This window comes from Salvelinus sp. IW2-2015, linkage group LG20 (genome assembly GCF_002910315.2).
Source record: "Salvelinus sp. IW2-2015 linkage group LG20, ASM291031v2, whole genome shotgun sequence".
In the NCBI taxonomy this organism is placed as follows: domain Eukaryota; kingdom Metazoa; phylum Chordata; class Actinopteri; order Salmoniformes; family Salmonidae; genus Salvelinus; species Salvelinus sp. IW2-2015.
Window position 1 is genome coordinate 14,469,866 of NC_036860.1, and position 135,874 is coordinate 14,605,739.

Consider the following 135,874-nt stretch of genomic DNA (forward strand, 5'->3'; position numbering starts at 1 on the left):
TAAATGCCTGCTCTTCGCAGATTACTTGTGCTTGCTGTCACCCACAGCACATGGCCTCTAGCAGAGCCTGGACCTGCTAGAGCAGATTTTCCAGAGAATATCCAGATCTCAGGGAATTAGACCAAAGTTTATAGAGTATTGCACACACTACAATTACTCAGGCTTAAAAATAAGCTCAATTGGACACCTAAATGAGGCGGAGAATGAACTGAGAGAGAAAGCACGCAGGGCATTCTACACCATAAAAAACTCATTCAAATTGAAATATCTAAAAAAAAATAGGCTAAAACTAATTGAATGTGGTATTGAATTATTATTTTTTAATTATAGTGGTCTGGAAATATTCCAAGATCGTGTTGTGGGTTGTCTATAATCATTCATAATTCCCTTCATGTTTTTCAAATATCTGGTGGGAAAAACCCCAGAATGCATTAAATCAAACACCGCAGTATGGAAGGGAACATCTTGTGACAAAGAATAATACTGTTTGACGTCTTTAAATTATAATCAAAGTTCAAATTAATATTAGAAATATGTCTTTTTTTGCATTAATAGGTGGCATATCCTTTTGATAAAAGATTTGTCAAATGAATGATACTTTCATGTTTCATGTCTCAGTTGAATTGGTTTGAATGAAATTCTTCTTCCTTCAATTCAAATTTAATTCAAATCCTGCTTCCTGTAGGTGTGATCAATTCAAATTGAGTTCAAATTCATTGTTTGAATTGAATAAAATTCTGAATTGGCCCCAACCCTGCTGTTTACACAGCAGGAATATGGTGCGGTTAAGACAAAAGTTGGATTCAGACGTTTATTTGATAGCAAGGGACACATTTCACTTTACGTCTGGTAAGTATAGTTCCTAGAGATTATACATATGCCTTTGATGATGGGGAAACGTGATTTTTTTGGTGAAGCCGGCTATACCGGAATAAGTTTATTTTAATTCGTAAATTTGTTAATTCCATTAAAAAAATATTCATCAAACACCTCTTTTTCAGGGGCAGTTGACGAGACTATAACTGACTAAATAGACCCAGAAAAAACTATAACTAAACAAAAATGATTTTTTTTCATTTCAGTTGACTAAAACGAGACGAATTTACTGTATCTCTGTGACTAAAATCTGACTACTAGGTGGACTGGACAAGAGTTTCTGGAGAGATTGAGAGCTTTATAGTGAAAAGCACAATTAATATTAGCAGCACAGATGTGCACTGCAGTTCTGTTCAGCAGTGGGAAGGACCCGGCACACACAGCCTACATCAGCTGGTGAGCTGCGGAGGAGCAAGCAATGAGTGTGACAGGCAGACGGGCTCCGCTCCGCRTCCAATTATACACATTTTGCAGGTGACTCTCTTGCTTCCCCAGAGCTAACCAGTCACCACCAGCCTTCTAGTTAGCTCCCCTTTGCCTGGTTAAGAAACACAAGCTGCTTTACGAAATCAAAAACAATAGCAGCATTGAGGTTAATAGTAAAACATCAGTCTACCTATGTTTTTCTCTCCCTTGAGTATAGAAAAAAGAAAAGTAGTAGCTGTCTTCGAATTTGTAGTCTTGCTCAACCCTTCCACTTTCACCACTGCACTTCATAGCCAGGCTCTGTAGCCAAGTCTTCCTCTTTTCTGCAGAGAAAACGTCTTGATTCTAGCCCTTGCTGTTGAAAAGATAGGACCCATAATACTACCGCTATGTTTTTTGTCTTTCTATCGCGCGTTGGCGGGCTGCATTTTACAATCATAAAGCATATTGCAGGCTGTTCTAAAACTAGGCTACTTGCGGACCAGACCGTTACCATTTGTTTAGGCTACACCTTGTTCAGTCATGTTATCTCATTAGCTACTGTAGCTATATCTAACAACCTGGGGTGTGTTGAGCAGGATGCAATGTTTTGGAACGTTCAGATAGAAATATGCTATTTAGAACAAACATGCATCTGACATGTTCAGTGGCGATTTTAGCATGTTAATCTTGGTGGGGCAACAAACAAACAAAAATATGTGGGATGCATGCCAGCAAAGTCACTACACTACACAACACAACACTAAACAGTACATTCATTGCAGTACAACGGTGACAAACGGTGCCCACAAACTGTTAGAGCCTACATAAAGCTGTCCCAACAGCAGAGTCCCAACAGCCGTTCCAACACTTTACCACTGCTACACCTGGCTATCAGCGGAACCTTGTCTGGCAGTGAAACAGTTCATTCAGCCTCATTTACTGACTTAAAAAAAAACATAGCTGATATGGCTGACTTGCTTAAACAAATGTGGTTTCTACTGACAGTTGAGATATACAAACTATGGCATAAAGGGATGACGGGCGGATAAGAGGCCATCCGTACTTTCGATTAAGACATTAATGAGCGAGCTAGAACGAACGTAGTCAATATAACTATTTGTTCAGCACTTTTGAAATGTACAGCGACAGAATTCAGAACATGGGCCGTTCTTACGGTGTTCTCCCTGTACACCAAGTCAAAACCGTAGGATAAATAAAGGAGGCATATAAGCAGACAATGAAAGCTCTTACAATATTCGATGATTACATTTTTCAAAAACAGGCTATAGGCTACATGTGCACCACCAAGTTAGAACAGTAGGCGAAATTAAGAGGTGAAAATAGACCAAATTATTAGGGTGAGGCACATGGGCTACTAACAGCTTACTACACAACATACACTTAGTATTACTTTCTTAGCTACAGCATACCTCCCTGGCTTATTACATCATTTATGCAGCAGCATACAATACATTTTTGGACTCACCTTGTTTTGTCATCAAACTTCGTCATCAAAGTCTGMCATTCTCTGGATGTATGGTGCTTTCAAGACAACTGGGAACAACAACAAAAAAGGTTGAATCATGATGACGTCAGTGATCTTCAGGTCATAGCTCTAGAAAGAGGCCCGAGTTCCCGATTCACAATTCCGAGTTGGATGAAAGTTCAAAACGTATTTTCCCAGTCGTAGTTCGTTTTTCCTGAGTTCCCAGTTGTCTTGAACTCACAGTTCGTCACTGATTCCTTCCAAACCACTCATTGTTGAATTTGCGATTTCCAACTTGTTGTGTAATGTTTATGTCCAATGGCCGATGAGCATCGATACGTTTTATCTATAATTTCTCTTCATTATTTCGCTTCATATGACAAGGATTAAAAAGGATTTGCCAGCACCCAAGGGGCTAGAATTTTCGAGCTCTACCCTTAGACTTGGCGGTGATGTAGTGTCCCCATGAGTGACAGAACACTGAGCCAATCACGGCGCAATGCTCCATATTTTCTGCTGGCTTGCCCCACCACCACAGAAAGCACTGAGCTAGGCTGAAACACCTGCATTTTGGAGCTGCCTTTCTCAAGAAAACAGAACATGTTTGTATGCGGCTTTATTAACTAAATTCTATATATTTTTTACATTGTTTGCCAACTGATATGTGACAACCTGATAAATTATTTGTTGCTAAAAATGTGGGGTTCAAAACAGGTGGGGCTATGCCCTGAATGATGGGTCGCCACAGGACATGTTGAATAAGGAATAACATTGACTCTATTCATGGAATTTCTATCTGCAACGTTCCGGAACGATTTGCAACTGAACTTAGCCCTGGGACTTGGACTAAAACTCGAGCACAGGGGACTTGGGACTCGATTCGGACTCAAGGTTTAGTGACTCGACTACATCATTGGGCGAAACAGTCATTAGCTCCCTTCAAAGTCATTAGCCACTGTTCTTCTTTTGGACATCAATGTGGCTGCGGCGTCTGTGGACATTGATAACAATGGCAATGATGTGACCGAGTGACGGAGGTGAAACCCATATTACTTTGCCAATTCTTTGTGGCACCATCTGGGGATTGTGCTATTATAATTTGTTTTTCTCTCTCTCTACATCTCTCTACATCTACATCTCTCTCTCTCCCCATCTCTCTCTCTACCTCTCTCTACATCTCTCTCTCTCTACATCTCTCTCTACATCTACACATCTCTCTCTCTACATCTCTCTCTATCTACATCTCTCTCTACATCTCTGCTTACATCTACATCCTCTCTCCACATCTCTCTCTCTCCTACATCTCATCTGCTCTCTCTCTCATCTTCTCTCTCTCTCTCTCTATATATATATATATCTCTACATCTCTCTCTCACTCTACATCTCTCCTCCTCTACATCTCTCTCTCTACATCTCTTTGTCTCTACATCACTCTCTCTCTACATCTCTTTCTCTACATCTTCTTCTCCTCTACATCTCTCTCGCTCTACATTTCTCTGTCTCTAACATATCTCTCTCTCTCTCTACATCTACCATCTCTCTCTCTCTATATATATATTATATCTCTACATCTCTCTCTCTCTACATCTCTCTCTCTACATTCTTTGTCTCTACATCACGTCTCTCTACATCTCTCTCTCGCTCTAAGCATCTCTAATTCTTTCCTCTACATCTCTGCCTCTACATCTCTCTCGCTCTAATCATTTCTCTCTGTCTCTTACATATCTCTCTCTCTCTCTACATCTACATCTCTCTCTCTCTCTACATATACATCTCTCTCTCTCTACATCTACATCCCCCTCTCTCTCTCAATGTAGGCTGAATAAGGAATTAGGCTGAATTACATGGCCAGATAATTCTTATACTGTAGGTTAATGAGGCAATACAAACATGATGTGATTAAAATGTGACTAAAATGAAAGGTAATTTAGTTGACTAAAATTGCCAACTGTTTTCATCATTTTGACAACAACTAGACTAAATCATTATTCAAATGACAAATATACAACTTAATGATATTTTTGTCAAAATGACTGACTGAATGAAATCTAAATAAGAGTGCCAAAATTATCACTGCTTGACAGTCAAACACAACAACAAAATATTAGAAAATAAAATACATTGAAAACAAGAATTTAAATAAGAGATAGAAATAAATAATGACAAGGAATATGATGAGCATGTATTAGCAATTAATATATGAATGTGGCTATTCACTTCAGATCTCCTTATTGTTTGGATGCTCCATCTATTTGGACTTGAGTGTCTGCTGAATCAATCTTTAGTTCATAGTTATTGCAATGTAGTGGTTCTCAGACCAAATTAAAAAGAAAGTCYCACACTATTTGACCAATGTTGAAACAGCCTTCATCCTCAGGGTGAATCACTTCATCAGTGGCTTTCTCAGAACCATATATCTACTGAGCAGCTGTGAAACGCTAGAGGGCTATGGCTATGGGAATTGATAAAATGTGCAGGATGTAGGGGCAGTACTTTGAGGAATGACAATGAGCGAGGCTAGTAGTTGTTATAGAAGAAGTACCATATGTGTGACCTGGGTTCAAATACCATTTGAAATAAATTCACATACTTTATCTGGGCTTGATTGAGCTTGCCTGACCCAATGCAATGAAATCAATAGAACAGGGTTCCCCAACTGGAGGTCCGCAGGCCAAATTTGGCCAGCAGGTGGTTTTATTTGCCCCCCCCCCCCCAAGTTTTCTGAGCAATTTTTTGTATTATTATTTTTTGTTTTTACTTATTGTTGGACATAACAGTCTGTAAAAACACCAGGAAATCAGCTCCAAGTGATTATCCTATGCATAATAGACACGTGATTGTTTACAAATGTAAGCAACGTTTGAAATTATTATTATATCTGTTTGGGCGTCTTGCGGTCAATTTGTAGTCTACAAATTATTATGTTCCGACACCTCGACCATCCGCTTAAGAAAYAATTGTCCCGTGGCTGAATCTAGTTGATGATCCCTGCAATAGAAAGTCACAAAACTGCAAACCCCACCCATCTGGCACTCCAGGCAGGCTAAAGCAAATACTTCAAGTATTTGAAAACATTAAAATAGTGTGTTGTATTATTAGGAGAGTGCAACGTTTGAGGTAACCGTAGCTACAGTAGCAGTTGTGCTGCCTCAGTATAAATAACCCTTCGGTGATGCAGTCAGACAGCGGTACGGCGCGATTCACAAATTTCTGTGTTATTTCGGTGTGGTGGGGGAATGTGTTAACCCGTTAACGCAACATGTGCAGGGGTTGAGCGTTGAAGGTTAGGTTAAGGTTGTTCTTGTTTGTAGTTGTGGTGGGAGGAAGGGGTAGAGTGAAGTGAACAGACAGTTCCTTTAAGCAGGCTGACCTGACATCTTGTCATTTTGACAGACTTACATGCTACATGCTTATATGCTCTGTGGCTCACACTATTCTAATGTATATCCTCCTCTCTTAGCCTACCTCATTCCCAACCTCCTCTCATTGTGATATCATGTTTGTTACAGTTTTATCCAGACAGGGTTGTAAGGGTTGGAACTCCGCTTAAAACGGACTAGTTTGATATTATTTCTAAAAAAGAACAATGGAATTTTCACATAATCTTCTGCTCCGTGTTACGGTTGTGGGACTTGCCCTACAAGTCGTTCCATGTCATTTCAGCAAGCCATGACACCCACCATCTCAGATTGTTCTGAAATTGTTAATGTAGTTAGAAACAGGTAGAAACACCCCAACAACCAGTATACAGTATCAGTTCTCTATGTTTGACAGGTATTGTGAAGCTTCATACTATGTCATGTATTCCATGTGAATATGGTGATGCTCCCCCTCTCCTGTTCAGAGAAATTAGTAATTTAAGCCACTTGCATTATTTACCATAAAGTTGTGTGAAAGTACCAGGTTTTGACCACTAGATGCCACTGTTCCTGCTATACTGCCACACTCTTTTATCAGTTTTCCTGGTCTCGTGTTTATTAAATAGCTCACAACATCTTCTTTGCAACTTTGGGTAGAAAACCAATAGATTTGGCTCATGATGAAAATGAATCATCCGCAATTCAAGTGGCCCCTTTGTGTGTGGTTTATTCCCTTCAAAAAAGGTCTGGATTAGTTACTGTTAGATCATTCCTGGTGAACAAGCAAACCATGAGGCTACAGCAGTTTTAATGGTTTCAATGTTATTGTCTCTGATAGTATTCAATGGTAAAAGTCCCAAAAACACACTGTATAGCGTTTCACAATTGTAATGTTATAGGGTTGTGTTGGGTTTAATGGTACATATCACAATACATATAGACCCGTTTCCTGATCATTCTATTGAAAAACATGTCTACCATGCAATTCGTTATTGTATTAGGGCTGTCACAACATTTTAGTCCCTAGCCCATTTCTCCATCAAAGTTTTGGGCTTGTAGAAAAAGTCTTCATATGAGAATTTCATAGGGATAGCCCTCTCAGAGCAGCCACCTGTTGGTCTAATCAAGCAGAGTTGGGTTGAAGCATTAGGTTGCTATTAGGAAAAACTGAATTGCTTTCATGGAGGACTGGCTTGAATTGTGAGGATGACCACAAAATTAATTTTCATAATGAGACAAATCTATCTACTTTCACACTACTTTTTTATGGTAAATAATGCAAGCAATTTAAATGACAAAACTTTCTGAACAGGAGAACAAAAAAACATCACCAGATTCACATGACATAGTATGSAGAAGCAATACTCCAAGCCACAGCTTCATACTTATTGCCAAAAATAGAGATCTGATACTGTATACTGGCCATTGGGGTGGGATTGGCATGGGGTGTGGGGGGTCTGTGTGTGGCTTTTGAAAAAAATTGATTCCTCATGTCTTACTCATTGGTAGGAAAAAGTTTGGTTCAATCGGATGTCGGGTACTATATTTATGGAATATTATCTGAATCCTATGAATTAAAATGTCCAATTTGGGTGAAATCAATTAGCTTAATTCCACAAAGATCAAATTATATTTAAACAAAATAATGTTTCAGGAATGCTAATTGTATCTGTTAGTAACTATAGAAACTATTTCAGAACAATCTGAGATGGTGGGTGTCAATCCTCTTTCGACCCCCTACTCAACCCCTGCTCATCACCGCCTGCATCCACCACCCTCATCAGGACCCCCTTGTCATTCCTCTTAATTTTACCAGCAATGACTTTTGACTCTTGACCTGGTACTCTATAACCGCCTCAGTCCTCGACACCCTTAACACTGCCTTGTCACTCCCTTTACAGCCCTTACCCTTACCCTTAGCTGGCCCCTACAGACTCATTGTGACTGTGCAAATGACCTACGCATAGTATAGCCGTAACAGAACCACGTCTCAATTTCTCCGTGGAGGAGTCAGTACCTATGGTAGCACCTTCAGTCTGCATATCTACTCTCATTGCTGTGTGTGACATGCGTATAAATCAGGAGGACTCGTTGGCCATTGAGGGTTTCAGGTTTACTCTCATATCCAGAGAGTGACAGTTTTTCTTGGAGACAGACGACCCGTCTCATCTTGCAAGACTGTTTACTTAGAGAAGCAATTGGAGCCACCCTTCAACACCTCCTAACCCCCATTACCAACCATCTCATCTTCACCTCAGTCTAAAGTCTACATCCAAAGTACACCTCCAAGAGACTGTAAACAAGCGATCACTCACTTATAAACAACCATTACGTCTATGTCTAAGATACATTGAGATAAGATACATACATAGGCCCTATTGACCAGCAGCTCTATATCTCACATTAGCTGGTACATAACCAGCAATCTAAATGACAACCAAATGTAATTCAAAAGCTATTTAGCTAGTAATGATCCATGCTAACTGGCTTTGCATTAGCAACATGTTATGCTAGCTGGCTAGCTCTTAAACCAAGGTTACAGTAACATGATATATTATGTCATGCTAACTAACTAGACCTYACATGCTATGCTAACTAGCTAGACTTGTCATGATATACTATGCAAACTAGCTAAACCTAACATGCTACCATAAATAGCTAGACTTCACATGCTATGCTATGCTAACTATCTGGTACTAACACTGAATGCTGTAGCAGGAAGAAAGGTTTCTCCGCATGTGACAGCTAGCATGGGGTGCCACTCACTGTTGACCCAGGGTGCATCTCTCATTGACAGGTTAGCGCTGAAAGATTTAAGAAAATTACATTTGTGCCTTTTAACCCCCTGTCTCTCTCTCCGACTGCCTCTGCCATATAAGGCTGGTGCAAGCTGGGTCGCACACCATGTTGATGACAGAATGACAGATGAATGAAAAAACAGATGGAGGGAGTGGGACACCAATACGGGGGGAGAGAGAGAGAGAGAGAGGAGAGAGAGAGAGAGAGAAAGGAGGGAAGAGAGAGAGAGAGAGAGAGAGAGAGAGAGAGAGAGAGAGAGAGAGAGAGAGAGAGAGAGAGAGAGAGAGAGAGAGAGAGAGAGAGAGAGAGAGAGAGAGAGAGAGAGAGAGAGAGAGAGAGAGAGAGAGAGAGAGAGAGAGAGAGAGAGAGAGAGAGAGAGAGAGAGAGAGAGAGAGAGAGAGAGAGAGAGAGAGAGCGAGAGAGAGAGAGAGAGAGAGAGAGAGAGAAGAGAGAGAGAGAGAGGTTACATTTAGAGAGGAGGGAGCAAAGAGAGAAAGAGTGCTTTAGGAATAACTTGAATTGAGTCTGCTGGTAACAAAATAGTCAATGGTACATTGGATATAAGGCCATTGTGTTATGCGAAGGAAACTTGAAGCCTCCATAAAAAAAAAACATAAATACACAAAACATGGAAACACACAGACAATTGCAGATAGGAAGACAGTGATACTCTCACTGAGACATGGGGATGCAGAGATATGCCAACGCATGAACAGACCTACCCACAAGTAGAGAACAACATGGAAACTGTAGAAACATAGGTGTGTGTGTGAAAAGTGACTGAACATATATATGATGGCCTTGCAGACATAAGTATCAACATGTCTGGCTATTCCGGGGTAAGTTAATATGTCTCGTTGTGTACAGTATGTGCTAGTTAGGTGTGTGTGTGTGACAGGTGTTGGGGTGGAATGGTGCTAAGCTCCAAACGCTGTTCCTATCCTTATTCCTGGGGCTTTGAGCTGGTGGTCCCACAACTCAGACAACTGATCTACTCTTAAAGAGCCAAGACACACTCTGTGCCTTACACACACACTGCTTCACTGCACACACACACACACACACACACATACACTGCATCCATACACACACCACATGACAGAATACCCCCCTTGAAACAAATTCACACCCACCCTGTATTAACACAAGCACGGATCATTTTACACTCTGCACACGCATATGATCACACACCTAACTCTTTGCACACACAGACGTACAATCACAATCTCTCTCTCACACACACACACCCACATACATCTCTTTTAAACCAAAGCAGTGGTATTAGTGCGTGTGGAGTGATACTACAGGCTGTGTGTATGCAGATGAGTAATGAAATGGTGTTGTCATAGGAGGTGATGGAGAGGAGAGGACTGCCTTATCGTGCCCCCAGGCCTATAAATCACCTTTAGCTCTGTGACTAAAGCCAAAATAAGCAGCCACTGAAACAGGACACCAGTGAATGATAACATACCGTGCCTTCAGAAAGTATACATACCCCTTGACCTAGTCCACATTTTGTTGTGTTACAGCCTGAATTTTCTCACCCATCTCTACACAATACCCCATAATGACAAAGTGAAAACATGTTTTTCGAAATGTTTGTAAATCTATTGAAAATGAAATACAGAAACATCTCATTTACATAAGTATTCACACCCCTGAGTCAATACATGTTAGAATCACCTTTGGCAGAGATTACAGCTGTGAGTCTTTATGTATTTAAAAAAAAATTCAAGCTCTGTCAAGTTGGTGGTTGATCATTGCTAGACAGACATTTTTAAGTCTTGCCATAGTTTCAAGCCAATTTAAGTCAAAAAACTGTAACTAGGCCACTCAGGTAAGCAGCTCCAGTGTAGATTTGGCCTTGTGTTTTAGGTTATTGTCCTGCTGAAAGGTGAATTTGTCTCCCAGTGTCTGGTGGAAAGCAGACTAAAGCAGGTTTTACTCTAGGATTTTGCCTGTGCTTAGCTCTATTCCGTTTCTTTTTATCCTAAAAAACGTCCTAGTCCTTGCCAATGACATGCATACCCATAACATGATGCAGCCACCACCATGCTTGAAAATATGAAGAGTGGTACTCAGTGGTGTGTTGTGTTGGACTTGCCCAAAACATAACGCTTTGTATTCAGGATATCAAGTTCATTTGTTAGACYTCCCTCTGCTCTCCCTTCCTCCGTTGAGAAATGAGGACACAGTCTTCCAGTTGATTGCGAAACTCAAGTCGCACCCCATTATTTCTGCCTCYTGCACCAATTCATGTTGTTACTCCTATGACCAGAGAAAGTGAAATATTCCTCAATATTAAAAAAGGCACAAGCCGCTAATAATAACAACGCAAGCTTATCGGAACACTTTGCTATAGTCATTCATTGTGTCTGCAGTACTGGTTGTAACGTGAGTGGAAGTAGGGAGAACACACATTTTATGGCTTATAAAAGTGTTCGAACAAAGTGTTGACAGTGCTGAATAACAACTTAAACATCAACTTTTGAAATCTTTTAAAATCTCACAGTATCACCTTTGCTGTGCGTTCGAGGCGTCCTTTTACAGTCTATAGCTCGAGGAAACTGTGCAGACAGTGAGCTATCTGATTGGCCTGCGGTAGGCCCGTAGSTGAACTTGATTTGCTCTCTAGGCCTGCCGGGTAGGCAGAGTTCTACCTTCAGACACATGAAATGGTTCAAAATGGGAACACTTTGCCTTCCCTGTGTTAGGGCTGCTGAATCAATTGCACCTACTGCCAACAGTGCCTTTGTGCCAACAGTGCTGTTGTGGTCGTCTGCAAACTTAATGATGGTGTTGGAGTTGTGCACGGCCACACAGTTGTGGGTGAACAGGGAGGACATGAGTGGACTAAGCATGCATCCCTGAGGGGCCCCCGTGTTGAGGTTCAACATAGCCAATGTGTTGTTGCCTACCCTCACCACCTGGGGGCGGCCCGTCAGAAAGTCCAAGATCCAGCTGCAGAGGGAGGAGTTCAGTCCCAGGGTCTTTAGCTTAGTAATGAGCTTTCTCACATAGGTGTTCATTTTGTCCAGGTGGGAAAAGGCAATGTGAAGTGCAATAGAGATTGCGTCGTCTGTGGATCTGTTGGAGCGGTTTGCGAGTTGGAGTGGGTCCTGGGTGTCTGGGATGATGGTGTTGATGTGAGACATGATCAGCCTTTCAAAGCATTTCATGGCTACTGGGATAAACATGTAGGTTTGCTTGAAACATGTAGGTATTACAGACTAGGCCAGGGTCCTGGTAATCAGTCTGGTCCCGCGGCTTTGTGAATGTTAACCTGTTTAAAGGTCTTACTCACATCGGCTARGGAAAACGTGATCACACAGTTGTCCGGAACTGCCGGTGCTCACATACATGGCTCAGTGTTGCTTGCCTTGAAACAAGCATAGAGTGCATTTGGCTCATCTGTTAGGCTCGCGTCACTGGGCAACTCGTTGCTAGGTTTCCCTTTGTAATCTGTGAGAGTTTATAAGCCCTGCCACATCCGACGAGCGTCAGAGCCGGTGTAGTAGGATTTGATCTTAGTCCTGTATTGATGCTTTGCCTGTTTGATGGTTCGTAGGAGGGCATAGCGGGATTTATTATAAGTGTACAGATGTGTCCCGCTCCTTGAAAGAGGCAGCTCTAGCCTTTAGCTCAATGCGGATGTTGCCCGTAATCCATCGCTTCTGATTTTGATACGTAAGGTCACTGTGGGGATGATGACGTTGTCGATGCACTTATTAATGAAGCCGGTGACCGATGTTATAAACTCCTCAATGCCATCGGATAAATTCTGGTACATATTCCAGTCTGTGCTCGCAAAAAAAGTCCTGTATTTTAGCATCCGCTTCATCGAACCACTTTTGTATTGGATATGTCACTGGTACTTCCTGTTTGAGTTTTTACTTGTAAGCAGGAATCACGACTATAGAGTTATGGTCAGATTGGCCAAATGGAGGTTTGTAATTACAGGGCTCATCCGCAAAAGAGACCTTGGTCTCAGCACGACTCCCTGTCAAAGTAAAGGTTAAATAAATAACACAAACAATGCAAGAGGGCAAATAGCTACGCGAAATGGCGATGATTTGATAGATGTTTGCCTCGATGGAATAGTGAGGCGACCCCATGAATAAATACAAATGCATCTTGAGGATTCGGTTCAAACTAAATACTGCAAAAAAACACATAAATAAATTCTGTTTCAGAACATCCCCAGGTGTCCCTGGCTAAAAGTGATAGAGAAGAACATGCTGGGTGGAGAGTGAGTGACTAGTGACAGACGTTAGAAAATGGGAATGTTTTGGCTATGAATGGATTGATAACAATTGGGAATATCTGATGTTGACTGGGGATAATTCACGATGGGAGAGGTCGCTTGGCTACAAAGAGGACAGAGGGGAAAATAGTTAACTGTACAGAAGGTCCCATTTCTCCGGTGACAGTTGACTACACTTGCTATTAATAGGTAGGGTTATCCTTGTGTATTTTAGGTGAAAGGAGACAGGTGGGGGTTGCAGTTGAGGATTTCCCAGAGAAGACAGAGAGGATAAGCAAGTGTTACTGTACCCTTCCGCCCCCTTTAACACTGCATTTATTCTCCCTATCTCTCTCTCTCCTATTTCTCTCTTCTTTCTTCTTTACTTTTTCTCTCACTTGCTTTCTCAACTGTCACTCCTCAATACTGTCTTCCCCTATTACTCACTTATTTTCTCTGTCCTTTGGCTTTCTCTCAATCTCAATCTTCCCCTCTCTTTTCCCCTCTCTCCTCTGAGTTATATTTAGCTGCAGGGGGTTCGGTGGTAGAGCCGTCAACCCCTCAGCCTCACTGCCACTCCGAGCCTTACAAGGCCTAGGCAGGGACACGGTTGCCTGGTAACCGCCCGTGTTTTCACCTAAGCTGTGAAGGTCCAGCGCTCGACCCCCACCTAGCCTTCGCCGCACTAATTATCACCATCACTACCACCACCATCATCCTCATCCTACTCGTCATCCTTCACGGTGTTAATACGGCCGCTTGATAAACAGATGTCCAGTGGAACGACGGTCTGTCCGCTCGCTCCTCTACGGGGCTTCATTGAGTTTTAGAGAGGAGAATGGTATGTGCTCAAACAATTGGGGAAAAGGTGCTTGAAGACTGTCGTCTGAAAGTATGGTGGCCTGGGGTGGACTAACCTAGCAGTTACTGAAGCCGCCGCTGCCTACAGATTACTGGAATGCCGATGTTGGCATGGATTAGAACACACTTCTCCTTACTTATTATCTCTTTCTAATAATCTTGCAAAACCTTTTTTAAAAGGTGAAAGTATGAGTTTATTTATTATACTCACTGTTGATTTCTCCTCCTTCACCTTCATCATCGCCACCGGCAGCATTACCTTTATACTCCACCTCCTCCTCTTCCTTCACCTCCTTTTTTAAATATACATTGTAGACAGTGAAACAACAGAAGAGAGGAAAATATTCTGCTTCTCTTGGAGGACAATAGAAGTAGATTTCAAACGTGCTTCTTTATTAATAAAACCAACGTGCTTCAGTGTTGCCTGAAACAGCCGCGCACAAGAAGTCTCCTTCAAAACATTTGAACTGTTTTGCAGTGCAACACGTGTCACCATCACACACCTCCATTACAAAGACATAAGGAGTGAGAGGAGAGAAAAGGAGTCACAGAGAGAAGAGGAAGAAAGAGAGAGAATGAGAGTGAGAGGCGTGCCAGAGCAAAAAGGAGGGAATGACAGAGGCCACAAGGATAAGGAAGGACAGAGGCATTATCGGCAGCTGCTGGAGAGACTGAGGTCATAGGAGGAGAAAGCAAGGCAGGGGAAGAGATTACAACATACCGGTCTCCTACTATATGGCCTGAGTCCCAAATGGCACCTTATTCCCCATAGGACTCTTGCCAAAAGTAATGCACTATATAGGGAATAACCTCTCCCTGAACGTCAGCAAAACAAAGGAGCTGATCGTGGACTACAGGAAATGGAGGGCCGAGCACGGTTCTAGACCATTTCAACTGGGGGGGCCAAGCTGGGGCCAGTTGTACTGTTAGAGGGGCCAGTTACATTAGACGTTATTGTTGTCATATCGTTTTCTTCACCGCATTGCAGGCATTAGCAGGCAAAAAACCATGTTCATAATCATCATCGTTGCCAATGTCTAATAAAAAAAGAACGATAGCAAAAATTAGTTATGTAAAAAATGATTTCATACTCCACATTTAGGGGGGCCACAAGGGGGTCCAAAATTGTTGTCACAGGGGCACTGGCCCCCCCTGCCCCCTCCCCAGAACCGCTAGTGCGCCCCCCCCCAGCACCCCCCCCATTCACATCCACAGGGCTGTAATGAAGTTCCTCAGTGTCCACATCACTAAGGATCTATCATGGTCCAAACACAACAACACAATCGTGAAGAGGGCACGACAACACCTTCACCTCCGTGAAGAGGGCACGCCCCTCAGGAGACTGAAAAGATTTGGCATGGAGCCTCAGTTCCTCAAAAAGTACGACAGCTGCACCAATAAGAGCATCTTGACTGGCTACATCACCGCTTGGTATGGCAACTGCTTGGCATCCGACTGCAAGGCGCTACAGAGGGTAGTACGTACGGCCTACTATGTCACTGGGGCCAAGCTCCCTGCCATCCAGGACCTCTATACCAGGCGTGTCAGAGGAAAGCCCTAAAAACTGTCAAGACTCCAGCCACATCATAGTCTATTCTCTCTGTTACCACACGGCAAGCGGTACCGAGTCTGGAACCAACAGGACCCTAAACAGCTTCTACCCGCAAGCCACAAGGCCGCTAAATAGTTAGTTAAATAGTTCATCAAATAGCTACCTGGACTACTGTTTACTATCTGTCACTTTTATTCCTAGTTATATGCACATATGCACATATCTACCTCAATTACCTCGTACCCCTGCACATCGACTCGGTACTGGTACCCTTGTATATAGTCAAGCTATCATCGCTCATTGTGTATCTATTATTGCTTTATAATGACCTATTTTACTTTTCTATTATTTCTCTATTTTCTTTCTCTCTGCATTACTGGGAAGGGCCCGCTAGTAAGCATTTCACTGTTAGTCCACACCTGTTGTTTACAAAGCATGTGACGAATACATTTTTTAAATTTGAATTAGGTGCCATTTGGGACACAGCCTGTATGATTTCATCAGAAGTAAATTGGATGAGGAGTTTCTTCAACGGAGTACAATCCAACTCCCGGGCAGACTGACATTTTTATGGAATTGACCCCAATCATGATTTATGTACAAAAAGTGCAAAGCCAGATTGTTGTTGTGGCAGGCCGGTTCAGATGACATAACTAGAGAAAATAGGGAGAGAGAGAGAGAGTGACAGAAAAGCCAGAGAGAGAGAGAGAAAGAAAGGAAGAGGGGACGGGGAGAGAGGAGAAGAAAGACATAGTGTTCTATTACATTTATAACAGGAACACAAGCTGAGGGTGTTGTAACAGGTGTCTGTGAGAGAGAAAGGGAGTGAGACAGAGAGAGAGAGAGAGATAGTTGGGGCAGTCAGTCCAAGGCATAGACAGAGGACACAGATAAAGGCAGATTGTTGTCGACTGACAAGGAGAAAGCAAGACTGATGGCCAATGACAGTCCACTCCTTATAAGTGCACTTCGGATATGTGCAGACTCTGTTTAGGTGCACTACAGTTTGCCAGTCCCAATTCAATTACTGTACACTATTCCTAATTGCTCCTGATAACTATAAACTCTGATGTATGTATGCTGGGCTGTACCCAAATGGCACCCTATTCCCTATTTAACTTTTGACAGGGCCATACGGCTCTGGTTAAACCAGGCATGCGCATGCCCTTACACAACCTCTCTAGCAGACTGCCCTCTGCAGGCCGTAGACTGAAGGGGAATGAAATATATTCATTGTCTAAGTCTAAGCTAACCTGTCTGTGTGAGCGATTTGTTAGCGTCCATTTTGAAACCTGAGGCCGGGTGGATCTTATTTTATTGTGTTTCCATCCCTGAGGTTACATTTACATTGCACGCACATGCCTGGTTTAATGTCTCTGGAACCGACACGCACCTCTCCCCACCACACCACCCTAGTCAGAGATGTAAGGAGAGGGAGGGGGGTAGAGCGAGAGAGAGGGCGGGAGGGATAGAGACAGAGAGGTACAATGGCCTAGAGTAAATGAGAGAGAGAGAAACAAAGAGAGATGTGTAAAGAAGATGGCTAGAAAGAAATAAAGAATGATAGAGAGAGAACGAGGGAGTAGTGGTGCTGAAACACCTGAAACAGACTGACAGAGGAGGAGGAAGATGGGGAAGATTACAATAATCTCRTTACCTTACACTGCATGTACAAAAGTATGTGGACACCAATTTAAATTAGTGGATTTGGCTATTTCAGCCACACCCATTGCTGAAAGGTGTATCAAATCAAGCACACCGCCATGCAATCTCCATAGACAAACATTGGCAGTAGAATGTCCTAACTGAAGAGCTCAGTGACTTTCAACGAAACCCTGTCATAGGAGGACACCTTTCCAACAAGTTAGTTCGTAAAATTTCTGCCCTACTGGAGCTATCCCGGTAAGTGCTATTATTGTGAAGTTGAAACGTCTAGGAGCAACAACGGCTCAGCCGCGAAGTGGTAGGCCACACAAGCTCACAGAACAAGACTGCTGAATGCTGAAGCGCATAGCATATAAAAATCATCTGTCCTCAGTTGCAACACTCACTACTGAGTTCCAAACTGCCTGTGGAAGCAACGTCAGCACAAMAACTGTTTGTCGGGAGCTTCGTAAAATGGGTTTCCATGGCCGAGCAGCCGCACACAAGCKGAAGATCCCCATGCACAATGCCAAGCGTCGGCTGGAATGGTGTAAAGCTCGCCGCCATTGGACTCTGGAGCAGTGGAAACTCGTTCTCTGAAATGATGAATCACACTTCACCATCTGGCAGTCCAACGGAKGAATCTGGGTTTGGCGGATGCCAGGAGAACGCTACCTACCCCAATGCATAGTTCCAACTGTAAAGTTTGCTAAATGAGGAATAATGGTCTGAGACTATTTTTCATGGTTCGGGCTAGGCCCCTTAATTCTAGTGAAGGGAAATCTTACCGCTACAGCATACAATGACCTTCTAGACGATTCTGTGATTCCAACCTTGTAACAACAGTTTGTGGAAAGCCCTTTCCTGTTTCAGCATGATAATGCCCCCGTGCACAAAGCGAGGTCCATAAAGAAATGGTCTTTCGAGATCAGTGTGGAAGAACTTGACGGGCCTGCACAGAGCCCTGACCTCAACCCCATCAAACACCTTTGGGATGAATTGGAAAACTGATTTCGAGCCAGGTCTAATTGCCCACCATCAGTGCCCGACCTCACGAATGCTCTTGTGGCTGAATGGAAGCAAGTCCCTGCAGCACTGTTCACATTAGTGGAAATCCTTCCCAGAAGAGCGGGTGTCCACATACCTTTGGTCATGTAGTGTACTATAATAAAAACATCTAGAAATACAAACACACCACACACAAAAGGAAAATCACAACCCTAAATGTTAACACAATGCCTCACAGCAAAGCACACAGAAAGAGGTCTTCTAAGCACTCCAAATGTAGCCTACATATTGGCGTAATACTGTATATATCTTCAACGGTCAGTCAAAGTCAAAACAAATCTGCTGCTCAAAGAGGCTCTGATAGGTGTTTTTCTCAAAGTCAAACAAACGAACCAAGTGATAATGCCATATAATGACTTCCCCTCTCGTTATAATCTGACATTGGATGCTCGGCTGGTGATACCCCTGCTTCAGCCGCTCTTTTAACACTCCCTATTAAGAGACCGATTTAGGTTAACAAACAATTTGATTTGTGATACCCGACACAGCCTTGGAACAATCTCTCGTTGGGGGTATATAAAGAGATTTGTTTCCAACACTTTGCATAAGGGACTATTTATAATCGTGCCACGTGTTTTTATATGTTTGAAGTGTGGCCTGTCGTTTAATTGCTGTGAAGGGAGGGAGGTGCGGGGGGGGGNGGGGGGGGGGGGGGGGGGGTGAGAGAGAGAGAAGAGAGAGAGATAGGTACGCACCTGTCCTGGGGCAAAACTGAGCCCTGTGCAGAATATGGAAATTCATATTTGTTTTTATCCCAAATCAACTAATTCCAAATTGAACCAACACTAGCAGGAGATCTAATAGGATTGAGTAGGTATAAACAATAGAGTTTGGCCACCCCCTTGTGGCTAAATGTTTGTTTTGGTAAACTTTGAAAAGTTACTATGCCTACACACCAACATAATTGTATGCTTGGGCATGGAATTTTAAGCAATGCATGTTTCTTCACAGAGAATCGAGAATATAACTGCCACAATTCACTGCAGTGCAGAATTAGTCGACATTGGGTCAAAAAAGCTTCCATCATCTTTCAAACAGCCCAGGTAGCATGCAGCAAATTGAGTGGACAATTTTAGATGACAGTCCAATTACCTTGTTTTAGTGTGGAAATATATATATATTTTTGTTTGACATTGAATGAAAAGTCCTGTGGATATCGATATGTTCTTCAGCACCACGTCCTTGTTTAAGCACATGTAACCGACATAGTCCAGTGGATAAGAACCAAATATACCCAAGATCGTTTCACTTTATGATATAAAGGAACATTTTAAAGATTGGAGGTAAACTGGTAAGTACCCTACATTACCAAAAGTATGTGGACATCTGCTCGTCGAACATTTCATTCCAAAGTCATGGGCATTAGGCTTGCCACTAGATCTTGGAACATTGCTTGCTTCCATTCAGCCACAAGAGCATTAGTGAGGTCGGGCACTGATGTTGGGCGATTAGGCCTGGCTCGCAGTCGGCATTCCAATTCATTCCAAATGTGTTCGTTGGGGTTGAGGTCAGGGCTCTATGCAGGCCTGTCAAGTTCATCCACACCGATCTCGCTTTGTGACGGGGTCATTGTCATGCTGAAACAGGATGGGGCCATATGATTCACATGGCCATTTCTCCCTAAATAATTGGTACATACAGCTCAATGATGGCTTACAATGTTTGAAGGGGTCTGGAAAACACAATAAAATTGTATTTTTTTTTTTACATATACGTATCTTTTAAGCCTTTAGTAGAAAAGTGGTGAAAACGCATATCAAATTAGTTTTTTGGTAAATGTTTTCATGGCTAGTTCCAATAATTTACATGTGAACACTATAAAAAATGTCAGATGGAACAGAGTAAATAGGCATTTTAATATCATAGATTTAGCCGGTGGTAACTTGTGGAATAGGCACCGGCTGGAATGAGTTTTTAACCAATCAACATTCAGGATTTGACCCAGTGTCACGCCCTGACCGTAGAGATCTTTTTATTCTCTATATTTGGTTGGTCAGGGTGTGACTCGGGTGGGAAACTCTATGTTCTTTATTTCTATGTTTTGGCAGAGTATGGTTCTCAATCAGGGACAGCTGTCTATCGTTGTCTCTGATTGGGAATCATACTTAGGCAGCCTGTTTTGTGAGATGGTGTTTTTTGTTAGGTCTGTGAAGCCTGCAGAACGTGACGTTCGTTATTCCTTTTGTTTGGTGTTCTGAGTATTAAAGATCATGAACACTTACCATGCTGCACCTTGGTCCGATCATTTCAATGAGCGTTACAGAACATCCCACCACAAAAGGACCAAGCAGCGTTTTCTGGAGGAATGGATATGGGAGGAGATACTGGAAGGCAAGGGACGCTGGGCACAGGCTGGTGAATATCGCCGTCCTAAGAAGGAGCTAGAAGCAGCAAAGGCAGAACGGCGAAGGTACGAGGAGTTGGCACGGCGAAGATACGAGAAGTTGGCACGACGAAGTATGCACGATAGGCAGCCCCCCAATTTTTTGGGGGGGGAGGCACACGGGGAGATTGGCGGAGTCAGGTTATAGACTTGAGCCAACTCCTCGTGCTTACCGCGGGGAGCGAGTGACCGGGCAGGCACCGTGTTGTGCGGTAAAGCGCACGGTGTCTCCAGTGCGTGGGCACAGCCCGGTGCACTCGGAGCCAGCTCTCCGCAAGTGCCACGCTAGAGTGGGCATCCAGCCAGGGCAGATTGTACCAGCTCAGCGCTCTTGGTCTCCGGTGCGCCGTTTCGGCCCAGGGTATCCTGCGCCGGCTCTGCGCACTGTGTCTCCGGTGCGCTGTGACAGTCCAGTGTGTCCTGTGCCTGCGCTCTGCACGTGCCGGGCTAAAGTGGGCATTCAGCCACGAGGAGCGGTGCAAGTTCTAAGCACCAGATCTCCAGTGCTCCCCCACAGCCCGCTTCGACCTGTGCCTGCGCTCTGGAGGTGCCGTGCTAAAGTGGGCATTCAACCTGCTCCACGGTTCAGTCCGGAGCCTGCAGCGGCGGTCCCCAGTCCGGAGCCTCCAGCGACGGTCCCCAGTCCGGAGCCTTCAGCGACGGTCCACAGTCCGGAGCATCCAGCGACGGTCCCCAGTGCGGAGCCTCCAGCGACGGTCCCCAGTCCGGAGCCTCCAGCGACGGTCCCCAGTCCGGAGCCCCCAGCGACGGTCTCAAGTCCGGAGCCTCCAGCGAGGGTCCCCAGTCTGGTGCCCGCAGCGATTGTCTCCAGTCCGGAGCCTCCAGCGAGGGTCCCCAGTCCGGTGCCCGCAGCGATTGTCCCCAGTCCGGGGCCCGCAGCGACGGTCCCCAGTCCGGGGCCAGCAGCGAGGGGCCCCAGTCCGGGGTCTGCAGCGGGGGCCCCAGTCCGGGGACTGCAGCGAGGGGCCCCAGTCCGGGGCCTGCAGAGAGGGTCCCCAGTCCGGGGTCGGCAACGAGGGTCCCCGCACCAGAGGCGCCACCAAAGTGGGGGGAGCCATAGGTGGAGCGGAGTCTGCGTCCCGCACCGGAGCCGCCACCAGGATAAATGCCCACCCGGACCCTCCCCTATAGTGTCAGGTTTGCGGCCAGAGTCCGCACCTTTGGGGGGGGGGGTACTGTCATCTTTTTATTCTCTATGTTTGGTTGGTCAGGGTGTGACTCGGGTGGGAAACTCTATGTTCTTTATTTCTATGTTTTGGCCGGGTATGGTTCTCAATCAGGGACAGCTGTCTATCGTTGTCTCTGATTGGGAATCATTCTTAGGCAGCCTGTTTTGCTACCTTAGTTTTGTGGGATGTTGTTTTTGTTAGCTCTGTGAAGCCTGCAGAACGTGACGTTCGTTATTCCTTTTGTTGTTTTTGTTTGGTGTTCTGAGTATTAAAGATCATGAACACTTACCACGCTGCACCTTGGTCCGATCATTTCGACGAGTGTTACCCCCAGCCATTGTGTAATTCTCATTATAAACTGGGTGGTTCGAGCCCTGAATGCTGATTGGCTGACAGCCGTGGTATATCAGACCATATACCACGGGTATGTCAAAAACATTTGTTTTACTGCTCTAATTATGTTGGTAACCAGTTTATAATAGCAATAAGGCACCTCTGGGGTTTGTGGTACAGTATATGCCAGTATACCACAGCTAAGGGCTGTATGCAGGCACTCTGTGTTGCCTCGTGCAATAAGGACAGCCCTTAGCTGTGGTGTAATGGCCATATACCACACCCCCTCGGGCCTTATTGCTTAATTGCCAGGCAAAATCGCACCTCATTAGCTCATTGTTATGGATGCATCCAAATAAATATCACTAGAAAACAGCATAAACAAATGAAAATGCAGTACTGTTTGACGTGACTGTAAGTTAGCCGTAGTTGGCTAGCTAGCTAGCAAGGGATAAGAACGTTGCCAGAGAGTATGGCAATGGAACATTTCGAACGAACGACCAGCTGGATTGGGTAGCAACCCTAGATTTCTGTCGGGACTATATTATGTGGAAGGATGAAATAGTATGAATACATTCATCAAAATAACATTTTATATGAAAATATGCCAATCATTGTTTGAATATGTTGGTAACCCGTTCTTTAAAAGTGATAATGCCCTCGAAGCCGGTGTTTGGAGCATATATTGGCACAGTTAACAACACCCGTGCAAATATATCCTCCAAACACCTACTTCTCGGGCATTATCACTTAAATCAACCATAGCATCAGAATTTCAACGTGTACCTATYCCTACACGCATGGATTTGAATAAATGTTTGTATTTTTAATATCCTCAAACACAAATTAGGCCTACCTAATTTCAAAATAGGCCATCATCACTGTCAATCGTGAATAATAATTATTCTCGTTTTACAGGTGAAACGTCCCACGCTGCATCTGAATGCCAACCATAAATAACCGGGCACGGCTCGACAAAGGGGCTAAAGGGAGATTAGCCCCCTCAGTTCAAACCCTCAGTTTTAGTTTTATGTCCCTATATAAATAAAAATGATTGAATAACAGGTTGGCGCAAAAAAGATCTGTGTCGTGTCAGCACAATGCACAGGGTGCGCTGCGGTGTGTGTAGGGTGGCAATGGAAAGCCACTGGGCGGTTAGGTTTGACTCCTTTGGGATTCCATAAAATGTAATAACGTGATATGCCCCCGACTGTAATATTTGATTTWGATTTTTAGGGTCAAGTATACTGTTGAAGCTGCTTCACTCTTAGCTAGTGTTAGTGTTATTAGCCTTAGCCTATTTAGCTAGCTCGAACCAGCTAATCTGTCACGATGGATATCAGAAGTTGGCTTCGCCAAAGTATCCAAACAAAGGAGAAGGAGAGCGATGAGCAGCAGCATCAAACCACCGCCAATCAAAACAGCGATGATGCTGCCGAGCTCCAGCTAGCTCCGTGTATAGAGGCTATCCACCCTTCCACAAGCACCTCCACCTCTGACTGTTCCAGATTATCTTGGAACAGAGGAGCCAGCCCAAGTTAGCCTAGAATCCTACCCTAGCTGCAGGTTTTAGGTCTAAAAACGTTCATTTAATAGCAACTGGTTCATAGAAAAAGAGTGGCTGGAATACTCGGTTACTGCAGATGCTGCATTTTGTTTCCTATAATCGAAAGTTCTGTGTTGGGTCCAATGCTAACGCAGACAAGGCCTTCACCCAAGCTGGGTATTCTAGCTCGAGGAATGCTATTGAGTCGTGATGGGTCCATTTGCTGTCATCTAGTGGACATTTTGCTCAATTGCCCTCTAGCTATGTTTGGACTGTTGTTCATGTTTTGCTGTGGTCTGGAGTACTGTGGAATATATTGCTTTCTTGTTCTGGACACTTCTCCCAGTCATGGTTAGGGTTGGAACTGCCTCTCTGGGTGTTCTGATGCTTCTAGCTTGGAGTTGTATGCTCATGATAACATAGCTACAGTATTTCACCTTTTCATGTGTATATTATTGCTTACTAGGTGTGTCCAATTTGGTAACCACTCCCTCTTCTAATTAGGGCTAATTGGAAAAGCCTTTCAAAAGAGGACATTGTATTCTCTTTTTTCTGTACTCCCRGACGAAGGCCATGCAGCCGAAACGCGTCGGTTTTTAAACAACTTTGTTTCTATTGAACATGCCATACTAATAAAGGCATTTTAATTAATTATATGAAGAGTGCCTTGGTCCTCCTTTCTTTTTGATGACCAATTTACACCTTTTACCAAAGAGCACCTTCTATCTACCAAAATATACTATAGTGTACCTTAGTAGCGCTTCCCTTCCTCCTCTTTCTACTGAATGCTATTGAGTGTTGTTGTGGAATCTTCTAATCAAGTGAGAGAGACTTTGTCATTTCTTCAAACAATCATCTTTATTCAATATCGATTAATTATTGCAATAATGAAGCTGGTCAAACCAACACCCTTGAGTGTTGTGCCGAGAGTCTAACCTTTACCGAAATGCAGAGTTCTTTATAAAGCTGACAGTAGCAATGCTTAGTCATGGCTGTTCCAGCCCTCCCATGCAGACCAAGGGGCATCATAATGCACTCTGGGTTCATCCGGTCGTTATCTGCACGGGGTTGTTGTCTTAACCCCACCCTAGCTTAGTTTCCTAGATGCCAGGATGATTTAGAGACAATGAGGGATTGTTCTACTCCTAAGCTATCTCTAGTAAAACACATTCTTGTCTATGTAATGCAGTCTTTAACTCATTTGTCAGCTCAAGCCATCTCTAGTGACCATATGCCCAGATTAGCTGCATGGAACGAGAGTGGAGACCATAAAAACACAGCATTAGCAGGACAGAAATGTCTTACTATTAGTTAAATATGAATTGTTAACCATGAATATTAAAAAATCAGGTAATACGTAATAATTCTCTCAACAGTGTAAAAGACTGTTCTTCAGCACATTGGATGCAGTCATGAAATGTCCAAAAGATTCAGTGACCGCAACAGCCAATTGGTGGAGGCCCTGTGTGCCCTTGACCCAGGGAGCCATGACTTTCTAGATGTGAAAAATGTAAACCACTGTAGGAGCTAAAAGAAACAGATTTGGTCGAAGCTGAGCTTAGTGTTGTTCGCCAGTTTTTGCAGACTGAAATCGCCCGCTCTGGCTCCAATGAGGACAAATGGACCCCACTTGATATCCTGCAACGATTCTCTGGGCCTCTCTCCGCTATGCCGATCACGCTTACCGCATTGAAACATGGATTGACTTTTGGGTGTCCACAGCTACATGCAAAAACTCATTTTCCACTTTGACAAACGCGTTCAGTCAGCACAGAAGAAGCATGCTACTGAGGAAAGCTAAACTAATTCAAATGGCATTTGAGGGGGATCTTACAAGAAGATTTAGCGGAGAATGGAATGATCGATTACTCAGGAAGTTCCACAGAGCATCAAAGAAGCTGCAACTCTTTTGAAAAGGTAAGATTGAAACAATATTTTAGTTAACCTATTGTGTGGCGTGTAGTGTCCCCAAATACACGCCACACAATAGGTTAACAAATGTGACATCAATTTTCTCACTGCCCACATGGAATTAGAGGTTTGCATGGCTGATGCCACACATGGGGTCGATATTCAAAAAATTCATGACACCTGCTGAACTGAAAACATTGTACAAACAAACTGTGCGTTTTAATTATATAATTTTGAATGAAACAGTAACAATTTTGGAAAAGAAAGAAAAAAAAAGAAAGGCTCTCGGTGTCACATCATGGTTGTTAACTGCTTGGTCACACACATCAGTACAAAGCAGCCGTTGTGCTTATTCATGAGTCTCCCATTACATAGTCTTACAGTTAGTAACAATTGACATAATCAAGGTCAGAAAATGTGTGGAAGTGCACAATTTCAGCTTTGAACAGTTGCATGTGAACAAAAGGAACAGCAAGTAAACAGTACTGCAAAAGTCATTTGATGCCGATTTGCTTACAGAGACATTGATTGCTGAGTTCACCTTGTACAAAACTACAAGTCCCATGTAATGTTATTGGTTTATATTGCATCATAGGTGTTTGTCTGAGCAAACAGGCACAGCTGTGGCTACCAAAAACACTGAAACAAATATATATAAATGCTTTGTTCAATTCATAATGTAGTTAGTGCACAGAATTCTCTCATACAAAAATACAGGTCCCATGATGCCAGTTTGCATGAGGATTGGAAAAACAACAATCAGGTAACATGGCAGTGAAACACCGGTAAATTAATGAGTACCAGAGTTTGGAGTTGGTTTCTAAGAGCTTACTGTATCAGACATTAAAGGTAATCTATGGTTTACAATAACATGAATGAACAGACAACACTTGGACAAGGATACATTTCCCATGTCACCCTGCGTGCGCCCGAGTGACACGTAAATGGTGCGTTCAAGACAACTCGGAAACTCCAACATTTTCGACTTGGAAATTCGTCGTAGAAAGAGGAGGCCCAAGTTCTCGACCTGGTAGTTAATTTCACTCACCTGATGTCCCAGGTCTGAATCAGTCCCTGATTAGAAGGACAGGATTAACACCAGAAGTGTTTTGGCCTTCGATGGCCAACATTGAACAGCCCTGCTCTACGCAAATAATGTATGTTCATTTTAAAATCGGAGTTTCCGACTTGTCATAAGTGCACCATAAAGGCATGGCCAGGAAGGTAAAGCATGAACAGTTTAAACACTACATTACATTTGGTCCTCTACAGTGGGGATGTTAAGTGGTACTTCAGTGGTTTCCTCCATTCTTTCCTTCCATCGATCCATCCCTTGCTTTTTCTATCAGTCCATATCTTGATCACCCACGCTCTGGCGAAGGTATTCCTCATAGAGCTTCTTCTACAGGAAGGGAGAGATACGCTGTTAGTGGACAAGCGCACACACACACCACTGCACACACACACACACACACACACACTACCTTCTTGGTCTTCACCACCTCCTGCACATAATCCAGCTTTTCCTGTAGCTGCCTCTTCTGTCGGCCAGAGAGAGTGGGCCGAGTTCTGCAGAAAGAGAGATGCTTTAGGCATAATTCATTGATAACTGGTGGCACTTGAAGTTGAACAAGATCCCGCAGAGAGTGTGAGCGAGAGAGTGAGTGTGCTCAGCTCTTACCTGAAGGAGAAGCGAGCAAGAATGAGGAGTATGAAGGCGAGGAAGATGAGTCCGCCACAACTGTACAGCTGGTACTCCACAGACATGGAGTCAAACGCTCTCACTACAGGAGCCTGTTGGACAAAGGGCAAAGAGTCACACAAACACTTCCCCAACTCCGTCTCACACACACAACCATGGTCAGATTAACATCCACCCCTTCACTCTCTCTCTCTTACAAATACACTAACCAGGTATAGAGAGAGGGCCTCGATGCCGRCATGCCCCAGGGACATCTCTAGCAGCTCTCTGGAGAGGCTGCCCAGCACCAGGGCTGCCATCAGCATGAAGGGCACACTGAAGCCCAGAAGAGCCAACACACAGCCCTTACAGCGCGCCCGCCGGTTATCTACACTGGTCTGCCTGAGGGACAGAGAGAGAGGAGGTTATTGTTGTGTTGGAAAGGAGAGAAGATCAGTGATGTGTGCTCGTGTCATCTACAATATCCTCAGTCAAACTGTTTTTTCGGCAAGTTGAGAATGAGTGTAGAACACACAAAGTATGCAGGCGTGTGCTACCTGTCGTGGCTGAGTGTATCTGCAATGGCCTTAGTGATGAGCTCACAGTCCTTCTCTAGTGAGTTGAGTGTGTTCTGGACCGTCTGGTTAATGGTCTTCTCGATGGTGCGACATGCTTCCTCAATCTGGTTCACACAGCGACTGGGCTGGGGTGGGGACAAGCAGGTGGAAGTGAAATTCAAAACATAKGTACATAGTATACATACATTTGATTTATTTAGCTAGGATAGTCCAAGATTGCCCAGGTTGGCACATCCAGTGACTTTCAGGTGCAGTGTACAAAAAGGTGGGTGCAGTAGCTACCTTGTTGGGGTTGGGGACATAGATGGTAGGCATGTCAAAGCCACACTTGTTGAGTCCCGGCCGCTTGCACAGCTCCTGGACTATCTGCATCATCACCCTCTGAAACAGCCATTCACATGACAGGGAGATTAGTTGATGCCATAAACTAATCAGAAAATTCAAGCAGCGAAATGTTCTACTTTTAAACTCGTACAAAACAGAGATGCTTGTTCTAGGTCCCAAGAAACATAGAGATCTTCTGTTGAATCTGACAATTAATCTTGATGGTTGTACAGTCGTCTCAAATAAAACTGAAGGACCTCGGTGTTACTCTGGACCCTATCTATCTTTTGACGAACATATCAAGACTGTTTCACCCTCGACAACCACTGTGATTATTATTATTTGACCATACTGGTCATCTATGAACATCTTGGCCATGTTCTGTTATAATCTCCACCCGGCACAGCCAGAAGAGGATTGGCCACCCCTCATAGCCTTGTTCCTCTCTAGGTTTCTTCCTAGGTTCTGGCCTTTCTAGGGAGTTTTTCCTAGCAACCGTGCTTCTACACTATTGCTTGCTGTTTGGGGTTTTAGGCTGGGTTTCTGTACAGCACTTTGAGATATCAGCTGATGTAAGAAGGGCTATATAAATGAATTTGATTTGATTCGTTTCAAGGACAGCTTTTTTCCAACTACGTGACATTGCAAAAATCAGAAACTTTGTCCAAAAATGACGCAGAAAAATGTATCCATGCTTTTGTCACGTCTACTGCAATGCTCTACTTTCCGGCTACTCGGATAAAGCACTAAATACACTTCAGTTGGTGCTAAACACGGCTGCTAGAGTTTTGACTAGAACCCCAAAATTTGATCATATTACTCCAGTGCTAGTCTCTCTACAGTGGCTTCCTGTTAAGGCAAGGGCTGATTTCAAGGTTTTACTGCTAACCTACAAAGCATTACATGGGCTTGCTCCTACCTACCTTTCCGATTTGGTCCTGCCGTACATACCTACACGTACGCTACGGTCACAAGACGCAGGCCTCCTTACTGTCCCTAGAATTTCTAAGCAAACAGCTGGAGGCAGGGCTTTCTCCTATAAAGCTCKATTTTTATGGAATGGTCTGCCTATCCATGTGAGAGACGCAGACTCTGTCTCAACCTTTAAGTCTTTATTGAAGACTCATCTCTTCAGTAGGTCCTATGATTGAGTGTAGTCTCTGCTTGCCGTCTCTGCTTGGCCAGTTCCCCTCTCTCCATTGGGATTCTCTGCCTCTAACCCTATTACAGGCGTTGAGTCACTGGCTTACTGGTGCTCTTCCATGCCGTCCCTAGGAGGGGTGCGGCACTTGAGTGGGTTGAGTCACTGACGTGATCTTCCTGTCCCGGTTGGCGCCCCCCCTTGGGTTGTGCTGTGGCGGAGATCTTTGTGGGCTATACTCGGCCTTGTCTCAGGATGGTAAGTTGGTGGTTGAAGATATCCGTCTGGTGGTGTGGGGGCTGTGCTTTGGCAAAGTGGGTGGGGTTATATCCTGCCTGTTTGGCCCTGTCCGGGGGTATTGTCGGACGGGACCACAGTGTCTCCTGACCCCTCCTGTCTCAGCCTCCAGTATTTATGCTGCAGTAGTTTGTGTGTCGGGGGGCTAGGGTCAGTCTGTTATATCTGGAGTACTTCCCCTGTCTTATCCGGTGTCCTGTGTGAATTTAAGTATGCGCTCTCTAATTCTCTCTCTCTCGGAGGACCTGAGCCCTAGGACCATGCCTCAGGACTACCTGGCCTGATGACTCCTTACTGTCCCCAGTCCACCTGGCCGTGCTGCTGCTCCAGTTTCAACTGTTCTGCCTGCGACTATGGAACCCTGACCTGCTCACCGGACGGGCTACCCGTCCCAGACCTGCTGTTTTCAACTCTCTAGAGACAGCAYGAGCGGTAGAGATACTCTGAATGATCGGCTATGAAAAGCCAACTGACATTTACTTGATTGATTTGATTATAAAACTAAAACTGGCTAACTTCGTCCCAGCCAACTGTCAACCTTGTTCATATTGTAGATATGTATAAAGTGTGTGTAATAGGGAATTTCCAGGTGTAATAGACACAAAAGCGGTTGTTGATAAAGTTTTAAAAAAATCTCTGGTTTAGTACAATTTGCAAGAGGGAGAAACCTCCAGCACAGAAGCAGAGAAAACCAGTGTGTCCTTTGAACTGGCACCATTAGACTGGCGCCAATACTATCAGCAGATAGGTTATGGACAGTTATCCTTCACGTCTGGCCTCCAAGTCTAGTGACCAAAAAACCTTGCACGAACAGAATCATGTGCATTACAGAAAAGGAAAAGCACAATGCATTGCATTAAGCACTAAACTGAACATGAATTTTATTAATCTTAAAATTTCCCACTAGAGTGTGTGTGTGTGTGTACCTGTCTGTCCGACTCTCCCCCGGCCTCGTCCGCCTTGCTGAGGTAGAAGCGCAGACGGTCACCGTGCTTCTCGTTGAGCTTCTCCACGATGTTGAGGGTGCGTTTGCACAGCGCCTGGCCCATGGGGTCAAAGAACACCAGGATGAGGTCACACAGCTCGCCTGGGAGGGGACAGAGACGAGCCTGTTATGTTCTGTTCAATTAGCCAGATAAATAAACAAATGCAGAAACATGAAATACTGTAGCCGTCTTTACACGCAGATGGTGTGTGTGTGTGTCATGATGAAACACCGAGATGAATAAGAAAACAGTACATTTACAGAATCACACACCCTACACCACACACACAGCGCCATATTGTGGTGACCTACCCAGCCACATGATGGCCTGGTCCACATCGAAGGGGTACTTCATGTCCCCGTCCACCAGGCCAGGAGAGTCCACAAACGTCACCAGGCTGAAACGCTTTTGCCGCGACGTGCAGATCTCAGTACCCAGGTACTCAGACACACCTACAGGCAGAGAGAGAGAAAGAAAAATTCGAAAGTGAGACCTTTACTTGAATGGTATTTTCAAACATTTCACTCAGTGCTGACTAATGTTTAGAATGGGTTGTCAGTCATGCCGTCATCCCCATTGCATTTCTATCACATCATATACAGTGGCAAGAAAAAGTATATGAACACCATGGAATTACCTGGACTAAATTTGTCATAAAATTTGATCTGATCTTCATCTAAGTCACAACAATAGACAAAGACAGTCTGCTTAAACTAATAACACGTTTTCATGTCTTTATTGAACACACCGTGTAAACATTCACAGTGCAGGGTGGGGAAAGTATGTGAACCTTTGGATTTAATAACTGGTTGACCCTCCTTTGGCAGCAATAACCTCAACCAAACATTTTCTGTAGTTGCGGATCAGACCTGCACAACGGTCAAAAGGAATTTCGGACCATTCCGCTTTACAAAACTGTTTCAGTTCAGCAATTTTCTTGGGATGTCTGGTGTGAACCGCTCTCTTGAGGTCATGCCACAGCATCTCAAATCGGGTTGAGGTCAGGACTGACTTGGCCACTCCAGAAGGCGTATTTTCTTCAGTTGAAGCCATTCTGTTGTTGATTTACTTCTGTGTTTTGGGTCGTTGTCCTGTTGCATCACCCAACTTCTGTTGAGCTTCAATTGGCGGACAGATAGCCTTACATTCTCCTATAAAATGTCTTGATAAACTTGGGAATTAATTTCTCTGTCGATGATAGCAAGCCGTCCAGGCCCTGAGGCAGCAAAGCAGCTCCAAACCATGATGCTACCTCCACKATACTTTACAGTTAGGATGAGGTTTTGATGTTGGTGTGCTGTGCCTTTTTTCTCCACACATAGTGTTGTGTGTTCCTTCCAAACAACTCAACTGTAGTTTCATCTGTCCATAGAATGTTTTGCCAGGAGCGCTGTGGAACATCCAGATGCTCTTTTGCGAATTTCAGACGTGCAGCAATGTGTGTTTTGGACAGCAGTGGCTTCTTCCGTGGTGTCCTCCCATGAACACCATTCTTGTTTTACGTTTTGTAGACTCGTCAACAGAGATGTTAGCATCTTCCAGAGATCTGTAAGTCTTTAGCTGACACTCTACGATTCTTCTTCTTAACCTTATTGAGCATTCTGCGCTGTGCTCTTGGAGTCTTCTTTGCAGGATGGCCACTCCTTGGGAGAGTAGCAACAGTGCTGAACTTTCTCCATTTATAGACTATTAGTCTTACTGTGGACTGATGAACATCAAGGCTTTTAGATATACTTTTGTAACCCTTTCCAGCTTTATGCAAGTCAACAATTCTTAATCTTGGGTCTTCTGAGATCCCTTTTGTTCGAGGCATGGTTCACATCAGGCAATGCTTCTTGTGAATAGCAAACAAAAATTTGTGTTTTTTTATAGAACAAGGCAGCTCTAACCAACATCTCCAATCTCGTCTCAATGATTGTACTCCAGGTTAACTGACTCCAATTAGCTTTTGGAGAAGTCATTAGCCTAGGGGTTCACATACTTTTTCCAAAGTACACTGTGAATGTTTAAATGATGTATTCAATATAGACAAGAAAAATACAATAATTTGTGTTATTAGTTTAAGCAGACTGTTTGTCTGTTGTTGTGACTTAGATGAAGATCAGATCAAATTGTATTACCAATTAATGCAGAAATCCAGATAATTCCAAAGGGTTCACATACTTTTTCTTGCCACTGTATTACAGGGGAGGGAGGCGTTTCCTGAGTCCTACTTTGACGCTGACGAATGAGATTGAATCAACTCTGAAATCTCACCTTTGAGCTCGTGTAGAGGTTTGAAGTGTGGGTAAAGGTGCAGCGTGGCATTTCCCTAAAATACACCAAGAAACCAAACAAAGTTGCACATTCTGCGAGAAAAACACATCCACCATACACTGTGTGAACACTTACTCAGTAAAAAAGGTAAAAGCCCTCAAAGTACCTCAACGAAAGTGCATGAATTGAGGAGCAAACTGAAGTTGAAGAGGAAATTCACTCAGAACTGTACCAGCTGTACTCACTGTGAGAGACTCTCTCTTGCGCCCACTTGTGACAAAGCTGAAGCCTTGCGTCTCAATGGCCACTCCTGTACGCTGGATGTGTTCCTCCACATACCTGAAACAGAAAGTTACAGCAGACATCATTTTAACAAGCACTCTCTCTGGTATTCACGTTATACTAGGTGTATGTCCACACACACATTAACAAATGGACCACGGGACATAATTACAATGACTTTGAAGCAAAAGGAAGCATAGGGGACAGTAGCATCAGTGTAGGGAAAAGTCCCAGTCTCTGATGGAATACTTTTCAAAGTGCATCCTTCTCTCCACTCTTTCTGTGGTTGTCAATGGTAACCTTGATCTGATTGAACATTACCAGTTGATGAAGGAGCTCTTGCCGGCAGAGTGGTTGCCCATCAACATGACCGTGATCTTTTTCCTGGGTGCCAGCAGAGTCACGCCAACGGACTGGGCCACTGCTACCAGCCCTAGAATGGAGACATGGAAGGATGTGATCAGGGTCGTATAATGCCGATTGATCAACTGTTAGTTTACTAGTATTAGCCACTAAGCTATAGCTAGCTAACTAATCTAGCTACCACTAACTATTGCTAATAACTCCTACTGGTAGTTACGTTAAAGCCTTAACTGAAATATTAACAGTGTCCTCCCCGCCACAGTTTCAGTAAAATACAACCACTTCAAATCCATAGACTACGCTATGGATGCAAGGGTTCTGGTGGGGTTCGACTGTTGAACTAAGCTCAGGCATTTATACGTTATATTCTTCATGAATCAATGGGTAGCTACATACCATTCATTTATAAGCAAGGTGTGTCCCCCCCCCCAAAAAATGACCAATGACCAATGGGTAAAATAATTTGTTAATTCTGTAGATAATCCTCTAAGATCAATGATCCAAACCTAATTTCTCTATCATAATCCGTTCAAAAGTGTAGGGCAGCCCCCAAAGTGACTCTTATCAACTGTGCACAAGAATTTCCTCTGTGTTGTCTTAGGAACTCAGTATTGTCTGTGTTGGTCTTGCCAACCCCCATTCTCATACCTCTGAGAAGCAAATGTAACACCATCTAGCTCTGATATAGATATATATATATATATATATATATATACACACAAAAGTATGTGGACACCTCTTGGCAGTAGAATGACCTTACTGAAGAGCTCAGTGACTTTCAACATGGCATCCTATCCAACAAGTCAGTTCATTAAATTTCTGCCCTGCTAGAACTGCCTCGGTCAACTGTAAGTGACGTTATTGTGYAGTGGAAACATCTAGGAGCAACAACGGCTCAGCCGCAAAGTGGTAGGCCACACAAGCTCACAGAACGGGCCGCAGAGTGCTGAAGTGCGTAGCGAGTAAAAAGTGTCTGTCCTCGGTTGCAACACTCACTACAGAGATCTAAACTGCCTCTGGAAGCAAAGTCAGCACAATAACTGTTCGTCGGGAGCTTCATGAAATGGGTTTCCGTGGCCGAGCAGCCGTACGTACACAAGTCTAAGATCACCATACGCAATGCCAAGAGACAGCTGGAGTGGTGTAAAGCTCACCGTCATCGGAGCAGTGGAAAAGCGTTCTCTGGAGTGATGAATAACGGTTCACCATCTGGCAGTCCGAAGGACAAATCTGGGTTTGGCGGATGCCAGGATAATGCTACCTGCCTGAATGCATAGTACCAACTGTAAAGTTTGGTGGAGGAATGGTTTGGGGCTGATTTTCATGGTTCAGGCTAGGCCCCTTAGTTCCAGTGAAGGGAAATATTAATCTTGAATAGGAAGGTCGACCGCAAGCCAGGCCTAATCGCCCAACATCACTAATGCTCGTGGCTGAATGGAAGCAAGCCCCCGCAAAACATTGTTCAATCATCTAGTGGAAAGCCCTCCCAGAAGAGTGTAGGCTGTTATAGCGACAAAAGGTGGGGACAAAACTCCATATTAATGATTCAAATAATGCCTTGTAATTCTTGTTAATGCCTTGTAACTTAAGCTTTATGCCTTGTATGTGAATCCATTAATTTTACAAAGTAATTAAATACACTTGTATTTAGAATTCTATTCTTCATTGCCCATTACTGTTACTCAAGTCTCCATGCATATTCCTATTTATACTATGGAGCCAGATAAAGATAATTAATTTAATGGGATAATTGCTTAGTCTTATTACTTGTCGCATGTGAGGTATATAAACTCAGCAAAAAAGAAACGTCCTCTCACTGTCAACTGCGTTAATTTAAAGAAAACTTAACATGTGTAAATATTTGTATGAACATAACAAGATTAAACAACAGACATAAACTGAACAAGTTCCACAGACATGTGACTAACAGAAATGGAATAATGTGTCCCTGATTAAAGGGGGAGGGGGTGGCAAAATAAAAAGTAACAGTCAGTATCTGGTCTGGCCACCAGCTGCATTAAGTACTGCAGTGCGTCTCCTCCTCACGGACTGCACCAGATTTGCCAGTTCTTGCTGTGAGCTGTTACTCCACTCTTCCACCAAGGCAACTGCAAGTTCCCGGACATTTCTGGGGGGAATGGCCCTAGCCCTCACATCTAACAGGTCCCAGACGTGCTCAATGGGATTGAGATCCGGGCTCTTCACTGGCCATGGCAGAACACTGACATTCCTGTCTTGCAGGAAATCAGCCATACTGCTCATTCTGTGCATGGTGACATTGTCATGCTGGAGGGTCATATCAGGATGAGCCTGCAAGAAGGGTACCACATGAGGGAGGAGGATGTCTACCCTGTAATGCACAGCGTTGAGATTGCGTGCAATGACAACAAGCTCAGTCCAATGATGCTGTGACACACCGCTCCAGACCATGAAGGACCCTCCACCTCCAAATCGATCCCGCTCCAGAGTACAGACGATAAACGCAAATCCGACCATCACCCCTGGTGAGACAAAACTGCGACTCGTCAGTGAAGAGCACTTTTTGCCAGTCCTGTCTGGTCCAGCGACGGTATGTTTGTGCCCATAGGCGACATTGTTTCCAGTGATGTCTGGTGAGGACCTGCCTTACAACAGGCCTACAAGCCCTCAGTCCAGCCTCTCTCAGCCTATTGCGGACAGACTGAGCACCGATGGAGGAATTGTGGGTTTCTGGTTTAACTCGGGCAGTTGTTGTTGCCATCCTGTACCTGTCCCGCAGGTGTGATGTTCGGATGTACCGATTCTGTGCAGGTGTTGTTACACGTGGTCTGCCACTGTGAGGACGTCTAGCTGTCCATCCTGTCTCCCTGTAGCGCTGCCTTATGCGTCTCACAGTACAGAGATGGCAATTTATTGCCCTGGCCACATCTGCTGTCCTCATGCCTCCTTGCAGCATGCCTAAGGCACATTCACACAGATGAGCAGGGACCCTGGGCATATTTCTTTTGGTGTTTTTCAGTAGTCAGTAGAAAGGCCTCTTTAGTGTCCTAAGTTTTCATAACTGTGACCTTAATTGCCTACCGTCTGTAAGCTGTTAGTGTCTTAACGACCGTTCCACAGGTGCATGTTCCTTAATTGTTTATGGTTCATTGAACAAGCATGGGAAACAGTGTTTAAACCCTTTACAATAAAAATCTGTGAAGCTATTTTTACAAATTATCTTTGAAAGACAGGGTCCTGAAAAAGGGACGTTTCTTTTTTTGCTGAGTTTATAATATACTGCATATTCACATATTAAATATTACTGCCCACTACAAAAGTTACTGGAGTTTTTATCTCTGTAGGATGGCCAGAATTAGGGTGACTAAAACAATGGAGATCAGAGGGGGGAAAAAGCGGCAAAACATTTTTTTCGGGAAAATTGCATCATGTCAGCTATTCTGTGCCAGAATTAAGGCTGCTGACTACACTCACTTCTGTTATCATGAAGTGCTTTGAGAGACTAGTCAAGGATCATCTCTATATCATCTCTACCTTACCAGTCACCCTAGACCCACTCCAATTTGCTTACTGCCCCAATAGCTCCACAGACGATGCAATCGCCATCACACTGCTCTTTCCCACCTGGACAAGAGGAATACCTATGTAAGAATGCTGTTCATTGACTACAGCTCAGCATTCAACACCATAGTACCCTCCAAGCTCATCATTAAGATTGAAGCCCTGGGTCTGAACCTCCCCTGTGCAACTGGGTCCTGGACACAGGGGCCGCCCTCAGGTGGTGAAGGTAGGAAACACCTCCACTTCGCTGATACTCAACACTGGGGCCCCACCATGTTGCGTGCTCAGCCCCCTCTTGTACTCCCTGTTCACCCATGACTGCGTGGCCAATCACGCCTCCAACTCAAATCATCAAGTTTGCAGACGACACAACAGTAGTAGGTTTGATTACCAACAATGATGAGACGGCCTACAGGGAGGAGATGAGGGCTCTGGGAGTGTTGTGCCAGGAAAATAACCTCTCACTCAACGTCAACAAAACAAAGGAGATGATCGTGGACTTCAGGAAACAGCAGAGGGAGCACCCCCTATCCACATCGACGGGACDGCAGTGGAGAAGGTGGAAAGCTTTAAGTTCCTTGGCATGCACATCACTGACAAACTAAAATGGTCCACCCACACAAACAGTGTGGTGAAGGCGCAACAGTGCCTCTTCAACCTCTGGAGGCTGAAGAAATTTGGCTTGGCACCTAAAACGTTCACAATCTTTTACAGATGCACAATTGAGAGCATCCTGTCAGACTGTATCATCGCCTGGTACGGCAACTGCACCGCCCGCAAACGCAGAGCTCTCCAGAGGGTGGACGCATGACCGGGGGCAAACTACCTGCCCTCCAATACACCTACAGCACCCGATGTCACAGGAAGGCCAAAAAGATCATCAAGGACAACCACCTGAGCCACTGCCTGTTCTCCCCACTATCATCCAGAAGGCGAGGTCAGTACCGGTGCATCAAAGCTGGGATATATATATATATACACACACACACACACACACACAGAGACTTGAAATCACTGGCCACTTTAATAAATGGAACACTAGTCACTTCAATAATGTTTACATATCTTGCATTACTCATCTCATATGTATATACTGTATCTTAGTCTATGCCGCTCTGACATTGCTCGTCCATATATTTATATATCCTTAATTCCATTCCTTTACTTAGATTTGTGTGTATTAGGTATATGTTGTGAAATTGTTACATATATTGCTTGTTAGATACTACTGTACAGTCGGAGCTAGAAACACAAGCATTTTGCTACACCCGCAATAACATCTGTTAAACACGTGTATGTGACCAATAAAATGTGATTCATACAGGGGGTACCGGTATAGAGTCAATGTGCAGGGGCAACGGTTAGTCGAGGTAATATGTACATGTAGGTCGAGGTAAAGTGACTATGCATTAGGGATGCAACGGTACAGTGGGCCCACGGTTCGGTATGTATGAGGGTTTGTGGGCCACGGTACGGTTTCGGTATCTTTATATTTAAGAAAAGTGCGCTTGTATGACTCTCATACAGGGGACYAGTTTGCAAAACGTAGCTCTTCATCTCCCAATCCAGTACATAGTGAACCTTCACAGTACATAGTGAACCTTCACAGTGAGGTAGCTTAGAGTTACTCTGAAGGTCCAACTATCAGTGGAGAGCGCTAGATAGGGTGTCTGGTGTCAATTCATTTTCAATTTATCTCTGTGATGTTTCGTAGAGTTTGGGAATTACTTTGCTGCTGAAATGTGTGCGGGAGGGGACATTGTAACGCGGTTCAACTTTTTTCATCAAGTGACAAAACAAGTGGACTCTCCTTGCTCCAGCTCCACCTGCAAGAGATACGGCCGGGTGATGGCCACGTAAATGACACGTTAAAAGGGTTTCCACTCGAGTAGCCGACAGTGTCAAAGCAATGCTTGCAGACTGTATTTTGCTTGTTTACGGTCTTCTTACCCTCGTCATCGTATTGAACGCTGAATACAAAATGTTCCCACACAAAGGATTTGAAAGACGGCAGTGCTTCTTCAAATTTGCTTCTCTCTGTCTCGCTAGATCTCAACATTGTCACGTTGTAGCTGAGATAATATTTGTTTTTAGTTTCCCCATCTCTTCATGGGGCCCATTTAYGGAGGTTTCCTACCGAGAAGTCATTGCAAATCGTCCATTGGTTGTTTAAGGGGGAGGGGGTTGCGGTCACTGCGGGTGCCACATTGAGACATTGCTGTGGAGTAAAGTTTTTCAGCCCTCAGGAGACCCCTAACGGCCTGGTGCCCCAAGCAGTTGCCTGCCAAGCCTGTTCACAAGCTGCACGCCTGGTTCTGTGGATCTGAATGTACAACGTGCGTGTAGTCTGCAGCACAATAAGCATGTTTTGGAAATTATAGGAAAAAGACAGGCATATCGTAATTCCACGGTTCACGTGCGTATAGAACCGTAGGGGGCGTACCGGACGTTTCGACAACATACTGTGTACCGTTGCATCCCTACTATGCATGGATAATAAACAGAGTAGCAGCAGAGTAAAAATGTAGGTGGGACAATGCAAATAGTCCTGGTAGCCATTTGATTAGCTGTTCAGGAATCTGAGGACCCATGCCAATAGGCGTTGTCGTGCCATCTTCACAACCGTCTTGGTGTGTTTGGACCATGATAGTTTGTTGGTGATGTGGACACCAAGGAACTTGAAGCTCTCAACCTGCTCCACTACAGACCCGTCGATGAGAATGGGGGCGTGCTCGGTCCTCCTTTTCCTGTAGTCCACAATCATCTCCTTTGTCTTGATCAAGTTGAAGGAGAGGTTATTATCCTGGCACCACACCGCCAGGTCTCTGACCTCCTTCCTATAGGCTGTCTCATCGTTGTCGGTGATCAGGCCTACCACTGTTGTGTCGTTGGCAAACTTAATGATTGTGTTGGAGTCGTGCTTGGCAATGCAGTCATGGGTGAACAGGGAGTACAGGAGGGGGGCCGGTATAGTACGATTCAATCTTAGTCCTGTATTGATGCTTTGCTTGTTTGATGGTTCGACGGAGGGCAAGCGTGATTTCTTACAAACTTCCGGGTTAGAGTCCCGCTCCTTGAAAGCAGCAGCTCTACCCTTTAYCTCAATGCGGATGTTGCCTGTAATCCATGGCTTCTGGTTGGGGTATGTACGTACGGTCACTGTGGGGACGACGTCGTTGATGCACTTATTGATGAAGCCAGTGACTGATGTGGTGTACTCCTCAATGCCATCTGAAGAATCCCAGATTCTTCCTCTCTGCGCTAGCAATGCATTCCTGTAGCTAAGCATCTGCATCATCTGACCACTTCCTTATTGAGAGAGTCACTGTTACTTCCTGTTTTTGTTTGTAAGCAGGAGGATGGAGTTATGGTCAGATTTGCCAAATGGAGGGAGAACTTTGTACGCGTCTCTGTGTGTGGAGTAAAGGTGGTCTAGAGTTTTTTTCCCCCTCTGGTTGCACATAACACGCTGGTAGAAATTAGGTAAAACAGATAAGTTTCCCTGCATTAAAGTCCCCGGCCACTAGGAGCGCACGTTTTGGTTCATGTCAATGCAGAGCTATACAGAGCCCTCCACATTGTAAAACAATTTGAGAGGTGCACAGCGATGTGGTACGGAGCTCAATTTGACCTCTGCGTGCCTCTGGAGGCTATGCAATTACATCACACCATGCCTCCGACCACACTTTCTTATCAAGCATAAATTGTCTCTTATCCATAGGATATAGTGTATTTGCCATTTTAGGGAACTATCGCTTTAACAAAATGTGTGATGAACATGAATTAATATATTTGATGTGATTTAATTAATCAATTAAACGCATGTACTTTTAACATTCTGTGCCAGATAAAGTTCTATGGCTGAACCCAGATTGAAAAACAATGAATACAATAACATATTTGGGGGCCAGGGCTAAGCCAGGGTTTCCCAAACTCAGTCCTGGGATGACCACTAGTACTTCACAACTGATTCAAAAAAAATCTAGGCTTGATGAGGAGTTGGTTATTTGAATCAGCTGTGTAGTTCTAGGGCAAGAGCCTAAACGTGCACCCAAGCCCCAAGGGCCGAGTTTGGGGAAACCCTGTCTTAAGCCACCGCTTATGTTGCTTATGCCAGGAGCCAGCCCTGCTCAGAACTATGCTTTGTGAAGATAGACCCTTATAGTCCCAACGTCTGATTTGTCTTCGTAAAATGCATTTTATAACAAACATTTCAACACTATAAAACTGACAAGGTACAAATCTGTCCTTCTGCCCCTGAGCAAGGCAGTTAACCCACTGTTCCCCGGGCGCCGAAGACGTGGGTATCGATTAAGGCAGCCCCCCACACCTTTCTGATTCAGATGGGTTGGGTTAAATGGGTTACACATTTCAGTTGAAGGCATTCAGTTGTACAACTAACTAGGAATCCCCCTTTCCCTTTTAACGTAATGCTAGCTAGCTACTAGCTAACGCGTTAGTCAGAATCAATGAGTCATACCAAATATAGCTAGCTAAACATACAGGCTGAATGACATTCAGCAAATGTCTGCTGAAATTGGTTGATATCTTCATTAAATCTTCATTTGATGAGACATTAGCTAACTCACCACTGTCGGCATCGATGTACAATTGATGACAGTCTCGTAAAATGCGCTCATCGCAAGACACACTTCCAGACAACGAGTCGGCATTTGCCGCGACTCGGCTCTTGATTTTCCCAGACATTGCAAAACGTTAATCTAAACGTATCGATGAAAATAACAAACGTTGCTTCAAACTATAAAAGTATTAACTAGCTACTCATGAAATTTCAGATTGATCTAAAATGCCCCTCTTCTTACTCATTCTAAGTTTAAATCACCCCGGTCGGTTGAAAAGGAACGTCAGCGCCACGTAGTCAACTAGAATACGCAAAGCCTTTCGGGTAGTGTAGTTCCTGGTTCTCCCTTTTCTTTGGTATCATGTCATGTTACATTTCGTAATACAAAAGAAAAGGAAAAATTGCACCACCAACTAACCCTACACACATATACCAAAGTATAATAATTGATATGTCTTTACATAACACTTGGCTTCATCACAAACAAAATAGACTGATATTGTTTAAAATGCCTTTATTTTTGATTATGGCATTTTTAATTGAAGCAAAAGCTAAACTCAGACGCGTTTCGGCATCATGGCCTTGGTCAAGGAGTAACAAAGAAACAATGAGAGCATGTCTTCTTTTGAGCAAACCAGGTTCCCATCAGCCCTGATTACAGTGGGAGTGGTTACAGATTAGTCATTGGTGGACACCACATAGGAAACAGCAATAGGTAATATACATTCTAAATAGATATATCAAAACGCATATTAAGGTTAGAAGCATTAGAGGTCTAAGTGGTTCTTGCCTTGAATATGGAAGGACACAAATTTATTTCTCACCATTTCTGTAGGGTCTATAGTTTGCTATAACTACTTTGTGGTGTGTTTTTTGCCCTATTACCCTTTTCTATGTTTTATCTTTTGTGGTCCATATTTGCTGCCATCTAGTGAGCTTTGTAGTATGGCTCTTCTCACTCTATATTTTTTTGTCCTTCCATATTCAATTGTTAATCTTTTGTTGTTGTTGCTCTTTTGCACCCCAGTATCTCTACTTGCACATCATCATCTGCACATCTATCGCTCCAGTGTTAATGCTAAATTGTAATTATTTCGCCTTTATGGCCTATTTATTGCCTTACCTCCCTAATCTTACTACATTTGCACACACCGTACATAGACTTTTCTATTGTGTTATTGACTTTGTTTATCCCATGTGTAACTCTGTTGTTGTTTTTGTCGCACTGCTTTGCTTTATCTTGGCCAGGTCACAGTTGTAAATGAGAATTTGTTCTCAACTGGCCTACCTGGTTAAATAATGGTGAAATAAAAATAAAAAGGCCATAACTACTTAGACCTTTCTACTGCTTCTAACCTTAATATGCATTTTGATAGGGTATATATATTTAGAATGTATATTACCTATTGCTTTTCACTGTTTACTATGTGGTATGTGGTTACTCTGTAACCACTCCCTCTTTAATCAGTGCTGATGGGAACATGATTTGTTCAAAAGAAGACATGCTCTCATTGTTTCGTTACTCCCTGACCAAGGCCATGATGCCAAAACAGTGATAATGCTGCAGGGCCTTGCTCCGGCCAACCCTCTTGAACGTGAMGACAGTTTCCTTGGTTACCAGTGAGCATGCCTCTCCTTGGCGACCACCTCCAAGAACTGGGAGTGGCTTGCATAGAGGGATAGGACGGAGTCAAGGTCGATCCAGTGGACTTGCCCGGCATCATCGCCCGCTTGCAATGGYAGCTCGCTCACACTGTTACCTAGGTAACCAGAGCAAAAATCTACATTTCAGAGAACTGCAATGTGTGTACAAATAAAGAGCAGAATGGGGAAAAATGTAAAGGATAAGGAAACATGTTGCATGCTATCCTGCTGTGAGAATAGCCAAATCCTTATTGTTTTCATTGAATTTTGTCAACATTTTTCCTGCATAGATAAGACTGCCTTAACTTGTTGTTTATCAGTGTCTATAATATCATAAGAGTAATCATTGATTTACCTGTATCATCATGGAAGTTGACAGCAACCGTTTCCATCCAAGAGTTGTCATTATTTCTTGGGTCATCTACATAGCCCTTATAAACCTGAGAAGTAGATGAGGGACAGAGAGAGAGAAAGAAAACAAGTGTTTTATGTCAACTACACAAACAAATACAAAATGAAAATAAATATATGATGATAAATTCTTTCTAGCTTGCTGACCTCCAGACCCGGCGAGTTGAACAGCTGAGTGATGCGCTCGTGGATCCGCTCTCTGTCCTGGGGGGAAGCTGCCAGGGAATTCAGAGCCTCCTCAGAGAACTCACGCTGCAGGGTGAGGGACACCAGCTCCCCCGGGTCTACCATACCCTACACACTCAAACACACATCATCGTCCATAAGAATACAGTGAGGTGGCCAAGATGATACAGATGTTCAGAGCAGGTGAGCAAGAGGAGGGAATAGCAGGTGAGAGGAGGAAAGAGCTTTTTTTTGTATTATTATGAATAATTATTTGTTACCTTTATTTAACTAGGCAAGTCGGTTAAGAACAAATTCTTATTTACAATGACGGCCTACCAAAAGGCCTCCTGCGGGGACGGGCTGGGAMTTTTTTTAAATTAAAAAAATACTACAGGACAAAACACACATCAGGACAAGAGAGACACCACAACATAAAGATAGACCTAAGACAACAACATAGCATGGCAGCAAACATGACAACACATCATGGTAGCAACACAACATGACAACATGGTAGCAACACAACATGGCAGCAGCACAAAACATAGTACAAACATTATGGCACAGACAACAGCACAAAAGGCAAGAAGGTGGAGACAACAATACATCACGCGAAGCAGCCACAGCAGTCAGTAAGAGTGTCCATGATTGAGTCTTTGAATGAAGAGATGGAGATAAAACTGTCKAGTTTCAGTGTTTGTTGCAGCTCGTTCCAGTCGCTAGCTGCAGTGAACTGAAAAGACGAGTGACCCAGGGATGTGTGTGCTTTGGGGACCTATAACAGAATGTGACTGGCAGAACGGGTGTTGTATGTGGAGGATGAGGGTTAGACKGAGGAGGGAGGAAGGAAGGAGTTTAAAGAATCCCACTGACCCCTGGGATGGCCCATTCCCCACAGTCTCTCCTCTTGATGGACACAAACTGCAAAACTGGCAGTTTGGACACTGGGTGCGACACTTGCTGTCCAGCTGAGTCTCTCTTCCACCTGTAGGGCGGTGACACATCCAGTAGCGACAGGTTAAACCACGGAAACTACAGTACGCAAATCTACCCCTAACTCCATAGGCCAGGGGTATTCAACTCTTACCCTACGAGGTCCGGAGTCTTCTGTTTTTTTGTTCTACCTGATAATTAATTACACACCCGGTGTCCCTGGTCTAAATCATTAATTGCACACACCTGATTAGAGGGGAACAATGAAAAAATGCAGTGGCACTGGCTTCGAGGTCCAGAGCTGAGTATGAGGGTCATAGGCACTTCTGAGAGAGATGTACAGTTGAAGTCGGAAGTTTACATACACTTAGGTTGGAGTCATTAAAACAAATTTTTCAACCACTCCACAAATTTCTTGTTAACAAACTATAGTTTTGGCAAGTCGGTTAGGACATCTACTTTGTGCATGACACAAGTAATTTTTCCAACGATTGTTTACAGACAGATTATTTCACTTATAATTCACTGTATCACAATTCAAGTGGGTCAGAAGTTTACATACACTAAGTTGACTATGCCTTTAAACAACTTGGAAAATTCCAGAAGATGATGTCATGGCTTTAGAAGCTTCTGATAAGCTAATTGACATCATTTGAGTCAATTGGAGGTGTACCTGTGGATGAATTTCAAGGCCTACCTTCAAACCCAGTGCCCCTTTGCTTGACATAATGGGAAAATAAAAATAAATCAGCCAAGACCTCAGAAAAAAAATTGTAGACCTCGACAAGTCTGGTTCATCCTTGGGATGAACCAAACGCCTGAAGGTACCACGTTCATCTGTACAAACAATAGTACGCAAGTATAAACACCATGGGACCACGCAGCCGTCATACCGCTCAGGAAGGAGACGCGTTCTGTCTCCTAGAGATGAACGTACTTTGGGGCAAAAAGTGCAAATCAATCCCAGAACAACAGCAAAGGACCTTCTGAAGATGCTGGAGGAAACAGGTACAAAAGTATCTATATCCACAGTAAAACGAGTCCTATATCGACATAACCTGAAAGGCCGCTCAGCAAGGAAGAAGCCACTGTTCCAAAACCGCCATAAAAAAAAGGCAGACTACATTTTGCAACTGCACATGGGGACAAAGGTTGTACACTTTGGATAAATGTCCTCTGGTCTGATGTAACAAAAAAAGAATTGTTTGGCCATAATGACCATTGTTATGTTTGGAGGAAAAAGGGGGAGGCTTGCAAGCCAAAGAACACCATCCCAACTGTGAAGCACGGGGGTGGCAGCATCATGTTGTGGGGGTGCTTTGATGCAGGAGAACTGGTGCACTTCACAAAATAGATGGCATCATGAGGTAGGAAAATTATGTGGATATATTGAAGCAACATCTCAAGACATCAGTCAGGAAGTTAAAGCTTGGTCGCAAATGAGTCTTCCAAATGGACAATGAAGCCAAGCATACTTCCAAAGTTGTGGCAAAAAGACTTAAGGACCACAAAGTCAAGGTATTGGAGTGGCCATCACAAAGCCCTGACATAAATCCTATAGAAAATTTGTGGGAAGAACTGAAAAAGCGTGTGTGAGCAAGGAGGCCTACAAACCTGACTCAGTTACACCAGCTCTGTCAGGAGGAATGGGCCAAAATTCACCCAACTTATTGTGGGAAGCTTGTGGAAGGCTACCCAAAACGTTTGACCCAAGGTAAACAATTTAAAGGCAATGCTACCAAATATGGAAATGGAAATGTGATAAAATAAATAAAAGCTGAAATAAATCATTATCTCTACTATTATTCTGACATTTCACATTCTTAAAATAAAGTGGTGATCCTAACTGACCTAAGACAGTGAATTTTTACTAGGGTTAAATGTCAGGAATTGTGAAAAACTGAGTTTAAATCTATTTGGCTAAGGTGTATGTAAACTTCCGACTTCAACTGTATCTCTTGCCAAGGGGGTAGGGGTGACCAACATTGGGCACAGGAGTTGGTTTGACTTTAAAGAAAGTTTGTGGGAAGGTTAGGGTTAAGTTATCTGAAGAGTAAATGCATAGTTTAAGAGATGATGGAATAAAGTGGGAAAGTTACCTGGTAACAATGGGATCTGCTGCGTGATTGGGTCCCCACCGTCCCAGCAAACCTCTCCCAGTCAATCCAGTGCGACCGCGAGGATTTCTACAGGAGGACAAGAGTTAGTTTACGTATGATGAATTGCTACACATTCAATTATTTAAAATTGATATGAGGTCATATACATGTAGAACTCTGTAGCAAAACCCTACTTAGTAACATGCTGCAGAATGCTAGCTTATCATTGGCTAGTCAATGCTTGAACAGGGTCACACATTTGCCAACAGTTTCTTCTGACAGCTCATGCCAAGTAGGCATTTTGTTAGAGATTTTAAACATACACTCAGCAAGATGACATCAGCTTCAACAGTTTGAGACAACAAATGGCATGCTTGGCATATTTGAATGCAGTTGATGTTGTCTGTAAGTAGGTAGTTGTGTATTATGATGTCATCTTGCTGAGGGTCACCATTGTAGAACTGTGTTGGATGAAGGCTCACAGTGGCATGCCTTGCTCCACTCTGTAGTCTCCCTCGTGACTCCGCCTGTCCACATTGCCATCCAGAGCGTTAAACCGCGGGGAGAAAGACCTGTGAAATAATAKAACATTGTAAAAATACTTAATAATCATCAATAATGAACTAATCAGTTATAATCACATGTCAGTAAAACAGATGACAAAATGAATTTGAAACCCTCTCTCTCTCTCTCACACTCACCTGATGTCCTGATCGGCCCATACAGGCTTGATGAGTACAGATGGGGCAGTGTAGCTCACTGGTCTGTACTGGGGCCAATCAGTATTCCAGTCAACTTTGTCATCAGGCACTGGGAACCGCTGTGTCTCTGAGCTGGGGTACTTTTGGCATCTGGCCTTGTTGTGAGGGGCCGAGCAGGGCATAGTGAAGACACTGGGCGGTAGCACACACAGACTACAGCCACTGGTACTGAAGCTTTTACTAACTCTGGCAGAAAACTGGTAAGAAGAGAATGAGGTGAGAGGCCTGGGAAGAGAGAGAGAGATTTAATATCTAAAAGTAACATTTTAAGTAATCTTAGCAATCTATGACAATAGTAACATAAAACAGGGAGTAGCTACAATGCAGAGAAAAAGGCAGAAGGTGAAAAGAACAGATAACTACGCAATGATACGAATAGAATGATCATAGGTCTCCAAAATTACTTCAGAATGATTCCATACCTGATTCCCGAGGTGCAGAGGCAAAATGGAAATCCTAAAAGGGTAAGTGCTATTCGAATCGGCCCAACCCAGTTTCGTCCCACTCGTATCATAACCAGTTAGTCAACACAGTACAGGCCTGTATACACACTGATAATGCTGCAGTAACCAGGAAATACAGAAATCCCGCTGCTATGCTTTTTAAATAATTACTGAATTGTATAGGAATATTTCAGTGTTGTTGCGGACGGCGCAATCATAAATTATTTTGAAGCTGCCTTTGCTCATATGATTCGATGTTTAATTCAGTTTCAACACACTGTACCACAGATACAACACAGCCTGTCGTATCCAACGTGACAAATTAGTCACAGTGGGCAGAACAAGCAAGGAGGGGGGCAGAGCCAAGCACGAGCTAGCGAGTTCCCATTGTCGCGTTCTAGCATATTTCTGTTTAGGGAACTCCTACTCTGTGACGTGCGCGTGTTCAAAAACTCAAATCGCCCAGCACTCCTTCCAAACAACGCAATTTAAAAAAAATCTGTGGCAAAGGGTAAAATCTACAGAACTTAGTCCACTCTGTTCGTAGCAGATTGTAGTTTTGGGAACAGAAAACTGTATTGAAATCAAATGTTTTATCGATGAGAAAATTAGCACAACGTCTGCCAAAATCCATCTCGTTCCATCTTCTTCCACTGCCGGCCACTTGGCTTCCTATCATCACCATATGTGGTAGTGACTGGATACCCGGATGCTTCACACCTAAAGGTCTGGTGAAATATCTGGCTCATTGTTCTATATGTGACTGTACTGTCTTTAGTTTCAACCTGTGTTTCTGCTTCCGCATGTCGTCGTAACGTCATCGGCCAGTCTGCACTTTGATCACAAATAAAACAATGAGCCAGATGTTTCACCGGATGTATGAATCTGAAGCATCCGGTTAGCATTTCCACTTGGTGGCGTAGACATGAGAGGGATCAGAGAGGAAGAGAGACCCAACTCGGCGGAAAATCTGTCTCCCTCCAGCAGGTGGCGTTTTTTCATTGTTTCGCACACCAAGCAAAGAGGTTTAGTATGGAGGTCAATGAGTCGAATTTGGTCCCCAAATAGTGTCTTATTTGCTACATGAGGTTTATCTGATCAAATAGAAGTTTCGTAATGCTTAAGTTGTTACAAGTGTACTAATATAAGTAGGACATGTGACATCCCGACAAATTTGAGGAAAAAACACTTTATATTAGAGTTGTCTCAAGATGGCTATGCATATTCATGGCATGGGGCTAGTAGCATAGCATCTCCCTCCATTGAATACAGGCGGTTCACGTCAACAACCCTCATCAAATATTTAAAAAAGGATTGCAATAATGAGACGTATCCACCAATCCAATGAAAGGATAGCTAGACAGCCCACCGCTTTGTGGACAACGACTCTTGTTGTTAGGGCGGAGAGACATGTATCTTGTCAGTTTATCCATAATCTTTGGTGGGATACAGATTTGAGGAAAGAGAAGGAACACGAGACAGACAAAGGAGGTTCGATGACGTGAAAGCGTAAGAATGGCGCTGTTAAGATCAGAGATTCGTCTCCTGAGTTTACAACTTCGTTCAAGGTGTACATACCTACATCTCCTGATTTCAAACCAAGTAATACTACTTATAGTGTTTGTGACGCTCGCCGTTTGGTGAGACGTAGATCCGGTGGAAATGGCAAGACTGAGAATACCCTGTTTGTCTTGTTGAGCTTTGATACAGAGTTTCTTCCTGATAAGGTCAGGTAAGGTTATATTTGCTATTCTGTGAGGGCCTTTGTTTCGAACCCGCTTCGGTGCTTTAGGTGCTAAGGATTCGGACATGTTGCAGCAGTGTGTAGAAGGGAGATCCCACAATGTGAGAAATGTCCAGGAGGGCACAGTCAGAGGGAGTGTACAGTTGGGATAGAGAAAGCACTGTGTGTCACCTGTGGGGGTGCCCATGCAGCTGGGGATCTGAAGTGCCCTGTGAGAGAGACAGGTGGAGATTGCCAGAGTGTGATTGGGGAAGAACGTTTCCTATGCTGAGGAAGTGAAGAGAGTAGAGGATAGCCCAAGGGTGAGTGAGTCGACTGGGAGGCCCACAGTGAGTAGGCCTGAAGAGAGAGAGCCAGAGAGGATGAATTAGAGTAAAGTTGGATTTCTTGCTTTTATAGCCATTGTGATCCACTGCACGGCACTGATGGAGCGGAAATCACAGAAGTTAGATGTGGTAGTTGCAGAGGTAGAGAAATATTATGGTGTGAGAGATTTTAGTGCAGAAGATCTACAGGAGGTTTTGAGAAAAGGGGTTGTTGTAGGATCGTTTAGGGCCAAAGTAGTGGAATGGGGTGGTGGGTTTTTGGGGAAAGCGTATAGGTACAGGGTAAGATGGTGTGGCAATTAAGTTTTTCCCATTCCCCTTTGCCCTGTATTAATTTATTTATTTTTGTCACAATGTAGAATGCACATTCCGAACTGTAAAAGGCGGCAATATGCCAAAAGCATCTAGTCTTTCCCGGAAATTCACAAGAAGAAGAAGGCATTTCCACTCACCACCGAATATGGTGATGAGAGGATGCCCAGTGGCCGGCAGTGGGAGAAGATAGAGCGAGATGGATTTTGGCCGACATTCTGCTAATTTTCTCATCAATAAAACATTTGATCTCAATACAGTTTTTTGTTCCCAAAATTATAATCTGTTATGAACAGAGTGGACTACGTTTTGTAGATTTTACCCTTTGCGAAAGTAAAAAAAAAAAAAAAGTGTTCTTTAGAAGGAGTGCAAGGGAGAATTTAGTTATTGCACATGCAGACTTCAAAGAGTAGGAGTTCCTTAACGGAAATATGCAAACACATGCTAGAACGCGCCAATAGGATTTTGCTAGTTCGTGCTTGGCTCTGCTCACCTCTTTGCTTGTTCTGCCCACTATGATTAATTTGCTCCCATTTGAAACAACCCAGTGGAAGCAACAGTTAATATTATACCTCAGTTTTCTATCTTGGGCTAATTATAAAAATCTTTATTTTGATCCCAAATCATCCCCTGCTTAGTCCCCTACCCTCCCTCCCGGTCATGACTAGAAGGGATCCAGATTTTGTCAAATGAACGTCAAAAGTTMTTTTTTGTGGTTGCATTTTAGCTAACCCTAACCCTTTTCCTAACCTTAACATAATTATTCTAACCTACTATGTTAATTATCCTAACCTGCTGCATAAGTTCTCCTAACCTGCTACAAAATGTCAAATCTGATGTTAATATTACAAAAGCTTCTAGCCATGACCTATCCTCCCAAGCACTTGTGACAGACATTCCTACCTAAGCAATACGGTTGCTTACAATGTTCCCTCTCGTTTTTTTCAGCACTGAGCAAAATTTCAGGTCTGCTGAGCATAAACTTGAACATTGTGAAAATTCTGTGCCAACTTCCAGCGTGCGTTTACTGTGAACAATAAGGCTGTACCCACTTTAAATTACAGTTTTAACAGTGGCCATGTAGGCTACTGTGGCTATCTGATCATAATGTAGGCCTACAGAGAGTGGCCTACCATCAAAAACAATGGAGAAAATGCATCCCATAACATTTTAACATGAAAATAGCTGTTCTAGCGGCCAATATGTGGTGTTCAATGTAGGTCTACTTTCCATGACACTTTTGAAAAAAAAAACATGCAGGGCTTAACATTAACCTGTTTATCCACTTGTCCTTCAGACAAGAAGGTGACTGAAAATGTTGTTGTGTTGTTTGATGCAAGAAACCACTTTACAAAATAAAATGCATTATTATTCCTATATCATTATTACAGAGAATCAGACAAATTATGCTACCCCCTGCCTATTGGCTAATTAGCTTATTCAAGCCTGTCTCAAAATACAACCCTGCCTCTTTTAGACAAAAAAAAATATTTACCTGACTCACTTTTCAAAGATGTCTAGAAATAGATACGTTTTGTACTCTTGTAGGAAGCAATCACTCCCCTATTACAGATAATTCATAACTGGGCTAATAACTCACTAACTAGCAAACGATATGAACAAAATGTGCACGCTTGGCTACATGTAGCTCTCGCTTTGATCTCAAAACAAGTTTATCTACTCACCAACGCTCGTGCTGTAAACACAGTCCAGTTAAAAGTAAATGGCACAGATCCATATATGGCAATGGTCTATTTGCATATAAGCCTACTGCAGCTCTGATTGTTTATACAACACCGGTCTGTGTAAAGTACGTGCTGAGTAGTGCATGTCAATGCAATAGAATCCTACTCCAAAGTGTTCTGCCTACAACAAAATCTCTTACATAGTTTGTTTTGTTTCGGTATGTTGCATTGAAAGTGGCTAATATTGCACTGATTTGATCACAGTTGTCACAGTAAAGGGACACATTGATAGTGTTAACAGGGAAAACTCTAGAACAGTGGTCACCAACCTTTTCTGAGTCAAGATCACTTTGAGTCAAAATGCAAGCTGAGATCTACCACTCAGACTTAAAAAGCATAAGCCTATGCAACATTAACCAATTAAAAACAGTACTGTAGCAATGAGGTTTGTGCAGTAAGCTATAGGCCCAATACATTATCACTGCATATTGGCTTTGCTTGAATTGCCCTGCCAATGCATTGTTGTTCAGGAAATTTTTGTAAATTATATTTCAAAATTTGAGATAGGCTATATGATCACACCGATAGTAGATCTGTTGTTGTATTACTCATGATTTTTATTATATATTTCTTTATTTAACCTTTATTTAACTAGGCAAGTCAGTTAAAAACAAATTCTTATTTACAATGACCACTTACCAAAAGGCAAATGCCTCCTGCGGGGACGAGGCCCTGGGATTAAAAATAAATACAATATAAATATAGGACAGAACACACATCACAAGAAGAGAGACAACACAACACTACATGAAGAGAGACCTAAGACAACAGCACAGCATGGTATCAACACAACATAACAACAACATGGTAGCAACACAACATTGTAGCAGCACAAAAATGGCGCCGACAGAGATGGTCGCCTCGCATCAGGTCCATTAGAAAACAATGCAGTTATTTGTTTTTTTATGAATTATTTCTTACATTGTTAGCCCAGAAAATCTCAAGTGTTATTACATACAGCCGGAAAGAACTATTGGATATAAAAGCGATGTCAACTTACCATAATTACGACCAGGAATACGTCTTTCCCGAAGCGGATCCTTTGTTCGGACCTCCACCCTGGACATGCGATCTTATCCCAGAGGCCGACCCAAAACAATGCGGTCGCCGCAGGAGAGGCAGACGGAACGGCCTACTGGTCAGACTCAGAAGGCGAGCACACCATCCAACGCTTCCGAGCATATTACTAGCCAATGTCCAATCACTAGATAACAAGGTGGATGAAATTAGGGCACAAGTTGCCTTCCAGAGAGACATCAGAGATTGTAACATTCTCTATTTCACGGAAACATGGCTCACTCGGTATATGTTATCAGAGTCGGTACAGCCACCCGGTTTCTTCATGCATCTCCCCGACAGAAACAAACATCTCTCTGGTAAGAAGAAGGGTATACCTTATGATTAACGACTCATGGTATAATCACAACAATATACAGGACCTCAAGTCCTTTTGTTCACCTGACCTAAAATTCCTTAAAGTCAAATGCCGACCGCATTAAAGAGAATTCTCTTCGATTATAGTCACAGCCGTGTATATCCCCACCCCCAAGCAGATCCCTAGTCGGCCCTGATAGAACTTCACTGGACTCTATGTAAACTGGAAACCATACATCCTGAGGCTGCATTTATTGTAGCTGGGGATTTTAACAAAGCTAACCTAAGAACAATAATTCCTCAATTCTATCAGCATATCGAATGCGCGACGCGAGCTGTTASTATTCTGGATCATTGCTACTCGAACTTGCGCGATGCATACAAAGCCCTGCCCCGCACTGCATTCGGCAAGTCTGACCATGACTCCATTTTGTTGCTCCCAGCCTATAGACAGAAACTAAAATAGGAAACACCCGTGCTCAGGTCAATACAACGTTGGTCTGACCAATCGGATTCCACGCTTCAAGATTGCTTCGATCACGTGGACTGGGATATGTTCCGGATAGCCTCAGACAACAACAATGATGTATACACTGATTCGGTGAGCGAGTTAATTAGCAAGTGCATCGGAGATGTCGTACCCTCTGTGACTATTACAACCTTCCCTAACCAGAAACTGTGGATTGATGGCAGCATTCGCGCAAAACTGAAAGAGCGAAACACAGCTTTTAATCATGGCAAGACGACATGGCAAGGAAACATGACCGAATACAAACAGTGCAGCTATTTCCTCCGCAAGGCAATCAAACAAGCAAAGCGTCAGTATAGAGACAAAGTAGAGTCGCAATTCAACGGCTCAAACAAAAGACGTATGCGGCAGGGTCTACAGTCAATCACAGATTACAAAAAGAAAACCAGCCCCGTCGCGGACATCGACGTCTTGCTCCCAGACAAATTAAACAACTTCTTTGCTCACTTTGAGGACAATACTGTCACGCGGGACTAGGCGGGTGAGGAAGGAATCAGACGCAGAGAGTTCCACAGGGAAAAAAGGTGCACTTTAATACGGCACACAAAACACCACAAGCCCAAACACAGGGCGCGGTTAAATAAATTGGACCACCCAAAACACAGGGTGCAGGTCCAGAACATAAACACCTCTACCTTAACAACACACGTAACACAAAACAATCCCGCACAAAACAAGGGCGGGGACACATACTATAAATAAGGACGCTCATCAAACACATACAACAGGACACAGGTGAAACTAATAAGACACAACCAACAGACAAAGAAAAAGGGATCGGTGGCGGCTAGTAGGCCGGTGACGACGACTGCCGAGCACCGCCCGAACAGGCAGGGGAGCCAACTTCGGCGGAAGTCGTGACAAATACAGTGCCACTGACACGGCCCGCTACCTTAGCCTGTGGGCTCTCCTTCTCCATGACCAACGTCAGTAAAACATTTAAACGTGTTAACCCTCGTAAGGCTGCCGGCCCAGATGGCATCCCTAGCCGCGTCCTCAAAGCATGCGTAGATCAGCTGGCTGGTGTGTTTACGGACATATTCAACCAATCCCTATCCCAGTGTGTTGTCCCCACATGCTTCAAGATGGCCACCATTGTTCCTGTTCCCAAGAAAGCTAAGGTAACTGAACTAAATGACTATCGCCCCATTGCACTCACTTCTGTCGTCATGAAGTTCTTTGAGAGACTAGTCAAGGATCATATCACCTCCACCCTACCTGATACCCTAGACCCACTCCAATTTGCTTACAGCCCCAATAAGTCCACTGACGATGCAATCGCCATCACACTGCACACTGCCCTATCCCATCTGGACAAGAGCAATACCAATGTAAGAATGTTGTTCATTGACTACAGCTCAGCATTTAACACCATAGTACCTTCCAAACTCGTCATTAAGCTCGAGACCCTGGGTCTTGACCCCGCACTGTGCAACTGGGTCCTGGACTTTCTGACGGGCCGCCCTCAGGTGGTGAAGGTAAGAAACAACATCTCCACCCCGCTGATCCTCAACACTGGGGCCCCACAAGGGTGCGTTCTCAGCCCTCTCCTGTACTCCCTCTTCACCCATGACTGCGTGGCCATGCACGCTTCCAACTCAATCATCAAGTTTGCAGACGACACTACAGTGGTAGGCCTGATTACCAACAACGACGAGATGGCCTACAGGGAGGAGGTGAGGGCCCTCGGAGTGTGGTGTCAGGAAAATAACCTCTCACTCAACGTCAACAAAACAAAGGAGATGATCGTGGACTTCAGGAAACAGCAGAGGGAGCACCCCCTCATCCACATCGACGGGACAGTGGTGGAGAAGGTGGAAAGTTTTAAGTTCCTCAGCATACACATCACGGACATACTGAAATGGTACACCCACACAGACAGCGTTGTGAAGAAGGCGGAGCAGCGCCTCTTCAACCTCAGGAGGCTGAAGAAATTTGGCTTGTCATCTAAAACACTCATAAACTTTTACAGATGCACAATCGAGAGCATCCTGTCGGGCTGTATCACCGCCTGGTACGGCAATTTCACTGCCCTCAACCACAAGGCTCTCCAGAGGGTAGTGCGGTCTGCACAATGCATCACCGGGGGCAAACTACCTGCCCTCTGTCACGTTCTGACCTTAGTTCCTTTGTTATGTCTTTATATTAGTTTGGTCAGGGCGTGAGTTGGGGTGGGCATTCTATGTTGTTTTTTCTATGTTTTGTTCTATTGTCCTTTTCTATGTGTTTGGCCTAGTATGGTTCTCAATCAGAGGCAGGTGTCAGTCGTTGTTTCTGATTGGGAGCCATATTTAGGTAGTCTGTTTTTCATTGTGTTTTGTGGGTGATTATTTTCTGTGCAGTGGAGTTCACCTTACAGAACTGTTGCGTTGCGTTCTCCTTTGTTATTTTGTTTAGTGTTCTATGTTTAATAAATAGAATGATGAACACTTACCACACTGCGCTTTGGTCCTCACCTCATTCCAACGACGAGCGTTACACCCTCCAGGACATTTACAGCACACGATGTCACAGGAAGGTCAAAAAGAGCATCAAGGACAACAACCACCCGAGCTGCTGCCTGTTCACCCCGCTATTATCCAGAAGGTGAGGTCAGTACAGGTGCGTCAAAGCTGGGACCGAGAGACTGAAAAACAGCTTCTATCTCAAGGCCATCAGACTGTTAAACAGCAATCACTAACCTAGAGAGGCTGCTGCCAACATACACACGCAAATCTCTGGCCACTTAAATAAATGGACTTGGAGCATGGAGCATTGGTGGCAAATCTGATGGCCGAATGGTAAAGAACATCTAGCCACTTGAGAGCACCCTTACCTGTCGATCTATAAATGATGTCTCCGTAATCTAGCATGGTAGGATGGTCATCTGAATCAGGGTTAGTTTGGCAGCTGGGGTGAAAGAGGAGTGATTACGATAGAGGAAACCAAGTCTAGATTTAACTTTAGCCTGCAGCTTGGATATGTGCTGAGAGAAGGACAGTGTACTGTCTAGCCATACTCCCAAGTACTTGTARGAGGTGACTACCTCAAGGTCTAAACCCTCAGAAGTAGTATTAACACCTGTGGGAAGAGGGGCATTCTTCTTACCAAATCACAATACCTTTGTTTTGGAGGTGTTCAGAACACGGTTAAGGGTAGAGAAAGCTTGTTGGACACTAAGAAAGCTTTGTTGTAGAGCATTTAACAGAAAATCTGGGGAGGGGCCAGCTGAGTATAAGACTGTATCATCTGCATATAAATGGATGAGAGAGCTTCCTACTGCCTGAGCTATGTTGTTGATGTAAATTGAGAAGAGCGTGGGGCCTAGGATCGAGCCTTGGGGTACTCKTTTGGTGACAGGCAGTGGCTGAGACAGCAGATGTTCTGACTTTATACACTGCACTCTTTGAGAGAGGTAGTTAGCAAACCAGGCCAAAGACCCCTCAGAGACCCCAATAATCCTTAGCCGGCCCACAAGAATGGAATGGTCTACTGTATCAAAAGCTTTGACCAAGTCAATAAAAATAGCAGCACAATATTCCTTAGAATCAAGGGCAATGGTGGACCTCGAATTGAGGACCTTGAAGGTTGCAGTGACACATCCATAACCTGAACAGAAACCAGATTGCATAGTCYAGATAATACTCTAGACATCAAGAAAGCCAGTCAGTTGATTATTGACAAGCTTTTCCAACACTTTTGATAAACAGGGCAAAATAGAAATAGGCCTATAACAGTTAGGATCAGCTTGATCTCCCCCTTTGAATAAAGGACGAACTGTAGCTGCCTTCCAAGCAATGGGAACCTCCCAAGAAAGGAAAGACAGGTTAAAAAGGTTGGAGATAGGCTTGGCGATGATAGGGGCAGCAACCTTAAAGAAGAAAGGGTCTCAACTATCTGACCCAGATGTTTTTTTGGGGTCAAGTTTAAGGTGCTCCTTTAGCACCTTGGACTCAGTGACTGCCTGCGGGGAGAAACTTTGTAGCGGGGCAGGGGAAAAAGAGGGAGAAGCATCGGGGATAGTTGCATTAGAAGGGGTGGGAGATTAGGAAATGTTGGATGGGCAAGGAGGCATGGCTGAGTCAAATAGGAATCCTGACTTAATGAAGTGGTGATTAAAGAGCTCAGCCATGTGCTTCTTGTCAGTAACAATCACATCATCAACATTACGGGACATGGGCAGCTGAGAGGAGGAGGGTTTATTCTCCAGGTCTTTAACCATTTTCCAGAACTTCTTGGGGTTAGACCCACAGAGAGAGAACTACTCCTTAAAGTAACTAACTTTGGGCTTCCAGATAGCCTGAATGCACTTATTTCTCATTTGCCTAAACAATAGCCAGTTTAGGTCACCTAGCAGGACAAATTCAGACTTAGTGTAAGGTGCCAGGGGAGAGCTTAGGCCAGGTAGGGTACAGGCCGGTGCTGATGGAGGACAATAGCACCCAGCAACAGTCAACAAAGAGCTATTTGAAAGTTTAATGCTTAAAACCAGCAAATCAAATTGTTTGGGGACAGACTTGGTGGAGACAACGAGCACTGAAAGTGATCCTTGTTAAAGATTTCCACTCCCCCACCTTTGGAAGATCTGTCTTGCCAAAAAAGATGAAGCACAGTTGAGTGAGCARACATTTAAATAATTTGCTTTATATTTTATTGGGCTGATGATGATGCCTGCATCTGATGTCCAGTCTCAGCGGAGGGAGAGAGCAGCAGACTGTGGGTCCGCCTCTCAACATCCCTCTGCTCTCACTACCAAAAAGGGACATCGTCTTCCAGATGATGTCAAAACTCGAATTGCACCCCATTATTTCTGTCTCGTGTTGTTAACGTTACTCCTATGAACAGAGAAAGTGAAATATTCCTCGATATTAAAAAAAGATCCAAGTCGCTAATAATAACAACAACGCAAGCCTATAGATACACTTTCCTACTCATTTATTACTTCTGCAGTACTTGTTATGGCGCTGAGTGAAAATAGGAATACAAAGTGTTGCGTAAACATGAACTCACATGAACTCAAACATGAACTCACTCATGTTGACAGCCTCTCCCTAGTCATGGTTTTGAACTGTCACAATATCAATTTTTCTGTAGCTTTCTTTTATGCCTGCTACATTACTGCAAACACGGTCATCTGAGCCCGCTGATAGCCCGCGGAAACCAACAGTGCGCTTAATTTTTTCTCTGGGCCCACCGGGAATGCAGAGTTTGTACCTCAGTCTATACTCTAGACATATGCAATGATTTAAAATGGTAACAGTTCGCATACCCGGCGCGCAGGGCAGCTGAATCAAGTGTATCTACCACCAACACCCGAGACACAAAAAAGGAACACAAGGCTTTTTTTTCTCCTTAATTTCGAAATTGTCTCATCGCTGCAACTCCCGGACGGGCTCAGGAGAGGTGAAGGTGGAGTCATTATCGTTAAGTTTTTTACAGAAATGTTTGGCGATCGACTAGGAATGCCTTGGAGATTGACCAGTCGATCACCGGTTAGGGACCACTGCTCTAGACAGTTGAGTGAAATTCAAACTCGTMTTTCTCTCTGTGGGCTAATATTTCTGCGTGGCAGTCCSGTGCGAGCTGCGCCGCAGTCTCGGGCACGCAGCAGTTCAGACTTTAGAGGGAACGTCGGTTGGTTGTCCTATCCACCAGTGTCGGATTTAGGTACGGGCGACATTGGCAGCCGTTCAGGACAGCATCTTGCTGGGGGCGGCGGCACAAAAAAACAGCATTTTATTTAACTAGGCAAGTCAGTTAAGAACAAATTCTTATTTACAATGACGGCCTAGGAACAGTTGGTTAACTGCCTTGTTCAGGGGCGGAATGACAGAGTTTTACCTTGTCAGCTCAGGAATTTGATCTAGCAACCTTTTGTGAGCTAGGCAGGCTACTGCCTGGGAAGGTCTCCCACTCAGAAGTACGAGATGGGGGAGGGGGGCGGGTGTAGGTTGACCTCAGTTCTCCCCACTGGAAGCCTGAGGTAGGGGGAGCGGGGGAATCTATCAAATAGCGCACCTCTAACTTTGTACAGTACTAATGCAATTTAAAAAATCAATCACACTACGAAATGATACCAAATAAACCACAATTCCTTCATAATACTGTGAATATGTCTGTTTCACAGACATATTGTTGCATTTTTGTTCTGGTTTGTGCAAGATCGTTAATAATAATAATATCAAAGCAGTCTGCACACCACCCAACGTGAATTGATTTAGTCTTGACTCTTGTTTGACAGTATTGGGGGATGGGTAATGTATTGATGCTCGAGTGCCAAATCAACACAAACAGATAAGAAAAGGTCTAAGGCATCAGGTGCCCAGTTTGGGAAAAAGAGGAAAGAAGAAGAGGAGAAACGGGCAAAATATAAAAGGTATGCAGCTATGTCATCTCTTTATTAGTATAATATTATGCATGTAATGAAATAGGCTAGTATAACACTTATGTTTGTTAGCCTATGTTGCTATGTTGCCTGGTATTCTATTACACATAGTGCGGCAATATTCCGTTTTCTGTCCAACTAGCTTACATAACATTGGATATAATTTCACACAGTTTCATCATGATAGTAGCCTGCAGCAAAACGATTACAACCTAACTAGCACATTATTGATTTGGTTAACTTTCATTGAGGTGACATCATAAAGGTTTTCTGTGATTGAATTGACTAGGTCCTGAGCTCAGTAAGGGGAATTTCCAATGCTGTAGGCTAACTTAAAATATGTCTATATTATTCTAATATTTTGCATCTTTTGGGATATATTGAGTCTTTTGGGGTGTCTTATGTCTAGAATTAGCCAAGGAGGTTAAATAGTTCATTTGGTTCCTATTCTGAATGTTTGATAAATTGTGCATAATGACATGTATATTTAATTGTGCAACAAATGTATTTAGGGTGTCAGACTCATATACTGTATTTCAATGCAAATTCAGGGGCACTTCTGAAATATTTTGGAGCACCCTCTGGCACTGGCCAGAATGAGGAGCCATTACCTCCTCAGCCACACAGGCCTCTTCAGAAATTATCTCGGAGCCTCAGGATGAGGAGCCATCCACCTCCTCAGTCACACAGGTGTCTTCACAAATGTTGTCTGAGCCTGAGGATTAAGACCCATTTGCTTCCACTTCTCCCCAGCAGGATTCTTCAGGTGTGTTTGTGCTGACGCGCACGTGTGTGGGTACACGCACATGTGTTTATGTGTGCATCCCTGCATAACATAAACAAAATAAATGATTTCCCTTTTGTAAAGTTTTAAGTTTCCATATTGTAGGTAACAATGATGATTTTATTATTACTGGGTATGTATAATGTACTTTCTACTCCAGACATTTAACCTGACACCCAAAAGTACTCCTTACATTTTGAATGCTTAGCAGGACAAGAAAATGATCCCATTCACGCTCTTATCAAGACAACACATGTTCATCCCTTCTGCCTCTGATCTGACGAACTCACTAAACACAAATGCATCTGTTGTTTATTATGTCTGAGTGTTGGAGTGTGCCCCTGGCTATGCATACATTAAAAAAATAAAAAATAAAGTGCCATCTGCTTTTCTTAAAAGAAGGAATTTAAAAGTATTCATACTTCTACTTTTGATACTTAAGTATATTTTAGAAATCACATTTACTTTTGATACTTAAGTATATTTAGAACTGTATACTTTTAGACAAGTAGTATTTTATTGGGTGATTTTTACTTTTACAAATTTCTATTAAGGTATCTATACTTTTACTCAAGTATGACAATTGGGTACTTTTTCCACCACTGCTGGGTTGAACCAGGGTCTGTAGTGACATCTCTAGCACTGAAATGCAGTGCCTTAGCTGTGCCACTCGGGAGGCCCTAGATGAATGCAATAATTGGAAGTCGCTCTGGATAAGAGCGTCTGCTAAAGGACTCAAATGTAAATGTAAAATGTGTGGTAAAAATAAATAAAAAAATGTCCTGGGTGTGGGGAAAATAAGGTTTGTTATCACAATCAACATCACATTGGATCACTTTTATTTGGGTTCAGTTTTAATTTTTCTATTCAGCCTGCCATCCAGATGGTGGCAGTAACGCATCACAGTTGGGATGTCAAACGCTGCTGAAAGTCCTAAGCAAAGAAGACTACGAAGAAGAACTAGAAACGAATCCATTTACACGCTCTGGAGGGGGGCCCTGAACGACTCGTCTTCATCCGTCAACGAAACGAACCAAGGAAATATTTTTAACCTTTCTATCAACCTGAAGTCAATTTTAGAGTTGCGCTAGGCCCCCTCCCAAATATTGACAGAAAATAGTAGATTTCTAGATTGAATCATGGCGGARTCGAGCAACAGTGCTGCGGCGGCTGGAGCCACAGGCTCGAATACTGGTGCCGCCGGGGCTGTTGCGCCCGAGGGAGCGACTGGAGCTGCGGGGATAAAGCCCGTGTTGGAGGTGGTAAAGGGGCAGAACTTTGACGTTGGCCCCCGCTATGTCAACCTCTCGTACATCGGGGAAGGGGCCTATGGAATGGTTTGGTAAGAGAAAATACATGATGTTCGCCGTAAAAACGTTGACTTCAGTATAAAAAGCAAGCCAGCTAAGCTTCGTCTGAAGGCGTTGGCTAGCTCACTGCCTCATATCGCCTATTAATTGACATAATAACAACCATCTGGCTGTAAACGCACAATTCTGCGCATACCCTTGTTGTGTATTCAATTGCACTTAACGTTACCACTGGCAGTGATAAACTATTTCTACGTAGTTAACTGGCTAGTTAGCAACAGATTGCCAGCGTTTGGCTCACTTAGCTAGCTAGCTACATTAGTTAGGTTAGTAGGTAAGTCGCTACTAGCTAGCTACGCATTGTGGTTTTAGTATGTCCTGATGCCCACCTATTGTATCCCAGTAATGTTCACAATAGCATAAAATGAAAGATCTAGTTTATACGTCATTTTGTAGCAAACAACTCTAGCTATCTAGCTAGTTTGCAAACTAACTAGSTAAATTATAACCGCAACTCAGGCTAACTTGCTAGCTAACAACGTTATATTACAATTAGCCACCTAACTAGCTAAGTCGCTAATAGGCGTGGTTATTATGAGGCTGCCAAATTCTTTTTCAATACAGGAAGTGGGAGGAAGTGATTGCGCAGGTCTTTGTAATCTTGATACAGTATAAACAGTTCATCGTTCACACTGCGTGAGTCGTTTTTTGATGGGCCAACTGTTACTATCTAGTTAGTTACCGGTAGCTAACTAAATAGTTCGTTGGTTAGTTAACCAACCTCACTGATGATACCACTTGTTTTTCTTGTAGAAAATGTCTCGCGAGGTTTACTGTGCACAAGGTGCGCGTGAGAATTGTTTACCCAAGATCAAAGATTGCGTTTAGCTCAATTGCAGATGTTTTCATTGGTCAAGGAAATCATAGTTCACAGCTCCAGCTATATGCAGTATCAACAGTTTATCTACCACCTACCAGAGGTAGATAAACTGTTGATACTGCATGTCATGTCAGCGAAGCAAGTTTCTATTTGCGTGTCATGGCAAGCACTTCTTGCCTTATCCAAGTTATCTAAACAATGGCAAGGTAAATTGTTACACCATTATTTCATACTTGAAATTTGTGACCAAATGCGCAACTACCTAGGGCACACCATAGCATACACACCACACTCTGAATGTAATCAAAATGGTGTATAGACCGAATATTTATTTTAACTTGTACATTTCCTTGACAGTTATATTTGATAAGTTGTTAAATATAGCCAAACTTTAATAATTCAATATGAGCCCCTCTTCTGCAATGGTTCCTCTTAGTTGGTTGTCTCATTGTGCTCATGCTCAAGTGTCAGTCAGCACTGTGTCACTATTATAAAGAACTGCCGTGTCATGCAATGTGCTGGGCTTATTGTGCTGGTTGTAACTGGAGCCCTCTCTAACCCATCACTCTCTACCCACCCGCCCCCCGTCTCTCTTCCATCTCTCTCCCTCTATCTTCTCTCTCCTCCACCCCACGCAGCTCGGCCAATGACGTCATGACGGATTCTCGCGTGGCCATTAAGAAGATCAGTCCGTTTGAGCACCAGACGTACTGTCAGCGCACCCTGAGGGAGATCAAGATCCTGCTGCGGTTCCGCCATGAAAACATCATCGGCATCAACGACATCCTGAGGGCCCGCCGCATTGAGTGCATGAGGGACGTGTATTCTTTCACCCAGAAAGGGAAGGGAAAGGGGGGATACCTTGTCTGAATGCATTCAACTGAAATGTGTCTTCTGCATTTAACCCAACCCATCTGAATCAGAGACAGAGGCTAATGGGGAAACTGGCTGGCTCACTGTGCGTGATCTCTGCGCATTATTAGTGGTGGGGTAGGCTAAATAAATACAACAGAATAGGCCTAATTAAAATAATAGTGATAAAGGAACCGAAATATGCTGGGTAGAGCATGCCCAGAGCTCAATAGTACCCGGATCYAAATTGGATTGGGAGAGAAGGCCAACGCTCATTTATTATTATATATATTTTTTTACATCCTTTCCACCCTCTGCAAAATTACGCAAGCATGGCTCTTCGCTCCACTCAGCTCATGCTCTGGTGTGGTATTAAAAAAATATTCTGCTTGTCTCCAGTCATGTAAAATGACTTGCATGAAATGGGTTTATCAAAGGCAATTTTTTCTCAGACCTGCAAATACCATGATAGATTTATGTAATGCATTTATTATAAAGTAGGTATTTTCACCCCTACCCTTGTCTGCGGTGGTCTGCGAACCCACAGCCTTCTGGCCAGCAGCCCTGCGCACTATCAAAATTGCTACGTTGCTATGTAATGCTTACCAAAAAACTCTTTCAAAAACTGCATATCTAAGGCTCTGGTCTGTCTTAGGAGTGAGGGTAAACGGTATGCATTTCCTCTGCTATCCATTTTGTTTAATTATTATTTTGGGTATAGGGGAGGGTCACTTTTTGTAAGTGTTCAGGGAGGGTCAGGTGCAAATCTATTTTACTGAAGGGAGGGCCATCCATTTTAATTTCAGAGGTCTGATTTTCTCCAACTATCCCTCATAAATAACGTTCGGTCCCTAAATGTTTTGCATGAGCGCAGTATTTCCTTGTTCCTAGGTTGATGAAAACAAAGGTTAATACAATGTTATAATTCCATGCTATGGAAAATAAACAAATTCTTTGGACCTGCGCCAAAGTGAATGTTAGCAATACGGGGGGATACGCGATATTACAATGTGTGTGTGAAGGCCTTTATGCTTTCTAAAACTCCACCAGAAATTCACACTTAATACATGGAATTGGTTACGGTCATGTTCAAATGGATATGTGGTTGTGTGCCCGTAACTGTCATATGCCTCCTCATCCTCGTTTGTCCCTTTGAATGGTGCCCCCTGCTGGTTCCCAGCTATATAGTGCTGAACCTCATGGAGACAGACCTTTACAAGCTTAGATCTAACAGAATTACTTGGGTTATGGTTTGGTCCCCCTCTGTTTGTTAGGCTCCTTAGCCCCTTGTTTCCCAGCTACATAGTGCAGGACCTGATGGAGACAGACCTGTACAAGCTCCTGAAGACCCAGATGTTGAGCAACGACCATACCTGCTACTTCCTGTACCAGATCCTGAGAGGCCTGAAGTACATCCACTCTGCCAATGTGCTGCACCGTGACCTCAAGCCCTCCAACCTGCTCATCAACACCACCTGCGACCTCAAGGTAATAATAACCAGAATACTACTACTAACCCTATATCTATAATACTACTACTGCTAACCCCAACACTATAACTGCAGTACTACTACTACTTATTCCAACTGTGACCTCAAGGCACAGTTAGCTACCCCCTATCCATCGATCTAAGATCAGGGCCAATATTTATAAAGCGTTTCAGAGTACAAGTGCTGTTCTATGGTCAGTTTTGCCTTGTCAATTAATAGACAGGAGGCACCTGATCCTAGATCAGCAGTTTTTCCTCTGAGACACTTATGAATACGCCCATGGTATCACCCAATCATAACCATTAGGGAGTAGGGAAATCTAACCGTGGACCAATGGTTAGGGTCCATTGTGTGAAGAAAATTATCTACTCTGTAACCAGAAGAGGGCTTAGTGGGGATTTGCTGGCGTGAACAGGCCCGTATTTATTTAGCTGATTCTTTTGCAAAACGTTTTGTATGTTTTTCTGCATGCATCTCTGCGTATTTTAACCACCCTCCTCTGTCAGATCTGTGACTTTGGGCTGGCACGGATAGCTGACCCAGAGCATGACCACACAGGCTTCCTGACAGAGTACGTGGCTACGCGCTGGTACAGGGCCCCCGAGATCATGCTCAACTCCAAGGTATGTGTGTGGACTGTGCATTGATTCCATGTCTTTGGACCGTGTTTTCTCTATCAGGCCTACTCCTGGTTCTTTGATAGTGTGAATGTGAATTCATGTGTTAGTACTAACTCCGTGTGTGCTGTTCAGGGCTACTCCAAGTCCATTGATATCTGGTCAGTGGGCTGCATCCTGGCTGAGATGCTGTCCAACAGGCCCATCTTCCCTGGGAAGCATTACCTGGACCAGCTCAACCACATACTGGGTGAGAGAGACATGTTGTGACCCAAATGGCAGCCTAATCCCTAGCTAGTGCATTTCTTTTGACCAGAGCCTTATGGGCCCTAGTCAAAAGTAGTGCACTATAAAGGGAGTAGGGTGTGACASTCGCTCAAACTTTTTGCATAAGTTGCTGTATGCTCTTTTCCGAAATACCCTTTGGAAATTTCCTTGACTTTGGCTTCTGTCTGTGAGAAGGGTGGACATGGCTAAACTTACCTGAACTGGCCATATACACTGAACAAAAATATAAACTCCACATGCAACAATTTCAAAGATTCTGAGTTAACTTTCATATATTGAAATCAGTCATTTGAAATATATTCATTAGGCCCTAATCTATGGATTTCACATGACTGGGAATACAGATATGCATCTGATACCTTACAAAAAAGGTAGGGGCATGGATCAGAAAACCAGTCAGTATCTGGTGTGATCACTGTTTGCCTCATGCAGTGTGACATCTCCTTTGCATTAAGTTGATGAGGCTGTTGATTGTGGAATGTTGTCCCACTGCTCTTCAATGGCTGTGCGAAGTTGCTGGATATTGGCAGGAACTGGAACACGCTGTGAGCATCCCTAACATGCTCAGTGGGTGACATGTCTGGTGAGTGTGCAGGCCATGGAAGAGCTGGGATATTTTCAGCTTGTGTTCGTTGTGTGTAGCTTATGCCTGCCCATACCATAACCCCACCTCCACCATGGAGCACTCTGTTGACATCCGCAAACCGCTCGCCCACACGACGCCATAGACTCTGTCTGCCGTCAGCCCGGTACAGTTGAAACCGGGATTCATCGGTGAAGAGCACACTTCTCCAGCGTGCCAGTGGCCATCAAAGGTGAGCATTTGCCCACTGAACTCGGTTATGACGCTGAACTGCAGTCAGGACCCTAGTGAGGATGCTTGGATGAGCTTCCCTGAGAAGGTTTCTGACAGTTTGTGCAGAAATTCTTTGGTTGTGCAAACGCATAGTTTCATCGGGTGGTTGGTTTCAGATGATCCTGCAGGTGAGGAAGTCGAATTTGAATATCCTGGGCTGGCATGGTTCCACATGGTCTGTGGTTGTGAGGCCGGTTGGACGTACTGTCAAATTCTCTAAAACAACACGGTAGAGAAATTAACATTAAATTCTCTGGCAACAGCTCTGGTGGACATTCCTGCAGTCAGCATGCCAATTGCACATTCCCTCAACATGAGACATCTGTGGCATTGTGTTGTGTGACCAAACGTCACATTTTAGTTTCCATTTTCAAAGCATTTCAACTGTTTGCTACATTGTGTCCTACTGAACAGGACCCAGGTGTAAAGTGTGTGATTGGTTGTGCAGGCATCCTTGGCTCTCCCACTCCGGATGACCTGAACTGCATCATCAACATGAAGGCCAGGAACTACCTGCAGTCTCTGCCTGAGAAACCCAAGATCCCTTGGAACAAGCTGTTCCCCAAGGCGGACAGCAAGGGTAGAACACGCACACATTATTACATTATAGTAATTTATTTTACCCAGAGTGACTTAGTGCATTCATCTTAGGGTCACTAGGTAAGACCGTCATAGTAAGTAAAACTGTTCCTCAATAATGCAACAATCAGCAAAGTCAGTGCCATGTTTAGTGCAAGAAAGGCAAGTAAAACAGCATTGTTAGTTTTTTTCACACATGCGTGTACACACACATTCACATGTGAACACACACAAATTGCAGACATTCAGATTTCAAATACATTTGCAAGCATTACCATGCATACACACCCTCACACTTTCCCTTTTCCCAGCTTCACTAGCAGTCCCTGTTCTCCAACTCAGGTGTGAGCTTTGGTACACCAAGTAGACTTCAACCTAGTTAAAATGGTCACATTAGGTGTCTCCTTCCCTTTCATGTGGGATTGTGGTATTTATGGGTAATCCATTGATTTTGGAAAGAACTATCTGTTTAAAGGTCATGAACAGTAAAAATCATGCTTTTCATAAGTTGCTTTGTGTATCACAAAATTAGCTTGAGATTATTTTACTGCGACACTGCTCACTGCATCCAAGTTGATTGACGTAAGTGTTTCAAAGAGCTGTCAGTCAAGGTGAATTCATGAATGTAAGCTCCCCACTCACTCAGCCTGTCTTTTCAAACTTCCTGGTAGTTAGCCATGAGAGAGGGAAGTTTAATTTTTCTCAAATGTTGAGTATTTCTATCCCCAAAAAATATAGGTGTTATTTTAGTAACTCAAAAGGCTTTTACATGGGAATCAGAATGACTGTTCAAGACATTTTAACAACACCCCGTCTCTCCCTCCAGCTCTGGACCTGCTGGGCCGCATGTTGACCTTTAACCCTATCAAGCGCATCACGGTAGAGGAGGCCCTGGCTCATCCCTATCTGGAGCAGTACTACGACCCCACTGACGAGGTATGACTGCAGCAGCCCGCCATCACATACTCAGGTGCCCTGTACAGAAACCATCCAAGTCCTTTGTCACATGAAATTCTTTACCCTGGTTCGGTTTCCTGAAGCATTTGAGAATAAAACAAAATATGTTTTGCTTTCACAACACCTAAAAAATAGACCACATTTTACATGACTGGGCACAGTGTGCAGTTTGACTAGGCTACTGATAGGCGTGTAACAACTGTAACAGTCCACAAAACCCACACTAGCATGGTACTTCTCATATCCCACTCTGGGCTAATGTGATGGACTGTCACTGCTAGGGAGCTCTCTGTAGCCCTGGCAGTCCGTCCATACAGTATGTAGGAAGTGCAACACAAGGTGCATTGGATAATTCATTGACAACTTCAACGTTAGCTTGCTTATATAGAGTGGGTAATACTTGTTTGCTGAAATGGGTGCGAGAGGGCGAAGTTCATAATGTGAAGCAAGCACTTTCAAAAGGTGCTGAAACACCCTATTCTTCTCAACCACTGAGAATGGACTCATATCCMTGGCTGTAAACATACCTGTCACTCTGGTCATGTCTTTGGCCCGGTCAATCAGCTGCGAAGTGCTGTTTGAATGCAGAGGGGAGACCAATGTGTTTATTTTATTTTTTTTCATTTCCATCTTGCTCCAGTGGTAGGAATACTGGGGTGATATCGGCCTGTCAAAATCCAATTTTATTGGTGTCATACACATTTAGCAGATGTTATTGCAGGTGTAGTGAAATGCTTGTGTTCCTAGCTCCAACAGTGCAGTAATATCTAACAATTCACAACAATACACACATCTAAAAGTAAAATTATGGAATTTAGAAATATTAGGACGAGCAATGTCGGAGTCCAGAGTGTATATGTATGTGATGGTGTGTATAGACATTATGGACAGTGTGGGTAGAATATTTAGTATATTTGTAGAATACATTTATTTATAATAAAAAAATTCACCTTTATTTAACCAGGTAGGCAAGTTGAGAACAAGTTCTCATTTATAATTGCGACCTGGCCAAGATAAAGCAAAGCAGTTCGACACATACAACAACACAGAGTTACACATGGAGTAAAACAAACATACAGTCAATAATACAGTAGAAAAATAAGTCTATATACAATGTGAGCAAGTGAGGTGAGAAGGGAGGTGTAGGCAAAAAAAAGGACATGGTGGCAAAGTAAATACAATATAGCAAGTAAAACACTGCAATGGTAGATTTGCAGTGGAAGAATGTGCAAAGTAGAGATAGAAATAATGGGGTGCAAAGGAGCAAAATAAATACAGTAGGGAAAGAGGTAGTTGTTTGGGCTAAATTATAGATGGGCTATGTACAGGTGCAGTAATCTGTGAGCTGCTCTGACAGCTGGTGCTTAAAGCTAGTGAGGGAGATGAGTGTTTCCAGTTTCAGAGATTTTTGTAGTTCGTTCCAGTCATTGGCATGGAACTGGAAGGAGAGGCGGCCAAAGGAAGAATTGGTTTTGGGGGTGACCAGAGAGATATACCTGCTGGAGCGCGTGCTACAGGTGGGTGCTGCTATGGTCACCAGCGAGCTGAGATAAGGGGGGACTTTACCTAGCAAGGTCTTGTAGATGACCTGGAGCCAGTGGGTTTGGCGACGAGTATGAAGCGAGGGCCAGCCAACGAGAGAGTACAGGTCGCAGTGGTGGGTAGTATATGGGGCTTTGGTGACAAAACGGATGGCACTGTGATAGACTGCATCCAATTTATTGAGTAGGGTATTGGAGGCTATTTTGTAAATGACATCACCGAAGTTGAGGATTGGTAGGATGGTCAGTTTTACAAGGGTGAAGGATGCTTTGTTGCGGAATAGGAAGCCAATTCTAGATTTAACTTTGGATTGGAGAAGTTTGATGTGAGTCTGGAAGGAGAGTTTACAGTCTAACCAGACACCTAGGTATTTGTAGTTGTCCACATATTTTAAGTCAYAGCCGTCCAGAGTAGTGATGCTGGAAAGGCGGGCAGGTGCAGGCAGCGATCGGTTGAAGAGCATACATTTAGTTTTACTTGTATTTAAGAGCAATTTGAGGCCACGGAAGGAGAGTTGTATGGCATTGAAGCTCGCCTGGAGGGTTGTTAACACAGTGTCCAAAGAAGGGCCAGAAGTATACAGAATGGTGTTGTCTGCGTAGAGGTGGATAAGAGATTCACCAGCAGCAAGAACGACATCATTGATGTATATAGAGAAGAGTCGGTCCAAGAATTGAAGCCTGTGGCACCCCCATAGAGTCTCACAGAGGCCCGGACAACAGACCCTCCGATTAGACACACTGAACTCTATCAGAGAAGTAGTTGGTGAACCAGGCAAGGCAATCATTTGAGAAACCAAGGCTGTCGATTCTGCCGATGAGGATGTGGTGATTGACAGAGTTCGAAAGCCTTGGCCAGGTCAATGAATACGGCTGCACAGTATTGTTTCTTATCGATGGCGGTTAAGATATCGTTTAGGACCTTGAGCGTGGCACCCATGACCAGCTCTGAAACCAGATTGCATAGTGGAGAAGGTATGGTGGGATTCGAAATGGTCGGTAATCTGTTTGTTGACTTGGCTTTCGAAGACCTTAGAAAGGCAGGGTAGGATAGATATAGGTCTGTAGCAGTTTGGGTCAAGAGTGTCTCCCCCCCTTTGAAGAGGGGGATGACCGCAGCTGCTTTCCAATCTTTGGGAATCTCAGACGACACGAAAGAGAGGTTGAACAGGCTAGTAATAGGGGTGGCAACAATTTCAGCAGATAATTTTAGAAAGAAAGGGTCCAGATTATCTAGCCCGGCTGATTTGTAGGGGTCCAGATTTTGCAGCTCTTTCAGAACATCAGCTGACTGGATTTGGGAGAAGGAGAAATGGGGAAGGCTTGGGCGAGTAGCTGTTGGGGGTGCAGTGCTGTTGACCGGGGTAGGGGTAGCCAGGTGGAAAGCATGGCCAGCCGTAGAAAAATGCTTATTGAAATTCTCAATTATAATGGATTTATCGGTGGATAGATGTGTTTGTTTGTGTGTGTATATATATTTTACAGCAATAGTTAAATAGGATGGCATTACCTAGAATACAGTATATACATATGAAATGAGTAAAACAGTATCCAAACATTATTAAAGTTACCAGTGTTCCATTATTAAAGTGACCAGTGATTCCATGTCTGTACATAGGGCAGCAGCCTCCGAGGTGCAGGGTTGAGTAACCGTGGTAGCCGGCTAGTTARAGTGGCTTAGTACCAGGCGTGGATCCAGTCCGACAGGATGCTCTCAATGCTGCATCTGTGAAAGTTTTGTTAACGTCTTAGGTGCCTAGCCAGATTTCTTCAGCCTCCCGATGTTGAAGAGGCGCTGTTGCGCTGCCTTCACCACACTGTTTGAGGTGTTGGCAGCTGCATAGGCCATTGTATTTGAGCAGTGGCAACATACTCAGTCCATTGCCGTTATAATCTACTGGGAAGCCAACATTTTCCCAAACTGGAGATTTTAAACGATGGAGAATCCTCCTGGTTTATCGACCCCACCACTCGCCATTGTACAAAATTAGGTCCCAGCTGCGCATCACAAAAGGACAGTTTGAAATGCACCAGTTTAGATTTTATTTTTGATTACAATGTTCACATAGGATCTAGTTGTTTCAACGGAATAGCCTGAAATATTTTTTACAGCTCAGATTTACTCGAGGCATACAACGTAACGTAGGTATAACCTATAGGCCTAGTGTTTTTTATGTATTTTCTTTCATTTATTTATTTGGGTTCACAGTGCGTTCCTGATCCGAGGTCCCTGTACTGAACGGTTCGGGACGAATATGTGTACCGTTACACCCGTAGCTACTGATATTCCCTAGGGTTGTTAGTTTGACACAGAAGAAGAGGACGCATCAGTTGTCACAGAATTAGATTTTCAGAAGGTAGAAAGTAATATGAGGAACAACAAAAAATGTGAATCGGCAAATCTTAACGTTTGAAACGATTTTCTGACCGATGCATGCTGCATTTGGATCAGTTTGGGGTCCGTGGACCGATGCAGTTGTATCTTAAACATTTGAATCAGGGACTGATGTGTATCGGTGAATCGTTACATCCCTACGGATCAGGGTACCAAACGCTCCAGGATCATATGTGAATGCACCCTAAGGTGTTTGTTAGGAGTTGTATACTGTTATTACGCTTAACAAAATATACTGAACAAAAATATAAATGCAACAATTTCAATGACTTCAGCGAGTTACAGTTCGTATAAGGAAATCAGCCAAATGTAAGAATGTATTAGGCCCTAATCTATGGATTTCACATGACTGGGCAGGACATAGGCCCGCCCACTGGGGAACCAGTCCCAGCCAATCAAAATTAGTTTTCCCCCCGCAAAAGTGCGTTATTACAGACAGAAATACTCCTCAGTTTCATCAGCTGTCCGAGAGGGGCTGCTCTGACGATCTTGCAGGTGAAGAAGCCGGATGTAGAGGTCCTGGGCTGGTGTGGTCTGTAGTTGAGGCCGGTTGCACATACTGCCAAATTCTCTAAAACGACAGAGGTGTCTTATGGTAGAGAAATGAACATTAAATTCTCAGTCAACAGCTCTGGTGGACATTCCTGCAGTCAGCATGCCAATTGCATGTCCCTCAACTTGAGACATCTGTGGCATTGTGTGAGACAACTGCATATTTTAGTGGCCTTTTATTGTCCCCAGCACAAGGTGCACCTGTCTAATGATCATGCTTCCTGATATGCCACACCGGGTGGATGAAATGTTCACTAACGGGAATGCAAACACATTTGTGAACAAAATATTAAGAGAAATACGTTTTTTGTACGTATGGAACATTTCTATGATCTTTTATTTCAGCTCATGAAACATGGGACCAACACTTTACATGTTGCGTTGATAGTTTTGTTCAGTGTATAAACGCAACATGCAACGATTTCAAAGATTTTACTGAGTTACAGTTCATTTAAGGAAATCGGTCGATTGAAAMAAGCTAATTAGGCCCTAATCTATGGATTTCGCATGACTGGGAATACAGATATGCATCTGACACCCTAAAGAAAAAGAAAAGTAGGGGGTGGATCAGAAAACCAGTCAGTACCTGGTGTGCTCACCGTTTGCCTCATGCAGTGCGATATCTCCTTTGCATAAAGTTGATGAGGCTGTTGATTGTGGCCTGTGGAATGTTGTCCCACTGCTCTTCAATGGCTGTGCGAAGTTGCTGGAATTTCACAGGACCTGGAACACGCTGTGAGCATCCCAAACATGCTCAATGGGTGACATGTCTGGTGAGTATGCAGGCTGTGGAAGAACTGGGACATTTTCAGCTTCCAGGAATTGTGTACCGATCCTTGCGACTTGGGGCTGTGCATTATCATGCTGAAACATGAGGTGATGGCGGGGGACGAATGGCACGACAATGGCCCTCAGGATCTCGACACAGTATCTCTTTGCATTCAAATTGCCATCGAAAATGCAATTGTGTTCGTAGCTTTTGCTTGCCCATACCAAAACCCCACTGCCAACATGGGGCTCTCAGTTCACAARGTTAAAACGCCATACTGTCTGCCATCTCTCCGGTACAGTTGAAACCGGGATTCATCAGTGAAGAGCATACTTCTCCACTGTCCCAGTGGCCATCGAAGGTGAGCAGTTGCCCACTGAACTCGGTTACTACGCCGAACTGCAGTCAGGTCAAGGCGCGATTGAGGACAATGAGCACACAGAGCTTCCCTGAGACTGTTTCTGACAATTTGTGCAGAAATTCTTCCCTTGTGCAAACCCACAGTTTCATCAGCTGCCCGGTTGGTTGGTTTCAGATGATTCCGCTGGTGAAGAAACCGGCTGTGGAGGTACTGGGCTGGCATGGTTACACGTGGTCTGTAGTTGAGGCCGGTTGGACATACTGCCAAATTCTCTAAAATGACGTTGGAGGTGGCTTGTGGTAGAGAAATTAACAATAAATTCTCTGGCAACAGCTCTGATGGACATTCACAGCTCTGATGGACATTCCTACAGTCAGCACGCCAATTGCATGCTCCATCACCTTGAGACATCTGTGGCATTATGTTGTGAAACTACACATTTTATAGGGGCCTTTTATTGTTCTCATCACAAGGTGCTCCTGTGTAATGATCATGCTGTTTAATCAGCTTCTTAATATGCCACACCTGTCAGGTGGATGGCTTATCTTGGCAAAGGAGAAATGCTCACTAATAGGGATGTAAACATTTGAAAGAAATAAGCTTTTTGTGAGTATGATAAATTCTGAGATCTTTCATTTCAGGTCATGAAACACGGGACCAACTATACATGTTGCATTTTTTATATTTTTGTTCAGTGAAGTATTTTCATTGTGTGTGTAGCCTGTAGCAGAGGAGCCGTTCACCTTCACCATGGAGCTGGATGACCTGCCTAAGGAGAAGCTGAAGGAGCTCATCTTTGAGGAGACGTTCCGCTTCCAGGCCACCTACCAGGGCTCCTGAGACATAGAGGTACACACACATACATACACTCACATCATTCATAACGATTACTAGACCTTTGAAAAAGATAGGTGGGCATTCAGCAGCACTTTTAGATGTGATTTTTGTTTTGTCATTTTCATCTCCTGTTCATATCTGTTTCAGCTTTGAAGACGAGTGACAAAGCCACACGGAGACTCCAAACGACAAGATACAAAAAAAATAACATATATACAGCATACAAAAAAAAAGGACCAGAAACATGTACATTTTTAAGTGTTCTTTTTTTATTTKTTTCGCTGGGAAGCTGTTTTTTTGGTGGGGGGGGGGCTGTTGTCTACTTAAAGGAAAGATTCACCCATTTTGATTGTTATTGTTTTTGTGCATCTCAGCAACGTTCTATTGATTCCTGAGMTTTTTTTTCATGTGTATCTGAGCTATTGTCATTCAAACAGGCAGAAATTTGGATGGTGTGTGGTAGCATTGCGATAAAGTCGCTCTCACTACACTGGAAGTTAATAGGAATTTGACTTTTAGATCGCAAAAACGTCTATCATACATGTCATATTTCTCTCGAATGAGACATTGATTAWATTTTTTGCGATATTCCTACCTTGAGAAATGTGTAATTAAACAGAGGGTCCACCACATTTCTCCTATTTGTCTGCCTCTTTAGTCCATGGTGCATTTCATGGCGCTATTGCTTATGTTATACTAGGTTAAACATGGTGAGTGCAATTTTACAACTAACTATTTCACATGCTGATATTGACTCTGGTATTATTGTGTAGCTACCTTTTGCTAGCTTGCCAGCCGGTCCATAGAGAGAGCATTGCATTGTGGGTTTTGTTGTCGATTTGAGCTGCAACAGATTTCCCACAAGATTTTCACATGTTGCTACCAACCTTTTATTATAACAACAAAATTTAAAATTTGTTCACGAAAATATTGTTCTCACATTAGTGTTATTTAACACTGTAAATTATAGGAATTAATGGTTTTGGGTGGATATTTCCTTTAAGTACTTCTGCGCTCATTTTAACCACCATCAGGAGACTCTTCCCTCTTTCTCTTTTACTGCTTTCTGCGAGGAGTGTGTACTGTTTAAAAAGCAAGAACTTAATCTGACCAACTCAATTTAGCACTCTCGTCCCTGTGAGCCTTTTCTCTTTTTCCCCTCTCTGTAAATCTGTGTTCTTTCCATCTCTTTCTCACTAGTCACAGTATATGTTACTGTATTAACCTACACCTTAACTGTCTGTCTTGCTCCATGGAATTATTGTTTGAGAAAAAACGAGATAGAAAAGATAGACAGGCGCTAGTTAGATGTGTACATATAAATGGTTTTGTTTGCGTGATCTCGTGGAGGTTTGGTTTGTGCACCGTTATTTGAATGTTTATGAACAGTCAGGAGTCGTATTTGTATGTTTTGAAGTTTATATTTGAGAGAATTTTTTTGTTTTAGTTTTTTTGGAACATTGATTTCTAGACATTCTTTACTTGCGAGACAAACATTCTATGTTTTAACGGCATGTTGGTGGTTTTATATTTTGTTCTCTTTTTCTTCTTTTGTTTAGAAATATGTATGTTGTTAATCTAAATGAACACGCATTCATTCTTGAAATGTACCAAAGTGGTAAAGGTAGAGTGGGATGGAGGCATGGAGAGATGAGGAATGGCTTGAATTGTCTTTGTACTGTAACCCACAGCTGGTTTATCTCCATCCTCACTTATTCAAAGAGGACGTCACGAGTTTTCAGATAGAAATACATGGCCTAGAACAGGCATGATTACCCCACATCTTAGAAATTCTGATGCGATTCCCTATTCTCTGTGCTAGTCTCTGACTCACTAACACCGATCAGCGACATGCCACAGACCCTCACCGGTCCTTAAATGGGAGGTTAAGGAAAAATTGCAATCTTTTTTGGAGAGGGGTGCCTATAGTATGTTTCTCTTCTCCCAAAACAAAATGTCACCAAATTCACTTTTAAATCTGCCACCATATTAGAAAATTCAAACTTCTCCTCTCTGCCTATTTGCCATTCCCCTCTTTCTCCTCCCTTCATGTGTCTGGTATTGTTTCAGGGAGGACAGTGATTTGTAAATACTCTATTTAGTTGTGGAGTGTGGCAGGCAGAATCAGCAGATATACGACTGATATTTACTTTCCGCTTGTGTTAAACTGATAATGGTTGCCACGGTTACGGTGTCTATGGTAATTAGTGGCTGATTTTGCTCTTTGTTTCCTTCTAATGTGCCGTGTTTCATGGTGGGCTTCGCTCAGAGCTTAACGCATTGCTGTCACATTTTCCACTCACATCGAACAGTGGACCGCTTAATTTTGCCGTAGCACATCCTTAGCCCCTCCAGAAGCTATAAGCCTCTATTCATGGTAGAAGTGGCCCTACTTTCAGATCTGGGATCAGTTTAGCCTCTCCTAATCCTTATGTTTGGCCATTAGAGGAGGCGGAGAGTAAGTATGAGTCCAGGGCGTGTTCAGTAAGTTTTTACGTTCCGGAACGTTCAATTGAACGGACACAATTCTGTTGGGGAATGCTATCAGCATGGCTACTGCCCTTTAAAAACGCTGTCAGTTATGAGCAAACACACCTCAGTGTGTTCAAGAATGTTTTTGGGAAACGTGTCGGTCAGTACAAATCGTTCCGCAACGTAGCAAATGTTAAAGCGAACTGAACGCACCTCTGATCGATCAGTGCATATGGGCAGTATCATCCATTCCACACACCCCAATTACCAGCCATTCCACACACCCCAATTACCAGCCATGCTTTACTCAAAGGGCTTTCCCCCTCAGGTCCCACCCACCACCCTTTTATCTCGCTTCTGATTGGCCGAGACCTACCAAACCACATCCCAGGTTGGCTGCCATTTGCTTACTCATTTATTTTTCTCACCTCCTCCTCCCCCCCTCCCTCAATGATTACTGTCCCATCCCCAATCATGGCTAGAAATGAAAGCAGATCTGATTTTAAAGTGGAGGAGTATTGCTTGAGTGACATCTGTCAGTCATGTTGGGGGAAGAGGGGTTACTTGCATCAATCATGTTTCTCAATCAGCGCACCTGCACTTTGCCACGCTAACCAAACTTTTTCCCCTTCTGTTTTTTCTTTTCTTTTTTCAACTGTCAAGACATCAGCCTAGTCTTTTGCGCTTACTTCAATTTGTTTCCTCCCTCTTTAATCTTCTTGCTTTTCTGGGCAGATTTTTCATGGAAGCTCACTGGAGCCCGTCACACTTTTTAATGAGTGTGTGCGTGTCGAAAGTGTCTTAACACACATTTGCAGTGGACCACCCTGGTCCGCGCTGTTTCATTGTGTGTGTGTGTGTGTGTGTGTGTGTGTGTGTCTGTATAGTCTGTGGTTGAAACACAGCAGACACTACTCCAATCGGCAGTATGTATGTGTTCCTCTGCGTCTGTGTTTTTATCTTTTTGAAACGCACTCCAGAGGCTTTCCCGTTATTTCTATCTGCATGTTTGGATACTTGTGACTGTCTGTGGTTCTCTGACCAAAAGCTGCTTTACTATCCCCCAACCCCTCTTTACCCCTCCCCCTCCCCACCAGCGACACGACCCAACTGACCGCCAGTCTCAACGGAGAACAATGCGAATGAACCAACGGGACCATGTTTGCAATACGCAATCACTCACTTTTTCACAGACACACGCATACACAAATCCTTGCACACAAAACACACCACATATGCACGCACGCACACAATACATGAAGAAGAAAAAATGCATAGTCAGGCCGGTTTCTAAATAATGTCCTTTTTAAATGGCTGTTCTTATTATTGCTATCGTTAGTGGTGGTCTTTTTTTCACATAAGGGAGTTGTATCTTTTTTTTTTTTTGTATTAATGTTTTATTTCTCTTTTTCTCTTATGGGTGTGCTATAACTGGCAGTGTTTTCACTCTTTATGAAACCTATTTTTCCCCATTATTCTTTTAAATTAAGATGATATGCCATATGAGTAGGTTGTCAGAGATATGAGCTATTGAGGGTTATCGTCTATGTATATTCTATGGGTATTATGAATTAAACAATTAACAAAGAAACAAAATTATATACATATAATAAATAAAATTCCTGATACTGGTAAACTGTGTTTTGTTGATTTTCTTGATGTCTTATGGTCTGTCCTTTGTGGTACTGAAAGGTCAGTGTGGACAGCTTTTATAGAAACAACTTAGGATAATAATGAATTTACCAGTAATATTAACTGTTATTGTGTCACAACATGCTTATAAGTGTAATCTCCCTCCAGTTCTCCTGTTCCAAGCCAAGTTGTCTGTCCTGTTGGACAACTATTCCTACTCCTTTTCCTCCTTGGCATGTCACCGCATGGGTTCGATATTGTCCCACAGGGCTCAGCCTCTTTACTTCATCAAGGTTTGGGAATAGGTAAAGCAAGGCTAGACTTGAGTTTACTAGCTAATGCAGGACTGAGTGACCGACTACATTTGATATACTGGTTGGTTGCAAAAGGCAAAGGGCCCCAGACTGTCTTATGTTTTTTTTATAGTACCTGCTTCAACTGGACTTTGGATTGTGTGTGTGTGGCCATGTCAGTTGAGGAAGGAATGATAGAAAATATTATTTCTCTGGCATACAGGCTATGTTGTTGCTTCTCTCTGATTTTATCTAGTTCAGTCACTTGTTTGCTACCTTTCAGCATTTCTATTGATGTAAACAACGCTGTGGTATACAGTATTCTGCTGAAGTTGCATGCCTGCTTGTGAAAGTGCATTTACATAGCTTTTGACACCTATTCTTTGTTAAGTACACTGTCTGTGTGTTTGCGCCTGTGTCTGATAATGAGTTTACATACACATCCTTTGTTAAATAAAAGGTGCCTGACGGCATCGAAACCTGCCATGTAGCAACGCTTGCTCACACACCCTTTACCAGCCTATACTGTTAGCTCGCTCATATAATCTGTTGCTAGAGGTAGCACCCATTCTGTTATCATTACATTCATATACCCACCCATAAATGCATGTTATTTGAGGTTTGCTTTCAATGCATTTTATAGCCGCACTTCATGCAGGATAGTTCCGTCATTTACATGATCACACACACAGTGAAAGAGGGAGTTTGTGTAACAAAAGGCAGAAAAGCCTGAGAGAAGAACAATATATGCCACAGGGAAGGGAAAGAGAGAGAGAGGTGAGAGAGGCCAGCTCCTACTGACACTAGTATTTCATTAACTGATTTTACAGTTTTGTGTGGGTCCCAGTTACACGGTGAGAGGGTGAAAGAGGGAGAGTGCGAAGGAGGTTAGGTTGACTACAAACAGAACCCATGGAGGGAAGGAGAGTAGCGTTAGGTGAGGTTATGAGTAATAGTTTTTCTAGGCATTCGAGTGAATCTAATGGGAGTGGGACCTTGTGAGACTTCCTTCAGCTGCCTCCTTTGGCTGTACCAGTTTTTCAAGTCCTGTTTTTTTTCACAACATTCTGTTCTAGGCTGACAGGTGACTGATGGAAAGAGAAACCGAGTGATCAGATTAAGAGGAGCAGTAAAAGTGGAGGATAGAAAGAGCGAAGAGATTTGTGTGAAAGAGACAGTCGAGTGAAGTTTAGAATATGAGCAGGTCAATTGAATGTCTTTAGATGCACTCGAAGAGGTTTTGGAGTGGTTCCTTCATCGGTTGTTAGTTACCAGTGTTATGTAGCAGCTCGGTGGGGGATAGCTGAAAACTATTCAAAGTATTTTATTACAACTTGCAGAACAAGGGGACTCAACTCTGGCAGGTTTTTTCCATCAGTACTCAGCCTGACACTTGTAGGTGACCTATTAATTTATTGTTAGAGTGTCTAGGAGGATCCAAGGACCTCTGCCTTTTGATACTGTGCCTAATTGCCTTCGGACACTTTTGAGGACTGTTTTTGGAGGAGAATTGATTATGGCCAGCTCCCTGTACTTTATCCTTCCGGCCCTAGGGGGCTACACCCTGACGTCACTCTACCTGTTGAAGAACCCTCAGATCCTCCACAAGAAGAAACGGGCTGCCTTCCACTGCACCCACATCTCACACAGAGGAGGTAAGGAAGGAACAGTGGAAGGATGTAGTAGTCACCTTGCTTCTTCACCTTTCCTATGTAACCATTGATGTGAATGGGCTGGACTAGTGAAAGTTGAATGTTTGGAGCCTGTGGTGTAGCTGCAAGCAGGAGGGCTGAGTGACTTTATTGATTTGACCCAGAGTCACACTGTATCTTGATAAATATGTGGTTCTGATTTGAGATATCCTGCTGATTTGAGCTATCCCCATTTCAAGTCAGTGGGGATCATGGAAAAGCAGGCTATAGAGCGAGAGTCTTGGAGCTGGATAGGACACTGATATTCTCTGCTTTTCTTCTGATCTGTGTTGGCAGGAAGTGGCGAGAGGATAGAGAGCACCATGGAGGCCTTCACACAGTAAGTGACCAACCCTAACCAAACCTGACTTCAGATCAGTTACAGTGCTTATCATAAGTATTCACCCCCATTCGATTTCTTCACATTTGATTGTTTTACAAAGTGGTATTAAAAAATATATATTTTTTTTTCAACGATATACACAAAATACATTTATTTCTATTTTTTATTTAACGAGTCAATGCATGTTAAACACCTTTGACAGCAATTACAGATGTGATTCTTTTGGGGTAGGTCTCTAAGAGCTTTGCACACCTGGATTGTGAAATGTTTGCCCATTCTTTAAAAAAAATACTTCAAGCTCTGTCAATTTGGTTGTTGGTCAGTGCTAGACACAGACAGCCATTTTCATGTCTCGCCATCGATTTTCAAGCAGATTTAAGTCAAAACCGTAAGTACACCACTCAGGAACATTCACTCATTGGAAGCTGCTGAGGGGAGGATGGCTCATAATAATGGCTGGAATGGAGTGGTATCAACCACATGAAAGCCACGTCACCATTCCATTCGACATTATTATGTGCCGTCCTCCCCTCAGCAGCCTTCACTGCGATTCACTATCTTCTAGGTTATTGTCCAGCTGAAAGGTGAATTTGTGTTTGGTGAAAAGCAGACTGAACCAGGTTTCCATTCAGTCAATACGCTCGGTACAACACAACTGTATGTGAGTCACACTCACGACTTCGATTGAAGAACTAAAATCACGCCTGACAAGGCCAATGAAATCAACGCCTCTCTGAAATCCTCCAATTCTTCCGCTCTTCACCTCGATGTCAGCAGGAATGATTCATGCCAAAAACAAACATCTTTGGAACATGAGACTGACTTTTTGCCAACTAAACTGTCACTTTGTGGTAGCGGTTGCTCACCCGTTGTGTGCAAACCAGTTAGTTATTCTATGGATTGCTTGGCCTGGCTGTAGCAATGAGCAAGATGGCTAACACGATGAAGGCTACCAAGCCGGGTCGGGACCATGCCCAAATTAATACAAATAAATTCACGTTTGTTGTCTTGTATGTCTCAGCTCTGTACATTCTCTGGCTGCCCTCGCTCAAATCAGTTTGTGTGTGGGACTAAGGGACGGTTTCACTAACTGTGTCTTGCCCCCAGCTGGCACTGTTCTGCTAGTCCAAGCCGCGGGTTCTCTTGACAATCGTGTAGCGTTCTTGAGGGGCCTTGGTGTTTCCGATAGTGACTTCCTCTCCCACTTGCCTGTACCTCGGCTGAGTCTGAGTTGCGGGACGCGGAGATGGTCTTTGTTTGGAGCAAATGTCTTGTCTGTCTGGGTGTGGTGTATGCGGTAGCTGCCTGCACCAAACCCGGCTCCTATGAGCTCTGTCGCCGGTTACTGGAGGCTACTCAAAGAGAGAGGGCGGCCAGGTTCGGTGGGTACCCCCCGCCGCCTGTGTCTGCCTTGGTCAAGCACTGCTTGCCTCTCTTCCCATAATCTTTTTTGATGAAGGGTCCCGGTCCCACCCTGGTGATCCGGTCCTACGTAGACTTTCGAGACCGGGCTAGCTAAACATGCGCTGCATAGCGTGCTAGCCACATTGGCTATTACTAGTTATTCCTGACGTCCCATGGTGGAGTTGCTTGGGTAGTTCTCTTGTTTAGTATATGTAGAGTTAAGTCACTTGGCTATTCTAAACGGACCATGCTGCAGTCAAAGAGGCTAGCTAGCTTAGACTAAAAAGCTTCCTGCCTAACGTCAGCTAGGATGATGCATAACTTCTGGCGAGTGAAACTTAGTAGATTTCCCCAAGCACCTCCGATGAGGAAACAGCCCCTGAGCACTTGGCTCAGGTAACCCCCAGAACGATGGTCCTTGGCACGGGTGTGAGCGACCAGTGCGCCCTTCCACAAAAACATGACTTTGACAACAGTGCCCCCACATTTGGTTACAGTCCAGACGAGGTACTACCTCAGCCCTAGCAGGAGCCCCCCCTTTGCCCTTTAAGTGGTTGTTGGTAGCAGAGTCATGGGAATTAGCAGGGTTGGACACAACCATGCTATTATCCCACACAAAGTCTCTTTGGCTGTCAAAAGTGGTGGAAATGGAAAAATAGATGCCATTCAGATTGCATTTCACGGGAGGCTCGCTGTCTGCACCGACCAATGGCGCGCATACGTAGTGTCACCCAGGAAGATGCCAATAGGGATGTCGGGGTACAAGCTACAATTTGTTGTGGCTTCCCCACACTTCTGCAGCATCTTCACTTCGACTGTTCCCGAGTCCTCAGCGCCTGTTTTGAGCGAGGAAATATCCTCCTGTCTCCAGAAGCAGGTGATCTGAGTGGTTCCTATCTTGAAGGTACAGTATTTCCTTGTTCCGAAAAGGGACGGGACTGTACATCCCATTCGAGACCTACGTGCCCTCAGCAAGCACCTTAGAGTATATATTCTGAATGTTCACGAGCCGACGGCTATTACAGCAGATTGGTTGGTATTACACACATTCATGCTACTGTCCCATATTCAGTCTCTACGATTCATAAGAAACCAGAAAAGAGCCATCTGACTCCATCTCAGCGCATTCTGTTTCTGGGTCACGAGCTAGACTCACTTGCGGATCACACTTTTCTATCCCCATGGTGGGTGTCTGGGTTCCGGCTCTGCTTAGCCAAATGTTGGCTTCTGTAATGGAAGTCGTTCCCCTTCGGCTACTGTTGATGCGGCCCTTCCAGTGCTGAGTGCTAGCCACTCACCTTGATGCATCTCACAGCCTAAACTGTTGCTTCGGGTGTCCCTGTTAGGCCAATGGGTTCAGGCCCGGTGGTGGGACCCTCTGCTATTCGCAGGGGGCTCCCATGGGCTGAGTTGTATCCCGCAAGGTGTTTACGACAGACGCATCCCCCCAAGGGTGGGGTGCGCTATACGAAGGCAACTCGATTCGAGGGGTACGGACAGTGGTGCAGAGCGCACTGCATATCAATTACCTGCAGCTCCTAACGGTGGATCTGGTGCTCAGGTGCCCCCCCCCTTTTGTCTCTCTCCCTCCTAACCTTGGCTCGCTCCCTAATGCTGGGAAGCAGTGCGCACATGTTCTCGCTTTGGGTGACATATTTCCCCAGTTGCCTCATTTTGGGTGCAGATCTTTTATCCAGGTGGGACCCTATTTCTCAGGAGTGGAGGCTACACATCTGGGTGGTCTCCCAGATAAGGGCAAATGTTTGGCAGGGCCGACGTAGATCTTTATGCATCTCAGGAAAATGTGCAATGTCGGCTGTTTTTCTCAATGAGGGACCCGAGCTCTCCATTGGGAACTGGCGCACCAGTGGCCTTGGACTCCTTTACGCATTTCCCCCAGTGGAGCTGATTCAGCCCACATTGGAGATTTGCGCCTGGGGGGCTTTCGTTGATTCTTGTGGCTCCCCGTTGACCCAAGCAACCTTGGTTTGGGGAGATCAATCGCCTGTTGGGTGTGGTCCTGTGGCAACTCCCGCTGCGCAGGGGAGTTATTTAAAGAACGTTTGGGATATTTGTGCTGCGGTGAGTTGGGCATCACCACACACTTTTGTGAAGTTTTATCACTTGGATGTCACTACTCCCAGTTTTGCCCACAGCGTGCTTACAGCTCGGAGAGGAGAGGGTCATTAGGCAGCACGTAGTGTGTGAAATACCCAGACCACTGGGCGGTCTGCCATGGGACATTTCATTTGGTATCCATTGGGCCCGGCTTGGGTTTGGATTCTAGTTACCCATACTTGTGTAGTACAGAGAATACTGACTGAAAGAGAACTTAATGTTATAACGAATAACTACTGTCCTCTGAAGGAGGGAAGCGAGGTACAACACCTGTTTGGCTCTGTGCTGCCCGGTTCTGGGCTTGGTGAAGAGCGAAACTGAATTGAAACCAAAAACTTGTCCATTGGAATTTGGTTGTACTTTTAGATTATTGAAAGGGGCAAGTATAACGCAAACGTCTAGCAACTCAAAGGTTGCGTGCTCGAATCTCATCACGGACAATTTGATAATTTTAGCTAATTAGCAACTTTGTAACTACTTAATTTTTGTTCCAGCTACTTTGCAACAACTTAGCATGTTAGCTAACCCTTCCCATAACCCTAACCTTAACCCTTTTAGCTAGCTCTTCCCCTAACCTTAATCCTTAAATTTAACTCCTAACCCTAATCTTAACCCCTAGGTAAATTTAGCATTAGCCACCTAGCTAATGCTAGCCACAACAAATTGAAATTCAAAACATATCATACGTTTAGCACATTTGTAACATATTATACCAATTGCAATTCTTAACATATTGTACACGTTGCAATTTGTAACATATAACAATTGTAATTCAAAACATATCATACGAAATGGATGATGGACAACCACAAATGAATACATACCATATGAAATGTAACGTGTCATACGTACAGAATAATATGAAATGCTCTGAGACCAGGGTGCAAATACACAATTTGAAGCAACCACATATTTAGCCATGGAGCACGATATGATTGGCCATTGAAGGGCCAAGCCTCGACACACAAACAACTTGTTTATTCATCAAAACCCATTCCTTTCGTGCCAACGGCAGCAACTGCACCGATAATTATGGTTGTGAAAATATCAAAAATATTTCTGACACAGCCCTGAACCTACAGCGCTACGGCCAACGCCGGACCATTGCGTTAGGTTTGTTAAAATAAAGCCCTGTGTATCAATACACCCAGTCAAGACAAAGATGCAGGTGCCCTTCCTAACCCAGTTGCCAGAGAGGAAGGAAACTTCTCAGGGATTTCACCATGAGGCCAATGGTGACTTTAAAAGAGTTACAGAGTTAAAAGGCTGTAATAGGAGAAAACTGAGGATGGATCAACAACATTGTAGTTACTCCACAATACTAACCTAATTTACAGAGTGAAAAGAAGGAAGCCTTTACATAATAAAAAATATTTCAAAACATGCATCCTATTTGCAACAAGGCAATAAAGTAATACTGCAAAAAATGTGGCAAAGCTATTAACTTTTTGTCCTGAATACTAACTGTTATGTTTGTGGCAAATCCAATACAACACATTATTGAAAACCACTCTTCATATTTTCGAGCATAGCGGTGGCTGCATTATGTCATGGGTATGCTTGTAATCGTTAAGGACAGGGGAGATTTTCAGGGTAAAAAAATATACAGAATGGAGCTAAGCAAAAGCAAAACCTGWTTCAGTCTACTTTTCCACCAGACACTGGGAGATGAATTCACCTTTCAGCAGGACAATAACCTAAAACACAATGCGAAATCTACCCTGGAGTTGCTTACCAAGAAGACAGTGAATGTTCCTGAGTGGCTGAGTTACAGTTTTGACTTAACTCTACTTGAAAATCTATTTCAAAACTTGAAAAAGGTTGTCCAACAATGATCAACAACAAATTTGACCGTTTGAAGAATTTTGAAAAGAATAATGGGCAAATGTTGCACAATCCAGATGTGGAAAGATCTTAGAGACTTACCCAGAAATACTCACAGCTGTAATCGATGCCAAAGGTTCTTCTACAGTGTATTATACAAGGGGTGGGTCTAATTTCTTATGTTTCACTGAGTCATGACTGAACGACGACACAGATAATATATAGCTGGCTGGGTTTTCCGTGCATCGGCAGGACAGAAAAACTACGAGAAGTGTGTCTATTTGTCAATAATAGCTGGTGCGTGATGTCTAATATTAAAGAAGTCTCAAGTTATTGCTTGCCTGAGGTAGAGTACCTCATGATAAGCTGTAGACCACACTTTCTACAAAGAGAGTTTGCATCTCTATTATTCGTAGCTGTCTATTTACCACCACAAACTTCTGCTGGCACTAAGACCGCACTCAACGAGCTGTATAAGGCCATAAGCAAACAAGAAAATGCTCATCCATAAACTGCGCTAATTTCTACCAGCATGTCACATGGGACTGCGGTTGAAAATTAGCCGGCTGGCTAAAACCGTCACTTTTACTGAAACGTTGATTAATGTGCACAGTCCCTGTAAAAATAAAAATAAACTCAAATAAACTCAAACATGTGCAACCAGAGGGAAAAAAACTCTAGAGCACCTTTATTCCACACACAGAGATGCATACAAAGCTCTCCCTTGCCCTCCATTTGGCAAATCTGACCACAATGCTAACCTTCTGATTCCTGCTTACAAGCAAAAACTAAAGCAGGAAGTACCATTGACTCACTTAATACGGAAGTGGTCAGATGACACGTATGGTGTTTTGCTAGCACAGACTGGAATATGTTCCGGGATTCATCCAATGGTATTGAGGAGCATACCACCTTAGTCACCGGCTTCATCAATAAGTGCATCTACGACATCGTCCCCACAGTGACCGTACGTACATATCCCCACCAGAAGCCATGGATTACAGGCAACATCCACACTGAGCTAAAGGCTAGAGCTTCCGCTTTCAAGGAGCAGGACACTAATCTGGACTCTTATAAGAAATCCCACTATGCACTCAGACAAACCATCAAACAGCCAAAGCATCAATACAGGACTAAGATTGAGTCCTACTACACCAGCTCTGAAGCGCCTCGGATTTGGCAGGGCTTAAAAACTAGTACAGACTACAAAGGGAAACCCAGCCGCTAGCTGCCCATTGACGCGAGTCTACCAGACAAGCTAAATGCCTTTTATGCTCGCTTCGAGGCAAGCAACCCCGGAGCATGCATGAGAGCACTAGCTGTTCCGGACGACTATGTGATCACGCTCTCCGTAGTCGATGTAAGCAAGACCTTAGAACAGGTCAACATTCACAAAGCTGCGGGGTCTGACGGATTACCTGGACATGTACTCAGAGAACGCGTGGAACAACTGGAAAGTGTCTTCACTGACATTTTCAACCTCTCCCTGATCGAGTCTGTAATATCTACATGTTTCAAGCAGACCACCATAGTCCCTGTGCCCAAGAAAGCGAAGGTAACCTGCCTAAATTACTACCGCCCTGTAGCACTCACGTTGATTGCCATTAAGTGCTTTAAAAGGCTGGTCATGGCTCACATCAACACAATCATCCCGGAAAACCTAGACCCACTTCAGTTCGCATACCACCCCCAACAGATCCACTGATGATGCAATCTCAATCGCACTCCACACTGCCCTTTACCACCTGGACAAAAGGAACACCTATGTGAGAATGCTGTTCATCGACTACAGCTCAGCGTTCAACACCATCTTGACCGGTTGCATCACCGCCTGGTATGGCAACTGCTCGGCATCTGACCGTAAGGTGCTACAGAGGGTAGTGCGTACGGCCCAGTACATCCCTGGGGCCAAGCTTCCTGCCATCCGGGACCTATTTACTAGGTGGTGTCCAGAGGAAGGCCAAAAATTGTCAAAGACTTCAGTCACCCAACTTTTGTTTCTACACTGATGCTACTCGCTGTTTATTATCTATGCATAGTCACTTTACCCCTACCTACATGTACAAATTACCTTGACAAACCTGTACCCCCACACATTGACTCAGTACCAGTACTCCCTGCATATAGCACAAACTTGATTGCTTATTGAATTTTTTACTTTAGCATTTACTTTAACTCTATTTCTTGAACTGCATTGTTGGTTAAGGGCTTGTAAGTAAGCATTTCACGGTAAGGTCTACACATGTTGTATTCGGCGCATGTGACAAATAACATTTGATTTGATTTGATTTGAATCCTGAATGCTGATTGTTTAAAACCTCATTCAAGCCAGTGTCTATTCCACAAGTTACCACCGGTTAAATCTATGATGTTAAAATGCCTATTTACTCTGTTCCATCTGGCTGCGCAATCCACTGTCTCATCAACTGGGCCATGCAATTTATAAACTTGATCTCCACTATAAAATGCATCTAGGCATTATCTCACATTTCTTTTAGATTAACATTTTGTTTTCAACAAATACAAATAAATAACACTAGAAAGCAATTTAAACAAATGCAAATTAAGCTAATTTGCTGTTATTCTGGCTGCACTGTTTGACATGACTGTAAATTAGCCGTAGTTGGCTAGCTAGAATGCAAGGGATAAGAATGTTGCCAGCCAGTATGGTTATGGAACATTTAGAACGAACGACTAGAACAATTTAGAACAAAAAGACTGAACAACTGGGTTGAGTCTCTGGCAACCAAAACGATAGAGCGAATGACCAGCCGGCTTGGGTAGCAACCTTAGATTTGTGTCGGGACTATATCTTGTGGAAGGATCAAATAGTATGAATAAATTCATCAAAATAAAATAAAATATGAAAATATGTCAATCATTATTTGAATATGTTGGTAACCCGTTGTACAAAAGTGATAATGCCCTCGAAGCCGGTGTTTGGAGGATACATTGGCACAGTTTTCCGGCCCTCGACAAACACCCATGCCAATATATACTCCAAACACCGGCATTATCACTTAATTGACTCAGGGGTGTGAATACAGTACTTATGTAAATGTTTTGGCGGTGTTTCAAATCGGTGAGCAGCTGCTCGTGTGGCCATTGTCACAAAGCCACACCCGTCCCACTAACGTTAGAAGTTCAGAACTAGAAAGTGTAGGCTGTATAGAAATAATGAAACTCATATTGAAAATCATGAAACAAAATATTTCAGCCTAATCGAAATGTAGATTGTATCACACATTCCAGTGTTGGAACTCTACTAATGTGCCGGTGTCCACAATATAATGATGCCGGGAGCCAGGTCTAACGCAGTTCCACCTAAGACACCATCAAATCAACAGCTATGCGGGTGTCAGCATTTAATCCCCCCCCCCCCCCCCAGTGCGGTGGAGCAGGGTACAGGAATGCTGGAACTGGACTGTCACCTGACCCGGTGGTCGTGTCACATGATGAAAACCTCCTGAGGCAGACCGGCCATGATGTCACCATCTCCTCCCTAAACCTAGAGGTCAGAGGTCAAATGTATATTAAAACCATAGAAATACAATGTAAAACTCCCCTTGATTGTTGCTTGAACGCTCTTTGTGTTACCTTAGCTACTCTGACCTGAATGTGTATATATTATAATGTGTGTACATGTAGGCCCCCCTTTATAATCTGTTCCATACAATTTAAGTGTTTATGAGCTTTTATGAGCGGTTCCATACAACTTAAGCCAGTAATGAGACAGTTCATTCATTTTGTACTATAAAATACTAATTGTGTTTTCTTTTCAGGAGTTACCCCTGCAAAAGGACAGACTGGAGGTCACATTTTATGCAGGTATCCACTGTAACACATACACACACTACATGGCCAAAATTATGTGGACACTTGGTCATCAAACATCTCATTCCAAAATCACCGGCATTAATATGGAGTTAGTCCCCCCTTTGCTGATATAACAGCATCCACTCTTCTGGGAAGGCTTTCCACTAGATGTTGGAACATTGCAGCGGGGACTTGCTTCCAATCAGCCACAAAAGCATTAGTGAGATTGGGCACTGAAGTTGGGCGATTCCAATAAATCCCAAAGGTGTTCAATGGGGTTGAGGTCAGGGCTTAATGCAGGCCAGTCAATTTCTTCCACACCGATCTCGAAAACCATTTCTGTATGGACCTCGCTTTGTGCACAGGGGCATTGTTATGCTGAACATGAAAGTGCCTTGCCCAAACTTTTGCCACAATGTTGGAAGCACAGAATCATCTAGAATGTCATTGTATGCGGAAGCGTCCCTTCACTGGAACTAAGGGGCTTAGGTCGAACCATGAAACAGCCCCAGGCCATTATTCCTCCTCCACCAAACTTTACAGTTGGCACTATGCATTGGGGCAGGTAGCATACTCCTGGCATCCGCCAAGTCCAGATTTGTTTGTCGGACTGTCAGATGGTGAATTGTGATTCATCACTATTGCTCCAGAGTCCAATGGCGGTGAGCTTCACACCACTCCAGCCAACGCTTGGCATTGTGCATGGTGATCTTAGGCTTGTGTGTGGTTGCTCGGCCATGGAAACCCATTTCCCGACGAACAGTTATTGTACTGATGTTGCTTCCAGAAGCAGTTTCAAACTTGGTAGTGAGTGTTGCAACCGAGGACAGATGATTATTACGCGCTACGTGCTTCAGCCCTCGGTGATCCCGTTCTGTGAGCTTGTGTGTTCTACCACTTGGTGGCTGTGCCATTGTTGCTCCTAGACGTTTCCACTTCCCAATAACAGCACTTACAGTTGACAGCTCTAACAGGGCAGAAATTTGACGGACTGACTTGTTGGAAAGGTGGCATCCTATGGCGGTGCCACATTGAAAGTCACTTCAGTACGGGCCATTTTACTGCCAATGTTTGTCAAAGGAGATTGCATGGCTGTGTGCTTGATTTTATACACCTGCCAGCAACGGGTGTGGCAGAAATAGCCAAATCCACTTATTTGAAGGGTGTCCACATACTTTTGGTGATGCAGTGTATGTCTCGATCAGACCAACCGCGTCATTGCATCAATGCTGCGTAATAATTTCAATAGTATTTTTTTCCATTATGTAATCCAATGTTTTTTGTGGCTATGTGTGCAACTAAAAGTTCAACATTGATCTTTTGCTACTATTTCTTTCAAGCCTAAGCATACAATTTTATGCATACCTTGCACCACACAGAACGCACTGCAACTGCCTCTGCAAGACAATGCTGCAAGGAAAATGCAGCATTCCATTGGAAATTAATGTACTTCTGGTGTACCAAAATGCAATAACGCTGTCGGTCTAATCGAGGTAATACACACACACAGATACACACATTCATCCACCATACTTCTCTGACAGAAGTGGGTCGATGGCATAGACAAATGCTCCTTGTGAGGTTTCGCACAATGTGTGCGTATATGCGTCCATGTGTGTGTGTGGATTATGATGACACTCACTACCTCACCCTTCTCCCTCCCATCCTCTCCCTTTCTTCCTTCCATTCCCACACCAGGCCACTACAGCACCGGTACAGACAGGAAGATCACCCTGTTGGAGGAAGTGTTCAGGAAGTTTCCTAAGATGCCAGTCAACATCGAGATCAAAGAGGACAACAGCTTGCTGATGGAGAAAGTACAGGACTAAGCTGAATCAAATCCAACTTTTTTAATCAAATTTCAACTTTACACTTTACATTGTTTTAAAGTGACCCCGCTTTATTTACAGAATATACTTTATAAATATGTCTGCGAGCAACAATGAACGGGGTTCACAGGATGACAGAAAGGACACAAGATAGTTGGATAACAAAGCAAGCACTATATCATGTAGGAACTATATTTATGTGCAAGCTCCTGAGTGGCGCAGCGGTCTAAGGCACTGCATCTCAGTACAAGAGGCGTCACTACAATCCCTGGTTTGAATCCAGGCTGCATCACATCCGACCATGATTGGGAGTCCCATAGGGCAGAGCACAATTGGCCCAGCGTCCGGGTTTGGCCGGGGTAGGCCATCATTGTAAATAAGAATTTGTTCTTAACTGACTTGCCTAGTTAAATCAAGGCTCAAAGTAAAATGTGCAATCAGTGAAAGCATTACCATGGTTCGTGAGAATAATATTTTTTAAGTATTTTTATCATTAGCATATGTGCTAACATGCATTTATAGGTACAGTGCAGCCATATTTGAATACAGCAACTAAAACCATTAAAGACTGATGTAATGAGTCTAAATACAAAATCTGGACTGAATCTGACATAAGGTTAATTATTTTAACCCTTATTTTACCAGGTAAGTTGACTGAGAACATTCTCATCAACAACCTGGGGAATAGTTACAGGGGAGAGGAGATGAATTAGCCAATTGTGAGCTGGGGATGATTAGGTGGCCAGATTTTGAATTTAGCCAGGACACCGGGGTTAACACTCCTAAGTGCCATGAGATCTTTAGTGACCACAGAGTCAGGAGACCCGTTTAACGTCCCATCCCGAAAGACAGCACCCTTCACGGGAATGTCCCCAATCACTGCCCTAGACCAGAGGAAAGGGTACCTCATACTGGCCCTTCAACACCACTTCCAGCAGCATCTGGTTTCCCATCCAGGGACCAACCAGGAACAACCCTGCTTAGCTTCAGAAGCAAGCCAGCAGGGGGATGCAGGGTGGGATGTTGCTGGTTTTCATGAGGAGAAGATGATTGCAGATGATTTTGAGCAGAAGTGTTACATATGCAAAGAATGAGTTGTTAATAGTTACCTTGTTTTTTGAGTAATCAACACCAATTTCATTGTGGTTAGTCTTAGAGACGTCCATGATAGCACTTTCAAGTTGATAGGTCATTGTGAAGTGGATTTACAAAGGATTTAAATGGACACGTAAAATCAGATTTTTGATTTGTCATTAACCAATCCTCGAGCTTGGCGTTATTTGGACTTATTGTCCATGACAATACATTTTTTGAAGGTTTTCCAAAATTCCCAAGATGGATGAAAAAAAAGGCCTTATGGGTCCTTGTGGCAAATTTGTTCAGCATGAAGAAAGACACTTAGGTCAAACAGGGCAGTGGATATGAGGGTTTAAGTGAGACTGCTTATAACAGTGCCACCTATAGGCCAATCAGTTTCCGTGTGCCAAATTAGAAGAAAAGTTACCAATCTATTCTTGAGTTATTTGACCATGTCAGGGAAACAATTATCTAAGAATAACAATAGGTTTCACAGATTCGCTGAATGGCTAAGTCACAGGCAATGAATAACTCGAATAACTCTCCTCACCCTCTCCCTTTCTGGCCCGGTCTCCAAACATCTCTCTTCCGTCTCTCTCTTCTGTCTCTCTCTTCCATCTCTCTCTCTCTCTCTCTCTCCATACCTTCTTCTGTCTCTCTCAGGTTTCCAACATGGTGAAACAGTATGATAGAGAGGACCTCACAGTGTGGGCGACTGTAGACTCTACCATTATGAAAAAGTGCCGCAGAACTGTAAGTGTCATCTAGGGGGAGATACAATAAACTGAACCAGGGGTCTCTAACTCCAACTCCTGTTCTAGGGAGAGATTTTCTTCTTGCACTCTCTCAACCCACCCTCTCTCTCTTCCCTGTCCATCCTGCTCTCTTCTATCCCCATTCCCCCATCTCTCCCTCACCTCTCTCCTCCCCTCTCTCTCGCTCTGCTCTCCCTCTCTCCTTGTAGAACTCCACCATGCCCTATAGTTTCAGCATGAGACGAGGGCTACAGCTGCTCCTCCTTTACTACAGCGGCCTGCTGCCCTTTGTACCGCTGGGAGAGAGCTTCTTGCAGTTCTACCTCCCCCGCATTATCAACAGGTTTGTGTGTGTGCGTGTGGGTGCGTGCGTGTGTGTGTGCGTGCGTGCGAGTGCGTGCGCGCCATGTGTGTTTTTTTGCGTATTGGTTCCAAAGTTCATGTGCTGATACAGTACCTATCTGCCTTCACCATCATCTGACTTCAGCATCATCTGTTATGTCTGTGCATGGATGTGTGTGGTCATATGTTTATCTTTGAGTATAGGTGCACACGGATGTGTGGTGACAGAGAGCTTTCTATTGTTCTTTCTGTCTGGCAACCCTGTGTGTGTGCGTGCGTGCGTGTCGTATATTGTAACTGTATCTAATCTCATTCTATTTGGTGCAGGACATATATTCCTGAGGAGCGTCTTCTGAAGAACAGAATGGTCATCTATCTGATAGAGAAGTGGGTACATTTACTACAGTAACAAAGCAGTTCCGTTTCCCTACTAAAAGCAACAGACCATATACAAGCTTTGATAAAAGATTAAACCACCTGATAATGTTTCATGTTGTTCCAGATTAACAATGAAGAAGAGTTTATTCAAACATCTGGCCAACAGAGGAATTCAGGTACAATATGTCATGGCCTTCAGTATGCTCAGCAGAGCTCCTTTTACAGCCCACTTTCCCTTCTCCAGACCTTTAATAACTGTAGACACTGTGAGTGTGTAGGGCAAGGGGCAAACCTAGGAGGGGGTTCAATCCAGCCCGATTTTAGTGGAATTTCTCTGTTATACTGATCTATGATGGGCTTTTGGATGATCAGTGGGCAATGGTCGGTCCCCCCCTACCAAGATGGGCCGGCCAGGTTTTCTGATAGACTGAGGTCACGCAAACTCACATTCAAAGTCAAACGCGACATCAGCAAAGAGACCTGCTCTGACTCTGTCATCAGTTAGACAGCCAAGATCATGGGTTGTAAAAAATTTAAATTTGTCACCTCACTCAACACTTCCTATTTTTTGGATGGCTGACACGAAACCCAAACCGGCTGCGCGCGCTATCGTGCATTCATTTATTTTGTCCACCTACACCAAACGCGATCACGACACGCAGGTTAAAATATCAAAACAAACTCTGAACCAATGACATTAATTTGGGGACAGGTCGAAAAGCATTAAACATGTATGGCAATTTTTAGCTAGTTAGCTTGCTGTTGCTAGCTAATTTGTTCTGGGATATAAACATTGAGTTGTTATTTTACCTGAAATGCACAAGGTCCTCTACTCCGACAATTAATCCACACATAAAACGACCTACCGAATCGTTTCTAGTCATCTCTCCTCCTTTCAGGCTTTTTCATCTTTGAACTTATATGGTGATCGGCATCTAAACTTTCATAGTATTACCACGACGACCGGCAAAACAGTTCGTCTTTCAATCACTCACGTGGATATAACCAATGAGGAGATGGCACGTGGGTACCTACTTCTATAAACCAATGAGGAGATGGGAGAGGCAGGACTTTCAGCGCGATCTGCATCAGAAATAGAAAGGAGTTCTATTTTAGCCCTTGGCATCGCAGACACTCGTTGGCGCGCGCGAGCAGTGTGGGTGCAATAATTGAATAACATGGATTTCTACATTTATTTTGCGACGCTCGCGCATGCGACGTGTCCGGTCTGGTCTGCATGTGAAACCAGGATTTGGTCAAACAGTAAAGTGCATTATCCTCATGATTCCTGTAATGAAAGTGTCTGCCCTCCCAATGTGCCTGTGCCCTCGCTGGGGCCTGCAATGAGCGAGCCACTCTCCTCACTCCCCATGCGCTCGAGAGAAAAATGATTTCTAAACGTACAACTAGCTTCATCCCCTTGTCCCTGTCGAATAGAGGAGGGTCTCAGCTTTCTGTAGATATAATTATTTATTTCTCAACTCTCAATATTCAGCTCAAACGCAACTATTATACATCCAAGATATTTGATATGGCTTTGAGATATGGAGATATACGTTTTTTTAGCACATAACATTTAATGTTGGATGAATACTTAGCTACTAGCATTGCGTAATATATTTAGAGTTAGAAATTTAGTTTATGTGCTTTTTCAGTAGTTCCCACTTCTACAAGTGTTGTACCCCACATTAATTAGCCTATGATATTAGTTACTGCACATAAAGATGTATGTAATTCCTCTCTATTGAACAAAAATAAATCAGTCAATTCTGGAGTCTCAAATATATAGCAACTATAATTCATGATATTCACTGGATTAGCACATAAAAATATATTGAAACATGTAGTACTGCTTTGATGTGAATACATCAGTAGTCTATTTATTATACTTCTTAAGAAAGCACTACGAATTACTATATAAGATGATTACTCGGCTTTGAGTCCGACCAAATCATGGGCTGGTGCCACCAACTGTAAAAGTAAGTGGCACCAGTGAAAAATGATAGTCTGGAGGCCTGTAATAGAAATGAATAGGGTAGGTGTCGATTCAGGGGAACACGTATGATAGGTACTCATTTGAAATATAGCTTAAGGCCTAGATTCAATCACATCAAGCGTTAACTGGCGATAGCTGCATTGCTGATGTTTTGGCGGTGTCGGAGGTGTATCTATGTTGGAGCTGTCAAATAGGTGAGCAGCTGCTCTTGATTATTGTCACAAAGCCACACCCCTCCCATTCGCGATAGAAGTTCAGAACAAGAAAGTGTAGGCTATATAGAAATAATGACGCTCATAGGTCCGCTTTAGGTATAATGCCAGGAGCTGCTTGTGGATTTGACAGTTCTAACACAGTTCCGACACCGCCAAAACAACTGCTATGCGGGTGTTGGCTAAAGCAGAAGAAGCACAGAGTGACAGCAGAGAATATGATGAGACAGATCGACAGCACAACAGGGAGGCAAACAAAATGGCTAGAGCAGAGGAACAGTTAAAGTGGTGAGTTGTATCTCCAGTGGTGCTTTTACATATTGTATTTGTTTTAAAAATGAGCTAGTTAAAAAAGAGGAGGTGGACCATGTCTCGTCAGTCACTGGTACAGAAATGGTTGAGAAACGCTGTACTTTACTGCCAATGTTATGTGTCAGCACTACTGCCTGTGTCTAACTTAGAGTGGTTTAACTTAGAGTGGATGCGAATGTCAGACAGAAGACTCGAACCTGGTGTAGATGTAGGTCTGGGCAGTGGCTGATAGGGTCTGGGCCCCACTTTCCCAGTGGTTTGGGGATGAGTTGGCGACACGAGGTGTGGGCAGGTATAGATAAAATGCCAGGGTCTAATTCTTGTCCCAGTCCACCCCTGCGGCCCAGCTCACTAATAATCACCTATTTTTTGCACATTTTGACAGCGAGTACATATAACCAATTTTCAGTGCAGCGCTCTTGACCTTGTTGAAGACCGAATGCGCCCCCTGGTCAAAATGAGATTGACACTCCTGGTGAAGGAGTCTATACTTAGCTTGTAGGTTTCTCACTTACAGTGCATTCAGAAATTATTCACACCCCTTCACTTTTTCCACATTTTGTTATGTTATAGCCTTATTCTAAAATATATATATATTTTTTAAATCCTCATCAATCTACACACAATACACCATGATGACAAAGCAAAAACAGGTTTCTAGAATGTTTTCAAATGTATTAAAAACTTAAAAACGGAAATATCACATTTACATAAGTATTCAGACCCTTTGCAATGAGACTCGAAATTGAGCTCAGGTGTATCCTGTTTCCATTGATAATCCTTGATGTTTCTACAACTTGATTGGAGTCCACCTGTGGAAAGTTTAATTGATTGGACATGCTCTGGAAAGGCAAACACCTGTCTATATAAGGTCCCACAGTTGATAGTGCATGTCAGAGCAAAAAACTAAAAAGTGAAGGGGRCTGAATACTTTCTAAKTGCACTGTATGGGTGGCACAAAATGGGATATGGGTGAGGGGAATGGGGGCGGGTATATGCAAATTGAATACTGTAGTTTCACCTCTTTGAAGTCAGGTAGATCACATCATTACGCTCTTTTTGTTTACAAAGCCCTGCTCCAGAAACTTCCGACTTACCTAACATCACTGTTAAGATTTAAAATGACAAGTTATCAAACCCGTTCACAGGGTTGGTTAACTCAGGAGACTCCTTTGGTATCCAGAGAGTTAGGTAAATCAGCCTTTAATTACCTTGCACCTTACTTGTGGAATGATCTACAATACATAAAAAATGTTGAGGAATTGGTGCCGCTATGGCATTTCAGGCAGTTGTTTGTTAGGGGACATTTTTACTGAAGAATTCGTCTGTTTTTTTGTTTTGCTTTTTGTATATTGTTGTGTATAATAACCTGTATATGAATGTGTAGTTCAATGTGTTTAGATGTGTATTGTGGTGCTTATACAGGGCTTGTCTGGAAAAGTGACTTTGGTCTGAGCATTGACTCCTTGTCAAAATAAAGGTTAAATACAAAAATTGTATTTACTATAGTTAAAAAAGTGTCGTGTTTTTGCGGACTGTAGTGTTTTTGCGGACATTACTGTAGTATTTACTACAGTGCTTATTTTTACGGATAATACTGTAGTATTCGCTATAATATTCTACACTATACTACAACATTATAAAGTTAAGGTACTACACAGGATCGAGGGATACTACAGTGCGTAGTACAGTATTCTACAGTAAACAAAAGTTCACTATAAAATTCTATAGTAAGTACTGTAGTATTTTATAGTAATCTGTACTATGTGGGATAACTGACGTCTGGCCCTCTTTGTCCTCAGGTGCACCTGTTCGTCTGCAATGAGGATCCGGACATCGAGGCGGCGTTCGAAGCAGGAGCCACAGGCGTCATGACAGACTACCCCACCCTCCTGACTGACTACCTACACAGACACAGGAGTCAAGACTGACAGCCCAAACCTCCAATCACACTACTGATTCACAAACAGGGTTCTTAACTGACAGCTCTAGCTACCTATCAAGAGACCACCACTCGTACGTTGTTTATCACTGAAAGAATCACACTTAAATCGCAATTTTCCTTCACAACTCCGGTCTCCACCAATGAGCAAAAGGACAGCTCTGTAAGGAAGTTGCCGAAAAGCACAGATCCAAGACCAGCGTACCTTTCCCAAATCCCAACCTTAACCAATAGAGGGAAAAACACAACCAATCTCTGATCAATGTCTTTAGGCAACTTCATTCCATCTACACAAAACGATGTCACTTACACTTACTGTCTTTTGGTTAATGGATTGTGGTCATATATTGACATCTCTCTGCAACCTCTCTGCAACCTTCCCAAACCCTAATGGATCTATCAGTGGCTGTCTGGATGTTGTTGGGGGGAAAAGGGATTTCTTTAAGTCTATATCCTTGACGTTTTCCCATGGTATTATGACATTAACATAATGGAACTGATTTTTGGGGTCTTTATGACAGGCTATACAAATTGTATGTTTATCAATGCGAAGATGATTTAAATAAATACTTGTATAGTTTTAAGTGTTCTCAAGACCAGCCTCCATTTGTTTATATCACTGGAAAATAACGGCTTCCAAAACACATACACACACAGTATTTATGTATTTACTTGCTTCACTTCCTCATTCTCTCAGCCCAGGAAATGATCAAAGTCCGCTCACATTTCTTAACAATAATCTACCAGCCAGTCAGATCTCAGTGGGAAACAAAGGCTGCACTTTCCTGACCTGGTTCTCTGTGTGTTGCATGCAGTATAACAAATAGGTTAATGAAATAAGTGGATAAATTCAAACACAACTCTTTAGAGACATGGTAAATGATTATGAAGACCTTATCCTTTAGACTTTGGAGAAATAGGGCTTCTGTGACGCACACAGCAGCCACAATGAATAAGAGCTGGAGACACAGGGCACTGGACTGGTTCATCTAAATCTAGATAAGAATATCAGACTTGAGAGTTGAGTACAAGTCAGACCTTTAGCTAATGTAATGTTCTAATAATGCAACAAAGTTTAAGATATACACTACTGGTCCCAAATTTTAGAACACCTGCTCATTCAAGGGTTTTTCTTTTTTTTTACTATTTTCTACATTGTAGAATAATAGTGAAGACATCACAACTATGAAATAACACATATGGCAGCCTCTGGAACTGCCGATCTGCGGCCAACAAGGCAGAGTTCATCTCAGCCTATTCTTCCCTCCAGTCCCTCGACTTCTTGGCACTGACGGAAACATGGATTACCACAGATAACACTGCTACTCCTACTGCTCTCTCCTCGTCTGCCCACGTGTTCTCGCACACCCCGAGAGCTTCTGGTCAGCGGGGTGGTGGCACTGGGATCCTCATCTCTCCCAAGTGGACATTCTCTCTTTCTCCCCTGACCCATCTGTCTATCGCCTCCTTTGAATTCCATATGCTGTCACAGTTACCAGCCCTTTCAAGCTTAACATCCTTATCATTTATCGCCCTCCAGGTTCCCTTGGAGATTCATCAATGAGCTTGACGCCTTGATAAGTTCCTTTCCTGAGGATGGTCACCTCTCACAGTTCTGGGTGACTTTAACCTCCCCACGTCTACCTTTGACTCATTCCTCTCTGCCTCCTTCTTTCCACTCCTCTCCTCTTTTGACCTCACCCTCTCACCTTCCCCCTACTCACAAGGCAGGCAATACGCTTGACCTCATCTTTACTAGATGCGTTTCTTCACTAATCTCATTGCAACTCCCCTCCAAGTCTCCGACCACTACCTTGTATCCTTTCCCTCTCGCTCTCATCCAACACTTCCCACACTGCCCCTACTCGGATGGTATCGCGCCGTCCCAACCTTCGCTCTCTCTCCCGCCTACTCTCTCCTCTCCATCCTATCATCTCTTCCCTCTGCTCAAACTTCTCCAACTATCTCCTGATTCTGCCTCCTCAACCCTCCTCTCCTCCCTTTCTGCATCCTTTGACTCTCTATGTCCCCTATCCTCCAGGCCGGCTCGGTCCTCCCCTCCTGCTCCGTGGCTCGACGACTCATTGCGAGCTCACAGAACAGGGCTCCGGGCAGCGAGCGGAAATGGAGGAAAACTCGCCTCCCTGCGGACCTGGCATCCTTTCACTCCCCCTCTCTACATTCTCCTCTTCTGCTCTGCTGCTAAAGCCACTTCTACCACTCTAAATTCCAAGCATCTGCCTCTAACCCTAGGAAGCTCTGCCACCTCTCCTCCCTCCTGAATCTCCTCCCCTCCCCCCCCTCCTCCCTCTCTGCGGATGACTCGTCAACCATTGGAAAGAAGGTCGACGACATCCGATCCCGTTTGCTAAGTCAAACGACACCGCTGGTTCTGCTCACACTGGCCACCCTGTGCTTTGACCTCTTTCTCCCTCTCCTCTCCAGATGAAATCTCGCGTCTTGTGACGGCCGGCCGCCCAACAACCTGCCCGCTTGACCCTATCCCTCCTTCTTCTCCAGACCATTTCGGAGACCTTCTCCCTTACCTCACCTCGCTCATCAACTCATCCTTGACCGCTGGCTACGTCCCTTCCGTCTTCAAGAGAGCGAGAGTTGCACCCCTTCTGAAAAAACCTACACTCGATCCCTACGATGTCAAAACTACAGACCAGTATCCCTTCTTTATTTTCTCTCCAAAACTCTTGAACGTGCCGTCCTTGGCCAGCTCTCCTGCTATCTCTCTCAGAATGACCTTCTTGATCCAAATCAGTCAGGTTTCAAGACTAGTCATTCAACTGAGACTGCTCTTCTCTGTGTCACGGAGGCGCTCCGCACTGCTAAAGCTAACTCTCTCTCCTCTGCTCTCATCCTTCTAGACCTATCGGCTGCCTTTGATACTGTGAACCATCAGATCCTCCTCTCCACCCTCTCCGAGTTGGGCATCTCCGGCGGGCCCACGCTTGGATTGCGTCCTACCTGACAGGTCGCTCCTAACAGGTGCGTGGCGAGAATCTATCTCCGCACCACGTGCTCTCACCACTGGTGTCCCCCAGGGCTCTGTTCTGGCCCTCTCCTATTCTCGCTATACACCAAGTCACTTGGCTCTGTCATATCTCACATGGTCTCTCCTATCATTGCTATGCAGACGACACACAATTAATCTTCTCTTCCCCCTTCTGATAACCAGGTGGCGAATCGCATCTCTGCATGTCTGGCAGACATATCAGTGTGGATGACGGTCACCACCTCAAGCTGAACCTCGGCAAGACGGAGCTGCTCTTCCTCCCGGGGAAGACTGCCCGGGGAAGGACTGCACGGTTGACAACTCCATTGTGTCCTCCTCCAGAGTGCTAAGAACCTTGGCGTGATCCTGGACAACACCCTGTCGTTCTCAACTAACATCAAGGCGGTGACCCGTTCCTGTAGGTTCAGTGTCTACAACATTCGCAGAGTACGACCCTGCCTCACACAGGAAGCGGCGCAGGTCCTAATCCAGGCACTTGTCATCTCCCGTCTGGATTACTGCAACTCGCTGTTGGCTGGGCTCCCTGCCTGTGCCATTAAACCCCTACAACTCATCCAGAACGCCGCAGCCCGTCTGGTGTTCAACCTTCCAAGTTCTCTCACGTCACCCCGCTCCTCCGCTCTCTCCACTGGCTTCCAGTTGAAGCTCGCATCGCTACAAGACCATGGTGCTTGCCTACGAGCTGTGAGGGGAACGGCACCTCCGTACCTTCAGGCTCTGATCAGGCCCTGACACCCCAACAAGGGCACTGCGTTCATCCACCTCTGGCCTGCTCGCCTCCCTACCTCGAGGAAGTACAGTTCCGCTCAGCCCAGTCAAAACTGTTCGCTGCTCTGGCACCCCAATGGTGGAACAACTCCCTCACGACGCCAGGTCAGCAGAGTCAATCACCACCTTCCGGAGACACCTGAAACCCCACCTCTTTAAGGAATACTAGGATAGGATAAAGTAATCCTTCTAATCCCCCCCCCCCCCCCCCCCTTAAAAGAGTTAGATGCACTATTGTAAAGTGCATCTGAACTTTTACTATTTGTAAAGCGACACTGGATAAGAGTGTCTGCTAAATGACTTAAATGTAATGTAAAATGAAATATGGAATCATGTAGTAACCAAAAAAGTGTTAAACAAATCTAAATACATGTATATTTGAGATTCTTCAAATAGCCACCCTTTGTCTTGATGACAGCTTTGCACACTTTTGGCATTCTCTCAACCAGCTTCATGAGGTAGTCACCTGGAATGCATTTCAATTAACAGGTGTGCCTTAAAAGTTCATTTGTGGAATTTCTTTCCTTCCTAGTGAGTTTGAGCCAATCAGTTGTGTTGTGATAAGGTAAGGGGTATACAAAGATCAGCCTATTTGATAAAAGACTAAGTCCATATTATGCAAGAACAGCTCAAATAAGCAAAGAGAAATGACAGTCCATAATCTTATTTCTTTTTGTTTCTTTCTTTTTAGGCGGTTAGTAGCTTTAATATTGCAGATAGATTGTAGCTTCCATCAATGTAATTGTCTGCATCACTTCCAATCCCCCATATATTTTTTTGCAAATATATATATATATACATATACATACATACACAGACATACATACATATAAATACATATACATATATACACACATCTTTAAAAATATATTTATATTGTTTATTACCCTCCACCCCTACCACCCCTTCCCCAATTGGAGCAAGCAAGTGAACAACAATGGCCTCTATTTCCTGCTTATACATACTATATACATTTTAAGGACACAGTCTATTTTACAATAGTTTTATTTTGTTTGTTTTTAACTCGTCATTCCTCTACCCTTAACCTCTCCCATATATTTATAATGTTTGAAGGTCAGTCAATATGGAACATTTGAAGAACTTTGAATATTTCTTCATGTGCAGTCTCAAAAACCATCAAGCGCTATTATGAAACTGGCTCTCATGAGGACCGCCACAGGAATGGAAGACCCAGAGTTACCTCTATTGCAGAGGATAAGTTCATTAGAGTTACCAGCCTCAGAAATTGCAGCCCAAATAAATGCTTCACAGAGTTCAAGTAACAGATACATCTCAACATCAACTGTTCAGAGGAGACTGCGTGAAACAGGCCTTCATGGTCGACTTGATACTTGAGTATATTTCAAACCAAATACTTTTAGACTTTTACTCAAGTAGTATTTTACTGGGTGACTTTCACTTTTACTTGAGTKATTTTGTTTTTACTTTTACTCAAGTATGACAATTGAGTACTTTTTCCACCACTGACTCTCATTGAGCAGTGGCGACATATTGTTAAAGTTTTATCCACAGCTCTCTGTCCATCACCATTGTAATCTCCTGTGAAGCCAAAATGCTCCCAAACTGGAGATTTAAATGATGATGGAGGATCCTCCAATTCTTGCTAATCAACCCCACCACTCGCCATCATACAGAACTAGTTCCAGATTGTGCCTCACAAAAGGATAGTTTGAAATGCGCCAGTTAAGATTAGAATTTCGATTACAACGTGCGCATATGCTATAGTTGTTTTAAAAGACTTGGTGGGTGAAGTCGGTGAGGGAGGAGCGCCTTGTTCAAATCAAACAAATCTGCGCCGCTTGGTTATTTTGTCAACAAGGCAGCATTATCCAGGCTTCAGAAACATGCCCGGAAATCGAATGCAGTAAACGTTCAGCCAGTGCAAAACACGCTACATTGGCGCCCGGGCGAAATTAGTCGAATCCCCTCAGATACGAGTCCATTTGGACTCCCGAGGGCGCAGCAGTGCTCGAGGCGTCACTACAGACCCTGGTTCAATCCCGGGCTGTATCACAACCGGCCATGATCGGGAGTCCAGTACAATTGGCCCAGCGTAAGATGGAGGGTTTGGCCAGTATAGGCCGTCATTGTAAATAAGAATTTGTTCATAACTGACTTGCTTAGTTAAATAAAGATTAAAACAAGTCACAATTCAACCTAATTGGCTGACCTACATTCCCAGTCAATCTGACAATTCTCATTGGTCGTCGGGGATTTGTTTTGTAGCTGGTGACGTGTTGGTACCGCCTCCTTAACCAGCGTTGTAAACAAACCCTGGATAATATTGGAAGTTTGTCCCCGCACCACGAAAATATCCTATCCTTAAAAAATTAGTCGGAGTAGCTATAGTTCTTTTAAAATTTTAACTACAAAATACACGAAACGGTTTCATCTCAGAGAAAAACTTGTTCCTGTTGTCAAGTGTGAGAAACCGAGAGAGAACAGCTGCAAGACGATTTTTGTTTGTTTGGTTTGGATCCGTCCGATGGTTTCTTGCTGAAAAAGTGACAAAAACAAGCTATCCCCTAGACGATTGAGCAATTTACCGATGCAGTTGACCTATCCAACGGTAGTTTTCTGGTCACATATTCGTTAAAATTAGGTCTTCCATTGAACATCCGATAACTACGTTAGGTGAGTGAGTTATTTTCTATTGTGCTTTTATTTCCTTCCATGTTGCTAGCTGAGCCTGACATGGCGGGTTTACAGTAAACATATTAAACGCCTCCTGTAAACCCAGAATATGGTTCAGTTGATAGCTACTAAACTAATGTCAACATGTTAGTTAATCTCTCACGGTAGCTGGCTAAAATGGATAGTTTGGTAGAGAGGAAGACTGTCGGTGAATAATTCACTGTATGAAACGTTTTGGGGAATTCTTGGCTAGCTGGTTGCTTTGTCAYAATGTGGAGCGAGTCAGCTACGTTAACGTTAGCAGGCCAGCAAAATTGCAAGGATCAGTGATGTTTTGCTTGTTGTTGTGTATGCCGTGACATTAATACTGCCCGTTATTTTGAAATTACTCTAGCTACAATAATGATTTTTCACACGGACATTTAACCGTTTTAAATGACCCAAGACTTTTGAGTAAAAAAAAGTAACATTTCCCCCATCCATCTATAGAGCGCTACTCACTCTGACCATACATAGTCGGTTTTAGCTGGTACAGTAAAGTAGGTCAATGCATGTTGTGTTCTGTCTGGTGCAATGGTCAGCGTTATCGGGATCCTTGCGACGTCCTTACCCAAAACTTAACCCCTAACCCTTACTTAAAACTTTTAAAATGTAAACTTCAATGGTGTAGGGACGTTCCAAGGATCGTGGATAGCGCGGAGCATCGCTTGATAGCACGGACCCTTCTGTAATTGTACCAGGAAGTGAGCTGCGAATTAGACAACAGAGGTAAAGTTGGTTTTATATTCACACGTTCCGACATTCGCCAAAAGCCATTTAAAACTGTATAAATCAATAACTAATTCACTGTTTGTCACAGAAACATCAAACTAGGTATGACTTATTCTATAAATATCTAGCATACTTTAACAACCTTTGTTGAGGAAAGAGGCTGTTATACCCTATTAGAAGGGGCTTGGCAGAAAACTCTGCATCTTCAGTCATATTAAAATAGATTACAGGAAAAAACTACAGCATGAAGGGGTCAGGTCTGACTAACAAAGATGACTGGTGGATGGATCAAGAGAACCAAGAGGATCAACATGGACATTCCACAGTGGAGAGTGAACTATAACATACACTACCGTTCAAAAGTTTGGGGTCACTTAGAAATGTCCTTGCACATTTTTTGTCCTATAAAATAACATCAACTTTATCAGAAATACAGTGTAGACATTTAATGTTGTAAATGACTATTGTAGCTGGAAACGACAGATTTCTTTAAATGGAATATCTACATAGGCGTATAGAGGCCCATTATCAGCAACCATCACTCCTGTGGCACGTTGTGTTAGCTAATCCAAGTTTATCATTTTAAATGGCTAATTGATCATTAGAAAACCCTTTTGCAATTATGTTTGCACAGCTGAAAACTGTTGTACTGATTAAAGAAGCAATAAAACTGGCCTTTAGACTAGTTGGTGCATCAGCATTTGTGGGTTCGATTACAGGCTCAAAATGGCCAGAAACAAATAACTTTCTTCTGAAACTCGTCAGTCTATTCTTGTTCTGAGAAATTAAGGCTATTCCATGTGAGAAATTACCAAGAAACGGAAGATCTCGTACAACGCTGTGTACTACTCCCTTCACAGAACAGCGCAAACTGGTCTAACCAGAATCGAAAGAGGAGTGGGAGGCCCTGGTGCACAACTSAGCAAGAGGACAAGTACATTCGAGTGTCTAGTTTGAGAAACAGATGCCTCACAAGTCCTCAACTGGCAGCTTCATTAAATAGTACCCGCAAAACACCAGTCTCAATGTCAACAGTGAAGAGGCGACTCCGGGATGCTGGCCTTCTAGGCAGAGTTGCAAAGAAAAAGCCATATCTCAGACTGGCCAATAAAAAGGAAAGATTAAGATGGGCAAAATAATACAAACACTGGACAGAGGAAGATTGGAAAAAAAGTGTTATGGACAGACAAATCTAAGTTTGAGGTGTTTTGATCACAAAGAAGAAAATTTGTGAGACGCAGAAAAAATTTAAAGGTGCTGGAGGAGTGCTATCTGTCAAGCATGGTGGAGGCAATGTGATGGTCTGGGGGTGCTTTGGTGGTGGTGAAGTTGGAGATTTGTACAGGGTAAAATAGATCTTCAAGAAGGAAGGCTGTCACTCCATTTTGCACCGCCATGCCATACCCTGTGGACGGCACTTAATTGCAGCCAATTTCCTCCTACAACAGGACAACGACCCAAAGCACAGCTCCAAACTATGTAAGAACTATTTAGGGAAGAAGCAGTCAGCTGGTATTCTGTCTAAAATGGAGTGGCCAGCACAGTCACCGGATCTCAACCCTATTGAGCTGTTGTGGGAGCAGCTTGACCGTATGGTACGTAAGAAGTGCCAATCCAACTTGTGGGAGGTGCTTCAGGAAGCATGGGGTGAAATCTCTTCAGATTACCTCAACATATTGGCAACTAGAATGCCAAAGGTCTGCAAGGCTGTAATTGCTGCAAATGGAGGATTCTTTGTTGAAAGCAAAGTTTGAAGGACACAATTATTACTTCAATTAAAATTCACTATGTTTCACCTTGTCAACGTGTTGACTATATTTCCTATTCATTTTGCAACTAATTTCATGTACGTTTTCATGGAAAACAAGGACATTTCTAAGTGACCCCAAACTTTTGAACGGTAGTGTACATATATACASCTCTGGAAAAAATGAAGAGACCACTGCAAACTATCAGATTCTCTGATTTTTATTATTTATAAGTATGTGTTTGGGTAAAATGAAAAGTTTTATTCTATAAACTACTGACAACGTTTCTCCCATATTCCAAATAAAAATATTGTAATTTAGAGCGTTTATTTGCAGAAAGTGGTCAAAATTAGAAAAAACATGCAGTGTTGTCAGACCTCAAATAATACTAAGAAAATAACTTCATATTCATTTTTGAACAACACAATACAATAAAAAATAAAATAAAAAACGTTTTAACAGAAATCAATATTTGGTGGAATAACCCTGATTTTCAATCACAGCTTTCATGCGTCTTGGCATGCTCTCCACCAGTCTTTCACATTGATTTTGGGTGACTTTGTGCCACTCCCCAGATTTTSACTGATCTTCCACCAAATTTCACAGTGGGTGTGAGACACTGTGGCTTGTAGGCCTCTCCAGGTCTCACACCCACTGTGAAATTTGGTACATGTTTGGTTTTTGGGCTAAATGTATACATTATGATTTGCCTCTGAACTGTATGTGAACCCTTCTGCAATCTTTTTCCCCAGTCTTCAATGCGAAGCAACACTGTTCAATGTGTGCTTTGCATCATCCAGAGAAAAATGATGACAGTAGGCTATGAAAACTCATGTAGTTTCATCTTTCAAGACATTTAGAAGTATGAAACTTTGTCTTGAAACTTTTTTATCGGTTATCCTTGTATTATTGCTCTAATGTTCTATTATCATGACTCTATGTTATTATTCTACTARGAGAGATACTAGATACACACTATGATAGCGATTCACTGTAATAGGTACACACGTTGTATCTGGCACAAGTGACGATTAAACTGATTTCAAATATTGCATTTATTGTCATGTTTGATATTATAACATTGATGTGTGATACCTTTTTTTTATCAACGCATACTTTTTTTGCAAATATATGCCTTTATTACTATATGATTTACAGTTGAAGTCGGAAGTTTGCATACGCTTGGTTTGAGTCAATTAAACATGTTTTTTAACCACTCTACAAATTTCTTATCAACAAACTATTGTTTTGGAAAGTCGGTATTCACATCTACTTTGTGCATGACACAAGTAATTTTTCCAACAATTGTTTACAGACAGATTATTTCACTGTATCACAATTCCAGTGGGTCAGAAGTTTACATACACTAAGTTGACTGTGCCTTTAAACAGCTTGGAAAATTCCAGAAGATGATGTCACGGCTTTAGAAGCTTCTGATAGGCTAATTGACATCATTTGAGTCAATTGGAGTTGTACCTGTGGATGTATTTCAAGGCCTACCTTCAAACGCAGTGCCTCTTTGCTTAACATGGGAAAATCTAAAGAAATCAGCCAAGACCTCAGAATTTTTTTTTTTTAGAACTCCATATGTCTGGTTCGTCATTGGTAGCAATTTCCAAACGCCAGAAGGTACCACGTTCATCTGTACAAACAATAGTACGCAAGTATGAACACCATGGGACCATGCAGCCGTCATACCGCTCAGGAAGGAGATGCTTTCTGTCTCCTAGAGAAGAACGTACTTTGGTGTGAAAAGTGCAAATCAATCCCAGAACAACAGCAAAGGACCTTGTGAAGATGCTAGAGGAAACAGGTACAAAAGTATCTATATCCACAGTAAAACAAGTCCTATATCGACATAACCTGAAAGGCAGCTCAGCACGGAAGAAGCCACTGCTCCAAAACAACCATAAAAGTGCCAGACTACAGTTTGCAACTGCACATGGGGACAAAGATCGTACTTTTTGGAGAAATGTCCTCTGGCCTGATGAAACAAAAATAGAACTGTTTGGTCATAATGACCATCGTTATGTTTGGAGGAAAAAGGGGGAGGCTTGCAAGCCGAAGAACACCATCCCAACRGTGAAGCACGGGGGTGGCAGCATCATGTTGTGGGTGTGCTTTGCTTCAGGAGGGACTGGTGCACTTCACAAAATAGATGGCATTATGAGGGAGGACAATTATGTGGATATATTGAAGCACCATCTCAAGACATCAGTCAGGAAGTTAAAGCTTGGTCGCAAATGGGTCTTCCAAATCGACAATGACCCCAAGCATACTCCCAAAGTTGTGGCAAAATGGCTTAAGGACAACAAAGTCAAGGTATTGGAGTGGCCATCACAAAGCCCTGACTTCAATCCCATAGACATTTTGTGGGCAGACGTGAAAAGGCGTGTGTGAGCAAGGAAGCCTACAAACCTGACTCAGTTACACCAGCTCTGTCAGGAGGAATGGGCCAAAATTCACCCAACTTATTGTGGGAAGCTTGTGGAAGACTACCCAAAACATTTGACCCAAGTTAAACAATTTWAAGGCAATACTACCAAATACTAATTGAGTGTATGTAAACTTCTGACCCACTGGAAATGTGATGAAAGAAATAAAAGCTGAAATAAATCATTCTCTCTACTATTATTCTGACATTTCACATCTTAAAATAAAGTGGTGATCGTAACTGACCTAAGACAGGGAATTTTTACTATGATTAAATGTCAGGAATTGTGAACAACTGAGTTTAAATGTATTTGGATAAGGGTTATGTAAAGTTCTGACTTCAATTGTATACTGCCTGAATACTCAACAATGATTAACACCAGTTATGTGTGCTTCTGTCAGTTTGTGGTCAAATGCATGTCATTTTAGCAATTGAACAAAAATCCAAAATCCATTAAATTTGAAAATGTTCCTGATTGCAAAAGCATGTAGCAGAATGTGGGTATTCCAGAACTGTAATTTACATGTAAATAAACATAACCCTGTTTTATGTTTTTAATACTGCAGATAGAATGCTCTGTGTGCCAGAGATGGTACCATTCAGCTTGTCTGGGGATGACAAAGAAGGACTTCAACAAAGCCAAAATAGAAAATGATTGGAAAAGGCGCCTCTTTGCTGTTAAGTTAGAGAAGTATAAAAAAGTAATGTTGTGCCTTGTAACTACTTTAACATGTGGATCTGTTGCACTAAAATGCAAACATTGATTTGGCATACAATTTAAGATTGTACAACTTTATGGTAACATTGTCTAACTTCACATAGAACAAGATTGTACAACTTTATGGTGACATTAACATTTCTTTAAAGTTATTGCAAATAAATGCACATTTTCCCTTTTTTCTGAAACAATCACTGAAATTGTTATAGATTTCTTAATCTTTAAATGCAATATTTGAAATTTATGTATTTCTATCAAATAAAAACTGGATTTTCTACTCAAAGCAAAGGTTGTAAAAGTATACTAAACATTTATAGAATAAATCATACCTAGTTTGATGATTCTGTCATAATCAGTGAAAACGTTATTGATTTTTACCATTTTTAAATTGCTTTTGGATAATGTCTGTTGAATGTCCAAGTGTGTGAATATAAAACCAACTTTACCTTGGTAATTAGACATGCATATGGCTTGAAATATAATCACTAATATGTGCCCAGACCTGTTTCCCACTCCTATTAATACAGTTAGTTGATTATTGTGTGATTCATATTCCTTCTGACATTTTTTGTGACACTCTTGTACCATCACAAGGTGTGACCTGTCATGTGTAAATAGAGAGGAAATTAACATTTGAGTGCATACATTTCTACAGACAGCCAAAAGTTATTGAACTTGTTTCGCACACTTTCATTTTCTTTTTCCAGTTTTCATTTGAAAGCCATGGGAATCATATGTTGCTCTTTGTGTTTGTGTTGTTTACCCAACTTTGCCTAACCCTATTTGGCAAATACGCTTACAAAATAGAATTTTCTCATAGTTACTGCACGACACAAATAGTGAAGTTTAGGGTTTACTACAGTCACATTTAGGAGTAGACTAGCATTATGAGTCCCTGTAATGCCCTATATCCTCTCTTTCTCCTCTCCTGTTTTCCTGTTAAACGCTAAGTCACTCTGTTTCCCTCTCTATCTCCGCAGACATGGTGAAGCTGACAAAGGCTAAGACGTTCCAAGCGTACCTAGACTCSTGCCACCGCAGGTACAGCTGTGTTCACTGCCGAGCACACCTGGCCAACCATGATGACCTCATCTCCAAGGTGAGACTACATGGACCATTTATGGCTAGTGGGTTAAATTCCATATAGTTGAATAATAAGCCTATGTGTTGGTTGCAGGGGTTGGAACCTGTACAGGGAACAGAACCGAAAACCGGAAAATAATGGTATTTTTCAAGGAACAGAAACGTAACTGGGAACGAAAGTGATCCATACTGTTCCAGAACAGAACCGTTATTTTAAAAGCATGGAAACCGGTTAACGTTATTTGAATTTTTTTTCTAGTCCCACAAAAAAAACGCAACAAAGCGCCAATGCAAAACCCTCTATCATTCAAACTTATTCCAGCGTCTGGCTGCAAGCTGAGAATCTTTGRCTGTGCGTGTTTAGGCTACCTGCCCCCCCCCCCCCCAGGAAAGGATGGATTTACTTTTTCAATGCCAGTTAAGGATACTATATGCCTAGTTATCACATTTCACGTTGGATTTATTTTTATTCTGATGCCGCTCTGCACACACAAGCGTTAGCTTGCTAGCTCAAGCGCGTTAGCTTGATAGCTCAATGGGCATTCAAAGTTCCTTCATATAAACTGCTCCTCCTAGGTATAATTATGTCGACCTTATTCAGATAATGCATGTCATAACAAGATGCCTAGCGCTTCAAGTCTGCTCCTCAACCCTCTCTTTCCCTAACCCCACCCGTAAAATTTCAGTCACATCTTGCGCCATAGGCTACCCTTGTCCGTCCATCACGCATGTATACAACTAGCTTGCCTGCTCTATCTACACTGATTGGTAAAGTAATTTAATGAGCTAAATGTAAAAAGCGGTTTATTTTCACAGGTTAAAAAAGGAACAGAAAGGAAAGCTGGTACTGTTTTTGGTTCGAACCGGTCAGAGCTTTATTTTGCTGGTCGAAACAGTGAAACAGAACATAACAAATAGTGGTTTTCTTTAGAACAAAACGATAGGAAAATAATTTTGGTTCCAACCCCTGGTTGGCTATGTGAAATGATATTACATTTCAATAACAAGTAATAACATTGGAATAACGAGAAACAACAGCCACAGCCCTCTGTTGCAGTGTAAGCTGGGAAACGTTACCTCAATGTCCCACTTTCCTTAAAACCACAGATTTTTTTTAAATATTTGATTTTGCATTGTCTCTCTCGCTCTCTCTCCCTGTCTTTTTGGCACATTTGAGTTCATTCTCTTTTTTTCTGTCATCCAGTCTTTTCAGGGTAGCCAGGGTCGTGCCTACCTCTTCAACTCTGTGTGAGTATCTTTACTTGTCATCCAGTGTATGACCATATAGCCTACACAGTGTACCCATAATTTAATGAACAAAATAGTATCCCTTTTAGGTCCCTAAAACACAGTCCTACCTTAGTTACCGCTCAAGCCTCAGTACACTGTCATTATCATGCATCTGCCAGGTTCTCCTTATGCCACTTCAGTGTGTTTACGCTAGTCCTGTAAGCCATACAATGCACCCTGAAGCCAGTTCACTATCCTAACAGTGGAGGTCACGTTCTGTTTGCTGTAGTTTGCATTTAGTAGTTAGCATGTCATTTCTCAACTGGTACATAGCAAACTCCCCCTGATGTGGGGCTAAATATTAGGTTCTGAATAGAATTATCACTTTTCTTGTTAAAAAATATAATATAAATGCTTACCTGGTGGGTCACCAGAAAATCTGATAAGCTGATAAGTCGGGTCACAAAATGGACATTTGTGGCGGGGAACCATGGCGGTAATTGACCTGTGGTTCTTGTTCCTGGTGTTTTCAGGGTGAACGTGGGCTGTGGTCCTGCCGAGGAGAGGCTGCTACTKACCGGGCTCCACGCTGTGGCAGACATCTACTGTGAGAGCTGCCACACCACACTGGGCTGGAAATACGTAAGGACAAACACACACACATACTATGCTACTGCTCTATGTCTCCACACTGTAAATAATGAAGAACTAAAATAATATCCGCAATCCCCATCCTCAGTAAATGTAGATGTCTTTTAAGCTTGTCTACCATGCACTCCCGCCTCTTATTCCCCCCCCCCCCCCACCCTCTATCCCTCTTCCTACAGGAGCAGGCCTTTGAGTTGAGTCAGAAGTACAAGGAAGGGAAGTTCATCATTGAGCTGTCCCACATGATAAAGGACAACGGCTGGGACTGAGAGGTGAAGGGAGATGTTTTCATTGATGTTTCGTCCCTCATCCGTTGTTCTTCCTGGCCTGAATGTGTGTCCCCTCACCCTGCGTAAGGGCCATCATCTCTGCCACTCCGTCACTTCATACAGCTTTGCCAAGAATAGCATGTGATGTTTGTTTTTATATATATATATCTATATACACACGGAGTATTCCAAACATTAGGAACACTTTCTTAATATTGAGTTGCACCCCTCCTTTTTGCCCTCAAAACAGCCTCAGTTCATCAGGGTATGGACTCTACAAGGTGTTGAAAGCGTTTCACAGGGATGCTGGCCCATGTTGAGTCCAATGCTTCCCACAGTTGTCAAGTTGGCTAGATGTCCTTTGGGTGGTCGACCATTCTTGATACACACAGGAAACTGTTGGGCGTGAAAAATCCAGCAGCGTTGCAGTTCTTGACACAAACTGGTGCYCCTGGCATCTACTACCATACCCCATTCAAAGGCACTTCATTATTTTGTCTTGCCCATTTACCCTCTGAATGGCACACATACACAATCCAGGGCTCAATTATCTCAAATCCTTCTTCAACCTGTCTCCTCGCCTTCATCTACACTGATTGAAGTGATTTGAACAAGTGACATCAATAAGGGATCATAGACTGACCAGGTGAATCTATGTCATGGAAAGAGCAGGTGTTCTTAATGTTTTTGTATACTCTGTGTGTGTGTGTGATACATGTATATATAACTATACACACACACTCGTAGGTTTTACGAGTTTTATATCAAGTCTACCCCACTATTACGGGAGCACCTTTTATCAATATCGATATATCCCAATGTTTAGTTCTATCATGGTAGAGAATGAGCGAGTACAGGCTGTGTGAGTGCCAGTGAGTGTGTGAGCGCAAGCAAGAGTTTGTATACCCTCGGGCATGTGTGAGTTGTGTGTTTACGAGTGTGTGTGTGTGTGTGTTGCAGTGCGACCACCTCCTTAGCAACCTCACTAAATCCTACTCATGTAATCCGTGCATCTGTGTGGGATCGTAGTCAGACAAAAAACTAAATTCTCTCTCATTAAGTGCAATTCACAGGGTTGAGACAATTAGAACGTTATGCAAAAACCTAGCGCCCTCAAGGCTGTTCCCTTTTTTTCKGTTTTTAGGTGAATGTGTGAAAAAGCAAGTTACCTTGCTTTGTGTGTGTGTGTTTTAAGACTTCATACTTAATGTTTGATGGTACAAGCAGAGTTGGAAAAAAGTCATTACGTTTATCTCAAATGGACTATCAAGTGCAATAAAGTAGGGTGTGAGTGTGCCTGGTTAAAGTGTCAGCAATATAACATTGGTCATGTTTTTTTTTATCCTTTAAATGACAATCAATGTATTCAGTTATTAATGATGTTAAAGGCTGCAGCATGACACAGTTTGTAAGTGTTTCTGTGCGATTGGCCCGTGTGAGTTTGAATACTGTGTGTGTAAATGTTTGGCGTATGGGTATTTTCTCTGTATTCTGCCTGTGGGTATGCATTTTATGGTTTGTGTGTGAGTGTTTATACTGTGTGTATGCAGTGTGAGTGTACAGTGTAAGTTTGTATGATCAGATGCAGTACTTGTTAGATAGACTGTTAGCAAATGCTTTAGTTTTGGGGTAAAATCTATTGTTTCTGATGTGTAATTGGATATCCATTTTTACGTTATTTCCTTTTGAGATCAATCTTGTAAATACAGCTTAACATTGAGCAGCATGTACATAAGCATTTATTTGATAATATAAGAGAGCAATGTGTAATATCAAAAAGGATGAATATATCTATAATTATGTAGCAGATTGTGACTGTGTAAGCTTTTCCATTAAAGTGTTTTATTTTAACCTGAACTCGCACATTAAAGTATGTGGTAAATATATTTGCCTGTTGTTTCTATTACAGTAGCTAGGTTTCCATCCAATTGGCCACAGATTTTCATGCGAATTTCCAAAATCTGCATGAACAAAATATGCGCATTTTTCCACCAGTGGTGTTTCCACCAAATGGACCGGTTGCGGATAAAAAGCAGTGCGTGATGACGTAGTGCACATAAAAATGTTCTTTTTCGCATAAATTGTCATGAACCGAATAAAATCGAAAGTTCAATGTGTTTTCAACTCGCACTTTCAACTCTACAAATAATTTTGTCACAACTGTTTAATTAAATAGCAAATGTGCCCACTCCGGTCTTGGCACGTACGCTCTAGACAACAGCTTGCAGATATAGAGCGGGGATAGATAGCGGTCTGAAACCACGCAGTGCGCCTTGTCGGATTTTTGAGGATGGTTAGGTAGGCTCCGCCAGTCTTTCAGTATGGTGCGGGTGAAGCACGCCTCTGTTTCAAACAGCGCGTCTGAGCAGTTCTTCAACTGTCGGGAGAAATGGCAACTTCCTGGTCCTGGAGCAGCTCAAACTGTGTATGTCTCAATGAGATGCCATCTTCATCTTAACCGACTTCATTTGGCTTCAATGAGCTATTGAGTCTTCAAATAGGAATGKATGGTGTCACGTGATCGCTTGCTTTGTCCATTCATATACAGTACCAGTCAAAGGTTTGGACACCTACTCATTCCAGGGTTTTTCTTTATTTTACAATTTTTTACATTGTAGAATAATAGTGAAGACATCAAAACTGTGAAATAACACATATGGAATCATGTAGTAGCCAACGTTTGCCTTGATCACAGCTTTGCACACTTGGTATTCTCTCAACCAGCTTCATGAGGTAGTCACCTGGAATGCATTTCAATTAACAGGTGTGCCTTCTTAAAAGTTAATTTGTGGAATTTCTTTCCTTAATGCATTTGAGCCAATCCGTTGTATTGTGACAAGGTAGGGGTTGTATACAGAAGATAGCCCTATTTGGTAAAAGACTAAGCCCATATTATGTTCAGAACAGCTCACATAAGCAAAGAGAAACGACAGTCCATCATTACTTTAAGACATGAAGGTCAGTCAGTTCAGAAAATTTCAAGAACTTTGAAAGTTTCTAAAAGTGCAGTTGCAAAAACCATCAAGCGCTATGATGGGGAAACTGTCTCTCATGCTCTGCTGCAGAGGATGAGTTACCAGCTTCAGAAATTGCAGCCCAAATAAATGCTTCACAGAGTTCAAGTAACAGACACATATCAATGTCAACTATTCAGAGGAGACTGCGTGAATCAGGCCTTCATGGTCYAATTGCTGCAAAGAAACTACTACTAAAGGACACCAATAAGAAGAAGACGTGCTTGGGCCAAGAAACACGAGCAATGGACATTAGACCAGTGGAAACCTGTCCTTTGGCCTGATGAGCAGTTGGAATGCAGAATATGTGAACGGATGATCTCAGCATGTGTTGTTCCTACCGTGAAGCATGGAGGAGGAGGTGTGATGGTGTGGGGATGCTTTGCAGGTGACACTGTCAGTGATTTATTTAGAATTCAAAGCACACTTAACCAGCATGGCTACCACAGCATTCTGCAGCAATACGCCATCCCATCTGGTTTGCGGTTAGTGGGACTATAATTTTTTTTTCAACAGGACAATGACCCAACGAGATATTTGACGAATAAGGAGAGTGATGGAGTGCTGCTGACCTGGTCAGATGACCTGGCCTCCACAATCACCCAACCTCAACCCAATTGAGATGGTTTGGGATGAGTTGGACCGCAGAGTGAAGGAAAAGCAGCCAACAAGTGTTCAGTATATGTGGGAACTCCTTCAAGACTGTTGGAAAAGCATTCCAGGTGAAGCTGGTTGAGAGAATGCCAAGAGTGTGCAAAGCTGTCATCAAGGCAAAGGGTGGCTCCTTTGAAGATTCTAAAGTAATAAATATATTTGATTTGTTTAACACTATTTTGGTTACTACATGATTCCATATGTGTTATTTCATAGTTTTGATGTCTTCACTATTATTCTACAATATAGAAAATAGTAAAAATAAAGAAAAACCCTTGAATGAGTAGGTGTGTCCAAACTTTTGAATGGTACTGTATATTCACACAAAAGTATGTGGACACCTTCAAATGAATGGATTCTGCTATTTAAGCCACACCCGTTGCCTACAGGTGTATAAAATCGAGAACTCAGCCATGCAATCTCCATAGACAAACATTGGCAATAGAATGGCCTTACTGTAGAGCTCAGTGACTTTCAATGTGGCATCGTCATAGGATGCCACCTTTCCTTCAAGTCAGTTCGTCAAATTTCTGCCCTGCACGAGCCCCGGTCAAGTGCTGTTATTGTGAAGTGGAAACGTCAAGGAGCAACAACGGCTCAGCCGCAAAGTGGTAGGCCACACAAGCTCACAGAACGGGACCGCCGAGTGCTGAAGCGCGTAGCGCGTAAAAATCATCTGTCCTCGGTTGCACAACTCACTACCGAGTTCCAAACTGCCTCTGGAAGTAACATAAGCARAAGAACTCTTCGTCGGGAGCTTCATTAAATGGGTTTTCCATGGCCGAGCACCCATGCAGCCAAGCGTCGGAGTTGTGTAAAGCTCGCCGTCATTGGACTCTGGAGCAGTGGAAACACGTTCTCTGGAGTGATGAATCACGCTTCACCATCTGGCAGTCTGACGTACAAATCTGGGTTTGGCGGATGCCAGGAGAGCGCAAACTACCCGAATGCATAGTGCTGTAAAGTTTGCTGGAGGAGGAATAATGGTCTGGGGCTGGTTTTCATGGTTCAGGCTCCTTAGTTCCAGTGAAGAAATATCTTAACGGTACAGCATACAATGACATTCTAGATTATTCTGTGCTTCCAACTTTGTGGCAACAGTTTGGGGAAGACACTTTCATGTTTCAGCATAACAATGCCCCCGTGAACAAAGCGAGGACCATACAGAAATGGTTTGTCGACATCGGTGTAGACTTGACTGGCCTGTACAGAGCCCTGACCTCAACCCCATCGAACACCTTAGGGATGTATTGGAACATTAATGCCCGACCTCACTAATGCTGTTGTGGCTGAATGGAAGCAAGTCCCTGCAGCAATGTTCCAACATCTAGTGGAAAGCATTCCCAGAAGAGTGGAGGCTGTTATAAAACCAAAGGGGGGACCAATTCCATATTTTGGAATGAGATGTTCGACCAGCAGGTGTCCACATACTTTTTGTAGTGTGTATATATATATGCAGTGCATTCGTATGTCAAACCACATGATAAAGAAATGAGTAAAGGGTCTGAATACATATCTAAGTTTATTTTTAATACATTTGCAAAAATTTTAAAACCTGTTTTCGCTTTGTCATTATTGATGAGATAATTTTTTTAAATTAATTTTAGAATAACGCTGTAACGTAACAAAATGTGGAAAAAGTGAAGGGGTCTGAATACTTTTCGAATGCACTATATGCATTTGAAAACTGGAACACGCTGTCATACACTTCAATCCAGAGCATCCCAAACCTGCTCAATGGGTGACATGTCTGGTGAGTATGCAGACCATGGAAGAACTGGGATATTTTCAACTTCCAGGAATTGTGTAAAGATTCTTGCGACATGGCGCCGTGGGATCTCATTACAGTATCTCTGTGCATTCAAATTGCCATCGATAAAATGCAATTGTGTTTGTTCGTAGCTAATGCCTGCTCATACCATAACCCCACCGCCACCATGTGGCACTCTGTTCAAAATGTTGACATCAGCAAACCGCTCGCTCATACGACACCATACACATGGTCTGTGGTTGTGAGGCCGGTTGGACATACTGTAAAATTCTCTAAAACGACTTATGATAGAGGCTTATGCTAGAGAAATTCATATTCAATTCTCTGGCAGCAGCTCTGGTAGACATTCCTGCAGTTAGCATGCCAATTGCACACTCCCTCAAAACTTCAGTCATCTGTGGCATTGTGTTGRGTGACAAAACTGCACATGTTAGTGGCCTTTAATTTCCCCAAGCACAATGTGCATTTGTGTAATGTTCATGCTGTTTAATCAGCTTCTTGATYTGCCACACCTGTCAGGTGGATGGATTATCTTGGCAAATGAGAAATGCTCATTAACAAGGATGTAAACAAATTTGTGCACAAAATTAGAGAGATATAACCTTTTTGTGCATATGTAACATTTCTGGGATCTTTTATTTCAGCTCATGAAACATGGGACCAACACTACATGTTGCGTTTATATTTTAGTTTTTTTATGCCATTATAGTGTCTGTGATAGCATAGACAGGTTGGACGCGTGTACAACCATGGGGCAAAACAGATGAGGTTGGCGTAGATTGTTGACAACACGTAAGCTATATTTCGTCTCCAATGTTTCTTGAAAACATAAATACATTTGCACAATGACCACTTGTCTCTCAAATACATTGGTTACAGTTGCTGGTTAGCTAGGTAGCGAATTTTAGCCATATTAGCATTGACATGAAATCAGTCAAAACACTTCAAAACAAGACATGGTATCAATAACAAGATGCTGAAATGAGCCACTTACGATTCCCCACATGGCAGTTTGTTGGCGTTCTTGCTAACAATTTGGCCATCCAGAATCACAACACATTCATGTTTCTTYTAAAAAGAAGAATAATGGTGTCCCACGAACTGAAAATATGGTTTTGGCTCAGTGTACACAAATGGGTGTCATGCCTCCTGTGAATATTATATCAACATTTGTCCTTTTTGTGTCATTAGGAAACATCTTGTGGATTTCATAAATGTATCATATGTTGGGTTAATATAGATAGATGTTGTGAGAGAAAAATTACAAGATTATGTTTAAAACTGTTTATTAATAGAATAGCTATGATGAGTATTCTCTCATCTGTGTCTGTGGGACTGAGTTGGGCCTCTGGAGCTTGAGCTGACAATCGTCAATGACTTGTTGATAAAAACCTACAGCCGGCATTCCATAGACAAGATGTGGTGTGTGTTACCCGAGATAGAGATAGCCTGGAAAAGTTAGAACAATCCCTCATTGTCTTATCTTCATCCTGGCATCTGGGACACTAAGCCAGGTTGGGGTTAAAACAACATCCTGTGCAGATAACCAGGAGATAAACCCAAGGTGGCTTATGATGCCCCCCGATCAGCATGGGAGGGGTGAAACCAGCCCTAACTAAGCATTTTTAGGTCTCCTATATAAGATCTCTTTTTTCATTATCAGTTAAGCTCTCGGCAACACACTCAAGAGTGTGGGGTCGACAGTTTAATTGTTGCAATAATTAATCAATATTAAATAAAGATGATTGTTTGAAGAAATGATGAAGTCATATTTCATGACAATGTCGAAAGAGGTTACAGAAGACGGAAATGCTAAGTATTCCACTTTTTCTGAATTCACCCTATGTAGCCTACACAACATATCAAACAAGCAAGACACAGACAGGCAGTCAATAGTGATTTAATGTTATTTTTCCATAATCATTGCAACATCATTGGCTAAACAGGAGCCAGGCTGCTGGCTATATGGCAGCCTAACTATAAATATGATATCAATGCAATGTGTAGACTGCGTCTTGCTTGTGCTATGGCAATATCCATTACAACAGACAGAGAAGGTTGTAGCCTTCATATATATGTTTGGAACGTTCGTTCAAATTGCAGCTGTTCAGAAATATGAGGCAGAGAGATAGGCTACATCATCATATTGATCAAATTGGTTGAGGGTTCAGAAGAGGGTGAGTAAAGAGAGAAATGTGAACCCCATGAAAAATAGCCGCTACTGGGGACCCGCGGGCAGGGGTGAAAACTTTGTATTCATAGCCTCAGTCATTTTTTATACAGTATGACTTTACTCTAATAAAAACTGTGGATGGAATTTTGGTTAACTACATTTTAGACACCGTTCTGGACTGGTAAAAGCACAAATACATACTCCAACAATACAGCAATTCTAGTTAAAGTTCAAATCGTTATTGTCCATTCTATTTAATAATGGAAATGTGTCTCATACACATAGCAAACACACAGACAGAAAACATAGAAACAGTAGTTTCACCATGCTTTCTGCAAAACTAAAAAAATATTACTATGATTATTGTGTTAAGGCTTGTGACAAGCCTTAGTCTCGCAGATCTAGGGCCAGTCATGGTTGACATAGGACAGGTCATTCCAGCTCTCCAGGGGGTCTAAAGGATTGAACAAGATCTCCACAGAGTCCTCCGTCACCTCTTTGCAGTGGTGGAAAAAGTACCCAATTGTTATACTTGAGTAAAAGTAAAGATACCTAATAGAAAATGACAACAAAAAAAATCCCAGTAAAATACTACTTCAGTAAAAGTCTAAAGGTATTTGGTTTTAAATGTACTTAAGTATCAACAGTTCATGTAATTGCTAAAATATACTTAAGTGTCAAAAGTAAAAGCATAAATCATTTCCAATTTATTTTATTAAYCAAACCAGACAGCACCATTTATTTTTTAGTTTACAGATAGCAAGGGGCACACTCCAACACACAGACATTATTTACAAATGAAGCATTTGTGCTTAGTGAGTCCGCCAGATCAGAGGCTGACCAGGGATGTTCTCTTAATACTTTTAAGTGCGTGAATTGGACCATTTTCCTGTACTGCTAAACATTCAAAATATAATGAATACTTTTGGATGTCAGGGAAAATGTATGGAGTAAACAGTACATTCTTTTCTTTAGACATGTACTGGAGTAAAAGTAAAAGTTGTCAAAAATATAAATAGTAAAGTAAATTACAGATACCCCCCAAAAATACGTAATTAGTACTTTAAAGTATTTTTACATAAGTACTTTACACCACCTCTTCGCAATTATCAGGAGCCCTCTCCCTCCAGTGGCTACAAACACAACAAATGTCTGATGTTATATAGGCCAATCCCAAATTGATCCCTAGATCCTAAAGGATTGGATAGGCAATATGGTAGTAGCTCTTCCTTGTCCTTTGATAGGCTAGGTGGACAGAAACAAATATCTTACTCTGTGGTCAGTGGGGTTCCATCCACCTATGTCCATTTGGTCCTCAGCAGCCAGACCAATCTATGCCTTCTTATTAAAAGCACTGAGAAAGAACTAATGCAGCACAACACACATATAATGAAACAATTGTAAGCATGTATTACTACACATACATAACTAAGTTTTACATTAAAAAAAGAAGTCTGGGTCAATATTTATTAAAGATGTCAAGAGTAGAAGTGCTGATCTAGGACGAGGTCCACCCTGTCTATAATAATCAGATTCAATATGATCTAAAAGCCAAAACTGATCCTAGATCAGCACTCCTATTCTAAAAAGATTGAAACAGTGCAATGTGAAAGTCTACACACTGTCACCACTTCGACGTCACCGGCTTTCTAGCCATCGCCGCTCCATTTTTCTATTATCCATTTGTTTTGTATTGTTCCATTCACACCTGGTTTGCATTCCCCAATCACACTACATGTATTTATTCCTCTGTTCCCCCTCATGTCTTTGTGTGAAATTATTTGTGTCTTACGTGTTGTACGCACTAGGCTAAGCATTTGTTATTTTCCATGTGTTTTCACAAAGCTTATTTGTATTGTTATACATTTATGTTGTGTGACTATTGTGCGCGCTATACACTTTGCCTTGTTGGCTGGAGGAGGTTTTTGACGCAGCTGCGTTCACAATTCTCTGCTCTCCTGCACCTGATTCACCTCAAGTACGCACACGCCTGACACACACCCCTTGCACAATTCACATTTTGCTTCCATTAAAATACAATCTTAAAAGGTATTACATTTGATTTTCCCACTACTGATCTCCAAAACCTGCTCCACATTTTCAAAGTGAAAGAAAAAAAGTTACAATTAAAATTAAAGATGTCTTGATTGCGTATGTCTTCACACCCCAGAGTCAATACTTGGTGGAAGCACCTTTACAGCTGTAAATAATTTTGAATAAGATTCTACAAACTCTGCACAACTCTTAGTTCAACATACACTGAGTGTACAAAACATTATGAATACCTACACCATTCATATAAATTCATTTTTTATCAGGTTTATTCTTTGGCAGCCATTCTTATATTGACAATTTGTTAAGAAAACTTGATGTCAAATTGTTTTGTGTTCTACTTGTAGCCCTGGTTGTCCTGAAAAGAAAATGGTAAAACACTTAATTGTGAGGCTAAATGTAATGGCTGGACATGCTGATAAATGAAAGTCAGATAAATGAAAAGTAATTTTTTTCTGGGGTCTCGGAACTGATGGGGTTAACGGTATTATCTGCTGACAATTTGGCCTTCATCCCAAATCTGTGACCTCATCCTGCCCACTAAAAGAAAAAGAAATGTATGATCACTTACGATTTTAGCAGAACTGAAAGTGAAAATGGAAGAGCATTGTACTTACAAGAATTGATGCTGTTTTGAAGGAAAAGGGTGCGTGGTGACACCAAATATGGATTTGATTTAGATTTTTCTTCCATTCACTCACTTTGCATTTAGTTAATTGATCAATGTAATCTATTAACATGTCTATTTTTGAAAGCATTCTTACTTTACAGCATTTTTTCAAACCTGCCTAAAACTTTTGCACAGTACTGTATATATAATTTTAAGGCAGCAGCATTTGACAGCTGTGCAAGGTGTGCGTAGACTTTCACCAGGCACTGTAAATAAGGGCCCCGCTCTCATTTCATTCCCATCTATGACCTGTTCCTCTCTGCTGTTGATGATCCCCAGGGATGCTCCTTTCTCTAGGCAGCTCGGTCTGCTGGCTCACCAGGACTTCTGCTCAATGGAAATAAAGTAAGAGCCGGAATCCATAGTCCACCATTCCTGGGTACAGGTCGGCCCTGTCAGAGTGCACATTAGAACAGGCGTCATTCATAGAGCAATTTACACACAACAAATACTAACCTGAACTGAGAGTGTTTTGACCTGTAACAGAGTGAATGAGAAAGACTCCTACAATAATAGTTTTAGTCAGGTTGCGACATGTCGACATTGTTAAATCCTATACTCACAACTTGTGCTAAGTTAGGATATTATACTGAATTGAATCGACCAGACTCAGAGGTAAACTTCCACCTCTTTACACCACCACTGTCCGTGTAACAAGCCCCGCATTCCTTTACTGACGTGGGGATGTCATATATCAGTACGCCACATCAATACACAGCAGTCATACCATTGGTAAGGTTGGTGTAAGAGATCTGTGGTGTATGACTTTCTCTGTAACTGTAGACTTGAAGAACAAGTACGTTTTGGTTAGGGTAAAAAGGGGGTGAAAACTGTACCCAGCCACAAGCTCAGTGGAAAACTTTGCTTTGTCTATCTGTAGTGTTTAGACCACATCTGCTCGTGGTAAAAAGAAATGTCAGCGGTAAGTGTTGGGGAAGCTACTCTGAAAATATAGTTTACCAAGCTACCAATTACCTCACACTGGAAGAAGTTGAGCTACAGTAAAGCTACCCATGAGAGAAATATAGTTTGTTTACCGATATCTAAAGCTACTTTCAAAACTGGCTCATGAAAAATGATCTATATGAAATGTCATTCAATACAAAGTCATGGAACATGACTGCAAAAACAGATCAATCTGGAGTCAGATATTACTGTAACAGAATGCTTGTCATTTAAAAAAGTGGGTACATTTTTTTTATTAACCATGAAATCAAAGATTTGAATTTAGTTAAACTAGCATCYAGCTACTGCAAAATGTAGTTAAATTACTAGTTGAATTACTTGAAGCAGAACTACCCCAACACTGTCAGTGGTGGCATAATGTTTTTTAAAGGGTAAGACTTTATAATGACCAAATAATAAGCCATTGTTACACCGTTTATAAAATGTGAGTGAACAATTTGGGATTATTCCAGCATTTAAACATTAATTGCCATTACAGGAATTTATAATGGATTATTAATAAAGGTTTTCATGATATTTCTGAAAATGTTTTCAGAAAATGTTTTACTTTGTCTCTGCTGAGGTTATGAGTAATAAACACAGTAGACACGTAGGGAAGCATTGAGAGTCACTTGTATAACACACAGCATTCCGAAGCAGACAGCATGCACCCTGTAGAATCTCCTCTCTGCACTGGCAGTTCCTGAAATCAACACATTTGACAGGTTTCCAGGTCAGATCACACCTTGTTGGGTAGGAACAAGTACACACGTACAGTGCATTCAGAAAGTATTCAGACCCCTTGACTTTTTCCACATTTTGTTATGTTACAGCATTATTCTGAAAATGATTAAATTGTTTCCCCCCCCCCTCATCAATCTACACACAATGCCCTATAATGACAAGGCAAAAACTGTTTTATACATTTTTGCAGATGTATTAAAAATAAAAAACAGAAATATCACATTAGGTATTCAGACCCTTTACTCAGTACTTTGTTTAAGCACCTTTGGCAGTGATTACAGCCTCAAGTCTCTTTGGATATGATGCTACAAGCTTGGCACACCTGTATTTGGGGAGTTTCTCCCATTCTTATCTGCAGATCCTCTCAAGCTCTGTCAGGTTGGATGGGGAGTGTCGGGTTCATGTCCAGGCTCTGGCTGGGCCACTCAAGGACATTCAGAGACTTGTCCCGAATCCACCCCTGCGTTGTCTTGGCTGTTTGCTTAGGGTTGTTGTCCTGTTGGAAGGTGAACCTTCGCCCCAGTTTGAGGTCCTCAGTGCTCTGGAGCAGGTTTTCATAAAGGATCTCTCTGCACTTTGCTCTATTCATCTTTCCTTCAATCCTGACTAGTCTCCCAGTCCCTGCCACTGAAAAACATCCATACAGCATGATACTGCCACCACCATGCTTCACCATAGGGATGGTGCCAGGTTTCCTCCAGACGTGACGCTTGGCATTCAGGCCAAAGAGTTAAATCTTGGTTTCATCAGACCAGCGAATCTTGTTTCTCATGGTCTTGTTTCTTAGGTGGCTTTTGGCAAACTCCAAGCGGGCTGTCATGTGCCTTTTACTAAGGAGTGGCTTCCGTCTGGCCACTCTACCATAAGACCTGATTGGTGGAATGCTGCAGAGATTGTTGTCCTTCTGAAAGATTCCACAGATGAACTCTGGAGCTCTTTCAGAGTGACCTTCGGGTTCTTGGTCACCTCCCTGACCAAGGCCCTTCCCCCCCGATTGCTCAGTTTGGCCGGGCGGCCAGCTCTAGGAAGAGTCTTGGTGGTTCCAAACTTCTTCCATTTAAGAATGATGGAGGCCACTGGGTTTTTGGGGACCTTCAATGCTGCAGAAATTCTTTGGGACCCTTCCCCAGATCTGTGCCTCAACACAATCCTGCYAACAATTCCTTCGACTTCATGGCTTGGTTTTTGCTCTGACATGCACTGTCAACTGTGGGATCTTATATAGGACAGGTGTGTGGCTTTCCAAATCATGTCCAATCAATTGAATTTACCACAGCTGGACTCCAATTAAGTTGTAGAAACATCTCAAGGATGATCAATGGAAACAGGATGCACCGGAGCTCAATTTCGAGTCTCATAGCAAAGGGTCTGAATACTTATGTAAATAAGCTATTTCTGTTTTTTAATTTAAGAAATTAGCAAAAAAGTCTAAAAACCTGTTTTCACTTTGTCATTATGGGGTATAGTGTGTAGATTAATGAGGGAAAAAGTAATTTCATCAATTTTAGAATAATGCTGTAATGTAACAAAATGTGGGAAAAGTCAAGGYGTCTGAATACCTTCCAAACGCATCTGTGCCTGTACAGTATGGGGTTGTTGTGTTGTCTTACCTGAATGAAGAGCTACATTCTGAATGAAGAGCTACATTCTGAATGAAGAGCTACCCCAGACTGGCCCTCAGTGTCAAGGTTTTCAACGTTGGCATTGTCAGTCATCTCCAAGGAGGACATGTTTATCATGAGTCCTCTGCATTTTCCTGATGTTTGAGATATTAATTGTTCTGTGAAATGCAGATGTGATATGAATAGCGTCATTGTTTCCATATCCTGGTATGTCCTGTTCTGTGTTTGAGACGTCCTATATGTGGACAGTGTTTTAATAGTAACCAACCACCAATATACAGGAACTTGTGGTCCAAGGAGGTCATTGAAGTTAATGTTTTATGAATAAAGAAGTGGTTTGTATTGTAGACATGAAGGGGCTATTTGCTTACAGATATACTACATATTACCTGCACCTAAGAGTTTTCTAAGGGATCTAGAATATTTTCTCTGTATGCTGCCTGTGGGTATGCGTTTTATGGTGTGTGTGAGAGTTTGTAACAGTTATACTGTGTGTGTATGCAGTGTGAGTGTACAGTGTCACAGTGTAATAATTTCTGACACGATATAGTAAACGCTCAACAGTAAATACTTTWAAAAAAAGATGAATATATCTATAATTATGTAAGAGGGTAACTTTATGTAAGCTTTTCCATTAAAGTATTATTTTATCCTGAACTCTCACATTAAAGTATGTGGTAAATATATCTGCCTGTTGTTTCGGTTACAATCCCACTCAATCAATCAATGTCTATATTGTCCCATTTGGGAAATGTTATTTTATTTTACCTTTATTTAACTTGGCAAGTCAGTTAAYAACAAATTCTTATTTTCAATGACGGCCTAGGAACAGTGGGTTTAACTGCCTTGGTCAGGGGCAGAAGGACAGATGTTTACCTTGTCAGCTCAGGGATTTTATCTTGCAACCTTTCGGTTACCAACGCTCTAACCACTAGACTACCTGTCGTCCGCACTAGGCTACCTGCTACCTGCCGCTCGATAGGATGGAGGTCAGAGACCTGGAAGTGTGGTGCCAGGACAACAACCTCTCCGTCAATGTGAGCTAGACAAAGGAGTTTATCGTGGACTACAGGAAAAGGTGGGCCGAACAGGCCCACATTAACATCGACGTGGCTGTAGTGGAGCGGGTCGAGAGTTTCAAGTTCCTTGGTGTACACATCACCAACAAACTATCATAGTCCAAACACACCAAGACAGTTGAAGAGGGCACGACAACACCTTTTCCCCCTCAGGAGACTGAAAATATTTGTCCCCAAAAAGTTCTACAGCTGCACCATCGAGAGCATCCTGATCGGTTCCATCCCCGCCTGGTATGGCAACTGCTCGGCATCTGACCGTAAGGCGCTACAGAGGGTAGTGCGTACAGCCTAGTACGGCCAAGCTTCCTGCCATCCAGGACCTATATACACTAGGCGGTGTCAAAGGAAAGCCCCAAAAATTGTCAAAGTCTCCAGTCACCCAAGTCATAGACTGTTCTCTCTGCTACCGCACGGCAAGCAGACCAGAGCACCAAGTCTATGACCAAAAGGCTCCTTAACAGCTTCTACCCCCAAGCCATAAGACTGCTGAACAATTAATCAAATGGCCACCCAGACTGTTTACATTGACACCCCCCCCCCATCTGTTATTATACTGCTGCTACTTGCTATTTATTATCTATGCATAGTCATTTCACCCCTACCTACATGTAGAAATTACCTTACTAACCTGTACCCCCGCATATTGACTCAGTACTGGTACCCCCTGTATATAGCCTCGTTATTGTGTTACTTTTTAGAATTTTTTACTTTAGTTTATTTGGTAAACATTCTCTTAACTCTTTCTTGAACGGCATTGTTGGTTAAGGGCTTGTAAGTAAGCATTTCACGGTAAGGTCTATACCCGTTTTATTCGGCGCATGTGACAAATAAAGTTTGATTTGATTGGTATGCCGTCAGTATGAACACAGCAACACACACACACCAAACAAATACATAAAAATGGCTATGTGAGATCCATGTGTTAAGTGCTATGTACATATTGCACTTAATGGTAAATACAAAAACAATATGTAAGAAACTACAATTGCACCAACATAATATCAAGTTGTCACATTTGTATTTATTTAACCAGAATGTCCCATTGAGGTCAGAACACATATTTTTCAAAACATACCTGTCACGCCCTGGCCTTAGTTATCTTTGTTTTCTGTAATATTTTGGTTAGGTCAGGGTGTGACAGGGGGGATGTTTGTGTGTATTTGTCTTGTATTGGGTGGTTGTATGGTATAGGGGGTTTTGGTAGAGTGTATGGGTTTGTGTTGAGTGTAGGTGTCTAGGTAAGTCTATGGTTGCCTGAATGGTTCTCAATCAGAGACAGCTGTCATGCATTGTCTCTGATTGGGAGCCATATTTAAGGCAGCTAGACAGTAGGCTATTGTGGGGAAATTGTCCTATGTGTAAGTGTTTAGTGTCAGCACTATTTTGTTTGAATAGCTTCACGGTCGTCTGTTTGTTGTTTTTGTTCGTTCGTTGTCTTCATAATAAAAGAAGATGTCTTTCTATCACTCTGCGCCTTGGTCCTCTTCCTCAAAGTTACGATGATCGTGACAGAATTCCCCACCAAACTCGGACCAAGCAGTGTGTTAAAGCCAGCAGCAGGAGCAAGCGCATACAGGATTCTTGGACTTGGGAGGAGATACTGGAAGGTAAGGGACCCTTAGGCACAACCGGGAGAATATCGCCTCCTCGTGAAGAGCTGGAGGCAGCTAAAGCCGTGAGGAGGCGATATGAGGGAGGCGCACGGAGGCAAGGCTGGAAGCCCGCGAGTAAAACCCAAAAATTTCTTGGGGGGGGGGGGGGGGGGGCTACAACGGAGTGTGGCGAAGTCAGGTAGGAGACCTGTGCCAACTCCCTATGCTTACCGTGGAGTGCGAAGAGTACGGGCAGACACCGTGTTATGCGGTAGAGCGCATGGTGTCTCCTGTACGTGTGCATAGCCCGGTGCGGGTTATTCCACCTCCCCGCACTGGCAGGGCTAGATTGGGCATTGAGCAGGTGCCATGAAGCCGGCTCAACGCGTCTGGTCTCCAGTGCGTCTCCTCGGGCCGGCATACATGGCACCGCACCCTTACGCATGGTGTCCCGGTTCGCCTACACAGCCAGTGCGGGTTATTCCACTCCCCGCACTGGTCGGGCTACGGGGAGCATACAACCAGGTAAGGTTGGGCAGGCTCAGTGCTCAAGGAAGCCAGTACGCCTGCATGGTCCGGTATATCCGCGCCACCTCCCGCCCCAGCCCAGTACCACCAGTGCCTACACCACGCACCAGGCTTCCAGTGTGTCTCCAGACCCTGTTCCTCCTCCACGCACTCGCCCTATGGTGCGTGTCTCCAGCCCGGTACCACCAGTTCCGGCACCACGCACCACAGCCTCCTGGTGCGTCCTGTTGCTGCTCCCCGCACTAGCCTTGAGGTGCGTGTCCCTTAAGCCGGTACCCCCAGTTCCGGTACAAACGCACCAGGCCCTCTGTGCGCCTCAGCTGGCCAGAGTCTGCCGTCTGCCCAGTGCCGCTGCACTGCCCGTTGTCCGAGCCGTCAGAGCCGCCCGTCTGTCCGAGCCGCCAGAGCCGCCCGTCTGTCCCGAGCGCCAGAGCCGCCCGCCAGACAGGAGCCGTCAGAGCCGCCCCGCCCAGACAGGAACCGCCAGGAGCCGTCCGCCAGACAGGAGCAGCCAGAGACGGTCCGCCAACGACCAGGAGCAGCCAGAGCCGTCCGCCAGACAGGAGCAGCCAGAGCCGTCCGCCAGAACAGGAAGCAGGCAGAGCCGTCCGCCAGACAGGAGGCAGCCAGAGCCGTCCGCCAGACAGGAGCAGCCAGAGCCGTCCGCCAGACAGGAGCAGCCAGAGCCGCCCGCCAGACAGGAGCAGCCAAAGCCGCCCGCCAGACAGGAGCAGCCAGAGCCGGCCCGCCAGACAGGAGCAAAGCCAGAGCGCCCGCCAGAACCAGGAGCACCAGAGCCGCCGCCCAGGACGGAGCGCACAGACGAGCAGCCAGACCAGCCGCAGGGAGCGCGCCAGGGAGCAGCCCGCAGGAGCCAGAGCCGCCCGCCGGGGAGCCGCCCCGCCAGGCCAGCCAGAGCCGGTCACCAGCCATGACCAGCCAAAGCCGTCAGCCAGCCATGACCAGCCAGAGCCGTGCAGACCATGACCTGCCAGAGCCGTCAGCCAGCCATGACCTGCCGAGCGCCAGCCAGCCAGGATCTGCCAGAGCCGCCAGCCAGCCAGATCTGCCAGAGCCACCAGAAGCGGGATATAACTATGGTGGGAGTGGGGGCACGTCCCGCACCCGAGCCCGCCGCCGTAGAAGGCCCACCCGACCCTCCCTTCTGTGTCAGGTTTTTTCGGCAGTCCGCACCTTTGGGGGGGTACTGTCACGCCTGGCCTTAGTTATCTTTGTTTTCTGTAATATTTGTTAGTCAGGGTGTGCAGGGGATGTTTGTGTGTATTTGCTTTGAATGGGTGGTTGAAAGAGTTGTATGGATTTGGTGTTGAGTGTAGGTGTCTAGGTAAGTCTATGGTTGCTGAATGGTTCTCAATCAGAGACAGCTGTCATGCATTGTCTCTGATTGGAGCCATATTTAAGGCAGCCATAGCAAGTAGGCTATTGTGGGAATTTGTCTATGTGTAGTGTTTAGTGTCAGCATTTTGTTTGAATAGCTTCACGGTCCGTTGTTTTTGTTGTTTTTGGTTCGTCTCGTCTTAATAAATAAAAGAAGATGTTTTTTCTAACGCTGCGCCTTGGTCCTCTATTTCGTTACGGATTCGTTGACAATAACCACATGAATTTAGGGTGCATAAGAGTGAGACTGTTTGAATGCCATTTTGGCATAAAATGGTCAATTATCATGGGTTATTTTACAGTTTTAAAATCAGTGAAAGAAATCAATTAATTCAGAATGGGAGACATTTAAATCCATCACAGTATTGGTACTGCATACAAATCAAAGTACAACGTGTATATTACATGGGCAAACTCTATTGTATTATTATTTATTAACAATTTCTAGGTGTAATCCCATGATGTGTAACCCTGATAACAGCATTCTTAATTTATAAGAGAATGCTTGTTTCGTTTTCTAAAAATGAAATCTCCACACAACCAGGCTGGTCTGCAGGCTTGCCAAAGGGAGGATCCTGTTTTAAGATTCAGGCCTTGCCAAAGAGGGGTGAACGCTGTGCTAGATTCAGGCTGCCAAGAGGGTGAAGCCTGTGTTTAGATTCAGGCTTGCCAAAGAGGTGAACTGTGTTTAGATGCGGCTTGCCAAATGAAAATCTGTGTTGGAGTTCAGGCTTGCCAAAGAGGGGTGAACCTGTGTTAGATGCAGGCTTGCTAAAGAGGGGTGAACCTGTGTTAGATGCAGGCTTGCCAAAGAGGGGTGAACCTGTGTTAGATGCAGGCTTGCCAAAGAGGGGTGAACCTGTGTTAGATTCAGGCTTGCCAAAGAGGGGTGAACCTGTGTTAGATGCAGGCTTGCCAAAGAGGGGTGAACCTGTGTTAGATGCAGGCTTGCTAAAGAGGGGTGAACCTGTGTTAGATTATGGCAAGCCTGAATTAACACAGGTTACCCCTCTTTAGCAAGCCTGCATCTAACACAGGTTCACCCTCTTTAGCAAGCCTGCATCTAAACACAGGTTCACCCTCTTTGCAAGCCTGCATCTAACACGGTTCACCCTCTTTAGCAAGCCTGCATCTAACACAGGTTCACCCCTCTTTAGCAAGCCTGCATCTAACACAGGTTCACCCCTCTTTAGCAAGCCTGCATCTAACACAGGTTCACCCTCTTTAGCAAGCCTGCATCTAACACAGGTTCACCCCTCTTTAGCAAGCCTGCATCTAACACAGGTTCACCCCTCTTTGGCAAGCCTGCATCTAACACAGGTTCACCCCTCTTTTAGCAAGCCTGCATCTAACACAGGTTCACCCCTCTTTGGCAAGCCTGACTCCAACACAGGATTTTCATTTGGCAAGCCTGCATCTAACACAGGTTCACCCCTCTTTGGCAAGCCTGCATCTAACACAGGTTCACCCCTCTTTGGCAAGCCTGACTCCAACACAGGATTTTCATTTGGCAAGCCTGCATCTAACACAGGTTCACCCCTCTTTGGCAACCTGCATCTAACACAGGTTCACCCCTCTTTGGCAAGCCTGACTCCAACACAGGATTTTCATTTGCAAGCCTGCATCTAACACAGGTTCACCCCTCTTTAGCAAGCCTGCATCTAACACAGGTTCACCCCTCTTTGGCAAGCCTGACTCCAACACAGGATTTTCATTTGGCAAGCCTGCATCTACACAGGTTCACCCCTCTTTGGCAAGCCTGAATCTAACACAGGTTCACCCCTCTTTGGCAAGCCTGAATCTAGCACAGGTTCACCCCTCTTTGGCAAGCCTGAATCTAAAACAGGATCCTCCTTTGGCAAGCCTGCAGACCAGCCTGGTGTTGTGGAGATTTCTATTTTAGAAAACGAAACAGCATTTCTTTATCAATTAAGAAATGCTGTTATCAGGGTTACACATCATGGGATTACACTAGAAATTGTTAATAAAAATAATAATCACTGAGTTTGCCCATGTTAATATACAACGGTGTACTTTGGATTTGTTATGCAGTACCAATACTGTGATGGATTTATGTTCTCTGCACTGAAATTAAATTGATTTCTTTCCACGATTTAAAAACTGTAATATACCCATGATAATTGACCAATTTTATGCCAGAAGATGGCATTCAAACAGTCTCACTCTTATGCAGTTCCCTAAATTCATGTGGTATTGTCACGATCGTCGTAACTTTG

The 135,874-nt window shown here is 43.3% G+C and overlaps 5 protein-coding genes across 10 annotated transcripts; 3 read left to right on the forward strand and 2 right to left on the reverse strand.

Annotated features, from left to right (window-relative positions):
- Window positions 1–25,843: 25,843 nt before the first annotated feature.
- On the reverse strand, window positions 25,844–42,005 carry LOC111982004 (uncharacterized). The gene is made up of 12 exons (XM_024013510.2): window positions 41,697–42,005; window positions 33,526–33,637; window positions 33,168–33,261; window positions 32,923–32,977; window positions 30,978–31,118; window positions 30,607–30,767; window positions 28,201–28,299; window positions 27,898–28,043; window positions 27,571–27,742; window positions 27,341–27,453; window positions 27,144–27,228; window positions 25,844–27,061 (listed from the first exon to the last, which is right to left on the reverse strand). Exons 1-12 carry the CDS (start codon window positions 41,812–41,814, stop codon window positions 27,005–27,007), a joined length of 1,353 nt encoding a protein of 450 aa, XP_023869278.1. The 5' UTR covers window positions 41,815–42,005; the 3' UTR covers window positions 25,844–27,004.
- Window positions 42,006–42,188: 183 nt separating this feature from the next.
- On the reverse strand, window positions 42,189–48,982 carry nudt9 (nudix (nucleoside diphosphate linked moiety X)-type motif 9). Of its 3 annotated transcripts, none has more exons than XM_070433666.1 (8): window positions 48,934–48,982; window positions 47,646–47,930; window positions 47,427–47,516; window positions 46,945–47,031; window positions 44,786–44,897; window positions 43,892–44,038; window positions 43,689–43,773; window positions 42,189–43,449 (listed from the first exon to the last, which is right to left on the reverse strand). In XM_070433666.1, the coding sequence occupies exons 1-8, from the start codon at window positions 48,951–48,953 to the stop codon at window positions 43,304–43,306; spliced, it is 972 nt and encodes a 323-aa protein (XP_070289767.1). In that variant the 5' UTR covers window positions 48,954–48,982; the 3' UTR covers window positions 42,189–43,303. The 3 variants fall into 3 exon arrangements, with proteins under 3 accessions (XP_070289767.1, XP_023869304.1, XP_023869305.1); XM_024013536.2 differs by lacking the exon at window positions 48,934–48,982 and adding an exon at window positions 48,128–48,911; XM_024013537.2 differs by lacking the exon at window positions 48,934–48,982 and adding an exon at window positions 48,128–48,211 and having other exon boundaries at window positions 47,646–47,902.
- Window positions 48,983–62,271: 13,289 nt separating this feature from the next.
- On the forward strand, window positions 62,272–79,718 carry mapk3 (mitogen-activated protein kinase 3). The gene is made up of 9 exons (XM_024013527.2): window positions 62,272–62,668; window positions 64,155–64,337; window positions 65,667–65,856; window positions 66,365–66,481; window positions 66,611–66,725; window positions 68,068–68,199; window positions 69,025–69,134; window positions 75,494–75,622; window positions 75,758–79,718. Exons 1-8 carry the CDS (start codon window positions 62,466–62,468, stop codon window positions 75,611–75,613), a joined length of 1,170 nt encoding a protein of 389 aa, XP_023869295.1. The 5' UTR covers window positions 62,272–62,465; the 3' UTR covers window positions 75,614–75,622; window positions 75,758–79,718.
- A 928-nt stretch (window positions 79,719–80,646) lies between these two features.
- Window positions 80,647–100,635, forward strand: LOC111982019 (lysophospholipase D GDPD3-like). Its single transcript, XM_024013541.2, is given in 11 exon segments — window positions 80,647–81,662; window positions 81,996–82,038; window positions 90,776–90,822; window positions 90,825–90,901; window positions 91,170–91,215; window positions 92,902–93,020; window positions 94,773–94,862; window positions 95,074–95,207; window positions 95,534–95,593; window positions 95,709–95,760; window positions 99,907–100,635. Coding segments are annotated over 11 exon segments (936 nt in total). The 5' UTR covers window positions 80,647–81,523; the 3' UTR covers window positions 100,036–100,635.
- A 5,467-nt stretch (window positions 100,636–106,102) lies between these two features.
- LOC111982023 (protein yippee-like 3) lies at window positions 106,103–117,281 on the forward strand. 4 transcript variants are annotated; one of them, XM_024013552.2, is made up of 6 exons: window positions 106,103–106,494; window positions 112,014–112,148; window positions 113,146–113,264; window positions 114,453–114,496; window positions 115,012–115,120; window positions 115,306–117,281. In XM_024013552.2, the coding sequence occupies exons 3-6, from the start codon at window positions 113,148–113,150 to the stop codon at window positions 115,393–115,395; spliced, it is 360 nt and encodes a 119-aa protein (XP_023869320.1). In that variant the 5' UTR covers window positions 106,103–106,494; window positions 112,014–112,148; window positions 113,146–113,147; the 3' UTR covers window positions 115,396–117,281. The 4 variants fall into 4 exon arrangements, with proteins under 4 accessions (XP_023869320.1, XP_070289770.1, XP_023869319.1 ...); XM_070433669.1 differs by having other exon boundaries at window positions 112,014–112,138; XM_024013551.2 differs by lacking the exon at window positions 112,014–112,148 and having other exon boundaries at window positions 106,104–106,494.
- Window positions 117,282–135,874: the final 18,593 nt, after the last annotated feature.